At 36.8% G+C, this 144179-nt stretch overlaps 3 protein-coding genes across 3 annotated transcripts in view; 1 reads left to right on the top strand and 2 right to left on the bottom strand.

The window, feature by feature from the left end:
- Positions 1–6845: 6845 nt before the first annotated feature.
- Positions 6846–27318, bottom strand: npffr1l1 (neuropeptide FF receptor 1 like 1). Its single transcript, XM_056466987.1, has 3 exons — positions 27033–27318; positions 25063–25162; positions 6846–8090 (listed from the first exon to the last, which is right to left on the bottom strand). Exons 1-3 carry the CDS (start codon positions 27316–27318, stop codon positions 7280–7282), a joined length of 1197 nt encoding a protein of 398 aa, XP_056322962.1. The 3' UTR covers positions 6846–7279.
- A 9368-nt stretch (positions 27319–36686) lies between these two features.
- On the top strand, positions 36687–115867 carry antxr1b (ANTXR cell adhesion molecule 1b). Its single transcript, XM_056466237.1, is given in 19 exon segments — positions 36687–37148; positions 55746–55817; positions 56726–56797; positions 59494–59575; positions 59668–59701; positions 61774–61853; positions 62107–62175; positions 62281–62361; positions 65659–65719; positions 68121–68219; positions 75383–75452; positions 77463–77655; positions 81604–81699; positions 81959–82000; positions 89086–89181; positions 89274–89409; positions 89412–89440; positions 98039–98119; positions 109448–115867. Coding segments are annotated over 19 exon segments (1932 nt in total). The 5' UTR covers positions 36687–37011; the 3' UTR covers positions 109850–115867.
- A 21712-nt stretch (positions 115868–137579) lies between these two features.
- The window catches only part of aak1b (AP2 associated kinase 1b), a 76011-nt gene continuing 69411 nt past the window's right edge, over positions 137580–144179 (bottom strand). The window contains exon 16 of the mRNA XM_056466488.1: positions 137580–138914. Coding sequence (XP_056322463.1) covers positions 138328–138914 — 587 coding nt within the window. The 3' untranslated portion in view covers positions 137580–138327. The remainder of the gene's footprint in view (positions 138915–144179) is intronic.

The raw sequence follows: 144179 nt of genomic DNA on the forward strand, positions 1-144179 counted from the left end.
AAAATAATTTAATTCTTCATTTTTGAAGCTGCTAGTTGACAAAAACAGTGCCATTTTAAAATGTCCAAGTCATTCAGAGAGTTCTTAAGTAGAATAAATCAGGCTTTACTTTTCTGTTTCATTTATTGTATTTAATAAGCAGTAAAATCATTGTGAGCCGGTTTGCAATGGCACTACTCCACTATTTAGAGCAAGATAGGGCCCCAAAATCATTCTGCTTAGGGCCCCCAAATGTACAGGGTTGGCCCTGGCTGTTACCAGTTTGTTCAGTGGCTCGCCATGTACTTCGGAGGATTTGAGGTGCAGAGCACAGTTGGGGTTCGAGTCTGGTGAAGAACAGTTCCAGAAAACAGGTAAGACAAAAACAAAAGGCAAAAAATAAAATAAACAAGTAACTAACAGGGTGAGAATGTGGTAAAACTTGAAAAAGTGGTAAAAATCAGGCTGCCGCGAGTACTTTTCTTTTTTGGATTGCTTTTGAAAACACTGTTGGTTGGGTTTAGGGAAGTGGGTGGGCGCTGGTCAATCAGTGGTCTTTAAACACCGTTGGTTGGATTTAGGGAAGGGGGTGAGTGGGGGAATTGGTCAGTCAGTTAGTCAGTCTACAGCAGCCTCTGGTGGATTTACACGAGAACAGCAGGTGCGAATGGCACTCATGACAGAAATTTGAGACCTGACAAAGCATACACAGCGCCCTCTGGTGGATTCGCAAAAACTGCAAAAAAAACATAGATCCTGGGATGTATTTAGGGCTCTCCAGAAATGTATATAGGAGTACATAATCAGAATGAGCCTGGGTTGCAACAATATCTTTTTGTGCTCAAACAAACACTGTAAAAATACTGGGTTCCACACAATTTCTTCATGTTGTCACAACACAAAGCGATTAAGTTAAGCGTTTTATCAAATTTAAGTGGATTGAACAAAGCAATTAAGTTATCCCCAACAAAACCTTAAGAATTGTGTTGGTTCAACATATTTTAAATGAGCAAGCAGCAAAAGTCCTGTTGTGAGTGTACGTACATCTAAACCTGAAACCTGTTGCTTAATTTAATGCCACCTTTCCAGTAAACAACTCCACTGAAACGAACATGTGACATTTTGGTTCAAAAATAAACCAGTAATAAATAATATCTTCAAAATACATTTGCATTAAAATAACTCTTTTCACATTCTTAATAATGTGTGATGCTGTCAGGGGATGTTTATGTTCATATTCATGTTCAGTTATGATTCTGCAGTGTGTGTTATTCATCAAAGTGCAAAATAACATGTAACACATAATATATGTAAAAACAGCACATTACTTCAAGCTGAAGTAATAGATACAAAATACCTCTGACATATTCAGACATAATCATGTACTGTACTTGAAAATCTTGAAAAACTTCACATATTCCACTGCTCTGGAAACTCGATCATAAATTGTTACTGACAAAAGAGAAATACACAATATTAAAAGACAAAAATCGAATACAAACGTATGTATGTATGTATATATACAGTTGAAGTCAAAATGATTCGCCCTCCTGTGATTATTTTCTTTTTTAAATATTTCCCAAATGATGTTTAACAGATTTACAGATTCCTATAACATTTTTTCTTCTGGAGAAAGTCTTATTTGTTTTATTTCGGCTAGAATAAAAAGAGTTTTTAGTTTTGTTTTAAAACGATTTGATGGTCAATATTATTAGCCCCCTTAATCAATATTTGTTTTCAACTGTCTACAGAGTAAACCACTTTTATACAATGACTTGCCTAATTATGTTAACTGTGTTAATTATGCCTAATTTATGGAGACAGATCAGTCTCAAGAATATACAGTTACAAAATAAAATCATACATCCGCAGTGCAATTCAAATTTACCAAATCCAATTCGTAAATTCAAAACACCATTCATTCATTCATTCATTCATTCATTCATTGCTTCATTCATTCATTCATTTTCTTTTCTGCTTAGTCCCTTTAATCCGGGATCGCCACAGTGGAATGAATCGCCAACTTATCCAGCATGTTTTTTACGCAGCGGATGCCCTTTCAGCCGCAACCCATCTCTGGGAAACAAAACACGATTCAAAAATACACAAATCCAATTCGTAAAAACCAAAACGTGATTCAAAAACACACAAATCCAATTCGTGAATTCAAAAAATTATTTAAAAATACACAAATCCAATTCTTCATTTCAAAACACAATTCAAAAATATGCAAATCCAATTTCAGAAATTCAAACAAGATTCAAAAATACGCAAATCCAAATAGTAAATTTAAAACGCTATACAAAAATTCACAAATCCAATTCGTAAATTCAAAACACAATACAAAAATACGCAAATCCAATTCGTAAATTGAAAACACAATACAAACATACACAAATCCAATTCATAATTCAAAACATAATTCAAAAATGCACAAATCCAATTCGTAAATTCAAAAGCCGATTCAAAAACACAAATCCAATACGTAAATTCAAAAGCCGATTCAAAAACACAAATCCAATTTGTAAATTCAAAAGCCGATTCAAAAATACGCAAATCCAATTCGTAAATTCAAAAGCCAATTCAAAAATACGCAAATCCAATTCGTAAATTCAAAAGCCGATTCAAAAATACGCAAATCCAATTCATAATTCAAAAAACTATTTAAAAATACACAAATCCAATTCGTGAATTTAAAAATATATATATTTAAAGATAAGCAAATCCAATTTGTGAATTTAAAAATATATATATTTAAAGATACGCAAATCTAATTCGTGAATTTAAAAATATATATATTTAAAGAAACGCAAATCCAATTCGTGAATTTAAAAATATATATATTTAAAGAAACGCAAATCCAATTCGTGAATTTAAAAATATATATATTTAAAGATAAGCAAATCCAATTCGTGAATTTAAAAATATATATATTTAAAGATACGCAAATCTAATTCGTGAATTTAAAAACATATATATTTAAAGATACGCAAATCCAATTTGTGAATTTAAAAATATATATATATTTAAAGAAACGCAAATCCAATTCATTTGGTGAAAATAATTATGACTTTACTTGTGAATTTTGCAGTGGGTGCTTGTGAATTGTGTTTACAGATGTACAAATTGTATTTTGTAAATGTATTATTTTCGAGACTGATCTGGCTCCATATAATTAACCTAGTTAAGCCATGAAATGTCACTTTAAGCTAGCTTGAGTACTAGTATCTTGAGAAATATCAAGTCAAATATTATGTACTGTCATCATGGCAAAGATAAAATAAGTGAGTTATAAGAAATTAGTTATTAAAACTATTATATTTTAAACTCTCCATTAAACAAAAGTTGGGAAAAATCTAAAATAATAAAAACTTTATAATTTAATTTAATAATGTAATAATTCTGACTTCAACTGTATATATATGAAAAAAAGAAAAACAAAATTATACATAAATAAAACGTGCAATACTTATAAAAGGCACCTGTGGTCTGATCTCACTTCAACCCAGTATTAAATGCACAACTCTGGAAAATATCTCTTTTCTTTTAAATATGTACAATTTAATGCATGAGCACAGAATCTTTCAGACTGCCCTTTTGAATTAATTTGTTCCCGGACATGTGGAACATCTGTTTCTGTGTCTGCTATTGTTATTTCTGAGTGGCACTTCAGGATGGACCCTTTAGGCAAGTTATTAAATGTCACACTGCAACTCCAGGTGGGCTTCATTTGCATGCAAAGTTTTACGCCTCTGGATTTTTTTCATTTATAGATGCAACAGGGAATTTAAATATGGAATATGAGGATGCATCGGCAAAATATTCACTTAACCACTAGACTTGACCCTCTACTTCTGATTGAGAATTTTACTTTCGTAGACATTCATTTCTACAAATGTTCCTTCTCTATGCAGGCAGTGTTTCGGCTGGTTAACCACAGCAGTCAGTTCATCTTGCTTCACAAAATGCTGTATGTGTATCTGTTAAAAACCATTTAGAAGACACTGCGGAGTAATTTTGCAAGCAAAGTTATAAAAAAAGGTGCTCAAATATGAAAAGTGCTCATCTTTAATTATCATTCAAGCTAAATGGCATTCATTGCATGAAGCTAAATGGTAAAAAATGTAAACAAAATGTAGAGAAAATTAAAACTGACATGGGAAATCAAATATTAATGAACCTTGATATAAATGCAAACCATTTAAATGAATAAAGCAATGCTATAAAGTTAAAATGATTATTAAATAAATAAATAAATAAATAAACAAATAAATAAATAAATAAATAAATAAATAAATAAATATCAAAAGTAAATCCAAGGCACTCGAAAAATGTGGAATGTCCGTGAAACTGCTCCTACACGTTTTGGCAAACACTTTTTCCACATTTTTCGAGTGCCTTGGATTTACTTTTGCTGTTTATTCTGATGAATCCCTTACCCAAAGAGCACCGACACATTAATTAAGCTACTCCTGAGCACTTTTTGCTTGATTTTGAATAAAATAAATACACTTTTAATACAATATTTTAAATGACAAAGTTTACTCTCTTCATGCCAACTTGTGGTCAATGCTAACAATAATGATTTTGTTATTTATTTAAATTCCTATGTATAGCTGTGAGCTTTACAAAATTCAGTATGGTTAGTTTTGATGACATGCGTGCTTTAATAAATAATCTGATCCAGCGATGTGACACACACATTGCGATAATGATATATTGTTTAACCCTAAACCTTACCATTCACTCCATTCAGGCTCCAAACTAGCAAAGTGAGCTAACACAATCAATATGGCTAGTTTTGATTTTATATGTACTTTAATAAATCATCAAATTGTGCAATGGGACTGTTGCAGATGCACACATATAGATAATATAATGATATTGATATATTGTTCTGCCAGCTTTACCAAACTGTACCATTCATAGCAAAATTGCTCTGGCCCACATAATCAGCTTTTTCTTGGCCCACACACCGAATTGCACAGTGAATTACAGGACATAACTGGACCAAGTCTGGCCTCTAGACAAGGGTCAAACATGGACCATAACTGGGCCAAGTCTCAGCCAAGCTAATAATGTTGACAGCTAGCTCTGTGCAACTCTCACGTGGATGCCCTCTCACCTGAGACGTTAAACCGAGGTCCTGACTCTCTGTGGTTGTTAAAAAATCTCAGGATGTCCTTTGAAAAGGATTAGGGGTTTAAAAAACCTCCTAATCATCTCCATATTATAATTGGCTTTATCACTCTGTCTCCTCTCCACCAATCAGCTGGTGTGTGGTGTGCGGTCTTGAACAATATGGCTGCCGTCGCGTCATCCAGGTGGATGCTGCACACTAGTGGTGGAAGAGGAAATTTCCTCAAAAAATTTGTAAAGCGCGTTGAGTGTTCAGAAAAGTGCTATTTAAATGTAAGGAATTATTATTATTATTATTATTATTATTATTATTATTATAACTAACAACTAGGCCAGAAATGGCCCATGTTTGGCCATTGTCTGGAGCCCAGACTTGGGGCTTTATTTTGCGGTCTAGGTGCAAAGTCTAAAGCGCAGAGCGCAAAAGCATTAAGGGTGTGTCCGAATACACTTTTGCTATTTTGAGGACGGGAAAATCCGCTCTGTGCCCTGGCATATGGTCTGACAGGGTTGTGCTTATTATCTTAATGAGTTATGGGTGTGTTTTGAGCATAAACCAATCAGAGTCTCATCTCCCATTCCCTTTTAGAGTCAGCTGCGTTTTTGACATAGCATATGGATAAACTGAATACTTCAAAACAGGTAAGAAAAGGTTAAAAAGTTAAACAGAGCATCTGCAGTGCAAGGATAGCCTCCTCCATTCGGCCTTCACTTTCACTTTCTCTCTTTCATGGATAAGGAAACGGTGTTGTTCGCTCTCCACTGAAGACATGCATTAGCCTATTCACAATTAATTTAGTTTGTCAAGCACAAAGATTTGTTTCAAAACTCTTTCGAAATTCAGTTCGAATTTACAGCAATTGAATAAATGAACAATAATAACAAAGTGTGGTCAAAAATGGAGTTATATCCAAAGACACGTCCTGTTCTTATGCTCCATATGGCCCAAAACCTGACTGGTGGACAAATCTAAGCTTGTTTTTAATAAAACAAATATAAATATGCAGATAATAAATAATACCAATAATAATAACAACATTATACAAAAGCAAATTGTCATGAATGAACTGAAAAAAGCTCCTGAGGTGAAGAAGGCATGAAGGCAGTGGTTTTTATATGTATATAGAAAATAATTATTTTTGTAACATTTTAATCTTTTAATTCTTTTTTTATTTGTAAAGATATTTGCGTATTTCTGTACATCCTGTGTGTTTTAAGCAATGTGTAAGCGAGGCGCACAACTGATGCGCTCTGCGCTAGAATTTAGACCTGCTCTCAGCTGGTCTATTGAACTATTTTAGTTCCTCAAAATAGCAATGTGCCAACAATGTGCCTTAACACACCTCTGTTCCAGAACAGAACATCTATGAGTCCACAAAGTGGCGCAAATGGATTTTCTATTTAAACAACGTGGTAGAAAATGGGTAAATTAGGGCTGCGTTGGTTGCGTTGGTCTGAAACTAGCAACACGTTGTGGAAACGTCTTGCGCCTTATTGAACCGGGTGTATGATAGGGCCTTTAGTGTGTCACGACTGCAATAAAATTGATAAACCCATAAGCAAAGTACATTAATAATGGTAATGGTTAATAATAATATTGTAATTTGTAAAATGATAATTTAGTTAATAATATATATATATATATATATATATATATATATATATATAATATATATATATAATGTAGTTTAAATTCAGACGAGTCTTTGCTGAAGTCCTGTGTTCTCCAGCCTCCAGCGCCTAGACTGCAGCTCTGCACAAGACGTTTGGCCATAGGAGAAATGGTCGTGCCCAACTGAGCCTGGTTTCTCTTGAGGTTTTTTTGTTTTCCCTTCACTTTCGCCCATTTGTGAAGTTTTTTTTTTCCTCGCCGCTGCCGCCACTGGCTTGTAGAGCTGTTCATTGATGGATTACTCTTCAGTGTTTGAACTCTTAATAGTGAATATTAAAACACACTGAACTGAACTGATCTTAAACTCTGAAAACTGAACTGACAATTCACTTTCAATTCACTAGAATCTTCTATGTGAAGCTGCTTTGACAATCTACATTGTAAAAGCGCTATACAAATCAAAATCAATGGTGATTGAATCCTGCGATGTTCCACACATTGCAATATCAATGCTCAACTGATATATTTTTCAGCCCTAAACTGCACCATTCACTCCATCCAGGCTCCGAGCACCCTGTGTGAAGCAACAGTCCTGTTCATGTCCTCCAGGAGAATCCCTTGAATCCCATGAGCCACCCCGTGCGGCATCACCGGAAAACATCGCTCTTTCCTCCCGCTGGTCACCCCGCGGCTCCCATCCGACACTTTATTAGGAGGCGGCAGAACGAAGTGCGTGTGTCGCATCTCTAATGCCACAGTTCTGCAGAACCCGCAAGCCACAGCGGCCTGAAAACCCCTGCGAAAATTCTCATTGAAAAAGCCGTAGATGATGGGATTGACGCCGCTGTTGAAGAACGCCAGCCAGTGCGCTACAGGGAACAGATAGCTGCTCAGAAAATCAATCTGCTGGCGGTCCAGATCCTGATAATCCGTGAGGAGCATCAGAGTCCAGAGCGGGAGCCAGGACACCATAAAGAGCACCGCCACCATTATCAGCATCTTTATGACCTTCATCCTCCGTCTGGAGCGTAAACGGTTCTCCTGGAGGTTTCTGGAGAGTTTGGCTGCGATGCAACCGTACATGATGCTGATGAGGCCGAGTGGTGCCAGGTAAACGTGGACGAAGATGACAGTGGTGTAGACGCGCCGCATGTCTGCTCTGGGCCAGTCCTCGAAGCACACAAACAGGGGGTAGATTTGGTCGTTTTGCACCATGTACATGTCGTCCAGGTGGATGACAGTGAGAGTGGCGGCAGACGGGAAGATGATTGCGAAGGCCAGCAGCCAGATGAAGATGATGGCGACGAGCGCCGTGACTGGACGCAGGCGGTGGTGAAAGGGGTAGACAATCCCAGTGAATCTGTGGACGAGAAGAAGAGCGATTCAGTACTAGGGTTGGGTACCGAAACCCAGTGCCATTATAGCACCAGTACCTTTGTAACCAGTATGTACCGGACCAAATCAGCATATGAATTTCAGTGCCTAATTTCGGTGTCACTGGTGCTGCGGCAAGGACGTAAGAAGAAGGGGTGTATCAAAGGCACACAAAGGTACGCGTTGTCACACCATCTCTAAACATTTAATTATTTGTAGCTTTAGGTGTTTCTAAGACAAAATCTGTCAGTGTTGTTTTCATTCTCATCTTCAGCGTTTTACATTTTGGCGGTTGTAGCTCCTGTCATCTGAAGACAAGAGGCGTAGACTGAGGGATTGACAGCTGATTTTAGCCAATCCATTTATGTTCAGTTCTTAGAGTAGTGGACCAATAAGAAGAGCGCGAAGGCGGGACAAGCGTTGCGGGCTTTGTTTACTGCTTCAAGTTGACATGACAACAGTTTTAAACTGTTCCTGAGCGCTGCGTTTCAAGTACAAAGATGCATTCTGCCTTAATGTATCCTAAATACTTTATGAATTCATCAGTAATATCTTTAAAAAAATCTGAAAATATTAGCTTTTACTTGTAATACTGAAAAATATTTATTATAATCACTGAAAGTTACACCATTTTTAAATCACTCTCGTGACCCCTTAAAATTATTCTGCGACCTCTGCAGGGGTCGCGACCCCCAGTCTGAGAACCACTGCCTTACAGGAGCAGAGACACCTGCGAGGTTTTTCTTTCCATTCAACGTGCGGTATCAAATTCCATTAAAAGAGCACTCTTTCACCAGTCCTTACTTAATGCTCGCATCAAATACCTCAGTTTGTCATGGGGGCATGAATGAAATGTTCCTCAATGAAAGTGAAACTGTAGTTAAAGTCGAAAAATTTTAAATGAAACACCTGAAATTACATGAAACTCTGGAGAAAAGCCAGAGAAAGAGTGTAGTGACGCAATGACGTTAATCGATCTATGTACTATAACATGTAAGATGGGATCATAAAAGAAAACATTCAAAAAGTAACTCATGTAAACACCTTAATCTTATTATTGTCTTATTCAGATTAAAGCAAATCATTAGATTACTGATACCCACGTAAACACAGTCACAAGCCCCAACCCAAGAAAAAAGGAGTTCAGTATGCTGATGACAGCCTTTCCACAGGTTAGCAGTAAGCTAATGTAATTTCATAATGCAAATCTTAAATTCATGCTAACCAACAAATGATCAAAATAAATATATTACTGTAATTCAAATATGTAAAATATGAATTGATGTTAACTTTAAACTTTAATTATATTGTTTTATTAAAAATATTTTTTTAAAACATTTTGTAAAATAAAATATTTTTCTAGAGTCATTCACCATAATTTTCTGGCTCAAAAGTATCAGTTCAGACACCGTTTTGGCACCGGTATCGTTTTAAAAGTATCGATTTAGCACCGGTATCGAAATAACCCCAAACGATATCCAACCCTATTCAGTACTCAAAAAATAAATCATGTGTGTGTACAGGGGGTACAGGAGGGGACTGAGAACACAGCTCTGTGGAGCGCCAGTGTTAAAGGTGCTGTATGTAAGTTTTTGACTCTTCTAAAGCATAAAAATACCATAATATGTTTGCAGACATTTAAGAAACATGCTAAGTAAGCTTGCTTATCTGAAAAACAATGCTGAAGTCAGATTTTCTGCTTTGAAAATGTGAGTAACATGCCAGAACAGCTGTCTTTGTTTTGGTTCTTTGCTCCCGCCCACTTCCACTTTAACCAATTATATTTCAGCACCCTATGTTGCCTTGTTGGAAAACAGAGGATTTCATTCATTCATTCAAGAAGGCTCTGAAAGCATGCGTCGGTGACCAAAATGCAACCTCCGGTGGATATTCAGAGTTCCACAGCAGGTTATTAATTAGCAAATAATATAAATATTGCAAACGTAAACATTAGGTGAGCTAGTTAGATTGTAATCCTGTGTACTAACAACATGCTACATGACGAGATTTGCATTGATGAGCAATTTGGCTATTTGCACCAGACGAAACACGACGGATAATTTAAATGCAGGCATTCAGAAGCACAGAATAGTGCACTCACTGCACTCTAACTAAATAGTAAGGTTTATAATCTAGTTAATACATATTAAACCTCTTTAACATTATTAAATGTAGATGCTGAATCACTGATATGTGTTGACTTGCACTGAATAACAGTTCTAAAGTAAAATTTTAATTGGTTTATTTTATTTTTAAGATCTGAGCTGAACTATCTGCTGCTGCTTTCAGTATTATGGCTATAAATGTCACGTAAAATGGCATTCAGACTCACATTATTAGCATTTAACACTGAATTAAGCACATGAGGTGTACCTGAGGTGATCATTGTCATTTATCCTGTTGTTCTGCTGCAAGAAGTCGTTTTCAATAAAATCTATTTGATATGTTGGTTAGAATAAAAACTCTTTTTAATATGAAAAATATTCCTTCAATTGCGTGCCGTCAGACTCGCTCCTGTTGGTCCTCAATCTACCTCCCGTTTGTTTTGATCCAGGAATGCAATACCTAGTTTAACCACTGGGTGTCAAACTTACATACTGCACCTTTGAGGAACAGTGTGGATGAGGTGATGTTATTCATTCAGACTATTTGGCGTCTGCTTGACAGGAAGTTCAAGATCCAAATAAGTTCAATTAACTGACATGCAGATTTTTAAAGAGGGCGGAACAACAAATGCCTGTGCATCAGCATAGCAGCAGATTCAAAACAGGACTGGTGTTATCTGTGTGAAAAACTGAAGTGTCTCAGAATGTGTGAGTCTATGGAAACTGAGCAGTGTTCATGCGTGCATCTAAACTCCACATTTATAATCCTCTCAGTCGCTGATATTATCTTCAGCATGCCAAAACTCTAATAGCGGACGGCTGCTTCTCACTCAGGACTGTTTATGCTAACGAGGGAGAGATTGTCACTAGTGGGCGGGGCTTCCCCCTCTGATGACACGTACAAAGGGAGAATGTCAATCAAAGTGTTTCTGCAGACTGATTTTATCAAGTGTGATTATAAAAACAGAATTAATTATATTTAATCATTAGAGGCTGGCGATATTCACACACTGTTGCCCAACAAACCCCCTTATAAATGTAATTTTTGCATAATAGGTGCCCTTTAAAATGCTGGGTTGTTTTAAAGGTGACATATGTTGAAAATCTGGGTATAGCTGAATGATAAGGGTTCAGTTCATGGAAATGCCATTCCGTGAGCCTCAAACACCATTGTTTCCTCTTTCTCATGTAAATCTGGGTAAAAATCAAGCCAATCAGAACAAAACACAGACTGAGATGATCCAGAGCCAGAGAGAGAGAGAGAGTCATAAATGTTAGATCATCACGATTCATATAGGCTCAAATAGTGCTTTGCAGTTTATTCAAATAATGTTAATATTAACCCAATGGTTGAGTTAAACATATTTGGTGCTTTGTTGGGTTATTTTTAACCTTTATTGGTTTATTTATTAATAACTCAACCAGTTGAGTTCAATATTTGGTGCTTCTTTGGGTTATTTTTAACCTTTATTGGTTTATTTTTCAATAACTCAACCAGTTGAGTTAAGTATTTGGTGCTTTGTTGGGTTATTTTTGAACCTTTATTGGTTTATTTATTAATAACTCAACCAGTTGAGTTAAATATTTGGTGCTTCATTGGGTTATTTTTAACCTTTATTGGTTTATTTATTAATAACTCAACCAGTTGAGTTAAATATTTGGTGCTTCGTTGGGTTATTTTTAACCTTTATTGGTTTATTTATTAATAACTCAACCAGTTGAGTTCAATATTTGGTGCTTTGTTGGGTTATTTTTAACCTTTATTGGTTTATTTATTAATAACTCAACCAGTTGAGTTCAATATTTGGTGCTTCTTTGGGTTATTTTTAACCTTTATTGGTTTATTTTTCAATAACTCAACCAGTTGAGTTAAGTATTTGGTGCTTTGTTGGGTTATTTTTGAACCTTTATTGGTTTATTTATTAATAACTCAACCAGTTGAGTTAAATATTTGGTGCTTCATTGGGTTATTTTTAACCTTTATTGGTTTATTTATTAATAACTCAACCAGTTGAGTTAAATATTTGGTGCTTCGTTAGGTTATTTTTAACCTTTATTGGTTTATTTATTAATAACTCAACCAGTTGAGTTAAATATTTGGTGCTTCGTTGGGTTATTTTTAACCTTTATTGGTTTATTTATTAATAACTCAACCAGTTGAGTTAAATATTTGGTGCTTTGTTGGGTTATTTTTAACCTTCATTAGTTTATTTATTAATAACTAAACCAGTTGAGTTAAGTATTTGGTGCTTTGTTGGGTTATTTTTAACCTTTATTTGTTTATTTATTAATAACTAAACCAGTTGAGTTAAGTATTTGGTGCTTTGTTGGGTTATTTTTAACCTTTATTGGTTTATTTATTAATAACTCAACCAGTTGAGTTAAATATTTGGTGCTTTGTTGGGTTGTTTTGAACCTTTATTGGTTTATTTATTAATAACTCAACCAGTTGAGTTAAATATTTGGTGCTTCGTTAGGTTATTTTTAACCTTTATTGGTTTATTTATTAATAACTCAACCAGTTGAGTTAAATATTTGGTGCTTCGTTGGGTTATTTTTAACCTTTATTGGTTTATTTATTAATAACTCAACCAGTTGAGTTAAATATTTGGTGCTTCGTTGGGTTATTTTTAACCTTTATTGTTTTATTTATTAATAACTCAACCAGTTGAGTTAAATATTTGGTGCTTCGTTGGGTTATTTTTAACATTTATTAGTTTATTTGTTAATAACTCAACCAGTTGAGTTAAATATTTGGTGCTTCGTTGGGTTATTTTTAACCGTATTAGTTTATTTATTGATAACTCAACCAGTTGAGTTAAGTATTTGGTGCTTTGTTGGGTTATTTTTAACCTTTATTGGTTTATTTATTAATAACTCAACCAGTTGAGTTAAATATTTGGTGCTTTGTTGGGTTGTTTTGAACCTTTATTGGTTTATTTATTAATAACTCAACCAGTTGAGTTAAATATTTGGTGCTTTGTTGGGTTGTTTTGAACCTTTATTAGTTTATTTATTAATAACTCAACCAGTTGAGTTAAATATTTGGTGCTTTGTTGGGTTGTTTTGAACCTTTATTGGTTTATTTATTAATAACTCAACCAGTTGAGTTAAATATTTGGTGCTTTGTTGGGTTATTTTTAACCTTCATTAGTTTATTTATTAATAACTAAACCAGTTGAGTTAAGTATTTGGTGCTTTGTTGGGTTATTTTTAACCTTTATTTGTTTATTTATTAATAACTCAACCAGTTGAGTTAAATATTTGGTGCTTTGTTGGGTTGTTTTGAACCTTTATTGGTTTATTTATTAATAACTTAACCAGTTGAGTTAAATATTTGGTGCTTCGTTGGGTTATTTTTAACCTTTATTGTTTTATTTATTAATAACTCAACCAGTTGAGTTAAATATTTGGTGCTTCGTTGGGTTATTTTTAACATTTATTAGTTTATTTGTTAATAACTCAACCAGTTGAGTTAAATATTTGGTGCTTCGTTGGGTTATTTTTAACCGTATTAGTTTATTTATTGATAACTCAACCAGTTGAGTTAAGTATTTGGTGCTTTGTTGGGTTATTTTTAACCTTTATTGGTTTATTTATTAATAACTCAACCAGTTGAGTTAAATATTTGGTGCTTTGTTGGGTTGTTTTGAACCTTTTTTGGTTTATTTATTAATAACTCAACCAGTTGAGTTAAATATTTGGTGCTTTGTTGGGTTGTTTTGAACCTTTATTAGTTTATTTATTAATAACTCAACCAGTTGAGTTAAATATTTGGTGCTTTGTTGGGTTGTTTTGAACCTTTATTGGTTTATTTATTAATAACTCAACCAGTTGAGTTAAATATTTGGTGCTTTGTTGGGTTGTTTTGAACCTTTTTTGGTTTATTTATTAATAACTCAACCAGTTGAGTTAAATATTTGGTGCTTTGTTGGGTTGTTTTGAACCTTTATTAGTTTATTTATTAATAACTCAACCAGTTGAGTTAAATATTTGGTGCTTTGTTGGGTTGTTTTGAACCTTTATTGGTTTATTTATTAATAACTCAACCAGTTGAGTTAAATATTTGGTGCTTTGTTGGCAAGGCAAGTTTATTTATATAGCACATTTCATACACAGTGACAATTCAAAGTGCTTTACATAAACAGGAATAAAAGAAAAAAGTATAAGAGAAATAAAAACAAATAATAAGAATAGTAAAAAAATAAGCATAAGAGCAGATAAAATGTGTTATAAAAGAATGGAAAAGAAGAGAAAAACATAATAGTGCAATCTGTCAGACGTAGCACAGTGCTCATTCAGTAAAGGCACAGCTAAACAGATGTGTTTTCAGTCTTGATTTGAATGTGCCTAATATTGGAGCACATCTGATCATTTCTGGAAGCTGATTCCAGCAGTGAGGGGTGTAGTAGCTGAAAGCTGATTCACTCTGCTTTGACTGAACTCTTGGAATTTCTAGTTTATTTGATCCTAAAGATCTGAGTGATCTGTTAGGTTTGTATTCAGTGAGCATATCTGTAATGTATTGAGGTCCTAGGCCATTTAGTGATTTATAGACCAGTAATAATACTTTAAAATCTATTCTGAATGTAACTGGGAGCCAGTGTAAAGACCTGAGGACAGGTGTGATGTGCTCTGATTTCCTGGTTCTGGTCAGAATTCTGGCCGCAGCGGGTTATTTTTAAACTTTATTTGGTTATTTATTTAAGAACTTAACCAGTTGGGTTAATATTTGTATTTCAACAGTAAACTGATTCAGCTGACACAAAACAGCTGTAGTAATATGAGTGCATAATGTTGTTTTTGTGTTATAAAGGTTATTTAAGCTATAACACAATAAAATTGTTATTTTTATTATTAAATTACCTCTCCATGTTGTGTTTTTTATATCCGTTTCACCAACCAGGACCATCTTTTAGAAGCGTTTGGATGTGCTTAAAATATATTGTTCTTTGTGAACACTGAAGCCATTTCTGCAGCTGCTGGAGAGTCTCTACAGCAAACAGAGCTCCATATTCTGCTCCATCAACACATGATATTCGGCTTGTACAGTTTATAACTGTCTACTTTGTTCTGTTTCTTCATTGTTTGTGATTCTTAATTAATTTTAACTAAAGTGTCTGGAACTAAAATGTAATGGAAATAACGCATTTTCAGTATTTTTGAAGAATGTGATTTGTTTACACAGCTATGATTATAAAATTAATAGTAGCAATAGTAATACCAGAATGGAAAAAAATAACATTTAATTAAAATAACCCAATGCATTGGATTGAATTATATAACCCATGCATTGGGTTAAAATAACCCATAGTTGGGAAGGTGCTATAATAACCTATAGTTGGGTTATATATTGGGGTATTTTTAACCCAACTATTTTAACTGAGTATTTGTAATATGCAAAGAAGGCGTCATGGTGGCGCAGTGGGTAGCACAGTTGCCTCACAGCAAGAAGGTCGCTGGTTCGAGTCCCAGCTGGGTCAGCTGGCATTTCTGTATGGAGTTTGCATGTTCTCCCCATGTTGGCGTGGGTTTCCTCCGGTTTCCCCCAGAGTCCAAACACATGTGCTATAGGGGAACTGAATAAAATAAATTGGCCATAGTGTATGTGTGTGAATGCAAGAATGTATGGGTGTTTCCCAGTGTTCGGTTGTGGCTGAAAGGACATCCACTGCGTAAAAATATATGCTGGAATAGTTGGTGGTTCATTCCGCTGTGGCAACCCATGATTAATAAAGGGACTATGCTGAAAAGAAAACTAATGAATGAATGTGCAAAGAAATACTGGTGTTCAGCTAGGTTGTCTGTACCCACTAGGGGGCCTCAGCAAACTTCCAAAGGGTCCTCAAGTTTACTTAAATATGTTTAAAATAAGATCAAACTATCTCTTCAAATTGAGAAAGGACACAGAACAAACATTTTTGGGAAAAAAAAGAAAAATCTGGATATTCAATAATAAAAAAAATCCAATAATAATAATAATAATAATAATAATAATAATAATAATAATAATAATAATAAAGACATTTTGTTGGAAATATTTGTATGCTTTACATGTTTGTTTCTATGTTTAGTTATATGACTCCTATATTCATTTATAGTGCTTTATTTTCCCATTGACATTTAAAATCTCTTGTTCAAATACACTATGAACAGCAGCTACGCTAATTATTTTCTTCGTTCTCTATTCCCACTGGGGATCCTCATCCCGAGACCTCGAGAAATTATGCAGCAGCATTGATGGGATCCAAGACCTGGGAAGAGATGATGCCAACCATCGAGGACTTCCAGGACAACACATAATACACTTCATTAAACATGTACACAAAGACATCACAGATATTCTATAAAATTGCAGGTTAATGATGTCTGTATATAATACCTTATATTTGATTATGACTTTAACCTGATTTGATTGTCATGCAATATTGTGCACATTTTGTAAAGCTGCTTTGAAATGATAATTCAAGAGTTCACACTTAGCTGGTAATCAATAAAGCGTATTTGGCATGCTGTCCCGGGAGAGAGCCCTGAGCTCGTAATTTCCTCGAGCCCGGGGCTCCCTCCCGTTAGAAGGGCGAGAGGGGAGTTCGAGCTCAGGTAGGTCTCGAGACTCCCCTGCTTGTCGCCGCGTGAGAAGTGTAAACTAGGGTTGTTTTCGGTGATAATTTGGTTTAATCTATTGCTATGGTATATGTTTTTGGACGGTGGGAGGAAACCGGGGGACCCGGGGGAAACCCACGCGAACACGGGAGAACATGTAAACTCCGCACAGAAACACCAACCAGCCTGATAGGAGGTTGGACCAGCGGTGTTCTTGCTGTGAGGCAACAGTGCTAGCCACTGGGCCACCGTGTCGCCCTATCGGAAAAAAGAGGGAGGAAGTAGGGGTGGAAGGAGGGGGAAGCTTCAAGACGAAGATAACTGGAGTGAAAAACTCTGGTTATTTATAATGCTTCCGTAATTATCTGATGGGTCACATTACAGAGCTAATGAGGAGCCAGCCGTGTTGATCATAAGCACGTGATCCTCTCGAAATTAGTTCATAAATAAACCACACTTATTGTAAAAAGCGCTATACAAATTGAACTGAATAAAATTAAGCATAAAAAAAACATGTAATTTCTAAGACCCTCATGTAAATTATTAAAATATGAAATCTCCATGGGCATTTTTATGGTTATATTGTATATACAATTAGAATCTTTAATCTGGAGGCAGTTAATTTAGTCTGGGGTTATAAATGTTCAGAAACACCAGACCTCACATGTTTAATTTGCTATTTATTTCTGACCTTGTCTAAATTCCTCAAATATTATTTTTGTTACTATGTTTATATGGATTTATTCAAAACAGGCACTTAGCTTCTTATGCTGATGATACACAATGCACCTTTTTAGGCAATGTTGCTGGGCAATTTTGCAGAGAGACGTTGCTTTGCTATTTTTCTATTAAGAATGGGCAACAATATTGCATTTGTAACCCATTGCCTTAATTAGTAACCCAGTGTCTCACCTGGTTTCCCATTTATGGCATCATTTGCCATAGATGCCCAGCAACCTTGCTCAGAAAGTTGCCCTGTGTATCGTCTGCATTACATGACATGTCTATTGGCAATCTAAGATATACATACTTTGGACTTTCAATTTGATTTCGAACATGTAAAATAATTAACAACTCGTTCATTTTCCTTCAGCTTAGTCCCTTTATTAATCAGGAGTCACCACAGCAGAATGAACCGCCAACTATTCCAGCATATGTTTTACACAGGGAATGTTCTTCCAGCCACAACCCAGTACTGGGAAGCATCCATACACACTCATTCACACAGACACCCATACAGTACGCCCAATTTAGCTTATTCAGTTCACCTATAGCACATGTGGTTGGACTTGTGGGAGAAACCAGAGCACCCGGAGGAAACCCACGCCAACACGGGGAGAACATGCAAACTCCACACAGAAATGCCAGCTGGTCCAGCCGGAAACAGTAGCTGCGTCTTAAATGGCACACTTATACACTATGCAGTCATGCACTATGTACTTACACACTCAACAGCCTAGTATACGTATGTAGTGTCGTCCCAAATGGAGCACTAATGTGTTTTAACTAAGTGTAAATTCAAATCGTTTCCCTTTGACGGTTGCCAAATCAGTTAAATAAATGAACAAAGTACCAAATAATACCTGCCATGAGTATAACCGCATTCACCATCGGGAGGCGCTATAATCACTGTCGTCGGAGAATTTTGCATTCACAATACAAAATAAATAAAGTTATCCAACATGTGCGCCCGATAGCTCCGCCCCTTCCGCTACCTGTGGTCGTTGAGTGCGTGAAGTGTCCATCATTGCACACATCATTTTAGCAATTGAATGAGTGCATCATCCGGGTAATTAAAGTGCACTTCTTATTTTTAGAGTTTTCAGTGTGAACGTGTAGCAGACTTCAAATGGACTTCCCTCTCAAACACGGTCACACACACAGATGAGGTGGAGAAACACTGATTTATTCTCTTAACAAAACAGTGAGGCACAGTCAGTATAGTTTAACACCGGAAACTCTCTCAATCCTCTGCTTCACCATCTGCGTGCACCACGCGACTGAGCGCGGGCACACAGAGAAAAATGTTTTTTCCTATTTTAAACATTTAAATGCCAATAAAAATAAAATTACATAATATAAATAAAATATATAACATTAAATAACTTAACTTCTCCAAAGTTTACATATGAGCTTCACATTTAACTTGTATTTAATTGTAAATTGCATTAATTTTTGATCACTGATGAAATAAAACCCTTTTTGTTTGCATTAATTGAATTATTAGTTGAAAATCTGCCACGACACAATTAAATGACACTATTACTGTAATTTAAACTGATTTACATATTTGAATCCTTAAAATAACAAGCCAATAACCAAATCAACATACCTTAACAAAACAGTGAGGCACAGTCAGTATAGTTTAACACCGGAAACTCTCTCAATCCTCTGCTTCACCATCTGCGTGCACCACGCGACTGAGCGCGGGCACACAGAGGGAAGCTTGAACATTCACCCGGTGTCACACTATTTACAGCCCCACCTACAACAAACATAGGAACTCTTGAAGTGAATAAAACAAAACATTAGATGCAAGTTTTGCTGAAGTTAACTAGTACTTGCATATAAAAATAAATAAATAAATCTCTCAAATGAATCGGCCACATACGCACTCCTTACACTATTTATACTACAAAATGGCGTAGAATAGTGCATACGTATGCGATTTGGGACGCAGCTAGTGACCTTCTTACTGTGAGGCGACACCCTCTTGGCTTCTCACTTTATACGGAGTTACCTATTCAAAACACAGACATACTGCCTCTTACATGACATGCCTATTGGCAATCTGAGATATACGTTCTTTAGACTTTCAACTTTATTTCACACAGGTAAAAATAAATAAATAACTAATAAATGAAAAGCAAAATACATTCACACTGAATATAAAACAAGAGTGACGTTCAAAATATATAGTTGCCAGGAATGAGTGACAGTGGATGTGGCCCTTGTAGCTTTGTAATATTGAATTCAGAGCGCTGACTGTTTGATCAGATGACACACTGTTACGAATCCTCACACATCTTCAAAATCAGCTTCAGAACAACAGCAGGTGCTTGAACCTTACAACAAATCAATGCAAGTCCTAGAAGACAGCCTTTTTTCTCGGTAAACTTTCACAGCGTGGGTGATTTTTAGATGTGTCATCTTTGATGCTGCTTCTTTCGCACCTGATTCTTATGCAAACACCGTAGAACAATGACAGATATTGGCATGACAGACACAAATGTCTAGCCATTACTATGTAAAATTGCAATTAATGAGTGTACAATAGCACTGCTGGATTATTAAAGGGGACATATTATGCTTTTATAAGAGGTTTAAACGCAGTTGTGTGGCAACAGTGTGTGATTTTAGCCAAACTATATAGGTAAACATTAATTAATTCAATTTTTTTTATAATCACACGATAAAAACAGTCTGCAGAAACACTTTGATTGACATTCTCCCTTTGTACGTGCCCATTTCTCCCTAATTAGCATAAATAGCCCTGAGTGAGAAGCAGCCATCTGCCGCCGTTAGAGTTTTCACCTGCTGTAGATAATGGACCCTATCATACACCCGACGCAATAAGGCGCAAGACTAATGTTTAAAAATAATGTTCTAAAAATAATAAAAATAATGTTCCTTAAGGAACAGATTTGTACCTTTGTAAAATTTTTACCTCATTTAGTACAGACAAGACCTCTTATGATACTGCTCTGTACATTTTATGATACAATTGAAATAAAGGTACACAATTGTTCTCATAAAAAGGTACATGTGTTGGACAACTCCTTCCTTATTACAATATCTATGAAAATAAATATGACTGGAAAGGCAAAGTGATTGTACGAATAATTTCCATATTAATACATGAATCATTTAAAAGCATACAGTACACTCTCAGAAATAAAGGTACGCGAGCTGTCACTGGGGTAGTACCTTTTCAAAAGGTATATATTTGTACTTAAAGAGTCCGTATTAGTACCTCAAAAGTATATATTAGTCGCTAAAAATTTTAAAAGGGACACTTTTTTACTTTTTATGATTCTAATATGTACCCTTGAGGTATTAATATGGACCTTTAAGGTACACATTTGTACCTTTTGAAAAGGTACCACCCCAGTGACAGCTTGCGTACCTTTATTTCTGAGAGTGTACGTTTAAAGAAACTCATAAACATTCATTATTAAGGTCTATAAAACAAAACAACTGGTAAAACAAAACTATAGGTATAGTAAACTAAACATTTAAGGCATTTGTAATAAACATATGGTAAGCATTTTCTGATAAATACCGTTTCAGTATTGATATCCGAGCCTTTTGGCATTTGCTTAGCTTTCCACTACGCACATGAGGGGCAAAAGTCCTGCATATGCAAAGTGTTCATGCAGACATTTTAGCATTGTAAAATTAATCAAACATTGTGCAAATCTTGTTACTTTAGCATAATTATATTTCTATTTTAAAATTAAGTGATTACAAAGGTATTGTGTGAAAATCGGAGAAAAAATGTTTTATATTGTACATGGGAGAATGTATTTCTGTAACATTTTTGTGAAAAGTGTTTAGCAAAAAATAGATCTTTCGATATATGTTAAAGTATTTTTTATTCTTTAATGTAAATGTAAAAGGTGCATTTACACAAAAAGAAACTTAAAAAAACAGTTTCAAAATGTATTTGATGTTTAATATTTACTGAAAATAAATCGATGCATTTTGAATAAAGCAAAATGCCTTTAAATAGTTCTTGAAGGAACACGTTTGACACTGTTAAGGTACAAAGTGTCTTGTCACTGTAGTGGCACCTTCATGTATCAGATTTATACCTTTGATGAAGGTACAATATTGTATCTGCATGTTTTAAAAACCAAAGGGACATTTTGGTTTCCCTAGGTACAAATCATGTCCTTACAGGTACAAACTGAAATGGGACAAATTTGTTTCTTTGTCTAAGGTACAGTTCTGTTCCATAAAAAGGTGCTGCCCTAGTGACAAGGGTTTGTACCTTTGTTAGTACAACAGTGTACCATTTTTTCTGAGTGTACTGTATGTAGGTCCAAATGTTTACACATTGCTTAATACCCACATGATGTGCAGCAATACAGAAATAATTTTAAATATAAAAAAATTTAAAGATTAAAAAGTTACAAAAATAATTTTCTACTTAATATAAAAACCACTACCTCCATGCCTTCTTCACCTCACGGCGCTTTATTTATTCATCTTATACTCAGTTTATTCATTACAATCTGCATTTTTATTATAATGTTATTATTATTAGTATTATTTATTATAAGCATTTTTTATTTGTTTGAATAAAAACAAGTTTAGATTTGTCCCCCTGTCGAGTTTTGGAGACGTCTGCATCACCATATGGGGCATGAGAAAAGGTCGTGTGTTTGGATATATCTCAGTTTTTTAACCACACTTTGTTATTATAGCAAATTTTTTCATTCGCTGGAAATTAGAACTGATTTAGAAATAGTTTTGAAACAAATCTTTGATCGACACAAATCTAACACTTTTGACTCTATACACCAACACAATGGATCTCATCTTGAAAGTTGACAGTAACATTCCAAATGCAAATAACACACTTGAAATGCCCTATTATCTGCTCATTGTAATTGGGATAATGAGGAAATAACACACAACTGGCCATGGAACAACTTAGAAGCCAATTGTCCAATTACTTTTGGACCCTTAACAAGTGGGAGGCACATATGCAAACTGTTGTAATTCCTACAACAGTGGCTGGTGATCATAAAAGTTAATGTCAAGCCCTGATCATAATGAATATAAAGAACCTTTTATGCAGGCTTATGACAACTCTCATTAAATATCGTTCGCTCAGTTATGTCATTTTAAATCCATAGACATCTCAAGCAATGTCATCTCTGCATTTAAAATGACATAACTGAGTAAATGACTCTTCATGACACGTGTTCAGAGATAAGAGGTGAGAAGCACTGGTTTTTTAAGGTTTTAAAATGTCAACATATACAGTTAGTTCTGCAAATATTTGGATAAAGACACAATTATAAATTTTTTGGCTCTATACAGCAACACATGGATTTGAAATTAAACGAATAAGATGTGCTTTAACAAATTAAAGTCTGTCAGCTTTAATTTGAGGATATTTACATCCAAATCAGGTGAACTAGTAGATTTCCAACATGACTAGCCACTGGCCATTTTCACTAGCCAGACTTTTGTTGTTGGGAAAATATATTCTATATGCATAAATTTGCTAAAATTACTTATTAGATTTTGTGTAATGTCCACATGCCTCCTCATTCATTTCACTTTTTGTGTGTGTTTGTATTCACTTTTTTTCTGTGTGAGCTTGCTCAATGTGCACGAGCAAATGGGTTCCCGCATTGCAATTAGGTTTTATTTCACATGACTTCTCAGAGCTTAAAATTAAGGATTTACCAAATTTATCTCTGACCTCACCAAAATAAATAAATGATTATTTCTTAGCCACAAATTTTAAATAATGTGTCAAAACAAGCAAAATATAGCTGTATGCATGCACTTTTTAATTCAACAAAACTTTTCTTAAAAAAATAAAGACGTTTAAAGAATTATTGTTATGTAGGCTATATCTAAAATATGCAAAGCAGTCTGTCCTGGCCAAATATACCAGATCAGCAGTTAACTACACATAAATATGTTATTATAAAAAAACGATAATCTAACCACATTAACAAAAACACCCGAAAGCAAAAGAAAGCAGATAAAAAACATACCGTGTGTGATAATGAAAGGATGATCACGTGCACACGGGTAATGTTAGGCCTGTTAATAATCTGTTCATTAATTAAGATGAAAAGCAGTGACCGCTGCTGCTTACAAAAGGATATACATTTTTTTAAATCTTGAGCAATTAAAAGCAGCAGGACTGTGGGTGCACGACCATCGCTTTTTGTCCAGTCTATTTCAGAGATCTCACCAGTTGTGTTTTCTCTAGGTATGGGTTGCTACTCGCAAGTAAATGGGAGCGTGCATCATATCACCTGTGTGTGCGAGTGATCATCCTCTCATTCTGTATTGATCTGCTTTCTTTTGCTTGCGCGAACACAATTCATTTTGTCAGTCATGCTGCTTCTCGATTCTGAGATCACATTTGCATGCATATTGGGCCATCTGTATTGTCAAATCATGTTTTTTTAATACAAATTAAAAATAATTTTTCAACCAGCCAAAGTGGCTAATGGGAGCGGCTGTCTTCCCCGGCATAGCGGAAATCTACTCGCATTTGGAGGGCTGGCGGGTGTTAATGTCAAGCCCTGATCATGATATATGTCACTTTATGATTACCTTGTTGAAAAATCCAGCTTAAACCAGCCTAGGGTGGTTGGCTGGTTTTAGCTGGTTGACCAGCCTGGTTTTAGAGGGGTTTTGGCCACTTCCAGGCTGGTTTCCAGCCATTTCCAGCCTGGTCTTAGCTGGTCAGGCTGGAAAATTACCAGCTAAATCCAGCTAAAACCAGCTTGACCAGCCTGGTTTAAGCTGGACATGGCTGGTTTTTGATGAGCTCCCAGCCTGGCTAAGCTGGTCAAGCTGGTTTTAGCTGGTCATTTTCCAGCTGGAAATGGCTGGAAACCAGCCTGGAAATGGCCAAAACCCCTCTAAAACCAAGCTGGTCGACCAGCTAAAACCAGCCATCCAGCCTAGGCTGGTTTAAGCAGTTTTTTTTCAGCAGGGTATAAAGGTGTCATGATGACAGTCTTGTGAACACCCTCTTCAAGTAAAGAGTTACCAAAGTGTTATCCTTTAAAGGGATAGTTCATCCCAAAAATACTATTTACTCACTATTCACTCACCCTCAGGTGGCTCCAAACCTTTATGTGTTTCTTTCTTCTTCTGAAAACAAAATAAGGTATGAAGAAAGCTGAAAACCTGTAACCATGACTCCCACAGTGCGAAAACAAATACTATAATAGTCAATGTTAGATGTTTCTAACATTTTTCAAAATATCTTCTTTCATGTTCAAAAGAAGAAAGAAACTCCAGCAGGTTTGGAAAGGATGTAAAGGATGAGTAAATGACTGCAGCATTTTCATTTTTAGGTGAACTATGCCTTTAAGAACTGTTCACTGAAGAGTTAATTATTAAGCTATTAATGGTTCCTCTACAGCAAAAACACTCTTAGAGATCCCTTCCGCTTTAGAATGTATTGCCCATTTGCAGAACACTACTATATCAAGCACTCCATCTTATACGCAATGTTTAATTATTATAATTAGTGGTGATTACCTGTCTACTGCTATGGCAACCAGGGTGAAGACAGAAGCAGACACTGACATGCCCTGAACCAGGTTACTCATAGTGCAGGTGATCTGGCTAAAAGGCCAACCTGTGGAGAAATCAAGCCCAAATATAATTGCAGGATAACGATTTGAATGTTGTAAAATTATTTCAGGTCCTGAAAGGTAAAAACTCCAAACTCAGACAAACCAAGATGTGTTATGAGTTTTTATTTTCAGAATCTATCTATCTATCTATCTATCTATCTATCTATCTATCTATCTATCTATCTATCTATCTATCTGTCTGTCTGTCTGTCTGTCTGTCTGTCTGTCTGTCTGTCTGTCTGTCTGTCTGTCTGTCTGTCTGTCTGTCTGTCTGTCTGTCCATCCATCCATCCATCCATCCATCCATCCATCCATCAGATATCGCATACGAACCCTGAGCATGTGCTGTGTACAGGGGTAGTAACGAGCAAACTTAAAAATAAAAAATAATTGAATTAATTAATTAATTTTTAAAAATGTATAAAAATTGTTTTGTATTGCTTTGTTTCTATGTATGTGTTTGTATCTCATATACATAATACTCTATATACACTCACCGGCCACTTTATTAGGTCCAACTGCACTTTAACGCAAATTTCTAATCAGCCAATCACATGGCAGCAACTCAATGCATTTAGACATGTAGACATGGTCAAGACGATCTGCTGCAGTTCAAACTGAGCATCAGAATGGGGAAGAAAGCTGATTTAAGTGACTTTGAATATAGAATGGTTGTTGGTGCCAGACGGGCTCCTGATCTACTGGGGTTTTCACTAACACACCATCTCTAGGGTTTACAGAGAATGGTCTGAAAAAAGAGAAAATATCCAGTGAGCGGCAGTGCTGTGGGCGCAAATGCCTTGTTGATGCCAGAGGATAGAGGAGAATGGCCAGACTAGTTCCAGCTGATAGAAAGCCAACAGTAAGTCAAATAACCACTCGTTACAACCGAGATCTGCAGAAGAGCATCTCTGAACACACAACATGTCCAACCTTGAGGCGGATGAGCTACAGCAGCAGAGGACCACACCGGGTGCCACTCCTGTCAGCTAAGAACAAGAAACTGAGGCTACAATTCACACAGGCTCACCAAAACTGGACAATAGAAGATTGGAAAAATGTTGCCTGGTCTGATGAGTCTCCATTTCTGCTGATGGTAGGATCAGAATTTGGCATCAACAACATGAATGCATGGATCCATCCTGCCTTGTATCAACGATTCAGGCTGGTAGTGGTGGTGTAATGGTGTGGGGGATATTTTCTTGGCACACTTTGGGCCCATTAGTACCAATTGAGCATCGTGTCAACGCCACAGCCTACCTGAGTATTGTTGCTGACCATGTCTATCCCTTTATGACCACAGTGTACCCATCTTCTGATGGCTACTTCCAGCAGGATAACAGACCATGTCATAAAGCACCAATTAGACTGGTTTCTTGAACATGACAATGAGTTCACTGTACTCAAATGGCCTCCACAGTCACCAGAACTCAATCCAATAGAGCACCATTTGGTGTGTGGTGAAACGGGAGATTGGCATCATGGATGTGCAGCTGACAAATCTGCAGCAACTGCAGTGATGCTATCATGTCAATATGGAACAAAATCTCTGAGGAATATTTCCAGTGCCTTGTTGAATCTATGCCATGAAGGATTAAGGCAGCTCTGAAAGCAAAATGGGGTCCAACACGGTACTAGTAAAGTGTACCTAATAAAGTGGCCGGTGAGTGTGTATATAGCACACACACATACATGATGTGGCTTTTAATTTGGATGTGATTAATCACAATTAATCTTTGCCTAGCTCTAAAAAAAAAACAGCTATAATCACAATGTTGATAGTGATGAATATGAAAACGATGCTTATGATGCCAGTAATAAAGATGATATTGATAATTACAGTACTGATGATGACAATAATAAAGCACTGACCTGAGATGAGGCTGTCAATCAGTGTGGTGGGCACGCAGAAAATGCCCACCAGCAGGTCACTGATGGCCAGGTTGAGGATGAAGAGATTAGTGACAGAGCGCATGTTTCTGTTCCTGATGACCACCAGACAGACCAGCCCGTTGCCCACGACACACAGTAGCAGCACCAGCAGGTACGAGAGGATGTAGCTGACCGCCATCCCTGCCGAATGGATGTAATACGGCAACAGCGTGCAGTTTTCCCAACTCAGGTTGACAGCAGAGTAGTTGAGGGTCATTCTGTCCATTTTGGGTCTTGAAAAGGGAAATGATTTGATCAAGCATTGCTCAACGAATGCGAAAATTCGAAATCTGACAATATATGAATGATGACTATCTGATTCATTCCACCACACTACAAAGAAATATTTAATCAATTATTCTTTAGTCAAATATTTGATTTAATAATCGATTTCATTCATTTATTTTCTTTTCGGCTTAGTCCCTTTATTAATCTAGGGTCGCCACAGCGGAATGAACCGCCATCTTATCCAGCATATGTTTTATATCAGATATAATTTATAGCGGATGCCCTTCCAGCTGCAACCCATCACTGGAAAACATCAGTACACACTTATTCACACACATACACTACAGACAATTTATCATACCCTATTGCGCATGAGTTTGGACTGTGGGGGAAACCGGAGCACCCGGAGGAAACCCACGCGAACATGGGGAGAACATGCAAACTCCATACAGAAATGCCAACTGACCCAGCCGAGGCTCGAACCAGCGACCTTTTTGTTGTGAGGCGATCATGCTACCCACTGCGCCACCGTGACACCTTAACAACCGATTTATTAATGAAAATAATTTATTAATTATTTCTTAGTCAAATAGTTTATTTGATAATTGATTTATTGCTGAAAATATTTACTCAATAAGGTTTTAGTCACATAGTTGATTTAATAATAAAAAATATTTAAGCAATTATTCCTTAGTCAAATAGTTCAATTGATAATTGAGTTATTGATGAAAGTATTTAAACAAATATTCTTAAGTCAATAATTGATTCATTGATAAAAATATTTTATCAATTATACCTCAGTCAATTACTGATTCATTGATGAAAACATTTCACCAATTATTTTTAGCCAAATAGTTGATTTATTGATGAAAATCCTTCCTCAATTATTCTTTAGTCACACAATTGATTTACTGATAAAATATTTACTCAATTATTCTTTAGTCACATAGTTGATTTGATAACTGATTTATTGATAAAATATTTAATTAATTATTCTTTAGTCAAATAGTTGACTTATTGATGAAAATATTTACTCAATTATTCTTTAGTCACATAGTTGATTTATTGATAAAACATTTAATCAATTATTCTTTAGTCAAATAGTTGATTTATTGATAAAACATTTACTCAATTATTCTTTAGTCACATAGTAGATTTGATAACTGATTTATTGATAAAACATTTAATCAATTATTCTTTAGTCAAATAGTTGATTTATTGATAAAACATTTACTCAATTATTCTTTAGTCACATAGTAGATTTGATAACTGATTTATTGATAAAACATTTAATCAATTATTCTTTAGTCAAATAGTTGATTTATTGATAAAATATTTACTCAATTATTCTTTAGTCACATAGTAGATTTGATAACTGATTTATTGATAAAACATTTAATCAATTATTCTTTAGTTAAATAGTTGATTTATTGATAAAACATTTAATTAATTATTCTTTAGTCTAATAGTTGACTTATTGATGAAAATATTTACTCAATTATTCTTTAGTCACATAGTTGATTTATTGATAAAACATTTAATCAATTATTCTTTAGACAAATAGTTGACATTTACTCAATTATTCTTTAGTCACATAGTTGATTTATTAATAAAATATTTACTCAATTATTCTTTAGTCACATGTTAGATTTGATAACTGATTTATTGATAAAACATTTAATCTATTATTCTTTAGTTAAATAGTTGATTTATTGATAAAAATATTTAATCAAAATTTTTTTTGTCACATAGTTGATTTGATAATAGATTTAATGATAAAAATATTCAATCAATTATACCTTAGTCAAATAGTTTAATTGATAATCAATTTATTGACGAAAATATTTAATCAAATATTTTATGTCAGTAATTGATTTATTGATGAAAACATTTAATCAGTCATTTTTATTCACATAGTTGATTTATTGATGAAAATATTTGCTCAATTATTCTTTAGTTACATAACTGATTTAATGACAAAAATATTTAATCAATTATTTCTTAGTCAAATAGTTATTGATAAAAAATATTTGATCAAATATTCTTTAGTCAATAATTGATTCATTGGTGAAAACATTTAATCAATAATTTTTTAGTCAAATAGTTGATTGGAAAATCGATTTATTGATAAAAATGCGATGGTGTCAACTGGTGGAATGAGAAGTGAGATTTATATGGATTTAACATTATTTATTAGATTAGGATTTAGTATCAAAACAACACAAATCAATGTCTTATACAGTCATGCATGCAATTGAGGAATATTCACAGCATAATTATTTAATCATTTCAGTAAAATATTTAATCAATTATTCCGTAGTCAAATAAAACTATTTGATTTATTTATGAAAATGTGATGGTTTCCACTAGTGGAATGAGAAGCAGAGATTTATATTAATTTAATATTAATCGATTATATTAATGAATTATTCATCAGTTTAGGATTCAATATCAACACAACACAAATCACGAATCAATGTTTTAAACAGTCATGCATGCAATGGAAAAAATATTCAAAGTATAAACTTTAATCGGATTGGCCCCACTATAATCATTTCAGTAAAATATTTGATCAATTATTCTTTAGTCAAATAATTCAAAACAGTAAGAACAGTTTTGACCTACAGTTGAAGTCAGAATTATTAGCCCCCCTAAATTATTAGCCTCTGTTTATTTTTTTCTCAATTTCTTTTTAATTGAGAAGATTTTCTCAACACATTTCTAAACATAATAGTTTTAATAACTCATTTCTAATAACTGATTTATTTTATCTTTGCCATGATGGCAGTAAATAATATTTGACTAGAAGTTTTTCAAGACACTTCTATACAGCTTAAAGTGACATTGAAAGGCTTAACTAGGTTAACTAGGCAGGTTAGGGTAATTAGGCAAGTTATTGTATAACAATGGTTTGTTCTGTAAACTATAAAAAAAATAATTAGCATAAAGGGGCTGATAATTTTGAAATAACCTTGAAATGGTTCATAAAAATTAAAAACTGCTTTTATTCTATCTGAAATAAAACAAATAAGACTTTCACTAGAGGAATATTATCAGACATACTGTGAAAATTTCCTTGCTCTGTTAAACATCATTTAAAAAATAAGAAAAAATAATCAAAGGAGGGCTAATAATTCTGACTTCCACTGTATATTGATGAAAATGCCATGGTTTCAACAGGTGGAATGAGAAGCAGAGATTTATTTGAATTTACCATTAAATATTCACTAGTTTAGGACTTTATACAGAGCTTTATGCAGCCCTGCAATTCAAAAATAACAAAGCATAAACGTTAATCAGTTTAGCCATTTGTTTCAGTAAAATATCTAATCAATTATTGTTGAGGCAAATCATTCTAGCAGTATGAATTGTAATGAAAATGCCATGTGGTTTTAGCTAGTGGAATGAAGAGTGGAGATTTACATAAATTTTCCATTAATTATTTATTAGTTTAGGATTTAATATCAACACAGCACAAATCACGACTCAATGCTTTATACAACTGTGCATGCAATCCAAAACTACTCAAAGCATACAGTAAACTTTAATCAGATTAGCTAATCCTTTCAGTAAATCGTTTTGCAATTGTTGTTTGAATTATTGTTGAATTATGAAAATACCATGGTTTCAACTGGTGGAATGAGGAGCACTTTTTTTATTATTATTAATTAGCATTAATTATTCATTAGTTTCAAATTCAATATCAACACAACACAAAATCAATGTTTTATATAGTCGTGCGTGCAATCGAGGAATATTCAAAATATAAACTTAGTTGGGATAAGCTCTACTACAGTACATAATCATGTCAGTATTTAAAAAGAGTTGTAAACGAATAACACACTCGGAACAGTCTAGATAACATCACATGAAAGATAGGCTATGTCTAACAGCAGTCAAAAAGAGAATATAAGAGTGCTCACCTGTTGCTTCTGACACGTGAAAAGCGCGTGTAATAAATCCACTCGGATGAGGAGCGCGCTCTGGTGTTCTTGCTTTGGCTGCAATGCGCAACTGTCGCTTTGGCTCCGTATTAAAGCGCAATGAAGTCGAACCGTGCACGCGACCTGATTCCACTAGTGATGCGCCTGTCAGAGCTGAACGTCAACGGAGCGTGACGTAACGTAGCCTAGATAGCCTATTTAATTACTTATCAGATTTGTCACACTATTTAAAATACGCATTATTTGTGTGCATTTATAGCTCGGCTACACTGTAAAATGTCTGTATTTTTATTTTTTTTCACTTATGTAGCTTTTTGATTTGCATTATGAGACCTTGATCTTTCCTTGAAAAACTGGAAATGTTGAAAAGTCTGAAAAAATTGACTTTTATTAACATTTTTAATAGTTTAAAATGAAAATTTGTCTGGGTTGGTTTTGTATATTATTATACAAAAGCCTAGTAATAAGCTGACAGTACAGTACATTTCCTGTACAGACTTATTTCTCTATCCACTCACCGGCCACTTTATTAGGTACACCTGTCCAACTGTTTGTTAAATTTCTAATCAGCCAATCACATGGCAGCTACTCAGTGCATTTAGGCACGTAGACATGGTCAAGACGATCTGCTGCAGTTCAAACCGAGCATCAGAAAAAGGATTTAAGTGACTTTGAACGTGGCATTCTTGTTGGTGCCAGAAGGGCTGGTCTGAGTATTTCAGAAACTGCTGATCTGCTGGGATTTTCACGCACAACCATCACTAGGGTTTACAGAGAATGGTCTGAAAAAGAGAAAATATCCAGTGAGCGGCCGTTCTGTAGGCGCAAATGCCTTGTTGATGCCAGAGGTCAGAGGAGAATGGCCAGACTGGTTCCAGCTAATATAACGCAACAGTAACTCAAATAACCACTCGTTACAACTGATGTCTGCAGAAGAGCATCTCTGAACACACAACACATACAACCTTGAGGCAGATGGGCTACAGCAGCAGAAGACCACACCTGGTGCCACTCCTGTCAGCTAAGAACAGGAAACTGAGGCTACAATTCACACAGGCTCACCAACATTAGACAACAGAAGATTGGAAAAACGTTGCCTGGTCTAATGAGTCTCGATTACTGCTGATGGTAGGGTCAGAATTTGGCATCAACAACATGAAAGCATGGATCCATCCTGCCTTGTATCAATGGTTCAGGCTGGTGGTGATGGTGTAATGGTGTGGGGGATATTTTCCTGGCACACTTTGGGCTTATTAGTACCAGTAAGGTTGGGTTCTGATGTCAACCCATTTTTCATTCACAAACAAAATGCTACGGCCCATGAAATTGGGGTACAACGTCAATCTTATATCATGTTGATGCCCTGTGCCTGCTTGGAAACTTCTTAAATTTTAATAAAAGACACTCTGCTCGAACTGTAGAGTTGAATTTTCAACACTGAAAGTTGACAGAGCGGAGATCAACATCCCATAATGCAATTCACAAACGTTAATAAACAGAAAACACTTGTGAATGTCTAAATAAGGAAACTGTTAATTATCAGGTATATTTTACAGTGTACACTCTCAAAAATAAAAGGTGTTGCTGCAGTCCTTTTTAATAATGTGCTTTTAATAACAGGTTTTATTGGTATGTAACTTTAATAAAAGTTATTTATTGGCATCGACTTTTCCAGGAAGGACCATTAGCATGCATGGAACAAAGAGTTGGGTGGGGGGAAAAGTTATTTAATTAAGTAAAATGTTCTTCTCATTGGAAAAAAAGTGGCTTATTAAAGAATTTGTGCTCAGAATTCGGCCTCAGGGGTTAGCGCTGTCGCCTCACAGCAAGAAGGTCGCTGGTTCGAATTCCGGCTGGGTTAGTTGGAGTTTCTGTATGGAGTTTGCATGTTCTCCCCGTGTTGGTGTGGGTTTCCTCCGGGTGCTCCGGTTTCCCCCACAGTCCAAACACATGCGCTATTGGTGATTTGAATAATCTAAATTGGCCGTAGTGTATGTGTGAATGTGAGAGTGTATGGGTGTTTCCCAATACTGGCTTGCAGCTGGAAGGGCATCCACTGTGTAAAACATATGCTGGAATAGTTTAGAAAACTTTAGTAGAATACTTTAGTAGAAAGGGCATTTCACTGTAATGCCCTTCCTTGGTTCATTCATTCATTTCCTTCTGCTTAGTCTCTTGTTTATCAGGGCTGAATGAACCACCAACTATTCCAGCACATGTTTTACAAAGCGGATGCCCTTCCAGCTGCAACCCAGTACTGGGAAACCCCCATACACTCTCGCATTCACACACACTCATACACTACAGCCATTTTAGTTTATCCAATTGCCCAAAGCACATGGACTCGAACCAGTGAGCTTCTTGTTGTGAGGCAAAAGTGCTAACCACTGAGACAGCATGCAGCCCTCTTTCAAAACAGATCTATGAAACATTGACCAAAATTGTAAAAGTCTGTTTAAAACCTTTTTAAAGCCTGGAAAAACTATTCAAAACACCTTTAGTGTGTATATACAGTTGAAGTCAGAATTATTAGCCCCCCTTTGAGTTTTTTTTCTTTTTTAATATTTCCCAAAGCAAGGTGGCCTTGGTCAACCCATGATTAATTCATCCTCACAAACAGCATGGTTGGGATGAGGCTCCAAGGTGGCAAACACTCGGTCATTTGTAGAGTGGGCGATTGGGCAGCTGAAATGCCGGTGGTGCTGCCTTGATAAGAGCGGAAGGGTGCTGCTTTACCACAAACAAAGTGTTCCTCTAATACATTGGTGTCTCCCACAGACACGGATACTACTCCAGACAGTAAAGTGTCGCCCACAATTGAGGTAATTCTCGCCTGTTCGGTGCACACTTTGACGGTGCGCCGCTGTTCTCCTCTTAACCTGCACCTTTACATGGGACCATTTCTTTTTTAATTCACTCACAGTGCGATGTTCAGACCCCACTGCATTACCGCGTCAGCTAAACTCTCCCACTCTATTTTCTCTTTTGTTATTAATTCTGGAGGACCAACTAGCAAATAACACAGTTTTTCTCCTGTCTAACTCCGATAGGAGCACCTCCAATTTACATTCTGTGAAGTTTCTCTTTTTGCTTGCTTCTGCCATTGCTTTTTCGTTTGGTTTTGCGCTCAGTTTCACGTTAATTCGGATATACAAAGAGAATATGCGTGGGATTCCGCGTAAGTAGTGTTTCATACATCTGAATTTTTTACTGCGTACACACATTTACAGCTTTGTCCGTACGCAATGTTTTAGTATTGATTCAACGCAAGTCTTTGTACATGAGGCCCCAGGACCTTAAGTATGGTGAGAGTGAATGAATAACAGCTTCTAAAATTGTCTGAGAGGCATCCCAGTTTTGCCCAGTAGACCTATCTTGTGTTTTATTCGCTAATTTAAGCTGTTTTTTTAAAAGATAAATATAATTTATTAAACAACATTTTTTGTAATACTTCATATTACCTTCATATTAGCTTATATTATCTGATAAGCTTTTTATATTATTGGACAATGCACAGGATCTTGAGGTTTCATAATGTTTTACACTACATTACTTGAATCTACCAAGCTTAGTTTACAATGTTTACATTGCTCTACTTACATTAAATTTAAAACCCAAATATCAGAAATGACAACAGATTGTTAAGATTTAATTAATGTCAGTTTTAATGTTATGGATTAATGCGCTTACATGACAGATTTCATTCATTCATTTTCCTTCTGCTTTTTCCCTGGTTTATCACAGCGGAATGAACCGCCACTTACCTGACAAATTTATACATTTTTAATTTCAGGTGTTTTATGTTTGGTAAAATAATTTCTAAAAGCATCTTTAGTGATTTTTCAGCTAATTCTTGTCCCAATAAGTGGATTTAGAGGTTTTGACGAAAAAGAAAATCTACCTTGTCTAAAGAATTGTCTAAAGTGGCATTTTTGAAAAACAGTTATTTTATTTACTAGCTAATAACCTTATCATTACCTATTAAATGAAACTTCTGAACCTAATTATAGGAGCCTGATAGAAAATGCTCATTTACAAGAAAAGAGGTCTGATGGATTCAGAAGGTTTTGCATCTGAACTCTTCATTTATTTGAATACTTATTGTATGTAGTTTCAAATGAAATTACTACTCTAGTCATTATTGCTTTTATTACTACCATTAATAATAATAATTCATTCATTCATTTTCATTTCAGCTTAGTCCCTTTCTTAATCTGGGGTCGCCACAACGGAATGAACCGCCAACTTATCCAGCATATGTTTTACGCAGCGGATTCCCTTCCAGCTGCAACCCATCACTGGGATATAATAATAATAATAATATTAACAACAATAATAATTAATATTAGAGTGATTTCTGAAGGATCATGTGTCACGGATTGGCCAGGCTCTTCCACCAGCATCACGCAACGATCACCTTCACCTGAGTATTAACCACACACAGCTGCACCCAATCACTCCTATTCACTATATAAGCACACACCTCACTTCAGTCAGTGTCCGGTCTCGTTCCCACGAAGCGGACTCATAGCGAGTACCTCCTGGTAGTCACTAGCACATTTATCTAATCTCTTGAACTTACCTGATCTCTGTTTCGTTCCAGTCTGTCCAGTGTTCCCGGTGTCCTGTCTATATTGAGTGTGTCGTCAGTCTGTCTTCCCCGCAAGCCCTCTGGTGTGTGCATTCGGTCTCCCTCAGTGTCTGTCATCCATCCTGCTCCGAAGAAGGAATATCAGCTCAACCATACTACATTCACATCCCCATTGTTATCCTTGTGTGCTCCGCTGCTGTAATAAACATCTTTCATCATATACTCACCTAACTTGTCCGTCTGCTTCCCTAACATCATGTGACTAAACATTGAAGTAATGAAGCTGAATATTCATCATTAAAATCACTGGAATAAATGATTAAATTGAATGATAATAGTGTAATAACGAATAAGATGATTATAGTGTAATAACGTTTCACAATTTTACAATCTGTACTGTATTTTTTATTAAATAAATGCAGCATTGGTGAGCAAGAGAAGCTAATTTTAAACCATTTAAAAAATCCTACTGACCCCAAACTTTTGACCGCTAGTGTATATACAGACAGACACACACAAAGGGTTTTGAATGGAATTTATCCAGGACCATATTCAATTGAGACCCAAATGAAATGAATGTATGTTTCTGATTCTTAAAAATAAGCAACATCATACATTCTCCTTTTTAATTATTGAATACAGCATTTCTTTTTACGAATGATCATAATTTAATGATGTTTTCCACAAGCAAACAGTCATGAATTAATAAAAGTCACCACAAAGTGGCAGTAGAGAAGAAAAATACCCTCATTAAAAGGTCCGTTCTGAGAAAGAGAGAAAAACAAAGAGAGAAAGAGAGAGAATGTAAAACTGTTTTCCAAAAAAGTAACCATGTGCCTCCCTCTCTTTATTCCAGATGAACCCCCGTTTTCATGCAAGACCCAAACACCACCAGACCGAGTCAAATGATTTGCTGAAGTTTTCAAACTAACCCAAGTGCACACACACACATACACGTGTCAGGGCCTGAAACACATCTGCAGCAGTATATTAGAGTTATCTGACTGAGGACTGGAGCTCCAGACTGACAGACTTCATCCAGCCTGGATGGATCAGAGGCTCCAGAGGACATCGTCTCTATTAAAGCTGGATGTCTTGCTGCTGAGGCTGTTTTTGCATTGACTTGTGCAAGGGTTGCAATTACCAAACTGGAATAATGTCCTTGGAGTGGCTTGGAGGCTTGTTTGTGATGCTCATCCTGAGGCTCAGCTCTTGTGCTGGACAGAGCTATGAACGCTGGGAAGCCGGATCCTCATGCTATGGAGGCTTTGACCTCTACTTTGTGCTGGACAAGTGAGTTTTTTCTTTTATTTCCATAAGTTCTAAGAGTGTGTGATGGATGATGGATGATGAAAAGAGATGAACCAGCCAGCACTAAAGGAGCATCATTACAATCTTGCACATAGCATATCATACAGTATGTAACATATAGGGTTTGCATGCATACATATTGATGGAGTGATGCATCTACAGCCTAAAGGACTTTGATATATATAATTTGCCTTTCATTTATAATATGCAGAGCATCTCTAAGGGTCGTCATGTATAAACATGGCAATTTTAAAGAAACCTTGAAAAGATAACTCACTTGCTATTTAAGTACAGCGGAAGGCAAATTTATTAGCGCTCCTGACAGATTTTATTTTTCTAAATATTTTTCAAGAGCAACGACATTTTCACAGTATTTCCTATAATATATATTTTTAATTTATCAATATTTTTAAAGTTCGGCTGAAATAAAAACAGTTTTATTTATTTATTTTAATAATCATTTTTACGATCAATATTATAAGCCCCCCTTAAGAATAAATTCCCCCCTTATTATCTACAGAACAAACCACTGTGTCCAATGACTTGCCTAATTATCCTAATCAACCTTCAGTAGTTAAGACTTTAAGCGGAATACTAGTATATTGGATAATAACTAGTAAAATATTATGTACTGTCATCATGGCAAAGTAAAATAGTGAAACTAGTAGGTTTAACAGTGAGTTAAAAATGTTCACTCTGTAAAACATCACTTAAAAGAATTTAAATACCACAAAACAGGCTAATGATTCAGCCTTCTAGGCTGTAAGGACACTGCCGCTCTCCAATTGCATTGTTAATAGCAATGAGCTGGCATATGGAACCATTTACCATAAAAATAGTGAGTATGAAGACAACAACCAACCTCCGGAAAACAGAAAGAGCTTGGCAAAGACATGAAGAAAATGAAAAAAACAAAACAAGGGATTGATGAAAGAGATAGCAGAGATTCCTGATTATTATCTTGAGTTCCTCATACTGTAGTTGTAATGCTTCATTTATTCTTTGGGTTTTAGTATATTCAGTAATCAAAAGAGAGATTGGAAAGGAAAACCTTGAGGATTGATGCAGATGATATGAAGATGAAGGTGTGTTTGGTGTTTGGGTTTCTCGTCTGCCGAACCTGTTCACCAGCAGGGCCAGATGGACCAGAGCCTCAGCACCGAGATCTGATCTGAGCACAGATGATATGAAGATGAGAAAGAGATCAGGGGGAGGGAGGGACGCACAGTCTATGCCATTGTTTAGTCATTTTGCATTTAAAAGAACATATAAAGCCAATTTTAAAGGAATTCTCAAGTTGCTTTTGGAAATAAGCTCAATTTAGGTGAAACGGTGCCGCAGTGGGTAGCTTGCTGCAACAAGGTTGCTGGTTCGAGCCTCGGCTCGGTCAGTTGGCATTTTTGTGTGGAGTTTGGATGTTCTCTCTGTGTTCGCATGGGTTTCCTCCAAGTGTTATAGGGGAATTGAATAAATTAAATTGGCCATAGTGTATGAGTGTGAATGAGTGTGTATGGATGTTTCCCAGTACTGGGTTGTGGCTGGAAGGGCATCCGCTGTGTAAAACTTGTGCTGGATAAGTTGGTGGTTCATTCCACTGTGAAGACCCCTGATAAATAAAGGGACTAAGCCGAAGGAAAATGAATGAATGATTGAATAAGCTCATTTTATGAGCCATCTTCAAAAAGTTTATGCCATTTAAATACATTCATCTGATCTCCAGGTCTGGGGGGACCACTTTTAGCTTAGCTTAGCATAAATCATTGAATCAGATTAGACCATTAGCCTTTCTCAAAAATTTTTTTTTAAAGAGTTTTGATAATTTTCCTAAACCTTGCCACTTCTGTAGTTACATCGTGAATTAAGACTGATAGAAAATGAAGTTATCTAGCTAGATATGGCTAGGAACTATACTCTCAGTCTGCCGTAATAGTCAGTGAAATGTGTTGCTGTATTACGTAGCGCCTGAAAATAGCAACATTGTCTTATTCTGAAAACGTAGTGCTATATACATTTCTGGAGATCGCAAATTATTCAATTCAATTCACCTTTATTTGTATAGCGCTTATACAATGTAGATTGTGTCAAAGCAGCTTCACATAAAAGGTCACAGTAAATAGGAACAGTGTAGTTAAGTTTGTAGTGTTTAAGTTCAGTTCAGTTTAGCTCAGTTCAGTGTGGTTTAATAATCACTACTGAGAGTCCAAATATTGAAGAGCAAATCCAACGATGCGCAGCTCTACAGATCCTGAACCATGCAAGCCAGTGGCTCAGTTGGGCACGACCATTTTAATTTCTCCGCTGGCCAAACGTCTTGTGCAGAGCTGCAGTCTCAGTGGCGGAGGCTGGAAGCTGGCCTCAGCGAAGACTCGTCTGTCTCTGGAGCGTCATAGGAAACAGTCTCATGTAGCCATTTATGTAGCCAGAGGAACGTATGACTGCAATTCGTCTTTAGAGCGTATACACTACAGGGCGGTATGACACCGTTTCTTTTCATGCTTACCAGCTGACGCTTACCTTCATATGGACGGCTTTTCCGCTGTTACCAGTTTCTTAAGTAGCTCACCATATACATCTGCGGACCTGAGATGCAGAAAGGAGTTGACCATGACGACGGGGTTAGAGTCTGGCAAAGAACGATTCCAGTAAGACAAAAAAACTGAAGCCAAAAAATAAAATAATGAAGTAAATAACAGGGTGAAAATGTGGTAATATCTGAAAACATGGTAAAAACCAGGCTGACGCAAGGGCTGTTCTTCTTCTGGATTGCTTTTGAAAACTGTTGATTGGGTTTGGGGTCAATCTGTGCTTGTGAAAACACTATCGGTTGGGTTTAGGGAAGGAGGAGGGTGGGCCAGTGATCGGTCAGTCAGTCAGTTATTTGGTCGGTCGGTTGGTCAGTCAGTTGGTCAACAGCAGCCTCTGATGGATTTACGCAAAAACAGCAGGCCTGAATGGCACTCATGAGAGAACTCTGATATCTGAAAAAGCGTACAGTACACAGCGGCCTCTGGCGCATTCGTCAAAACATAAACTGCAAAAAAAACAACAACATACCTTCTAGGCCATATTTGGCGCTCTCCAGAAATGTATATAGGGGTACGTTTTCAGAATGAGCCTAGGTTGAAAAATAGTCTCCCGTATCTATATAGGGTATTTATAAAGATTAATTCTCTATCAGTTTTAGTACATATTACTATACAGAAGAATTAAGCTTTAAATTGAAAACTTTTTAGCAAGATGCTATGGGTCTAATCCGATTCAATGATTTATGCTAAGCTAAGATAAAAAGGCTCCAGCCAGACCAGAAATTGGCTGAATGGGTTCAAGAATGGTAAAACTCACCTGTTTAACTCTAGGGGAGTTTTAAATTGAGTCTATTTCCATAAAAAAAAGTGGAGTGTTTCTTTTAAAACACAAAAAATGAATTCAGAGTGCATTAAGCAAATTAAAAATTCATGCATTTCTGTGCATTCTTCTTTAGGGACAGAATAAAAAATGCTTTTATTTTGCGGGACAACAGCCTAGATTATGAACAGTCTTTTCAGTGATGGTTAAAGGTTCTTGTCTGATGAGGTCATAGCAAAGAGTTGGCTCACAATACAAGTTTCATTTTCCTGTTGGAAGCAGATTGCATGAACAGAGCTGATCTGTCTGGCATTGTCAGATTTCCTTCTCGAAATATCACAATCACCCCACTTAAATCCCTGACAAAGCGCACACTGTTATAAACGGAACATTTTGTCAAATGCAAGAGCGGAATTACTATGAATAGCATGTATTTCGGCCATAGGTCTAAATCTGGACAATTTCATAGATAGAAAGAAATGGCTAGCAATATTAAACCTGAGTTTTTGAGCTAGAATGGCTGAATTTCTTTTGGTAAAATACTCCAAACATCATTTTGTGTACAAATGAGATTTTATTCATTACTTTATTACATTTTTGTGGGTTAGTGGGTCAAAAACAATACGTCCCATTTTGGACTTTGCATTAAATTACATTTAAAGTCTGTGAAATTAAAATGTATGTTTACTTTGCTAGTGTGCATTTTTATTCTTTAGGTAAACGATTAGATTGTGGGGAAAAATATATTTTTTTAGATTCTTAACCACATCTAGGGCTGTGCAATTAATCGAAATCTAATTACGATTTGAAATGTTGAAAATAGCTCATCGCAAGAGGCTACGATATGAAATACATATGTATTATACAATCTCCCCCACCTAAAGCAAATGCGTGACTGCCGACTGTGTGTGACAGTCTTACTAGCCAATTGATTGAGCACACTTTCGTTCTGCCCAATCAGAATTGCACAACCGAACTATGCGGAAAGCTCACAATAAGACAAACAAGCAGGAAAGCGCAGACTAGGATGATAGCATAAGCCGCTCCAGAAGCATTAATAGACAAATTCATATAAAAGAAAAACAGTATGTCTGTAATATGGGCATATTTTGGTTTCAAAGTCACAGACAACCAATAAAAACACATAATTTGTAAGAGCTGTCACAGAATTGTTGCCACAGCATGAGGAAATATAACATCCAGCACCAAAAAATGCATAACGGGGGGCTATATGAGGAGTGTCTTGCTAAAAACTAAAGTAAAAGTATTGCTAATGACACTCAATCTAGTAGCTAGCAACAGCAAAGTACAATTTGAGAGTTGTTTGCAGCTGTTACACCATATGAAAAAACATCACAAAGATAACGAATGCCATAAATCCTGTATGCTCTAGAGAAAAATGAGTGTTTAATTTCTGAATATTTATAAACAAATTTGCATACAAGTTAGAGTTAGTTAATATCTTTTCAGTTTCTTTTTAACTAACACTCACTGCATTTTAGCAGTAAGAAGCTTTAGAAACCAACATCCCAGTTGCAAGGACAAACCTGTGGACTATTTTCAAAGACGACTCCAAGAGCTGAGGGCATCACAAGTGCATACAATTTGTTAAATGACAGCAATAAAATATTGTTTACTTGTAAGTCTTGGTGATTTTCTTATGATTTATCTGTCACTACTTGTTAACAAATAAATACAAATTAATTATAATTCCCAAAATTATATTATAGTTCCTAAAAATTTGGGTCGCGGCTTGATGACCATGTATAAATGTGGGTCCCATGGCCAAACCAGTTGAGAACCACTGATCTAGTGTATATATTATACATAAACATTCATTCATTCATTTTCTTTTCGGCTTAGTCCCTTTATTAATCCGGGGTCGCCACAGTGGAATGAACCGCCAACTTATCCAGCACATGTTTAACGCAGCGGATGCCCTTCCAGCTGCAACCCATCTCTGGGAAACATCCATACACACTCATACACTACGGACAATTTTGCCTACCCAATTCACCTGTACCACATGTCTTTGCACTGTGGGGGGAAACCGGAGCACCCGGAGGAAACCCACGCGAATGCAGGGAGAACATGCAAACTCCACACAGAAATGTAACTGACCCAGCCAAGGCCCGAACCAGCGCACTTCTTGCAAGCAAGACTTTCTCTAGAAGATTATAGGAAATACTGTGAAAATGTCCTTGCTCTGTAAAATATCACTTAAATAAATAATTCTAATTTGACAGGAGGGCTAATAATTTTGCCGTCAGCTGCACTTAAATAGCAAGGTAATAAAAAATGTTGACAAAATCAAAATAAAAGTTCCTTTAAAAATGGCCGACCCTTTGAGATGTTCTGCAGAATATAAATAAATGCAAATGAGACATTCCCTTAAGTCCTTTAGGTTGCAGATGCATCACTCCATTAATATGGAAACATGCAAAATCCATATTTAATATATGATTTGCTATATGAGAGATTGTAATGATGCTTTTCTATTGCTGGCTGGTTCATTTCTTTTCTGATTCATATATTCCTCTCTTCATTACACCATAGAGGCGGTTCATTCCGCTGTGGCGACCCCGGATTAATAAAGTGACTAAGCCGAAAAGAAAATGAATGAATGAAGTACACCATAGACACGGTGCACCATGAATTGAGCCAAAAACAACATACTTATTCTGAATATTATTTATTTATACACTGTAAAACCCAACAGTCAAATGAAATGAGTGTAGTTAACTCAAAATGTACTGAAAGTTAATTCTACTCATTTGAAAAGAGTTTTAAACTCGGTGTTTAAGGTAATGAGTTAATTAAATACCTCATTCATTTAAATGGAGTAAGTTCACAGTACTCATATAGATTAGTTTTTTTTTTACTCAAATGGTTTGCTGCAATCGGTTTCCTCAAACGGTTTGAGTTGCCTTCACTTATTGGGTTTTACAGTACTCAGTTGGTTTGAGTTCTCTTCATTTATTGGGTTTTACTGAGCTCAAATTGCTTCATTTACTCAAATGAATTAAGTTCACAGTATTCATTAGTATTAGTTTTTGAACTTAAAAGGTTTGTTTTTCCCAAATGGTTTGAGTTACCTTAACTTATTGGGTTTAACAGTGTATGAACTTTATTTATTTTAATTTAATTTAAGATTATTAAAAACTTGTTGGTGACATGAGTAAAATTCAATTGTTTTAAGTATTATGGCAAGGTTGGGTGTTTATTTTTTTATAAAATGTAGGTTAAGGTTAATTTCATTAACATTAGGTATGTGTCTGCTTTGTGATTCCTAAATAGACACTTTTAATTTGTCATCAGATGATTGTTGTCCTGCTTGACAAGATGTTTTTTTATATATAAATCATTTAAGACACATAGGGCGGAACGGTGGCTCAGCACTGTCACCTCACAGCAAGAAGGTTACTGGTTTGAGTCCTGGCTGGGTCAGTTGGCATTTCTGTGTGGAGTTTGTATGTTCTCCCGTTGCTGGTGTGGGTTTCTTCTGGGTAATCTCTGGGTTTCCCCCACATTCCAAACACGTGTTGTAGGTGAATTGGGTAAACTAAATTGGTCGTAGTGTATGAATGCGAGAGTGTGGATGAGTGTGTATAGGTGTTTCCTAGAACTAGGTTACAGCTGGAAGAGCATTCTTTGTGTAAAACATATGCTGGAATAGTTGACGGTTCATTCCACTGTGGCAACCTTAAATAGAAACTAAGCTGAAGGAAAATGAATGAATGAAATAAGACCACATAAACAGTCTTGTCCGAGTGTCATTTTGGGTCTCTGCTTTCGGTCTCGACGTGACAATTTTAATTTCCAATGTATTAAACCTGATAAAGTACTGAACCACAGATTGGCAAGTGGTTCAGCATTTTGAAAAACATTCAGAAATCTTTCTGTGTCATCTCATTAAAATGAATAGCCAGCTTTTTGGCCCAACAGGAAACCCTTGAGGCCAAGATAGTCAGGATTCCAGCCTCACACTCACCTCCTACTTGTCAAAACATTAGAAAAAATATGGATTTCAAACTGAATGAGTTAGTATTAAACCCATTAATAGTCTTTTGTTTACTGCATTATTCTTCTCTGCATTTCTAGCTTGCTTTCTGAACACGGCATACTGGAAATATATATATATTTTTTGTCGGATAGAAGCATCTGCTAAAATCATAAATGCAAATAAATGTGAATTTAAGATGTCCCATTGTGGCCTGGGTCTCAGACGTCAAAATTCCAGACAAAACCTCAACATATTTCCAAAACATTAAAGGGACAGTTCACCCAAAAATGAAAATTCTTTCTTAATTTACTCATCCTTTACTTGTTTCAAACATGTTTGACTTCCTTTTTGTCCTGTTAAACACAAAATAGTATACACTACCTGGCAAAAGTCCTGTCGCCTATCTAAGTTTGAAAAACAACAAATAATAACTCGACTACTAGTTGATCATTTGGTATCAGAAGTGGCTTATATAAAAGGCAAAGGCCTCTAGATTACACTTATTTTACTAAAATAAAATACGATCATGGCTTGATTTTTAATGATTTCATTAGGACAGTAAGGTCTGACTTTGCTTTGACAAAAGTCTTGTCACTTAACAGAAATAATGTCCAGTATAGAATATGTGGTCATGCTGCAGTGGAAACAGAATGAATATTGTGTCTGACTCCATCATGAGCTTGGAGGACTGCATCCATACATCTCTGCAATGACTCAAATCACTGATTAATAAAGTCATCTGAAATGGCAAAGAAAGCGTTCTTGCAGGACTCCCAGAGTTCATCAAGATTCTTTGAATTCATCTTCAATGCCTCCTCCTTCATCTTATCCCAGACATGCTCAATAATGTTCATCTCTGGTGACTGGGCAGGCCAATCCTGGAGCAGCTTGATCTTCTTTGCTTTCAGGAGCTTTGATGTGGAGGCTGAAGTATGAGGAGCGCTATCCTGCTGGAGAATTTGCCCTCTCCTGTGGTTTGTAATGTAATGGGCAGCACAAATGTCTTGATACCTCAGGCTGTTGATGTTGATCATCCACTCTGTAGATCTCTCGCACGCCCCCATACTGAATGTAACCCCAAACCATGATTTTTTCCTTCACCAAACTTGACTGATTTCTATGAGAATCTTGGCTTCATGAGGGTTCCAGTAGGGATCTGCAGTATTTGTGATGATTGGGATGCAGTTCAACAGATGATTCATCTGAAAAATCTGCCACTTTTCCAAATGATCATCTATAAGTCAAGTTATTATTTGATTATCTTACAACTGGAATCAAAACCAAGACTTTTGTCAGGTAGTGTATATTGAAGAAAACTGAAATCCTGTAAACACTGACCTTAATAGTATTGGTTCTTCCTTCTATGAAAGTCAATGGCATTTTCAGCATTCTTCGAAATATATTCTTTGTGTTGAACAGCTGAAAGAAACTCCTAAAGGTTTGGAACCATTTGAGGTAGAGTAAATAGTGAAGCATTGGAAAGTGTTTTGAATGAGTGCAGTAAATTGTGTCTTATATTTTAAAGATTGTCTTTGAGTTCTATCTGAATGGAAGCATTGAAAAGCTTATCCTTGGTCTGATCTGGGCTCTAAATCTACATGCAAGGGAAATAAAAGCATACCTCTGTTAAATAACAGCTTCAAAGACAATAATAGCACAATAGACTGTCCACATTCTCAGCATCTGTTGAAAGGATCATGACTGAATTAGCAGCGCTGCTGTGTTTGTGTGGGTTAAAGGAAAGCTTATACTGACTTTGGAAGGCTTCAACGTCTCTTACGTAAGCTTAACATTCTTCTCTGATTTGTCTCCACCACAATTGGCCGACCAGATGAGCTATTACACAAGCTGAGCCATTAAAAAAGGCCAGTTAACAAAGCGACTAGCTGCTCAGATATGATTCTCGGTGTCAGAAGAGTACTTTTTAAGACACTTCTGGGCAGGGACATGCATGAGATAATCCTTAAATAGGATGAAAAGGTGGATGTAATTTCAGTGAAAAATCACCACCACAATATATGACCCGTCTTAATCCTGCTGTGGGTTCTTCTAAATTTTTTCAACTGGTTGGTATGTTAGCGTTGCACACTGTAAAAAATTATATAATCAATTATTCCTGACAGCATGTGTTTTTAGGTCATTGTAACTTATTAAACTAAGTTAATTATGTTCTAGCTTAATTTTATATGTTGCACAAGCTGTTTTAAGTCAATTTAACACAATATAAGTTCAATGGACTCATAAGGTTAATTTGATTCAACTTAAAAATTTAAGGCAAGGATTTTTTTTTACAGTGCAGATGATTTAAAAGACCTTTCGTATTTATATATATATGCACTGTAAAAAAAAAAGCTGGGTTCCACACAATAGATTTGTGTAAGGACAACATGAAGGAATTAAGTTAACTTATTAGTTTTTAACAAATGTAAGTGGATTGAACATAAACAAAAGAAAACTCAAGAATTGTGTTGATTCAGCTCATTTAAAATTAGTAGATTGAGCAAACAGCAAACATACACTGAAAAAAATGATTCATTTGATTTGCTCAATTTTTTAAGGCACTGGTTGCAAACTAAATATAAATACAGTTGAAGTCAGAATTATTATCCCCCTTTGGTTTTTATTTCTTTTTTAAATATTTCCCAAATGATGTTTAACAGAGCAAGGAAATTTTCACAGTATGTCTGATAATATTTTTTCTTCTGTAGAAAGTTTTATTTGTTTTATTTCGGCTAGAATAAAAGCAGTTTTTAATTTTTTAAAACCAATTAAAGGTCAAAGTTATTAGCCTCTTTAAGCTAGAGTTTTTTTTTTCGATAGTCTACAGAACAAACCATCGTTATACAATAACTTGCCTAATTACTATAACCTGCCTAGTTAACCTAATTAACATAGTTAAGCCTTTAAATGTTACTTTAAGATGAATGCTAATGTCTTGAAAAATATCTAGTAATTTAGGTGGATTAAACATGAAACAATTAGATTGTCCCAAAGAAAACTCAAGAAACCAACTGAGTACTGTAAAAGCCAACGAGTTTAGGTAACTCAAATCCTTATGAGTACTGTGAACTTACTCAATTTAAGTTGTTTATGTTGTTTATTGTTTATTGTTTATTACTCAAATTAAGAATTAATGCAGTATTTAATTAACTCAATACCTTCAACACTCAGTTTAAAACTCTTTTCAAATGAGTAGAATTAACTTTCAGTATATTTTGAGTTAACTACACTCATTCGATAAAGTTGACTGTTGGGTTTTACAGTGAATGTAGTGGTTGCAAACTACATATAAATATTCGGGCTGAATTTAAACAAACAAATTAAGCTAAACATTACTAAACTTAATTTGTTTGTTTAAATTCAGCCCATATCAATTGTTTGCAACCATTTGATTACCTTAAAAAAATTGTAATTCCAATTGATAATTTTTTTCAGTACATTCTTTCAGTACACTTACTGTTAATCTCAACTCAATTTTTGATTAGTAATATGCATTGCTAGGACCTTTAAAGGCAATTTTTTTAACTTTCAGATTCCAGATTTTCAAATTTTTGTTTTGTATCTTGTCCAAATATTGTCCTATAGTACGGAGACCCGGAACGGACATGATGGTGAGGAAAAAACTGGGCGGGAGAAAATAAATAAATAAATAAATAAAAACAAATATATATATATAAATATATATATATATATATATATATATATATATAAATATATATATATATATAAAAATATATATATATATAAAAATATATATATATATATATTTATATTTATATGTATATATATATATATATATATATATATATATATATATATATATATATATATATATATATATATATATATATATATATATATATATATATATATACACATTAGTTTTTTGCATTCCCTCGCAAAGATGCTTTGCACTCTCTCGGAAAACTGTTGTTCCACAAACACATCCTGTTCACTTCATAGAGACCATGTCAACTCTCCCGTTTTTGCCAGTATTCCCCATATTTTATCATCCTACTATTAAGTATTTTCCTACATTTTTTTAATCTAATGTAGGTAAGATCAATATAAATATGTCTGCATTCACTTTCTTTCCATTAAAGCTGAGTGTCGATCATTGCCCTTCATATGCAACTTCTGAATCAGTGAATGCATAAGCGCTGACTGACGGATGCGCTCCGTATGATAAACTGATCTACGATCAGCTTCTGTACACGCCATTTAAAGTGACACCTTTGTTATCAAACAAGCGAAGAGCAGCAAACGAATCTCCCGTTTTGTTTCATTTGATGACAGAGGTGTCACTGTAGAATGCACAGATCTGTAATGAAAGCTTTTGATTGCTTTAGTAACTGTTTGTGCTCATTTAAGAGAAAATAAGTTGTGTTTAAAATACACACCTAAACACACACCCGAATCCCAAAGTGTCCTGCACTTTCGCTCCTCTTTAAAGGGCGTGTACAGAAGCTGCTGTTGGATCAGTTTATCAAACGGAGCACATCCATCAGTCAGCGCTCATACATGCAATCACTGATTCAGAGGGTGAATATGAAGAGCGACGATCAACGCTCAGGTCTTTACACTGGCTCCCAGTTACATTCAGAATAGATTTTAAAGTATTATTACTGGTCTATAAATCACTAAATGGCCTAGGACCTCAATACATTATAGATATGCTCACTGAATACAAACCTAACAGATCACTCAGATCTTTAGGATCACATAAACTAGAAATTCCAAGAGTTCAGTCAAAGCAGGGTGAATCGGCTTTCAGCTACTACGCCCCTCGCTGCTGGAATCAGCTTCCAGAAATGATCAGATGTGCCCCAACATTAGGCAAATTCAAATCAAGACTGAAAACACATCTGTTTAGCTGTGCCTTTACTGAATGAGCACTGTGCTACGTCCCACAGATCGAACTATTGTGTTTTTCTCTTCTTTTTAATTCTTTTATAACACATTTGATCTGCTTTTATGCTTATTTATTTTATTTAAAAAAAAATATTTAGCATCTTTATTATTTGTTTTTATTTCTCTTATACTTGTTTCTTTTATTCCTGTTTATGTAAAGCACTTTGAATTGCCACTGTGTATGAAATGTGCTATATAAATAAACTTGCCTTGCCTTGCCTCAGCTTTAATGGAAAGAAGTGAATGCAGACATTTTTATATTAATCTCAACATTAAAAATATGGGAGAATTATGAGAAAATACTAATTATTAGGATGATAGCAGGATAAATACGGGCAAATCCCTGCAAAAACGGGAGGGTTGCATGTATGAAGAGAACAGGAAGTGTTTGTGGAATAATAAATAATTATTTGCGAGAGAACGCAAAAACTCACTTTCCTGTCACTGTTTTATTATCTTCCACCCAGTTTTGTTCCCTCACAATCACGTCCCTTCTGGGTCTCCTTACTATCCTAACAAAGTATACATAAATGAAAAGGTTATTAATTAAATTGTAATTCATTTGCAGAAATATAATAATTTTTTTTTAATTGACACTTTTTTCCCCAAAAAATTTTACAAGAGACATTTAACAAAACAAGGACTTTTTACAGTATTTTCTACTAAATGTTTTCTTCTGGAAATGCTTTCTCATGGTTTGGCTGGAATAAAAGCTGTTTTATTTATTTATTTTTTTATTCTTTATCAATTCTTATGGTCAATATCATTTAAAGTCTTAATCCTGCTGTGGGTTTAAACATTCTTCAAGTCTAAAAGCAGGGTACATTAAAAAATTGATTGTAGAAAAAAGTAATTGTGTGCAACCCAGCATTTTTTACAGCATATGTTTGCATCGCAGATGATGTAGGACCTCAGAGAGACTTCACAAATCACACACCATCTGAAAACAGACAGACAGATGATGATCTCTGAGATTTCAAACACACTTCTGAGGTCTTGCAATGCTCAGTGTCATAATGCCAGAAGGTGTTTTTAATAAAATTCCACCTTTAAGATTGCATTCACTGACGAAGACCTTAACAAAGCACTGAAAATGTTGCAAAATGAATCACACACTGAGAAATAAAGGTTACTATTCTTCAGAACTAATATGCACCTTTAAGGTAATAATATGGTACACTTTTGAAAGGATGGCAGCTGTTGTACTTTTATTTCTGAGAATGTATAAGTGTTATTCAAATCTTTTGCTGTCTTTCTGACTGGTCTAAAAAGAATTACAGGCATTCGGGCTTGGAATTTATCTAGCAAATAATTATCAGGAAAAATGCATTTGCTTTTTACTAATAAAAAGGCTAACTAAAAAAGTTTTAATTGCAATAACACCACTAAAACAAGGTTTATATGCGGATGCCACTGAAAATACAGTTAAAAACAAAATGTGTAATCTTTTTCGAAATAAGTGCCATTTTTCAACATAATAGTTTTAATAACTAATTTCTAATCACATATTATTCAGACAGTACATAATAATTTACCAGTTATTTTTGCAAGATACTAATATTCAGCTTAAATAGAGTTAACTAGGCAAGGCTAGGGTGGGCGATATGACCTAAAATTAATATCATGGTATTTTTCATCTTTTGAACAGTGACGGTATAATATCATGGTATTACTTTAAATAGCAAAATAATATACATTTCAAGGAAGAACGGACAAAAGAAAGTCTCACTTCTATCACTCTTTAAAAGTTTTGGTTTGGGTCATTGTAAATGCTGAGTCTCGTTATGAGCTGATCTTCATTTCTCTGTGTTGGTGGAATAAAGCAGGCGAGTCAGCCGTAGTTTCAGTGTAAACTTAGTAAAGGTGAGTTTCTTTGGCGATGATGTGTACAGTATTAGACTTTATATTTAGCGGACATTTGCGCTGAACACGCGGTAATTGCAACGCATCAAGATTCAGGCACCTTCTCCGAAAACACTCGATTGATCTCAGCTGGCGGATCAACATTTACCTCATGTCATGATCGCTGTCATCTGCGCCATTATTATTATTATAACTTTAGGTGAGGTTTGCAAACCTGTGGACTTTTCACTCTTTAGCCGTTTGCATTTCCTGCAGTAACAAAAGCTCCCTGTTATCTGACAGCGGGAAGCGTTGAGTGACTGACAGCTAATACGAACCAATACAGCTGCAGGGTAGAGCGATTCAGCAAGTTTTTAGAGAAAATCTAATCAGATTGCACTACAACCATTATATTCAGACGCACAAATGCTCCCAAATATATTATGAGGGCGCATAGATTAAATTTCGGGCACTCATGCGACCAAAATGGTTGCAATTTCGAGCCCTGTAGTATAAGGACATGTATTCAGACCACAACTGAACGTTTGAAGAAAATTGAATGCCTTATTATTTAGAATTAGCTATTATTGATGTAAATGCAGCCGTTCAAGGCGCATAATTGATTTATTACGGTATTGACGGTATTAGAAAATCCATGTCGTGGCGCAATGTCACACCGGTGATGACTATGACACCGGTGTACCGCCCACCCCTAGCTATTCATATATTCATTTTCCTTCGGCTTAGACTTCAGACTTATTTCAGGGGTCGCCACAGCGGAATGAACCGCCAACTCTTCCGGCATATGTTTTACACAGCGGATACCTGTAACCCAGTACTGGGAAACACCCAGACACACTCATTCACACACATACTCATCCACTATGACCAATTTAGTTCATCCAATTCCCCTATAGTGCATGTGTTTGGACTGTGGGGGAAACCGGAGCACCTGGAGTAAACCCACAACAACACAGGGAGAACATGCAAACATAGAAATGCCAACTGACCCAGCAGGGACTTGAACCAGCAACCTTCTTGCTCTGAGGCGACAGTGCTAGCCACTGTGCCACCCTAGGCAAGGATAATTTCAGTTAGTTAGGCAACTATTTTTTTTTCACACAAAATTACAGACAGCCCTGAGTGAGAAGCAGCCTGCTATTAAAAGTTTTCAATCTGCTGCGTAGCTCCTCCCTCTTTTGAAAAGAGCACAATCTCATTTGAATTTAAAGTGACAGTCACCAAAATGGCACATTTAGGATCAAAGCCTTATGTTGTGTTCACACCAGATGCAGCAAGCGCCGATAAATCGCATTATTTGCACATAAATAGACGTGTGATAATTTTGAGTTTACTCGCTTGATTTGGGCGTCAAATCTGCTTCATTCGCGCATCAAATTCACTTCACAACAGACACGGATTCGCGTGATGGGCAGGGCTTCTGTCTGCCCGGTGACTAAAAGGTCAGTTTCAAACAGTTATAAAACATTATTTGTGTAGTATTTTAAGCTGAAACTTCACACACACACACACACACACACACACACACACACACACACACACACACACACACACACACACACACACACACACATTCTAGGGACATCAAAGAATTATTTTATATCTTGTAAAAAAGGCAGGGTGTGAATTACAGGCGGGTTTGACCCCCCTAAACAACACTTGCTGATCTGTATCTTAAATATTATTTAAAAATAGAAAACAAATATAAATTTGACCACCCCTATAATGGTTCATTCCATTGTGGATGCATAATTAGTCCATGCAACAAAATATTCATTCAGTCTGAAACTGGCAGATCCACAGCACAGATAGACAACGTAAGATAGTTTTCTCAAAAAATAAGGGTTTGTTTCAACATATAGTCTAAAAGTAAATAAATTAGACGCATAGTTTGTATAGTTTCACCTACAGTAACCTCTAAAATAGCTAATCAGAGACTTAAATATGCTTTATTAATAAATTAGACATAAATAAATACTGAAGCATATTTTACACAAACTAACATTACTGGAAAAGTTGACCCCCCCTGATCATCAATGTATAATTCGTACCCAAAAAAATGTTTATTAATAATACTGTAGGTACTATTAGGGTAAGACTCAGGTAAGAGAGTCCATATTGTCACATTCATTCAGTCATTGTCTTTTCGGCTTGGTCCCTTTATTGATCAGGGGTCGCCACAGCGGAATGAACCACCAACTGTTCCAGCATATGTTTTTTACGCAGCCGATGCCCTTTTAGCTGCAACTCAGTACTGGGAAACACCCATGCACACTCATTTACACACACACTATGGCCAATTTAGTTAATCTAAATCAGCTATAGCGTATTTGTGTTTGGACAGTGGGGGGAACCGGAGCACCCGGAGGAAACCCACAACAACACGGGGAGAACATGCAAACTCCACACAGAAATGCCAACTGACCCAGCTGCATTCCCTGTTTTGATGTATATCAGAGTGAAACAGCTTCTCTAACAAGAACAAAAGTCAGAGGCTTTATTTTGTCCATGGATGACTGAGAACTGCTTTCTATTGGTGGATCTCGTCTGAGTGACAGGTTGATCACGCCCTCACACCAGCCAACATCAATCAGAAAACAGAAGTTATTTTGATTAAAGATTATGAAGCAATATGAATGAACTAATGTGATGTGCATGGACTGTTGATATAATAATGCCATAATAATGCTGTAATATTCCAATAAAGGGGACCTATTATGCAAAAATCACTTTTATAATGGGTTTAAAGTCTTTGATTGACATTCTCCATTTGTACGTGTCATCAGAGGGGGAAAGCCCCGCCCATTACTGACAATCTCTCCCTAATTAACATAGACAGCCCTAAGTAAGAAGCGGCTGTTTGCCATTAGAGTTTTGAATCTGTCATTATGCTGACAACCTACAGCATCTATACACTGGGGTACCTCAGGGCTCTGTGCTTGGACCACTTCTCTTCTCTATCTACATGGCATCTTTAGGAACAGTCATCCAGAAACATGGTTTTTCCTACCACTGCTATGCTGATGACACCCAGCTATACCTCTCTTTCCACCCTGATGATCCCTCGGTTCCAGCTCGCATTTCAGCCTGCCTGTCAGACATTTCACTCTGGATGCAAGATCATCATCTCCAGCTTAACCTCATGAAAACGGAAATGCTTGAAGTCTCTGCCAACCCGACCCTTCACCATAACTTTTCAATCCAGATGGATGGAGCAACCATCACTGCATCCAAAATGGTAAAAAGCCTTGGAGTTACGATTGATGACCAACTGAACTCCTCTGACCACATTTCTAGAACTGCCCGATCTTGCAGATTCGCACTCTACAACATCAGAAAGGTCCGACCCTTCCTATCTGAACATACAGCTCAACTCATTGTTCAAGCTCTTGTCCTCTCCAAACTGGACTATTGCAACTCTCTGCTAGCCGGGCTACCAGCTAGTTCTATCAAACCTCTTCAGCTGCTTCAGAACGCAGCAGCACGAGTGGTCTTTGATGAACCCAAAAGAGCACATGTCACTCCGCTACTCACCCGTTTGCACTGGCTTCCAGTTGCTGCCCGCATCAAATTCAAAGCTCTGATGTTTGCTTACAAAGTGACCTCTAGCTGTGCTCCTTCGTATCTGCTCTCACTTCTGCAGATATATGTGCCCTCCAGAAACTTGCGTTCTGTGAATGAACGTCGCCTCGTTGTTCCATCCCAAAGAGGGAAGAAATCACTTTCCCGAACTCTCACATTCAATCTGCCCAGTTGGTGGAATGAACTCCCTAACTACATCAGAACAGCCGAGTCACTTGCTGTCTTCAAGAAACGACTAAAAACGCAACTGTTTAGTCTCCACTTTTCCTCCTAATCTGCAATTGCCTCTCTGGCTATACCACTAACTGAGCCCTCTTTCTCTCTCTCTCTCTCTATTAAAAAAAAAAAAAAAAAAAAAAATTCTACTAATGTTTTGCTTCTTAGACTTTTACACGCCTGAAACTTGTCTATAGCGCTTGTTCACTGCTGCTCTTATAGTTGTGTAAATTGCTTCCTTGTCCTCATTTGTAAGTCGCTTTGGATAAAAGCGTCTGCTAAATGACTAAATGTAAATGTAAATGTACATATAGGCATTAGTAGCTCCGCCCTCTTTTGAAATAAACGCAATCTCATTTAAATTTAAAGCGACAGTAACCAAATGCCACAATCTGGATCAAAGTCCAAAAGGGTCAGTTTCAGAGAATTATGAAACAATATTTGTGTGGTATATTGAGCTGAAACTTCACACACACACACACACACACACTTTAGGAACATCAGAGGCTAAAAAGGGGCATAATAGATCCCCTTTAAATAAGAAGGTGGGAGAGTCTATAGTCAACTATACAAAACTATTGATGATTGCATTGTTTTAACACTGGCTTATTTAATGCATGAAATAGATATGGTCTTTGACATAAGCTGTTTTCATGCAGGTCTGGAAGTGTGCAGCACCACTGGAATGAGATCTACTACTTTGTCGATCACCTCGCACACAAGTTCATCAGGTGATTCTGCCAAAAACCTGCTCTCTATCATTTTTTAACTTGATATCAGCTTACTGTCATTAGCATAATGCATTCATTGGTGTAAATTCAGCTATTATGTTTTCTCTTGTGGTTCAAATTAAATTGTTAAAAGACTGCAGACACTTTCATATCATAATAATAAGATAACATATAACTGAAAGGTTTGAATTCATATTTAAAGGTCCCGTGAAACTAGATGTTAGCATCAGTATGTTTTAAGGCTATCTATAAGCTAGTGTGCTTCACTAGGGAGAGGGTGTGTTCGGGGGTGAGGTCTCTGAATAACACTGTTGACACCGGGATAGGATGCAGCGGGTTTTGAGCGGCTGCTGCGATCGGGTACTGTACCAAAGTTGGTGACCCGGGGGTGTTTACAGACTGTACCAAAAAAAAAAAGTGTGTGGGGGGGGTGAAATTACAGGAGTTTTCCGGGAGAAATAACAAAACGGGATGGTTGCGGAGGATTGGTCTGAAATACGGGAGACTACCTGGAAAAACAGGAGTGTTGGCAAGTATGCACCTCATACTTCAGTTTCTCATCAAATCTTCTGACTAATCAAATGCTCTCTAGTATCTGATATGCCCCGCCCCCTTCAAGACGCATGTCATTTGATGCGCTTGAGCTCAACCCCTCTCACTGGCAGAGTGGTGATAAAACAAAACACTATTGGCTGTATTTTTAAGGGGGAGGTGCTACTATATGTCCCGCCCTCTCTTCATGGTTCAGTTTAGGCGAGATCGATTAAAATTGCACATTTTCAAAGCACTTCACGGGACCTTCAAGCAGTTGTGACAGATTTTATAGCATGAATAGCCATAGTGCAAAAGCTATTAATGCAACCTATGGTCCACAAATAAGAAAGTGTCACCTTATGCTCTGAATTCAGTCCACAGCTCCGCATGTCCTTCATCGTCTTTTCAACGGAGGGACGAATTCTGATGGAACTGACAGAAGACAGGCAAGAGTTCACAACATATGCTGCCACTTCACGCTGCCAACCACTCTAGCTGATTTTTCCCCCTTACTTTTATTTTCTTTGTGCTTGTTGAGAGTCTGTCAGCTTTATTTGGATCTTGTGTTTATCAAATAAATCTAGAAGAGCAGTTAGCATGCTAGTCTAGACTTTATAGATAACATTGATTTAGTAATACAGTAAATATGAATAAAAGTTGAAGGGGCTAGATGTAAGGGTGCTTTCAGCTATTCATAATTTTGCCAATGTATAAACAAACAGTCCATAAAAGCCTGTAGATTGTAAACATTTCAAGGGAAATCAATATGATTTGATTTTCCCTTTCTAAAAAGAAGCTCCTTTTCATGGTGACATAAAACTAACCTTCATACAAAGAGCGCTTCTCAGTCTGATGGACACGTTCAAGTTCTTTTGAAGGATCCTTAAAAGGCAGTTTTTTTCAATTTGCGTCTTTCATTTGGTTTTGAAGACCTTGACGTCCTTCAGTCATCCACAACACTTCAGCAAAAAAGACATTTAAAAAAGAGCCTTTATATTTAAAGTGAGATTTAAAAACTGCATTTATGGGAGTGGGGGGGCTCCATTGTCTTTCTATTACAGGAGTGTGCCTCCTTGTCATTTCTGACTTTTAAAAAAAGGCTAAAAGTAGCTATGGGACTAAATGTAAAGTAGACAAGTTAAAAAATGTCGTTACCCAGTGATTCACTCAAATAGATCTACATATGTTGGGCAGTGTTTCTCAACCCTGTTCCTAGAGGCACACCAACAGTACATATTTTGGACTTCTCCCATATCTGACCCATTCAGGTTTTGGAGTCTCTTCTACTGTTCTGATGATTTGATTCAGGTGTGTTTGTAGGAAGAGGTTGTAAATTGATCTAGGGGACTTAACATCAGGCCATTCTGTGGGATCTCTCCAACTAAAGAGGTTAAGGAAAAGACCTACGCATGTCAGTTTTTCTATGTTTCCACAGGTTTAAGGAACTTATTTCTGGATTTTTTTTAGCTAGTTAGCTTTAGATCTAGTCTATATATTGTTTGAACATCGATATTGCCATTATATGAATCTGCAATAGTCACATCGCAAGATCTGCAATGAGCTTGAGCAAATATATCCAAATGCAAATCAGCCAATCACATGGCAGCAACTCAATGCATTTAGGAATGTAGACATGGTCAAGACGATCCGCTGCAGTTCAAACCGAGCATCTAAACATGGCATGGTTGTTGGTGCCAGATGGGCTGGTCTGATTATTTCAGAAACAGCTGATCTACTGAAATTTTCACGCACAACCATTTCTAGGGTCTAGAATGGTCCGGAAAAGAGAAAATATCCAGTGAGCGGCAGTTCTGTGGGCGCAAATGCCTTGTTGATGCCAGAGGTCAGAGGAGAATGGCCAGACTGGTTCCAGCTGATAAAAGGCAACAGAAACATAAATAACCACTCGTTACAACCGAGGTCTGAAGAAGAGCATCTCTGAAGACACAACACGTCCAACCTTGAGGCGGATGGCCTACAGCTGCAGAAGACCACTCCTGTCAGCTAAGAACAGGAAACTGAGGCTACAATTCACACAGGCTCACCAAAATTGGATAATAGAAGATTGGAAAAACGTTACCTGGTCTGATGAGTCATTTGTCATCAGTCATCTGCACACCTGCCAACATTTGTTTCTAAAAATCCAGGAGACCCAGAGGGAGGGAGTGTTCCGGGGTGAGGTCTCTGAATAACACTGTTGAGAACCGGGAAAGGATGCAGTGGGTCTTGGGCGGCCACTGCGATCGGGTACTGCACTAAAGTTGGCGACCCGGGGGTGTTTACAGACTGTACCAAAAAGTTTTCCGGCAGAAATAACAAAATGGGATGGTTGCGGAAGTTTGTCTGAAATACGGGAGACTCCTGGGAAAAACGGGAGTCTTGGCAGGTATGCATCTGATGCGACATTCGGATGGTCGGGTCAGAATTTGGAATCAACAACATGAAAGCATGGATCCATCCTGCCTTGTATCAATGGTTTAGGCTGGTGGTGTTTTAATGGTGTAAGGGATATTTTCTTGGCACACTTTGGGCCCATAGTCCAGCAGGATAACGCGCCATGTCATAAAGTGCGAATCATCTCAGACTGGTTTCCTGAACATGAAAATGAGTTCATTGTACTCAAATGGTCTCCACAATCACCAGATCTCAAACCAATAGAGCACCTTTGGGATGTGGTGGAAAGGGAGATTCGCACCATGGATGTCCAGCCAACAAATCTGCAGCAACTGCGTGATGCTATCATGGACCAAGCTCTCTGAGGAATAGTACCTTGTTTAATCCATGCCACGAAAGATTAAGGCAGTTCTGAAGGCAAAACGGTGTCCAACCCGGTATTAGTAAGGTGTACCTAATAAAGTGGCCGGCTGGTGCATGTGCACGTAATCATATTCAGACTCTTGTACACTTTAATTAATGACCGCAGTTCACTGAATGGCCAGCGGCGTCACTAAAAACAAGGCTTGCTGAACCATACATATAACCCCTTTAATGAAAATTTAGTTGATGTCTGTTTTTAACTACATTTGATCTACCTTTAGTTAAAACATATTGTTTTTATCAGGCATTTTATCAGACTAAGTACATGATTGAACAGTAAAATGCCATGAGAATTGTCAAAATACAAACAAATGTTATTATTTAGGGATCAGATTCGTGCCGGGCTGGAGGAACTTCAGCGAGTCTTACCAGGTGGAGATACCTTCATGCACAAAGGCTTTCAGAAGGTAAGAGTTGTTTTAAAGAAAACCACATACAAACAATAACTTTCCAATATGTTGTTAATTTAAAATATAAATATATGTGTGTGGTTTTCTAGGCAAGTCAGCAGATTTACTATGGAACAGGTGACGGTAGGTTGTGAATCAAATCATTTTCATGATATTAAGCAGAAATTATAAACAGATGAAAAACATGTTTTAACAACCTAAGCAGTGGTCGAATTTATCCCACTGATGACATATACTGGGATTGTATTTGAGGCCGACATCTCCTCACAAATATTTTATAATAGTTTTAAAAGAAAGCTTATGAGAGATGTGCTTCAGTCATTTCTGTACTTTTGACAACAGACTATCAAGCTTTTTGACCATAAATTATGTGACCGCACATCCAACAGACATAGAATTTTCCCTTAAAGGCACAGTGTGTAAATTTTGGCCACTAGAGGGTATGCATTCACAACAAACAAAAGCATGTTTTGATGCCTTGACTGAGTGTGGAATCATAGGAGTTGTGTCTTAATTACATCCTATGGGACTCCAGGAGAGCTTTTATTATGCCACCATCCACCGCTTACTAGTTAAAACACCTATTTTCTCTGGATTTGAACATTCTTCGAAACGTTTGGGCTAATATAAGTACATAATTCAGCGAAATATAGTAGTCAACATTTGAAGTGGATCAAAACAGTTTTTAAAATTTGTGCTAAGACAAGAATGGGTGTTGTTTATTGTTGTAGGACAACTTTGATAAAAGATTGTCATCCACTTCAAATGTCAACATAGGCTCATTGTGAAAACGTACCCCTGTATACATTTCTGGAGAGCACAAGTTATATACAGTAGCCAGAGCCATGTAAGGCTGCATTTCATCTTTAAAGCGAATGCTAGAGGGTGGTATGATGCCGCCGATGGCTTCTGTTTCTTTTCACGCTACCAGCTGACCGCTTACCTCCATGTAGACAGCTTTTCTGCTGTTTGCCTAGTAGACCACCATGTATGTCAGCAGATTTGAGATGCAGAGAGGAGTTAACCATGATGACAGGGTTCAGGTCCAGTGAAGAACGGTTCCAGAAAGTGGGTAAGACAAAAACAAAAGCCAAAAATTAAAATAAACAAGTAAATAACAGGGTGAGAACATAGTAAGATCTTAAATTGTGGAAAAAAATTGGCGGCCGTGAGGGCTTTTCTTTTTCTGGATTGCTTTTGAAAACACTTTTGGTTGGGATTAGGAAAGTATTGATCGGATCAATTGGTGCTTTCGGTTTATCGGTTTGGTTCAGGGAGAGGGGTTGGGTGGGGGTATTGGTCAGTCGGTCTGGTGGATTTACACAAGTGACATTCAAGCCTGCTGTTTTCACATAAATCCACCAGAGGTCGCTCATGACTGACTGACTGACTGACCAAATGACGAGAGAAATTTTAGATCTGAAAAAGTGTACACAGTGGCCTCTGGTGGTTTTGTAAAACAAAACCGCAAAAAAAGTACCTCCTTGGACGTATTTTGCGCTGTCCAGAAATGTATACAGGGGTACGTATCAATATTAAGCCTGGGTTGTCACATGTTGACTACTGTACATAACACTGTTCTGGTGGATTTTGGATATTTTAATGAAACAATAGTACATATTGTGCCTGTAAGGGTTCCAAGTTAATTTAGTTCCTTTTCTAGTAGCCTAACCTCCTAACATTAAGGAATCCTTTGTATTTACTGTGTTTAAAAAAAGAAAACCTTCATGGAAAGTTTTGGAAACCAGATACCATTCCCAAGACATTTTGGGAACCAATGCAGTAGACCATAGCTATAAACAGAGCTGGATAATACACCTCCACTTCCTTCCACTGAAGAAAGTGAAGGCGAAAAGTTGCTATTTTCAGGGCCGATATAAGCTTACTAAGCTAAAAAGTGCTCCAGAGACCCAGAGTGGACTCAAAATTGGTAAAACTCACCTGTTTAATAGGGGAATGCAAAAAAAAGCCTTCCTTTAATGAGTGTTGGTTGTCATTCGAGAAAATTGCTGAAATGATCAACCCCCAATGCAGTGTGTGCCTACGTATTTGCTATGCTGCTGAATAAACAGCGATTATCTAAATGCACTACCACTGCCTAAAGACAATTCGAATGCATGAGACAAACTTGTGGCTGAATAATTTGCACTCTGGGCAACTTTTCTGATTCTGAGTGTGTGTTTCTGCTCTGTTAGGATACCGCACGGCAAGCGTCATCATTGCTCTGACAGATGGAGAACTGCGCGAGAATGAATTTGACTTGGCAGCCAGAGAGGTGAGACCTTACACCTCCATCCTTTTGCACCACTAGCATATTTTCCTAGCGCTTCTCCCCTGAGCATGACAAAAAAAAACTATTCATCATCAAAAGTCTGAGGCAGCAGCAATAAACCAAGCCTTGGACCTTTTATTATTGCCTATTTCATTATCTGGCTCGTAGAGATTTGAGATGAGCTGACTGTAATAAGTTAGTATATGCAAGCCAGCTGGTTGTTTTGAAGCCTGTCTCTGATGTGTGTAAATGGCAGGCCGGCCGCTCGCGTCAGCTCGGAGCTTCTGTCTATTGTGTCGGAGTGAAGGACTTTAATGAAACCCAGGTGAGGTGACAGTCATTCAGCTCTTCGTTGTAAATATTGATTCTTCATTTTCAGAAATACAGCATGAGGAATAAGCATATTTCCATCATTTCTGTCTATTCACAGCTGGCAACAATAGCAGACAGCAAAGATCACGTCTTCCCGGTTAATGATGGCTTTGAAGCGCTGCAAGGGGTCATTGATTCAGTGAGTGGATCAAATTCAACTCAGACTACTCTCAGATCCTTCTATTGATGATTTAACAGATGACAGTATAAGGGGCCGATAATAATACATTTTATTTATAGTGCACTTTTCTCCGACTCAAAGCGCTAACAAGAACATCAGAACACAATAAAACATGAAATACAAAAATACTAATTAAAAAGAAAGCCTCATAAATTAGAAGCAATATTAAAAAGGTGAGTTTTAAGAAGTTTCTTCTTAAAATCTTCTTCGATCATATCAAACACACTTTTCCGTTCTGAAAACGTCCTTTTTTGTTGGCAAGAAAAAAAAAAAAAAGCACTGCACTTTTTATGTTGCTAGGCAACCACAGAATCAGCTGTGTATTATGTGCGAGCACTGTCATACGCCCATACACACTATCACAATCACACGCACTCTTAGTTTAGCTTTTGCAGCAGCAAAAGTAGTTTTCTGACGTTTATTATTCCTAGTCATTTCTCCCACAGGCGACTGAATCGGAAGTATTTAAACAATCGCAAAAACGAGCGCACTTCCACATCAATGAATAAGGTCAATAGACCAATTACCAACCTACGTCACACATGACGTCACACTGGTGCCCAGTTGCAAAACAAAAGACAGGCTGCAATAGTAAAGATGTCATGTTGTGCGGTAGGATGCCAAATTCGTCCAAAATAGAAAACTTAACTTTTACCGTACACCACACTGCTTTAATGCCAACTGCAGATATCTTTGGCTAAAAGGGAGCTGAATGAAGTGATGACCTAATTAGAAATGCTGGACATTGCAATTCTCATGTTATATCAGGTAAAGTCACGCTATGCTGAATCATACATATTACTCGTTTTTGATTGCAGAAAGGATTTCAGCAATAACAGTTACATATGGTTTATTAAACTGCGGACACTGAATGCTCAGAATGAAATGTAAAAGTGTAAGTTATTATGGTAAAGTTGGTTTTATATTCCACATTCATTCAGTGACAATTTGTAACACACTCCCTATATTGTTTACCACAACACTTTGAATATTCAGTCTGAAATAACTAGCAAGTGTGACTTGAAAACAACATTAACACTGTTTATTTGACTGTGAAAATTGTTGTACTTTGATAGTCATGGCTGCTAATTTCACTATTTAGAGTTTGCAAATAATACTTTTATGAAATTATATTATTAAGGAGAAAGTCCGAATGTGCGAATATAAAACCAACTTTACCTTTATGTGCATGTTCACATACCCTGTCGTACAGGTGTATTTCGCTGAAAGAATGCAGTCGTTTTGCTTGTTGATGATTACCTAGGCCTTGTACAGTTCCGTCTTCTTTCCTTGTCTTTGTTTAGGCAGAATCTCGGTTTTTAGCACTACATAGTGTTGAATCTGGTCATCCTGGAGCATTATTTCTTGACCACACAGAACAACATTGTAGGCATCCAAAGACTTGTAGATCTTTAACTTCTCTCTTGTAAAATCACTTGGAGCTTCAATGAGATTGTATATTTGGGACTGGATGCTTGGTCATTTCGTCTTATACAATATTCATTGGGAGTGTGCTATCGCAAATGGACTTGTCAGATGAACGCTGCTCACTTTAACGTTAATTTTGCCGAATCACTGTGCTTATCACTGGGTGACGAGCTGTTATAATACGCTGAACGCATTATGTAAATAATATATATAATATGTAATCAATATATCTTATTTCTATGACAACAACAAACTCTGTACCGCGTCTGATGTCATTCCCTCGCTGTAAACGCTAACGCTCCCCGTTTCTTTTTGCCATCTCCCTGCGTGCGCATCCTGAATGTTTACAAACATGATAATTGGTCTATTGTGTGTGAGCGCTGCTGTTGATATTGTTATAATTGTAATATTTAGTATTATTGTAATTCAACTCCTAATAACTCAAACTAAGCTGTCCTCCATCTTTAAACCTCCCTGTAGTCATCTTGACAACACAAATACTGCTGTCACCTTTTCATAACCTGCTTTCATTTCATTTGAGAATGAAGACACAGTTGACGTAGCATGCTGAGAATTAACTTTAGTCAAGCGCAGGTGCACAGAGCACAATGGGAAAAATTCAAGGCGCTGCCTTAAATGGCGAGGTGCCCATGGCACATAAGCAGCAAGCAAAATGCTTGCAGCCATTAGTAAACCATTCAAAAAAATGCGCCTCTCAATGCAAGTAACACATTCAGTGTGATCAAGGCATAACTGTGATCCTTTTTGATATGGTATCAACTGGGCATTTTTGATGCAAATAAGCACGTCACGTTTTAGGGTCCCCTTGAAACATGTGTTCCATGCTATTTTAAAGTGTTGTGAGAAAATGCAGTGCAATTTCGGAAATTGTTTGCATTGTGAGAAAATGCAGCGGGTTTTTTAAAAATGTGTTTGTGGTGTGAGGATTTTCAGCATGTGTGCTGTCAAACGGATGAAGCTCTTTTCTCCCTTTCCTGGCGTTTTTGTAATTGCATGTATTTTCTTAAATTGCAGCACATTAAGCTCTCTCGGCCACAGTACATGGCTATATATATATACACGTATATATATATGTACAGAAATAAAAACACACTGAACTTTAAAATAGCTTTTTACAGGCTAGGAAATGTGCTTCACAGATATCTGTATACATTAATAAACTGTATGTTTAAGTTATAATACTGATAATACAAATTACAATACAGTACAACTACAGTTGAAGCTGGTATTTAAAAAACAATCTAATAATACATTGCAACAAACACTGAACCACAGAAATCAATAGAAATACTGAAAACATTAACAAAAAGCAACACAGCATCTTTCACGCATCATTCACTGAAAACAGTTCAATCTGATGCATTGAAACAAATGCATTCTTTGGCAAATAAAATCAAAACAAATGTGAAAAATTTCATCTATATATGATTTTTTTTAAATTCAGTAGCACATAATTCAGTGTTTCATCACGAAATGGCATCATAAAGTGAAAATGCAATCTGATGATAAAGCATTGCAACAAACTCAATGTAAGGGGAAAAAATCCATCAATGACTGCAGAAAAAAATATGAAACATGTCAGCTATAAAAAATATCATCTATTTAAAAAATTCTATTGTATATTTACTGACAAAAATATATGACACACGTTGTCATATGTATTAACTAGGGTGGTTTATTAAGCTGTGTGACAGTGCTGTCTCACTATTGAAACAGAGCCTTTATATATGGTGTATATTGGTGGATAAATAAATAAAATGTCATGTATGGCATGCTAATGAATGCATGAAACTTTTCTTGCCTTAGATTCTGAAGAGATCCTGCATAGAGATTCTTGCCGTGGAGCCTTCCAGTATTTGTGCCGGAGGTAAACAGACTGAAGTGAAGACCTGTTCAAACAGCGTATTGTTTTGGCATATTGGTCAAAGATGAGAAACAACTGACTAAAGTGATTTGAGATATATAGCAATTATATATGGAAGTGAACTGTTTACTTTAAGAGGACAGTTCACCCAAGGAGTTCTTCATCCACTCACCCTTGATTTTTCACACCAGCTTGATTTGTTGTTCTGCTGAACACTAAAGAAAGTGGTTTAAAAGAAATTCAAGGGTGAACTATCCCTTAATTGTTTCACCTAACACACAACACCATAAGACAATAATATTAGGTTATATTTAGGTCCCCCGCATCTAAGGAGAACGTTATTTCAACGTTGATATTTGGTTGGTTTTAGGTTGTGTTGGAAAGTGACCAAAATTTAACATCGAGCTAACCTCTTAAACCAACGTCTTATTGACGTCAAATTCTGACATTTATTTGTCAGGTATGGCAATCCAACATCTGATAGACGTCATAGTGGGAATGTTCACACAATGTCCAGTTGTAACATCATTAGACGTTGATATTTTGTTGTTTTTAGGTTGCATTGGAATGTAACCAAAATGCAATGTCTATCCGAAATTGAACCTTGACGTCGGCCTGACGTTGAGTTCTGATGACCTGATTTTCATTTCCAAGCAAAATGCAATGTACCACGACGTTGGGGTACAACGTTAGTCTGACGTCCTGTGCCTGCTGGGTTTTAGATATTAAAATAAGGTGAAATAATGGGTCTTTCAGCATATGTATGTGTCAAAATTAAACATCAAATTTATTTTGAGCTGTTCTTTTTACAATATATATAAAAATAACTGGTCATAAATTTTTTATTATATTTTAAATGGATAAAACGTCTTGCTTGCAATTGGCTAAAACCTAATGAATTTAAAATATAGAGACAAATATAAAAAATTTAAATGACAATGAGTATTTTGGGGGAGTTTTAATCTACAATTTTAATTAATCTTAAGTAATTCATTTAGATCATGCTAACTCGGTCCAGTAGGTAAATTTTAACAAGCACATCTTTGGATTTAATAATGTATTAGTAGCCTATATATGATGTAACTATATGTAAATTAGGATTATAATTAGGGTAACGGTTACAAGATTTTCATACTTAGTTCATGTTAGTAAATTAATTATAACTAACTTTATAATTAACTGCTAGACAATTATTTTTTTAACTGCTACATTTTTTATTAGTTATAGAACAAAATATAGCAAAATCCTGCTAAAACATTAATAAATTCAGTGAGTGCTGAAAAACAGATTACATTGGTTAAAAATAAAGCTAGGGGAGCGCGGGGCACAAAGTAACGCAGGGTAAAATGTAACACAGACTTTTAAGGTATTTGCTCAGGGTTGACCATGGCATGTTTCAGAGGTTTTCACCAGTGTCGGCAGACGTCTTCCTGCCAATTATTGAAAAAGTTTACCAACATTTGGATGAGAAACATAGCAAAAAACATTTGTTCAGCATAAAAGTATTTTTATTATAGTCAATATGTTTTTATTTTTTTTTAAATCTGTGAAAGCAAGTACGTAAAATTCTATATTGCTGTGATTACCGTCCTCTAGGCTAAAAAATGAAACTATTGAAAGATGTAAAAAACACGAAGTGACTGCAAGCCAGTTTTGAGGAAAACACAACACAGCAGGGTTAGTTGTAACAAGGTGTTACAATTAGGCCACACACTGTTAAACACCAACTAAAAAAGCTAAAATAAATTAAACTAAATTAACAAAATAACTTGAATTTTAAGTGTATTGTTATTTTATTGCTAATACTACAAATAAATGCACTGTATAATAATGGATAATAATCCAAATAAATCCAAATGTGTTTCTCCAATAAATAAATAAATAAATAATTAAACATACTGTGCTAGGTAGAATAAAAAATAAATTGAGCTAAGTACTGAGGAAATATAGCTAATATTTAAAGTAAGCTGGATTTCTAAAATCTGCCTTTTTAAGCATGTGTTACAACTAACCTTCTGTCTGTTACAACTTGCCCCACCGGTGGGGTAAATAGTAACATCTATACCCCTGGCACTTTTGGCAATACTGCACAGAAACCAGCGATAATACAACCAGTGCTCATTTGTAGGAGAGGCTTGTGTGTTGTTGGTAAAAAATGGTCTGTCTAACCCCATTACTTTGTTCATTATTTGGCCAAAACCAAAAAGTGTTACTTTGTGCCCCACTCTCCCCTATTAGTTAGGTATAAGTTTGCCTAAAGGAAAAAAAAAAATCATCTTTATTTCTAAAATCACCTTTAATTCGCGTAAAAACAACATATAAAGCCTGACAAAATACGTTGTATTTAACGTTACGTTTGGATATTCACATTGAATTGCAAATGATTTACTATTTCCTCACTCAGAATCCTTTGAGGTGGTGGTTCGTGGAAACGGATTTCTTCACGCCCGTGATGTGAACCGAATCCTCTGCAGCTTCCGAATCAACAACACCCTCACCGTGAGTAAGTGAAAACTGCCCGCTAAATCGTTACCTGTTAGCATTAGCCGCTAATAATAATAATAAACATCTCTTCATTTTGATATGAAGTGACGTGATTTTATTTGCCGCATTAAACAAATAGCGATCGTGCACGCGGCAACGCAGACAGCTTTGTTTTTGACTTTAATAATTCCATCCTTAAATAAGTCCATTGAATCCAAATGTCGTTATGGCTGTCATGTTTTCTTCAACGGGGTGTTAGTTAGCATGCCTCTCGAGAGAGAGCTTGGCCACAGCTCTTGTAAATCAGAAGACGTCAAGACGTTCCTTCAACGCAAACCACATGTGCACAAACACACACCATCAAAAACACACAATGGAAAATATTACCAGGACTTTTCGAAGTGTCCTCCATTACTTTGCGAATGTAAACAGAGTTAGACCACCGCATAGGCCTAGGTGAAAGATTTTATTCTTTGCATTACTATGACTTAGACTATGATGAATTTTTACAAACACATTTACACACCATTTAAAATACATAATGGAAAATATTATTAAGCTACAGGGCTTTTCATTCAAAGATATGAAATGGGTTTCACTGTTTTATCAACTTAATAAAGTTCAATTATATTGCACTAACAGCACATTCAAAACTAGTTAAACCAATGCATTAACATGCATTTAGTTGAATGATTTTAGCTCTTTGAGTTATGACTGAATTACAGTTGAAGTCAGAATTATTAGCCCCCCTTAGATTTTTTTTTCTTTTTTAAATATTTCCCAAATGATGTTTAACAGAGCAAGAAAATTTTCACAGTATGTCTGATCATATATTTTGTTAAATATTAAGACGTTATTCTCTATGTGCAACGGAACCAACGCTGGTGAAAGCAATGTGTTTAATCAAAAAGCAAACTGACGCATCTCCGCGTGTGCGCAGAGAACCCGCGCCCCTCTCGCACGCGCTGCTCTTCTCCCGGTGCTTAACTAAGTCCCGGTAGTTAACATGCACGCCAAAAAAGTAGGCTCCATGCTGCTCACGGGCCGCTCATCCGTTGTAAAACCGGCGTAAGAGCCTTTTCTTGTTTTGCAAGTCGACAAAACTAAAGATTATATTAATATGATGTTAATTAAACAATATGATGCTGATCTTACTAAGCAAACCTCCTGATATATATTTTTTGTATGAAGCAAAAAGGAGGGTTGGCGAGTCAGGGAGTTAAGTCAGGTAAGAATTCTGACTTCAACTGTATATATTTTTAATAAAATGGACTGCTGAACTGCTCCATGATTGGGGGGGTAGATATTTTGTATTATTATAATAACACTACATGTTATAATAATATATTTTTTTGCATTTTAAATCATATTTTTAATGTAAAAATTGTATTTGTTTGACTCTAACCATACAAAATATGATAAAAAACAGTGTTATATATAGTTTATTGCTATAGTTTACACTTGTAGATATTTATTGGGGGCCCCCAGATGTCTTGGGGCCCTAAGCGGCTGTTTACCTTGCTATTATTGGTTAAATCCGCCCCTGATGATATGATACCCTGCTGAAAAAAACAGCTTAAGCCAGCCTAGGCTGGTTTTAGCTGGTTGACCAGCCTGGTTTGAGAGGGGTTTTGGCCATTCCAGGCTGGTTTCCAGCTGAGATGACTAGCTAAAACCAGCTTGATCAGCCTACCCAGGCTGTGAGCCCAGCCAAAACCAGCTATGTCCAGCTTAAACTAGGCTAGTAAAGCTGAATTTGGCTGGTTTTAGCTGGTCATTTTTTAGCCTGACCAGCTAAGACCAGGCTGTAAATGGCCAAAACTCCTCTAAAAGGTTGGTTGACCAGCTAACACCAGCCAACCATTTTAGGGTAGTTTAAGCTGTTTTTTTAGCAGGGATTTTAGTTATGGCTGAGTTATATTGTGCACAAACACACACCATTAAAAACACACAATGAAAAATATTACCACAACTTAAATATAAAGTGTCTTTCATTGTTTTGCAAATGTAAATAAAGTTAAACAAGTGTATTAAAATTTACGGTTATATTCACACATTGCTGCCACACAACTGTGTTTAAACTTTAAATATAAAGTTTAAATATTAAATGGTTAAATGGTTAAATATTAATATATTTGGTTATATAAATATATAAATATAAATGGTTAAATATATAAATATAAATGGTTAAAGTGGTTGCACAGTGGCGCAGTGGGTAGCACGTTTGCCTCACAGCAAGAAGGTCACTGGTTCGAGCCTCAGCCTCAGTTGGCGTTTCTATGTGGAGTTTGCATGTTCTCCCGGTGTTGGCGTGGGTTTCCTCGCATGGGATGCTCTGATTTCCCCCACAATTCCAAACATGCGCTATAGGTGAATTGGGTAAGCTAAACTGTCCGTTGTGTATGAGTGTGAATGAGTGTGTATGAATGTTTCCCAGTGATGGGTTGCAGCTGGAAGGGCATCCACTGCATAAAACATATGCTGGATAAGTTGGCGGTTCATCCCGTTGTGGCGACCCCAGATTAATAAAGGGACTAAGCCGAAAATAAAATAAATGAATGTACTGTAAAATGTATTTCATTGTTTTGCAAATGTAAAGAAAGTTAAATCAATTTATTAAAACCATGAAAAGAGGTGAATGATTTTAAATAGTTGAGATTATACGATTGGATTAAACTCCCTATCGTAATACAGTTGCATAACTGTTTAGTACAGCGGGTAACTAATAAAACGGCTCAACGCACAGTGTCTGGAATGCTTGATTTGGATGATTCCTGCGTTTCTGTCCTCCTCTCTCAGCTGCTGTTTGACTTAAAGAATATCAGATGGCACGGGGAATGCAGAGCTCGTCTCATTCGTGTGTGTGTGAGTGTCTAGGCCAGGGTAAATAGGCTTTGGAGTCAAACATTTTCCAGTTTCTCATTTTTCATGCGGAGAGAGCATGAAAAATTCTGTCCTTGAGTTTTAGGCTGAAGCTGAATGGTAACAAAAATACTGAAAATAATTATTAGTGGTAATGGCGGTGGTAAGCGTAGGATTGTTAGTCATCCGCAGGGTTAGGGGTTTTTTGAAAGTGTGCTGTCGGTGTAAATAATACATCAAATTATGATGACTATAAAAACTAAGTGACAAAATTCCTTAGACGTACAATACGAGAGGGATTTGAGTCGTATGCATTGAAAAACACATCATGGAGACCTTGAGGACTTTTTGTGTTTTGAGCCAGTAACCAAACACCCAGCAACCACCCAAAACAGTCCTGCATTAAATGCTGTCAGTGTTATGCAATAAAAATAATAAAAATCTAGTTTATTACACATCTGTTTAGTAGAAACAGCAATAAAAGTCTTACACTGTAGCAATTGATACGACTAAGTCATGACAACAAATGTTTTTGTTACTTCAACTCATTTTAATTAGTTAATCATGTTTCAACTAAAATACTTTAGTTATACAAAGTTTACCTTAATATTTTCTATTTGACTAATGTAAGTTGAGATTACTAGAAACGTTAAGCTGATTCAACAACAACAAAAAATAGGCAGCAAAATGTCACAAAATAAACATGTTTTAAAAGGATAGTGCACCCAAAACTGAAGATTAACACTCTTTAATCTCTTGCAAGTGGTTACAAACCTTTATAAGTTTCTTTCTTCTGTTGAACACAAATGAAGATATTTTGAAGAATGCTGAAAACCTGTAACCATTGACTTCCATAATAGGATAAACAACTACTATGAAAATCAATGGTTACAGGTTTCCAGCTTTCTTCAAAATATCTTCATTTGTGTTCAACAGAAGAAGGAAACTCAAGAAGGATCTGTAAATGATGACAGAATTTTCAGTTTTGGGTGAACTATCCCTTTAATTCAGTTGTCTCAGTTTGTTCTGTTTCTTCATGATGATAAAAATTTCAGGTTTTATTTATAAACGTTTGCACAGAAACCTTAATACAAGTGAACACACACCTGATTCAATTGTAATAAAATTATTAATGATTTTGGCTCATGAGATGATTTAAAGTGATTCAATTAAGTTGACTTTAAGTTAAATATGTTTACTAACAGTTTACTTATTGTTGCATGGTTCTCCCAGCAAGTATGTTTTGTTTGGATCTTAACCTTTTCATGGAAAATGGCATAAGCATGTTTCCACCCATTTTGTGCATATGCCACGTTTATAAATGAGACCCTAAATCTTTGTGTGCAGCACTGGCTGATATATTAATATGTATAGCAAAACATAATATTTGAAAATGTAAACTGATGTTTTCTACCCACACAAAGAAATAATGAAAAAAGAGGAATAACTAAAAAAACAAAAAAAACAGACACGTTTTTAAAGCAATTATAGTTTACTTAAAAAAGTGTGTACTCTTGTTCCTTTTAAAGCAATTAGTTGACTTTAATTAAAGTGGATAAACCTGTTGCTTTTAAAGCGATTATAGTTTACTTTAAAAAGTGTGTAAACCTGTTGTAAAGCGATTATTCAAATTTACTTTAAAAAGTGGATAAATCTGTTGATTTTAAAGTGATTAGTTGACTTTACTTAAAGTAAGTAAACCTGTTTATTTTAAAGAAATGATAGTTTACTGTAAAAAAGTGAGTAAATCTGGTTCCTTTTAAAACGATTATTTGACTTTACATACAAAGTAAGTAAACCTGTTGCTTTTAAAGTAATTAGTTGACTTTCATTAAAGTGAGTAGACCTGTTGACTTTACCTAGTGAGTAAACCTGTTGCTTTTAAAGTGATTAGTTGACTTTATTTAAAGTGAGTAGACCTGTTGCTTTTGAAACGATTAGTTGACTTTATTTAAAGTGAGTAGACCTGTTGCTTTTAAAGCGATTAGTTGACTTTACTTTAAAAGGTGAGTAGACCTGTTGCTTTTAAAGTGATTAGTTGACTTTATTTAAAGTGAGTAGACCTGTTGCTTTTGAAACGATTAGTTGACTTTATTTAAAGTGAGTAGACCTGTTGCTTTTAAAGCGATTAGTTGACTTTACTTTAAAAGGTGAGTAGACCTGTTGCTTTTAAAGTGATTAGTTGACTTTATTTAAAGTGAGTTGACCTGTTGCTTTTAAAGCGATTAGTTGACTTTATTTAAAGTGAGTAGACCTGGTGCTTTTAAAGCGATTAGTTGACTTTACTTAAAGTGAGTAGACCTGTTGCTTTTAAAGCGATTAGTTGACTTTATTTAAAGTGAGTAGACCTGTGGCTTTTAAAGCGATTAGTTGACTTTACTTAAAGTGAGTAGACCTGTTGCTTTTAAAGCGATTAGTTGACTTTACTTAAAGTGAGTAGACCTGTTGCTTTTAAAGCGATTAGTTGACTTTACTCAAAGTGAGTAGACCTGGTGCTTTTAAAGCGATTAGTTGACTTTATTTAAAGTGAGTAGACCTGTTGCTTTTAAAGCGATTAGTTGACTTTATTTAAAGTGAGTAGACCTGTTGCTTTTAAAGTGATTAGATGACTTTATTTAAAGTGAGTGGACCTGTTGCTTTTAAAGCGATTAGTTGACTTTACTTAAAGTAAGTAGACCTGTTGATTTTAAAGCATATAGTTGACTTTACTTAGAGTGGATAAATCTGCTGCTTTTAAAGCAATTAGTTGACTTTACTTAAATAGACATGTTTTATTAAGCAATTATAGTTGACTTAAAAAGTGAGTAATCTTGTTCCTTTTAAACCAATTATAGTTGACTTTACTTAAAAAAGTGAGTAATTGTTGATTTTAAAAACGATTAATTCACTTTACATAAAAAGTGAGAAAACTTGTTGATTTGTTTCTTTTTTAAAGCGATTAGTTGACTTTACTTTACAAAAGTGAGTAGACCTGTTGCTTTTAAAGCGATTAGTTGACTTAAAAAACAGACATGTTGCTTTTAAAGCAATTATAGTTTACTTTAAAAAGTGAGTAATCTTGTTTCTTTTAAAGCGAATAGTTGACTACTTAAAAAGTGGATAAACCTGCTGCTTTAAAGCAATTGTAGTTTACTTTACTTTAAAATAGTAAGTAAACCCGTTGTCTTAAAACTAATTAAATTAAATATGCTTAATTTTGTAATTAATGTAATGTAATGTAATGTAATGTAATGTAATTATAAACATTTTATTAAGTCAACTTAACGGTTCCAAGTTACAACAGGGTTTCTTACAGGTTTTAAAGTAAAGTACTTTGTTAAAAGTGATTCGTTACTTAAAGTAAGTAAACCCATTGCCTTTAAAGCAGAGATGCCCAAAGTAGGGCCCGCTGGCCGAAGTTGGCCCATTGTAACCTTTGATTTAGCCCACCATCCTATCTGAGAGGAGAGTAAGACTGATGGATTGGGATAAGTCGAATACCTTTAATAGAGTCATTTCTAATTTGACATAAACTTTGTGGGGTTTTATGCGGATTTAAAAAAAATGAAATTAAATGTTTCAATTAAATGTTGTAAATGAATCAGATTTTTAAAAAAATATATAAATACTGTCACTCGACAGAGAGAGGATTATGCAGAAGACATCAGGGAGCAAATCAAGGCAACAACTAGTGTAATTTTGTTATAAATTATATTGTTGTGTTTTTACTGTAATAAGTTTATTCTAGAATGTTAAAAAATACTGTATTAGTAAATATAAAGCAATGTTTTCTAGTCATTTTTAAACATTATTAAATAAATTAGGAAATTATCCATGGAAACTATCTTTACCTTCCGCCCACTAGTCTCAATCAACTTTGGTTTTTGGGCCTTCATAAGAAAAAGTTTGGGTTTTACTTTGAAGCAACAAGTTGAGTTTACTTTAAAAGAAGGTAAGTAAACCCATTGTAACTTGGAATTGTTAAGTTGATGTAACTTAAATGTTATTAATTCTGCTAATTTTACTCACTTTTTATAATAAAGTCAACTTATTGCATTTTTACAGTGTAACGAATGCTGTATATTAAGAATGTTTTACAGAAAATGTATGAAATTATAAACGCCTTCAATGTCACTTTTGACCGAGTTATAGCATCTTTGCCGAACAAAACCTAACAAAGACAAAGAACCTCCAGGACCCCAACTTTTTTCATAGCGAAGCTACTTTTCAATGCGCTTCAGGTGGAGCTCCTGTTCAATTATCCTCAAACACATGAAGATGAAATGAAACAGAATGACTGATATGCAGCTGAAAGGCTCTCTCTGTGTTGTTTGTCTGCAGTGAAGAGGCCTCTGCTAGTGGAGGACACGTACCTGCTCTGCCCAGCGCCTGTACTGGAGGAGGAGGGAACGTAAGTACCGCTACTGGTGGAAACCTTTTCTTCAGGTCCAGCAAATAAAGCTCACGTGTAAAGACAAACAGACACACCAAAAAGCAAATTAGAAAAAGATGCCCTGTTCATTCCTATTACTTTCAATTGAACCAATTTATGTAGCATTGTAAAACATATATTAAAAGTAAATATATATATATATACACCTGTCCAGCTGCTTCTTAATGCAAATTTCAAATTTCAGTTCAGACCGAGCATCAGAATCGGGAAGAAAAGAGATTTAAGTGACTTTGAACGTGGCATGTTTGTTGTAGACGGGCTGGTCTGAGTATTTCAGAAAATGCTGATCTACTGGGATTTTCATGCACAAACATCTCTAGGGTTTACAGAGAATGGTCCAAAAAAGAGAAAATATCCAGTGAGCGGAAGTTCTGTGGGCGCAAATGCCTTGTTGATGCTAGAGAACAGAGAATGGCCAGACTGGTTCCAGCTGATAGAAAGGCAACAGTAACTCAAATAAGCACTCGTTCCAACCGAGGTCTGCAGAAGAGCATCTCTGAACACACAACACGTCCAACCTTGAGGCGGATGGGCTACAGAAGCAGAAGACCACACTGGGTGCCACTCCTGTCATCTAAGAACAGGAAACTGAGTCTGCAATTCACACAGGCTCAGCAAAATTGGACAATAGAAGATTGGAGAAACGTTGCCTGGTCTGATGAGTCTCGATTTCTGATGCGACATTCAGATGGTAGGGTCAGTATTTGGCATCAACACCATGAAAGCATGGATCCATCCTGCTTTGTATCAACGGTTCAGGCTGGTGGTGGTAGTGTAATGATGTGGGGGATATTTTCTTGGCACACTTTGGGACCATTAGTACTAGTTGAGCATCATGTCAACGCCACAGCCTACCTGAGTATTGTTGCTGACCATGTCCATCCCTTTATGACCACAGTGTACCCATCTTCTGATGGCTGCTTCCAGCAGGATAACGCTCTATGTCATAAAGCTCGAATCATCTCAGACTGGTTTCTTGAACATGACAATGAGTCGCTGAGCAAATTCTCAATCCAGTAGAGCACCTTTGTGATGCAGTGGAACCGGAGATTGGCATCATGGATGTGCAGCCGACAAATCTGCAGCAACTGCATGATGCTATTATGTCAATATGGAGCAAAATATCTGAGGAATATTTCCAGTACCTTATTGAATCTATGCCATGAAGGATTAAGGCAATTCTGAAGGCAAAATGGGTCCAATTTGGTACTAGTAAGGTGTACCTATTAAAGTGTATATATATATATATATATATATATATATATATATAAAAATTGGTTATCCTGTGCAATAACATTTACTGTATATTTAACAAGACAAATTTTGGGGGGTATGTATGGGGGCCTGCGAGAGATCTGCAGAGTGGACGGCAACATCAACAGTCTGAGGTATCAAGACATTTGTGCTGCACATTACATTACAAACCACAGAAGAGGGCAAATTCTTCAGCAGGATAGCGCTCCTTCTCATACTTCAGCCTCCACATCAAAGCTCCTGAAAGCAAAGAAGGTCAAGGTGCTCCAGGATTGGCCAGCCCAGTCACCAGACATGAACATTATTGAGCATGCCTGCGGTGAGATGGAGGAGGAGGCATTGAAGATGAACCCAAAGAATCTTGATGAACTCTGGGAGTCCTGCAAGAACGCTTGACTGCAGCATGACTTTATATTCTAAACTGGATATTATTTCTGTCAAGTGACTAGACTTTTGTCTAAGCAAAGTCAGACCTTACTGTCCTAATGAAATCATTCATCAAGGCATGATCCTAATTTATTTTGGTCAAATGAGCGTAATGTAGAGGCCTTTGCCTTTCATATAAGCCACTTCTGATACCAACTGATCAACTAGAAGCCAAGGTATTATTTGCTGTTCCTACAGTAAAACTTGGATAGGCGACAAGACTTTTAATTCAGTTTATAGACTTGATTCATTTAAAATATGGTGAAATGAATGTGTTTTTGGTTGCAGGTCTGCCTCCCTCCATGTCAGTATGAACAACGGCCTGAGTTTTATCTCCAGCTCTGTGACCATCTCGACCGTTCGCTGTGTGAGTACAGAAATCCCGCCGGACAGCAGTGTCAGACCCACAACCACAGTTACACTGGGCAGAGCCACTGCCTCCTCTAGCTCAGCTCCATCTTCAGTCTGCCCTCTGAACACAGTCAGTATTCCTGTCCTACTCTACAAACTAACCCTCCTCTGGTGGGGTGCCATAACACGAGGGGAAATCAATAGCAAAACTCCAGAGTGTGCCAGTCTGAATGTAAGAACTTGTCATGGTAATATTTGTGTTTGTTGAAACACAAGTTGAAATTTAGACAGTACGGTGGCTCAGTGGTTAGCACTGTCGTCTCACAGCAAGAAGGTCGCTAGTTCGAGTCCTGGCTGGGCCAGTTGGCATTTCTGTGTGGAGTTTATATGTTCTCCAAGTGTTGGCGTGGGTTTCCTCTGGGTGCTCCGGTTTCCCCCACAGTCCAAACACATGCGCTATAGGGGAATTGGATTAACTAAATTGGCCGTAGTGTTTTACTGCATGTGAATGAGTATGTATGGATGTTTCCCAGTGATGGGTTGCAGCTGGAAGGACATCCACTGCGTAAAACATATGCTGGAATAGTTGGTGGTTCATTCCGCTGTGGCAACCCCTGATAAATAAAGCATTTTCCCAAAATAAGTATCAAAATAAGATGTCACCAAAAAGCCCTCCATTTGCTGAAACACAGATAAAGTTGTGGCCAAATTAAGCCTCAAAATCACCCCAGAGTGGATGTAAACATCCCCAACAGCACACAAGGGGCAAGTTCTCACGTTCAGATTTGCAAGCCAGTTTACGTTCATACAGTTACAACAGCAAACTTTGCTGCGAGAGAGTTATTTGAGAGGCCGACGTGTCAACTAATTAAACACTGTTGCTGGCGGGCAGAATGTGTGAATGTGATAGGGTGTCGTTATTACCTTATGTGCGATCTCATGAAAACACCTTCAAGTCACATTTCACCTATAGAAGAAATGAGTATCATTTATGCACATTTTGCAATATTACATTTTTATAAAAAGCTGGATGAAAATACTCTTAAAGGGACAGTTCACCCAAGCAAAAGCAAGTTTATATACTCACACTCAAGTAGTTATAAACAGAATGTGTTATTCTGTTGAACACAAAACAAGATATTCTGAGGAATGTTGGAAACCTGTATTTCAAGAGTTCCCACTTAGATATGCTTGGCGTATAAAGCAGGTTTGGCATGCTGTCCTGGGAGAGAACCCTGAGCTCGGAGATATTTAAGCCCAGGGCTCCCGCCCGGTTGATAAGCATATCAGGAGATCCGAGATCAGGTAGGTCTCGAGAGCTCCCCCTTTAGAAAAGGGAGGAAAAGGAGGAGATGGGGTGGAAGGGGGGATTCTTCCAAACGAAGATAGAAACAGTAGGGAGAAAATGATCCATTTATAGTAAACTAGGATCACTCTGATTGGATTATTACTGATTACAGATGAGTGGCCAGACGTGCTCAATCATATCACGTGCTCCTCTCGAAATTAGTTTATGAAACTTCACTATTGACATCCATAGTACACTAAAAAATATCAGTAAATTAGCAGTTTTCTGTATTTTGTGATTCCCTGTTTATTTCTGCTTTTGAATTGCATTATGTGATCTTGATCTTAACCTTTAAAAGTTTAAAAAAAGTGACCTTTATGAACATTTTTAATAGTTTGATGTGATATATTGTCCGGGTTGGTGTTGTATCTCACGATACAGATACCTAGTAATAAACTGGCAGCACATTTTCTGTTATTTTACAGACTTATTATTATTATTTCTTATGTATTATGTTGTTTCAAACTTCTAAAATGTCAATTTTTTAATTTTTTATTTTCTTGTTTATTTTACAGGGACAATACACTTGACATTGTTATACAAAGATAACCGATGTTGCGTACATAGGGCATATAGCATAAAGCTAATTTGCAGCCCTCGTCCCTGGTTAGGCATTGCATTAAAAAAACAAAAAACAATCAAGAATTAAACACAATACAGCAAACATGTAATCTGTAATTTATTAATTTAACAGGGACAATGCTCATTAATAAACAGTGAGACTGTAAATAAGCCAGAGTTAGCCACGGGGGCTAATTTTCATCTGTTGCCCCCTGCCAGATTTTAAAAGGCAACCTAAAATCAAAAAACACATCATCACACTACAGAAACAGTAAAGTTACAAATGACAACAGGATAAAACATGTAATAAGAATTTCTTAAAGTGTTAGACAAAAGAATTACACATGATTACAAACTACAATATATACAGAGCCACAAACATAAAATCCAAGTCAATCTGCATAAAGAGAAATGTAAACGGGACCAACCTGAAATAATAATAATGCTCACATTGCTGTAATGATTTCAACCATTCTTTCAGCTTTACTGAAAAAACTGTGAGTTCTGATTGTAACTTTAAATGAACAGGCATGGCATTCAACAGATGTGAACCTTTTACTGAAAAGGATGACTGACCCATAGCGGTTCTGCATCTGCGGATTCTACAATTCCCACTACAATAAAAGTCACTTTGTTAAACTGTAGAGTTGAATTCTCAACAGCTAAAGTCGACAGAGCAGAGATCAACATCCCATAATGCAATTCACAACTGTAAAAAACGTAAAACACAATGTTAACATACGGAAACTGTTAATTAACAGATATTTTTACAGTGTAGGAACAAAAAAAAATGCTATGTAAGTCAACGACTGCTGCTTTACAAAATTCTTCAAAATATCTTCTCTTGTGTTCAACAAAAGAAAGAAACTCAAAGAGGTTTTGAGCTAGCTGATGATGAGTAAATGGTTTTTTTATTGAATAAAGCACATTTATCAAGTGAATTCCTTGATAAATAGCAAAAAAAGAAAAAATACACATAACTTGGCCTCAGATGATGGTGTGATTGGATAACTAGGGTCCGTTCTTCGTACCTCGCTTAAATGATCTAAGATGATTTGGCAGATCCAGGATCTTTAAACCTTGATAATACCTTTCAGCTGGAGGACAAGGGGCCCTCAAGAGCCCAGACAGCCACCCAGGGACAGTAGCTGGCCCCTGGGGCAGCCTGCCGGGGTCACAGACCCTTCAGCTGGAGGACAAGGGCCCCTCAAGAGCCCAAACTGCCACCCAGGGAGTGCGGAAGGCCCCTGGGGGAGCCTACTAAGGTCACAGACCCTATAGCTGGAAGACAAGGGGCCCTGAAGAGCCCAAACTGCCACCCAAGGACAGTAGTTGGCCCCTGGGGCAGCCCACTGGGGTCACAGACCCTTCAGCTGGAGGACAAGGGACCCTCCAGACCCCTAACTGCCACCCAGGGACAGTAGCTGGCCCCTGGGGCAGTCCACTGGGGTCACAGACCCTTCAGCTGGAGGACAAGGGGCCCTGAAGAGCCCAAACTGCCACGCAGGGACAGTAGCTAATCAGTTTCTAATCTGTTTCTTCAAACAACTTCGCAAATCAGATTAAAATGTCTGAACGAACTGATCTGCAGTGGTGTAAAGTAACAAATTACAAATACTCAAAGTACTATAATTGAGTAGTTTTTCTCAGGAATTGTAATCTACAAAGTAGTTTTAAAAACGGTGTACTTTTACTTTCCCTTGAGTACATTTTTAGTGCTGTATCGGTACTTTTTACAGTTTTCCATTAATAACTAATCCAAAAGGAAAGTCTTGAAGGTCATAAAACAGACTACATTTTCATCTCTAAGCAAGAACGAGAAATACTTCGCTTTGATCTTTAAGGTGAAATATGCCTCTGAAATGTTTCCTGAGATGTCGTATTTGACCCCAGAAAGGGATAAAGAAAAATACACTGAATATGTGATACCTTTTTAAGGGGTTGCTAACTTAGTCACACGCTCCCAAATCAAGACACTGTTAAAAATAAAAAATAAAATAAATTCTTCTTGCAGCACTTCCTATTAATATTCACACTACACCGCAAACGTCTGAGTGGAACCCCATCCAGAGAGGTTGGAGTGTGGCATGATTAGGAAGATTATTCGATGTTTGTTTGGTTTGGAGTATGATCTTGGTCCTGGATCTATGTTTCTGCTCTGTCCACCAGACGGACGGGACATTTTTGGCCATCGCTCTGCTGATCCTGCTGCTTCTGATCGCTGTGGCGGCTCTCTGGTGGTTTTGGCCGCTCTGTTGCACTGTGGTGAGTCTCGCACCGGAGCTCAAAAATCCAGTCATTACGGTGCCGAAAAGTGGTTTCAAGTAGTTTTTGAGCCCAGAGATGTCTTTTCTGATGTGCAAATGAATTAGAAAATCAGAGCCACGGAAAAAACGTCTTGCTAAGAAGTGAAATGAAGTTATGAAAGCAACATTTTTTATCAGAATCTGATTTCCATTTCTTCAAAGGTGATTCCTGTGGTACGCAGAGCTGTAAAAGTCTCTTCTCTTTCTTATCAATACAGATCGTCCGTGAGCCGCCGCCACCCATGATGGAAGACGATTCGGTAAGAGAGCTCTTTTTTTTTATCATGTTTTCTTGAATTTTGAGTCTGTTGACATTACCAGTCTGAATAGGGTATATGCCGAGCTAGTGTGTTTCCCATACTGATAAACGTCCGGTGACCTGTTATTGTGAGTTTTTTTTCCCAATTTTTACGGCTCCTTTTACAGCATCGATATTGTAATGTAATTAAAATACAATCAGTTCAATAGACTTTGGTATTCATTTAGTTGCTCATTCGTAAAACGAATCAAAAAGCCATTTACTCGTACACACCTGTCAGAATCAGCAGGCTAGCGCAGAAGCTCCATTGAATATACTTGGGTAAAATAAATGTTCATATTATCATGACATGGCGGGGAAAAATGCAATTTAATGCAGTGCTTCTTGTACAATCTGAGACCCACTTGCATATCCACTGCAATAGAGTGGAGGAACTATGACGTCACCTTGTAGGCTAATCGGCTGCTAACATAAAACTGGTTCCCTCAATAAACTCCCCATAGGATTTTCCCATTGGCTTTTCGAAGATTGCAAATAATAAGCTCTTTGTTCAAACACAGTTCATTACACTTACACGTTTTGTCCAGCCGGATAATCCTCACACGAAAATACAACTTTAAGCACTTTTGGATCTTAAATGCGAACTGAAAAGCTAACATTATGCTACAAACGAACTACAAACTAACTGGCTTCGGGGCGCTCGCCTGGGAGGTCAGCACCACCCTGCTACGGACAACATTTCTATCTTATTTTTTTAGAAATAATGTCCATGGCAGAGTTAATCTCTCTGTTTATCATATTATAATCCACGCTATATATTATAAACAAATATAAACGCAAAAACACATAGACCTACGTGCCTTTTGGATCGTTTATACGTGGGAAATACATCTGTTTTGCTTTACGGTTGTTGTAAACGTTTTAAAACTGTATGTATAAATGTGCCTAGATAGTATTATCATAAGACACATTTAAATAAGTGTATCGCTCGCGTGCACACAGCCCGCTTACCTTAACAGACGACAGAACTGAGGAGCGAGGAGCAAGTCTATCAAATGCCTGCAAGTTCCATCATGGACACAGAACAACATTCAGTATTTTTTTTATGTCACGATGTACAGCGAAAAGTAGCCCATACAGTCAGTTAATATGTGTGTATTTTTACACATTTATTGACACGTTTGCATTACTGAGAGCAGGAAAGAGACAGGCTGCACTGGTAAACTGTATCCCCATATCTTTAATTAAAATAAATGATCAACAAATTAAACTCTTTACAACTGAAGGCATTATCTACACACAATATGATTTCTCAATTAGAAAAATACTACAAACTATAATATACTATTCATGAAAATACTTGAATCACAGACACATCCAAATGCCCAAAACACAAGCAAGCTGCGCTCCAGATGAGTTCAGCTCGATGACGTATAATGTCTCTGACGCCGCCTGTAGTCCCATTTAGCAACTTGATAGCAACCGTCTTTTTAAAGAAGCGTAACCGATTTAAAAACTCAAGAGTGTGATGTAACTGATGTGTTTTATGTCGTAGAATAAAACGTGAAAGTATCTTGAAGATGTGTTAGCCACGAACATTATTTAAGCGATTTAATTAAAATCCCATTTAAAAAACCCATTGACTTTGGGACGAGGGAACCGGAACTGCTAAAATGCTAACTCGCTTCCGGGTTTTTGCATACAAATTGACGTCATAGTTCCTCCACTCTATTGCATACAGTTCACTGGAAGCGCTTAACCCAGGTTATTGGCAAATTAAAAGTCCTATTAGCATACTTTGGCATGTACCCTATTGCAACCCCAAATCAGAAAAAGTTTGGACAGTATGGAAAACGCATATATAAAAGAAAGAAGAGTTTTCTGAATTTGCTTTGACTTGTATTTCATTTTTGCATAATAGGACCCCTTTAAATCTTGGTAGGAAGCTCAGCGTGTGTTTTCATCATGATTTTTCCCCCTGCAACAAGACAGTCTTGCTTGTGAGGAGACGCCAGCTGACTTTTGCTCCAAACATTTGCTCAGCAAAGTTTTCACAGATGTGGCCACTGGTGCCAAACTGATAATGACAAAAGACAGAGTGTCAGAAAATTGCGTGATTTAAGCTCTCGAATTTTATCCGAAAATCCACCCTGTAATTTTGATGAATTGTAACGATTTTTCACCCTCATTTTGATTTAGATAAACGTAAACATCTGGAGTCGAAGAAGACAAAGAGCAGTTCCACATTTTTCAACTACCTCTCTATTTTGGATGAATTTTAGAGACCGGTTTAACTGTCCGTAGCATATTTGAAGCAGGACACGTTGAAGCTCTTCCTCTTTCCAAGACTCCGACTGCTCTTTCAAAACAGGAAATTCCATGAGCTTAAAGCAGGTCTTGCAGTGTCTGAGGTAACAGTCTGCTGAAGCACAACCTGATCCCGATCTCTCAAAAACTGATATTTTCCAACTTACAGAAAGATCATATTCACTGTTGCAGTCTGAAGTCTGCAAGGACACAGTAAAATGATCAAAAGTGGAGATATTTACTGTACTGAAAAAATGATTTACTACATTTTTTAAGTTACAGTAGGTGGCTGCAAACAGTTTATATGGGCTTGATTTAAACATTCATTCATTCATATTTCTTCGGCTTAGTCCATTATTTTTCAGGGATCGCCACAGAGGAATGAACTGCCAACTATTCTGGCATATGTTTTTTATGCAGCGGATGCCCTTCCAGCCACAGCTTCTTGCTGTGATGCTGTGTTCACATCAGATGCGCGTATATAAATTGCGCTATTTGCGCGTAAATAAATTGCGCGTGAACATTTTGAGTTTACTCGCTTCATTTGCTCGTCAAATCCGCTTCATTCGCCCATCAAACTCACTTCACAACAGACACTGATTCGCCTGATGGGCAGGACTTGTCTGCCCGGTGACTCTTGCTTTGTTGCTAAATGGCTAACATGAATTTTATTGAGATAATAGCTGTGTTTACGTGCTTTATGAAGGCTGAGAAACAGCGTTGATTCATTTGGAGCCGTGTCTGAGGGCGTACTCACACTATGTACAGTTGCCTTGAACCAGGCCAAAGCACGTCTCCCCCGATGGCCTGCACTCACATTACATTCGGGCCTGGGCACGCTTACGTCATCGATGATGCGCTGGTCAGAAGCGCTCTCGCTCAGCACAGTGGAGATTTCTCCAGTTATATCATTGTTTAAGTCATTTGATTATGCAGTGACCATTGGCAGTGACACGCTGTCAAATATTTCGCCGAACAGATCAGCCACTTTTGACGCTCATAAACAATCATAAAGTCCTCGTGCTGCAGGTATTAGCAGGTTTGCTGAAAGTGCGGAGCTTTCGTGCAGTGAAGGGTTTGCGTCTTAATTATGACATTAGTTGTGACTTAGTTCTGAAAACATTTTATATTACTAAGAAATGTTATATTATTTGTACTACACTATAAAAAAAAATCCTGGTTGCCTTACATTTTTAAGCTAAATCTAATTAACCTTATGAGTTCATTGAACTTATATATTATGTTAAACTGACTTAATACAGCTTGCTTAACTTGTAACATTAAGTTAGAACATGAATAACTCAGTTTTATAAGTTACAATGAACTAAAAACATATGCTGTCATGACTAAGTGATTATATAATTTTTACAGTGTAGAAACAAGACAAAACCTCTTAGATAATCACTTTTTGCAGCATAAATGCAACATTCACAAATTAGTTTAGCAAATATATATTTTGAGATCGACAAAAGTTTGTGTTTCTGCAGAAGGTAATCTGGGGCAATGCTAAAAAAGCGAGTTGCGTTCTTGTTTAAAGCTCCTCTAAGAGAGATTTCGTCCTCCCGAGCTCATTAAAACGGTCACAGTCAGACTTTAAAGGAACATATGGAAATCCAATTACGCCCCATTTCTTAGCAGCTATGAAATCCAGAAAGTTGACTGGAAGGTATAGGCTGACATCATTTCCTGTCCAGTTCTTAGAAAAGAGTATTATGAGGCTGTTTTGAACTGAAGCTGATTTGAACCCGTGAGAATAAATAATGAGTTGAGTGCCCTCGAGAATTATGAAATTATACAAAGCATGCATTCGCTTGCAATCAATTCATCCTTCCAAACACGACAAATGATGTCAATAATACCTAATAAAAGGGTTAGTTTAGGCCTGCTGGTAAATTTAGTAACTACCCTGTTATCCAAGCTAAACAGCCATTGATTACACTGTAAATAATATCCGGAAATTAGCAGTTTTCCATATTTAGTGATTCATGTTTTCTTGTTTATTTCTGCTTTTGAATTGCATTATGGGATCTTGATCTTTCTTCCTACAACTTTTAACCTTGAAAAGTTTGAAAAAGTGACTTTTATGCACATTTTTAATAGTTTAAAGTCATATTGTCTGGGTTGGTGTTGTATATTACACTACAAATACCTGGTAATAAACTGCCAGCACATTTTACAGACTTGTTTCCTTATATATTATTTCTTATACATTATATTATCTCAAACTTCTAAAATGTCAATAAAAATCACCTTGTTAAACTGTAGAGTTGAATTTTCAACATCAAAAGTCGACAGAGCAGAGATCAACATCCCATAATTCAATGCACAACCGTAAATAAACAGAAAACACTTAACAACTGTTATGCTTTTATGTTAAACTAAGTTAATCAACCTAATTTTGTAAGTAATACAAGCTTTTCTGAGTCTGTTTAATGTAATTTAAGTAAAAATGTCTTAGAAGGTTAATGTCATTCAACTTAAAAACGTAAGGAAACCTTGTCATTGTTTAACAGTGGACTTTCTAAGTAATAATGCTGTACTTTTAAAAGCAATGTTATTGCTGTACACTATTGCAGCAGCTCTATTCTGTCTGAGTTATGATTTCTGCAAAGCCCCGCCCTCCCACAAACAGAGTGCTCTGATTGGTTGGCTGACTCACTCTGTTGTGATTGGCCAATCATCTTCAGTAATCATCAGAAATTCATTCATTCATTTTCCTTCGGCTTAATCTCTATTTCAGAGGTCGCCACAGCAGAATGAACCACCAACTATTCTAGCATGTTTTACACAGCGGATGAATTTGTTCATCCAATTCACCTATAGCGCATGTGTTTGGACTGTGATGGAAACTAGAGCACCCGGAGGAAACCCACACCAACACTGGAGAACATGCAAACTCCACACAGAAATGCCAACTGGCCCAACTGGCACTCAAACCAGTGACCTTCTTGCTGTGAGGTGACAGTGCTAACCACCGAGCCACTGTGCCGCCCTTGGCTGAGATACAATTTGAAAATCTAACATTTTAGGATTCATTAAAACCTTAATATTGAGAAATTCATCTTTTAAAATTTTAAAGTATATCTTTTAAGTTTACGTTCTTAGCAATGCACATCACTAATCAAAAATTAAGTTTTAATATACTTTCAGGAGGAAATTTACAAAACGTCTTCCTTAAAGATGGTCTTTACTTAATATACTAATGACTTTTGGCATAAAATAGGAAAATGGACTGTGAAACGGATCTATGTGCTCTATAGAAGCTTCCATTTTAAATTGTCACTGACAAAGTGTGTGCAATAACAAAGAAATGTTAGCCTGGACACTTTCAGTATGTTGCACACATATTTTTGTCTTTTTCCACAAATATATGTCTGTAACATAAGGCTTTTTTTTTTTGATCCAGGGTCACATTTTTTATTATTTGACATTGACCATACACTCATTGGCCACTTTATTAGGTATACCTTACTAGTACCTGGTTGGACCTCCTTTTGCCTTCAGAGCTGCCTTAATCCTTCCTGGCATAGATTCAACAAGGTACTCGAAATATTCCTCAGAGATTTTGCTCCATATTGACATGATAGCATCACTGCAGTTGCTGCAGATTTGTCGGCTGCACATTCATGATGGGGAGTCTCCCGTTCCACCACATCCTAAAGTGCTCTATTGGATTGAGATCTGGTGACTGGAGGCCATTTAAATACAGTGAACCCATTGTGATGTTTAAGAAACCAGTCTGAGATGATTCACGCATTATCACATGGCACGTTATCCTGCTGGAAGTTGATGATGTATCAGAAGATGGGTACACTGTGGTCATAAAGAGATGGACATGGTCAGCAACAATACTCAGGCAGGCTGTGGCGTTGACACTATGCTCAGTTGGTACTAATGGGCCCAAAGTGTGACAAGAAGATATCCCCCCACACCATTACACCACCACCACCAGCCTGAACCACTGATACAAGGCAGGATGGATCCATGCTTTCATGTTGTTGATGCCAAATTCTGACCCGACCATCTGAATGTTGCAGCAGTAATCGAGACTCATCAGACCAGGCAACGTTTCTCCAATCTTATATTGTCCAGTTTTGGTGAGCCTGTGTGAATTGTAGCCTCAGTTTCCTGTTCTTAGCTGACAGGAGTGGCACCCGGTGTGGTCTTCTGCTGCTATAGCCCATCCGCCTCAAGGTTGGACATGTTGTGTGTTCAGAGATGCTCTTCTGCAGACCTCGGTTGTAACGAGTGCTTATTTGAATTATTGTTGCCTTTCTATCAGCTGGAACCAATCTGGCCAATCTCCTCTGACCTCTGGCATCAACAAGGCATTTGCACCCACAGAACTGCCGCTCACTGGATATTTTCTCTTTTTCAGACCATTCTCTGCAAACCCTAGGGATGGTTGTGCGTGAAGATCTCAGTAGATCAGCAGTTTCTGAAATACTCAAACCAGCCAGTCTGGCACTAACAACCATGCCACGTTCAAAGTCACTTAAATGACCTTTCTTCCTCATTCTGATGCTCGGTTTAAACTGCAGCAGATCGTCTTGACCATGTCTACATGCCTAAATGCATTGAGGTACTGCCATGTGATTGGCTGATTAGAAATTTGCGTTGATGAGCAGTTGGACAGGTGTACCTAATAAAGTGGCCGATGAGTGTGTATTTTGTAAGTGACAATTTGAAATGGAGGTTTCTGAAGAGCACATAGATTCGTTCCACAGTCCAAATAGCTGAATAATGTGTTCGCTTAAATAAAACGGTCTTTCTCTAAAGGACGAAGAGGATGAAGGCTACCCGAAGAAGAAGTGGCCGACGGTGGACGCCTCGTATTACGGTGGGAGAGGAGTTGGTGGCATCAAAAGGATGGAGGTGAGTCAAGGAAACACATGGCTTCTTCACTCCACTGCAATGATAAACATGTGTGTGTGTGTGTGTGTGTCTCTGTGTGTGTCAAACTCCAGGTGCGCTGGGGAGATAAGGGATCCACTGATGAAGGAGCCAAACTGGAGAAGGCTAAGAATGCTCGGGTGAAGATGCCAGAGGAAGAGTTTGAGTTTCCCACCACACGAACCCTAAACAACGGCATGAGGAAACCCATCTCCCGCAGAAGTGGTACTCTCCGATCAAGGTAGATCCATTTATCTTTACACCTTCAAGGTTGAGTTATACTTTTCCGTTTTGTTCATGCTCTGACAATAACACTTTGGGGCAGGCAATAGGGTTTCTATATTTCTCAATAGCTGTGTTTCCATCCAAAGATGCAAATTAAATGCGCAATGAACATGTGGAGGCATTTGAATACGCAAATACACAAATCCAATTCATTTGGTGAAAATATTTATGATTTTCACTTGTGAATTCATGAATTTCAAAAAATGTATTATTTTTGAGACTGATCTGGCTCCATATTGTTGTAGTTAGGGTTAAAAATGAATGTTCATTTAATTCACACTCTTTTGCTAATGGACATCATGGCATTGCTTAGCAATCAGTGACCAGAACCAAACCAGCTCTAACCAGCCTGAACCTGAATGAAAGCTCCTGCAACTCTAAGCTGGCTAGAGAGATGGCATCATAAAAAACCTCTGAATTAATTTACAAGCAAGCCAGCAAATGATCAAACCCCACAGAAAAACACATTACGCCACTGCTGTGAAGCCCAGAAGAGTGTCATGCGCACGGTGGACAATGCAGGAGCGTTTTGGAGGACTGGAAGCGGCTCAGATGAAGCGCGTTTGTGGCCTCGGCTCCCGCATTGTTTTATAATGTCTCTGTCAGATGGAAAGGGAGGCTTAATTTAAAGCAGACGCTGAAGCGCACTGACCCGAGGGAGATGAGCTTTGCAGAGCTGGTCCCTTTCCCAACAAAACAACACTCCTTTCTCTCTCTCTTCCACCTTTTTTCCTCAGGATTATATTGGGTGACGGTTCGCTCTGAGTGACTGAAATGAAATGCAAAGAAAAGCTTCTGTGTGCTTCTGACCCAGTTCCTGGTAGAAATTGACCATTTCTGTTTAATCCATCAAGTTTTCAAGAAGCAAAGTGAGATGTTCTGCAGGCCAGCGTCTGGCAAATGTTGCTAAAAACTGTTATTTAACTCAGGAGAGCCACACGATACTGTGTTGGCGAAAGTTACTTTTAAATGTAACACATTACAATTTTAAGTTAATCCCCCCAAAAAGTAATTAATTGCATTACTTAGTTACTTTTGCATTACTTTTTCTGGAAAGTATAATGATATGTTACTTTTTCTGGAAAGTAATGTGATGCATTACTTTTGAGTTACTTTTGCATGACTTTTTCTGGAAAGTATAATGATGTTACTTTTAAGTTACTTTTGCGTTACTTTTTCTGGAAAGTAATGTGATACGTTACTTTTGAGTTACTTTTTTGGAAAGTAATGTGATACGTTACTTTTGCGTCACTTTTTTCTGGAAAGTATAATGATATGTTACTTAAGGTACTTTTGCGTTATTTTTTCTGGAAAGTAATGTAATGCGTTACTTTTGAGTTACTTTTGCATTACTTTTTCTGGAAAGTAATGTGATACGTTACTTTTGCGTTACTTTTTTCTGGAAAGTATAATGATATGTTACTTAAGTTACTTTTGCGTTACTTTTTTCTGGAAAGTATAATGATATGTTACTTAAGTTACTTTTGCGTTACTTTTTCTGGAAAGTAATGTAATGCGTTACTTTTGAGTTACTTTTGCATGACTTTTTCTGGAAAGTATAATGATATGTTACTTTTTCTGGAAAGTAATGTGATGCATTACTTTTGAGTTACTTTTGCATGACTTTTTCTGGAAAGTATAATGATGTTACTTTTAAGTTACTTTTGCGTTACTATTTCTGGAAAGTAATGTGATACGTTACTTTTGAGTTACTTTTTTGGAAAGTAATGTGATACGTTACTTTTGCGTCACTTTTTTCTGGAAAGTATAATGATATGTTACTTAAGGTACTTTTGCGTTATTTTTTCTGGAAAGTAATGTAATGCGTTACTTTTGAGTTACTTTTGCATTACTTTTTCTGGAAAGTAATGTGATACGTTACTTTTGCGTTACTTTTTCTGGAAAGTATAATGATATGTTACTTAAGTTACTTTTGCGTTACTTTTTTCTGGAAAGTATAATGATATGTTACTTAAGTTACTTTTGCGTTACTTTTTCTGGAAAGTAATGTAATGCGTTACTTTTGAGTTACTTTTACGTTACTTTTTCTGGAAAGTATAATGATATGTTACTTTTAAGTTACTTTTGCATTACTTTTTCTGAAAAGTAATGTGATGCCTTACTTTTGCGTTACTTTTTCTGGAAAGTAATGTGATGCGTTACTTTTGAGTTACTTTTGCGATACTTTTTCTGGAAAGTAATGTGATACGTTACATTTGAGTTACTTTTGCGTTACTTTTTCTAGAAAGTAATATGATACGTTACTTTTAAGTTACTTTTTCCGGAAAGTAATTGGATGCGTTACTTTTGAGTTACTTTTGCGTTACTTTTTCTAGAAAGTAATATGATACGTTACTTTTAAGTTACTTTTTCCGGAAAGTAATTTGATGCGTTACTTTTGAGTTACTTCTGCGTTACTTTTTCTGGAAAGTAATGTGATTCGTTGCTTTAGAATGTACTTTTTCATTACTTTTTCTGGAAAGCAATGTAATATGTTACTTTTGAATTACTTTTGCGTTACTTTTTCTGGTAAGTAATGTGATGCGTTACATTTGAGTTACTTTTGCGATACTTTTTAGTTACTTTTGCGATACTTTTTGTGGAAAGTAATTTGATACGTTACTTTTGTGTTACTTTTTCTGGTAAGTAATATGATACGTTACTTTTGATTTACTTTATCTGGAAAGTAATGTGATGCGTTACTTTTGAGTTACTTTTGCGTTACTTTTTTCTGGAAAGTATAATGATATGTTACTTAAGTTACTTTTGCGTTACTTTTTCTGGAAAGTAATGTAATATGTTACTTTTGAATTACTTTTGCGTTACTTTTTCTGGTAAGTAATGTGATGCGTTACATTTGAGTTACTTTTGCGATACTTTTTAGTTACTTTTGCGATACTTTTTGTGGAAAGTAATTTGATACGTTACTTTTGTGTTACTTTTTCTGGAAAGTAATATGATACGTTACTTTTGATTTACTTTATCTGGAAAGTAATGTGATGCGTTACTTTTGAGTTACTTTTGCGTTACTTTTTTCTGGAAAGTATAATGATATGTTACTTAAGTTACTTTTGCGTTACTTTTTCTGGAAAGTAATGTAATGCGTTACTTTTGAGCTACTTTTGCATTACTTTTTCTGGAAAGTAATGTGATGCGTTACTTTTGCGTTACTTTTTCTGGAAAGTAATGTGATGCGTTACTTTTGAGTTACTTTTGTGATACTTTTTCTGGAAAGTAATGTGATACGCTACATTTGAGTTACTTTTGCGTTACTTTTTCTAGAAAGTAATATGATATGTTACTTTTAAGTTACTGTTTCCGGAAAGTAATTTGATGCGTTACTTTTGAGTTACTTTTACGTTACTTTTTCTAGAAAGTAATATGATACGTTACTTTTAAGTTACTTTTTCTGGAAAGTAATTTGATGCGTTACTTTTGAGTTACTTCTGCTTTACTTTTTCTGGAAAGTAATGTGATTCGTTGCTTTAGAATGTACTTTTTCATTACTTTTTCTGGAAAGCAATGTAATATGTTACTTTTGAATTACTTTTGCGTTACTTTTTCTGGTAAGTAATGTGATGCGTTACATTTGAGTTACTTTTGCGATACTTTTTAGTTACTTTTGCGATACTTTTTCTGGAAAGTAATTTGATACGTTACTTTTGTGTTACTTTTTCTGGAAAGTAATATGATACGTTACTTTTGATTTACTTTATCTGGAAAGTAATGTGATGCGTTACTTTTGAGTTACTTTTAAGTTACTTTTTCTGGAAAGTAATTTGATGCGTTACTTTTGAGTTACTTTTGCGTTACTTTTTCTGGAAAGTAATATGATACGTTACTTTTGAGTTACTTTATCTGGAAAGTAATGTGATGCGTTACTTTTAAGTTACTTTTAAGTTACTTTTTCTGGAAAGTAATTTGATGCATTACTTTTGAATTACTTTTGCGTTACTTTTTCTGGAAAGTAATGTGATGCGTTACTTTTAAGTTACTTTTGCGTTACTTTTTCTGGAAAGTAATGTGATTTGTTGCTTTAGAATGTACTTTTTCATTACTTTTTCTGGAAAGTAATGTGATATGTTACTTTTGAATTACTTTTGCGTTACTTTTTCTGGAAAGTAATGTAATGCGTTACTTTTGCGATCCTTTTTAGTTACTTTTGCGATACTTTTTCTGGAAAGTAATATGATACGTTACTTTTGAGTTACTTTTTCTGAAAAAGTAATGTAATAAAGACAGCATCTGGATTCTCACATTTGTTTTCTCTCATTACACTTTTGCATATACCATTATCGCGATAATGACCGTTTTTTTTATATTTGTGCAACTGTAATTTGTGGTTCTTTTAATAGTTAATCTCTGTTGAGCTACACTAAAAAAAGTTTTGTCATAGTGGAAACATTTGTTTACAAAAAAACTAAGACTGTTGATTTGTAGCTGACATTTAGAGTGAAATCCATCTCATAAATTTGTATGAAACTGCTGCAAAATGCACAAACAGTGACTCAGACTGCCAATAAACATGAAATTACACAATATATGGGTAATTTAAAAAGTATTAAACGTGTCACATTAAAAAAGGTAAAAAGTGTAGAGTAAAAATAAATAAGAACTAAAAATAATGCTTGGATTTTAGCTGACATAAATAGAAATGATTCCCACAGATGACTATGAATTTACTACAAAATACATAAACACTGTCTTCAAAAATAAAGAAAGATATAATTAAGAACACTTAACTCTTTAATAATTAAAAAAGGAAAGTCAAATATTTAATAATGTTTATTTAATTAACAATAAAAGCTTGAATTAATAACACTTGATTTGTGGTTCTTGTATTAGTTTGTCTCTTGGTTAGTTTGTCTCATAGTGGAAACATTTGTTTGCAAAAAGTAAGACTGTTGATTTGTAGCTGACATTTAGAGTGAAATCCATTCCATAAATTTCTATGAAACTGCTGCAAAATGTACAAACAGCGACTAGAAGTGCCAATAAAAAGGAAATCACGCAATAAGTGTACTAATTAAAAAAGTATTAAACGTGTCACATTAAAAATGCCAAAAAGTGTAGAGTAAAAATAAATAAGAACTAAAAATAATGCTTGATTTGTAGCTGACATATAAATAGAAATGATTCCCACAAATGACTATGAATTTACTACAAAATACATAAACACTGCCTTCAAAAGTGAAGAAAAATTCATTTAACACGTAACTGTATTAAAAAAAAAGGAAATTAATTTGTCAAATATTTAAAAATGTTTATTTAATTTATAATAAAAGCTTTAATTATCAACAAACAAATATAAGTCACTTGGTGGTTCTTCTAATAGTTCCTCTCTGAAAAAGTTGGAGGTTTTGTCAAAGTGGAAACATTTGTGCGCAATCAATTAATCAATCAATAAATAAATAGATAGATAAATAAATAAATAAATAAATAAATAATCACTGCTAATGATTTGTAGCTAACATTTAGAGTGAAATCCATCCCATAAATTTCTGTGAACTGCAAAACAGTGAAATACACAAACAGACTAGGAATAGCCATTAAAATAAAATGATTGAATGAAGTGATCAGGGTTTTGATATAAAAAGTATTCAATGTCACATTAAAATGTTCATTTGTTTTACTTATACTCTTATTTTACCCTTTTATTTACTCAATTTATTTATTATTGCATTAAATTGAATGTTATTTTATTTTGAGTGGAAAAATATGAAAATTAAGAGACTGAGTCTGTAATTTTGTTTCTGTATTATAAATGGATATATTCTCTGTGTGGAGTTTGCATGTTCTCCCCATGTTGGCGTGGCTTTCCTCCGGGTGCTTTGGTTTCCCCCACAAGTCCAAACACATGCGCTAGGGCAATTGAGTACGCTAAATTGTCTGTTGTGTATGTATGTGAATGAGTGTGTATGGATGTTGCCCAGTGATGGGTTGCAGCTGGAAGGGCATCCGCTGCGTAAAACATGTGCTGGATAAGTTGGCGGTTCATTCCGCTGTGGTAATCTCTGATTAATAGAGAGACTAAACCGAAAAGGAAATTGTTCAATACCAAGAATTAAAAAAAAGTTAATTAAATTATTGAATATTAAAGTAACAAGAACTAATAATAAGTCTGATTCATAGCCATATAAATAGAAATTCATCCCATAAATGACTGAAATTGCTACGAAATACATAAACATGGTCAAGACGTGAGAAGAAAAATAAACTTATTGTATTAATTACTAAAAGGTAAATAAATATGACACATATTTTAAAAAAAGTTCATTTAATTAACAATAAAAGTTTAAATCAACAACTCTAAACTCTAAAATAAGTCTAATGATTTCTAATTTACATATACTACTACGTATTACAAATAATATGGCAAAATATTACAAAAATTTGCATTTGAGGAGGCCAACAAAATGCAATTGAGAATTAATAGCTACCTGAAGTATTAATTAAAGTAAATTAGATTAATTAAAGTAAATAAATGTCACTTTTCTAAATAATCTCATTTTTTAAAATACAAATGGTATTCAGTGTGAATATAAATAATATTTTAATAATATTAAAATATTAAGTAAAGCATCATTGCATTACTATTTAATTATTATTTTAATTATTTATACTATTTGCATTATCGACTATCAAGCATCAAGTTTAAAATTCTGCCTCTTTGATACATAAATTAATTATTCAGTCATTCTCTTTTCAGCTTAGTCACTTTACTAATCTGGGGTCGGCACAGCGGAATGAACCGCCAACTTATCCAGCAAATGTTTTACGCAGCGGATGCCTTTCCAGCCGCAACCCAGTACTGGGAAACATCCATACACACTCATTCACACACATACACTACGGACAACTTAAGCTTATCCAATTCACCTATCCCACATGTTTTTGAACTTGTGGGGGAAACCGGAGCACCAGGAGGAAACCCACGTGAACACGGGGAGAACATGCAAACTCCACACAGAAATGCCAACTGAACCAGTTGAAGCTCGAACCAGCGACCTTCATGCTGTGAGGCGATTGTGCTACCCACTGTGCCACTGTGATGCCACTAATTAATTACTACATTATAATTATAATAAATATTAATTTAACATAATAAATTGTTACAAATAATACCGCAAATTATTACAAAACTTTGCATTTGAAGAGCCAGGCACAATAAATATGTCAATTAATCAATCAATTAATGTCAATAAATGTCACTTTTCTAAATAAACACTTTATTATAATGGTATTCTCTGCTAATATAAATAATAAATGATGCATTACTATTTTAATTATTATTTTAATTATTTATACTGTTTGCATTATCCACTATCAAGTATCGAGTTTAAAATACTGCCTCTTTGATACATAAATTAATTATTACATTATAGTTATAATCAATTTTAATATAACATATTGATTCTAATAAATTATTACAAATAATACCGCAAATTATTACAAAATTTTGCATTTGAAGAGCCAGGCACAATAAATATGTCAATTAATCAATCAATTAAAGTCAATAAATGTCACTTATCCAAATAAACACTTTTTTTTTTATTATTCCAAATGATATTCAGCAGAATATTAATAATAAATGATGCATTACTATTTAATCACTATTTTATTTATGGATACTATTTGCATTATCCACTTGGTACAGTATATAAGTTGAAAATACTGCCTCTTTGATACAATAAATTATTACAAATAATACCGCAAATTATTGCAAAACTTTGCATTTGAAGAGCCAGGCACAATAAATATGTCAATTAATCAATCAATTAATGTCAATAAATCTCACTTTTCTAAATAAACACTTTTTTTTAAATTACAAATGGTAATAAATAATGCATTAATATTTAATTATTATTTTAATTATGGATACTATTTGCATTATTCTCAAAATACTGCCTCTGATACACAATGTTTTCTTAAAAAAGCATCAATATTTACCAAATAATCAGTTTATATATATATATATATATATATATATATATATATATATATATATATATATATATATATATATATATATATATATATATAATAACTGTATGCTATTAAAACACATTAGAGTATGTAAAACCATTAAACAAACTAACCTTTTATTATATTTTTAGTTTATGTGACCTTTCTAGTGCTCAATACATGATCAAATTAGCAGTGAATATGGTCTGACAGCTACAAGCAGTGATTTTCACCTCCAAATATTCAGACATTTTAATAGTCACTAAGTTGAAAACCCTCTGTGAAGAATTAGTCATGAAAATCCAATTAAAAGAGCACTGGCTTTATTCTAATCTCTGTTCTACCCCATAATGTGTGTGTGTGTGTTTTAATTCAGACCCCGAAATCAGAAAATGACAATCTTATCAATTAACAACCTGCATGTAATTTGACACACACACACACACACACACACACACACACGTGCCTCGGTTTCCTCTTTGTAGTCTACTACTGATTAGACTCTCACAATTATTTCTGCATTACTGATGAAGTGTGTGTGTGTGTGTGTGTGTGTGTGTGTGTGTGTGTGTGTGTGTGTGTGTGACAGGGAAAGCTTGACGCTCTGTGGGTTTGGCTCAGGAGAGGATATGATCGTGTGTCTGTGATGAGACCTCAGCCTGGAGAGAAGGTAAGAAACACGACGGCATACGATTGAGAAAATAACTAGAAATGATTACATGATAATAAAAGTGTGAGTGTATTATCATTACCAATTAGGTAGAACAAATGTGGGGCAATACGTAATTGCACTGATCATGATTATTGTTATTAATTTTTATTCATTAATATTATTTAAAGGGCACATAGTTTACCTCTTTTTTATGATTTAATATTAATATTCTGGTTCTTCTGAGTGTGCCAGTTTAGGTTCAGTTTAAAACACAATTCAGATTTTTTTATTATAATGTGTTAAAAAGTGTCATGTTGGGGGCGTGTCCACAGCTCGCTGATTTATGGGTGTGTTGCTTCACATGTAGATTAGTTTCGGCTTCCCACCCAACGTAACAAGGGGGCGGGGCCATGAGCTCACCCGCTCTGTGTTTGCAACACAGACAGGCAGACTGAGAGGAGCAGGAGTGAGAGGATCACCATTCAGTCGCACATGTACGACTCGGACACAGACCAAGCAGAGAGTACAAAATCATTTGTGTCTTTGTACAGTTTTACAGCCAACTGTGTGCTAGTTTCAAGTGCCGAGCTTGTACACAGAAACGAATAACCACGCATCCTGAATTAACTTTGATTAAGGCACCGGATGCGCCGCTCGAAGCCGCGACACGGCACACCAGACACTCTCTGTGGCGCGGCAGAAACATGAAGTGTCCCGAATCGTCGCGCCACGCATTTTTGAATTCTAAACATAGGTTTCTGCAGCGGTCCGCGGTGCCCAGCCGTCATCTTGAGTGTACCCTGATAGAAACCGATGTTTAGAATTCTAAAACGCATGCTAGTTAAGATCACAGGGAGCTTCTGGGATCGCGAAAAATGCAAACGGCTGAAGTATAAGGTAGACTCAATGAGAAGCACACATGTTTGCAAACCTACCTAAAGATACAACCAATAATTCCGATTAAAGCGATAATGTGGAGAATATTGCTCTTGTGTTGAGCCCAATGAGCCTTGCATCTAAAAATAGAGCTAGGGTGTTCCTTTAGTGATATCGCTTCGACTCACGCTGAAAATGGCGGACGTGAATCAACAAACTGAGGATATGATGACGCGCCTGTCAATCAATATTGGTGGTATCAATATACCGCACTCCTATGTAAAGTTGCGGTCGGTTTGAAATTGAAAAAAAAGCACTGGGTGTGTTTATATCACCCCAATATGACAGTCTATACACCATACATGCACATATGTCTGTCCAAACAGCTTGAAAAGTAGATTTTTTACCATAGGTGCCCTTTAATATAAAAAATTAGACCAATAATAAAACATAAAATTAAAATAACGGTAACACTTTACAATAAGGTTAATTAGTTAATGCATTTACTAACATGAAGTAATCATGAACAACACTTGTACAGCATTTATTATTCATAATTGCACATTTACTAATGCATTATTAACATCCAAGTCCATGCATGTTAACATTAGTTAATGCACCGTGAGTTAACATGAACTAACTGTATTTTCATTGACTAACGTTACCTAACATGAACAAATACTGTAATAAATGTGTTGTTCATTGTTTCTTCATGTTACTAAATGCATTAATTAACATTAACTAATGAACCTTATTGTAAAGTGTGACCAAAATAACTTAAACTGGCATCTTCTTTTATCCAAAATTGTAAGATTTAAAGGGCACCTATGATGAAAATCATCTTCTGTAAGCTGTTTGGACAGAACTGTGTGTAGCTATAGTGTCCACAATCATATTGGGGTGATTTAAAAGCAACAACAAGCCTAATAAGGTGACAATAAGCCTCTTTTTTTAATTTCCTGATGTTAACATAGGATCCAAATCCCTCATATTTTGAGGCCGACCCCAACGTGACGTCGGAGTGCGGTTTCCCCGCCCACTGAATGGATTGACAGACGTATATTAACATGTCTCTGTAGAACACATATAGTCATCTCAAAAAAGACAGGATGTGCAGAAAGCAACTGGGATTAAAAGATCTGTTCAGCTCTCTGTGATCATCAATCATTATCAAATGTGATCAAGAATGAGTTTAAAACAGTTTTAAAACAGTGCATGTTTGTAATAGTCGGTAAAATTGCTACGGAATTCTACACCACAGCATAGTATCAGTACAATTACAAAAGAAAATGCTTCAATACTGGTTTGTGGATGTTAAATCAGGTTTATTTTGTACATAAACATAACGGATATCCATATAGCAGTGGATATTAACATCAGTGGCATAGCACATAATGCGGGCGGGGGGGGTCTGAAACTGAAGAGGGGGGGGGGGTGAGGGTGGAAGAGAGCGATCTGAAACGGAAGAGCGGGGGGGATGGGTGGATGGAGAGCGATCCGATATTGAAGAGCGGGGGGGAGGGTGGCGGTGGTGTATAGCGATCTGAAATTGAAGAGCGGGTGGGTGAGTGGGGGTTGTGGGGGATACTGTAAAAGCGATCTGAAACTGAAGAGCGGGGGGATCCGCGATCAGAAACTGAAGAGCAGAGGGGGTGGGGGGTGGATAAGTGCCATAGGGCCCCCTAGTCACGCGTCACTACGCCACGGATTAACATGTATCCCATCATATTTGCCGTGCAAAAAAAAAATGCTAAATTAAACGCATACCTGTCAACATTGGGATGTAAAAATACGGACATGTTTACATATTAATAGGTGAATTTGTCTGTTTACGAACACACCCAAATCTAAAAGTGTCCACTTTCGCTCTTCAAATCGCATGTACATGCTGGGAACAGTGTCTTTATCACTACAGAGCACATCCATCCGTCAGCACCGATACATGGCTGGAATGATTCAGAGATTGCATAGAAAGGGTGACGGTCGATGCATAGCTTTATTGGAAATTAAGTGAATGTGGCTGTTTTAATATTAGTTTCAACATGCTTTCAAACTCAAATAAAGAGAAAGCACAGTTCTCTTGAATAGCTTTTGCTATTATAGTTGCAGTCAGAATTATTCGCCTCCTTTGATTTTTTTTTTTTTCTTTTTAAAATATTTCCCAAATGATGTCTAACAGAGCAAGGAAATTTTCACAGTATGTCTGATAATATTTTTTCTTCTGGAGAAATTCTTATTTGTTTTATTTTGGCTTGAAGAAAAACAGTTTTTAATTTTTTAAAAGCCATTTTAAATTATTCGCCCCTTTAAGCTATATTTTTTGATAGTGTACAAAACAAACTATCATTATACAATAACTTGCCTAATTACCCTAACCTGCCTAGTTAACCTATTTAACCTAGTTAAGCCTTTAAATGTCACTTTAGGCTGTATAGAAGTGTCTTGAAAAAAAACTTGTCAAATATTATTTACTGTCATCTTGACAAAGATAAAATAAATCAGTTATTAATATAAATATAAATGAGTTATTAAAACTATTATGCTTAGAAAATGTGTTGAAAAAATCTGATCTCCGTTAAACAGAAATTGGGAAAAAAATAAATAAGGGGGTTAATAACTTAGGGGGGTAATAATTCTGACTTCAACTGTATATTACATTTGAGATCGGCTCTTTGATGCTATATTCACTTTTCATAGGAAGATTAAAAATACGAGAGAAATATGAAAAAATATTAAACGGGACACTAATGGGACAGAATGGTAAAATAAGAGAGAATCCTGGCAAAAATGGGAGGGTTGACAGGTATGGTTAAACGTGTGTGTGTGCTGTGTGTGTGTGCATGAGCTTTGTAACAAAATTGTGTGTGACTCATCATTGCAGAAAGGCTTGAATTAACTCCACAACAAATACATCAAATAATCATTGGGAAAGTCCTTACTGTAGTATTTCTCACAAGCGTTACCTGAGATCTGCTTCCTTCATGTCTGTCACACTGAGGCACGTGGGAATGGTGGGTGGGGAGAACTAGGTCATTTGCATTCAAGGCACAGGCAACAAAAACAGCTACATAGTGTTCAGAGCAGAAAATCCAATATTCTGAAAGGTATAACAAATAATCTGATGGGTGTTTTGAGCTGAAACTTAACAGACTCATTCTGGAGAATGGGGTAAAAAAGGTGCCCTTTAAAGCGTCTGTAAATGAATGAGTTAATCACTCAAAAAGACACTGCCACCTACTTGCATTTTTAAAGTCTTTATAGGGTCTTAAGTCTTAAGTTTATTCTTCTTATTAAAAAGAAAACAAATCATTTTGTCAACCCCTCCTGGCTAACCCTTTGAAGGTGCTTTCACACTTGGTTCAATTGCCTGGACCAAACCCAAGTTCGCTTGTCCCCCTTTCCACCTTCTTGGCTGATTTGTGTTCACACCGTCTGTTCTCCTTCTGAACCTTGGTACACTTGCGTCATCAAGCTGCTGTTTTGTGCACAGCAGTTGCGGTGACGGCCACAAAAGCAAAGCACCAAAATGGAGACGCATATCATGGTCATTCTGCGGTTACTGAATCTTTTGCTTTTGTTACCAAGACCAAAATACAGAGAGCCACTTGCATCGCACTGTAGCCCAGACCACCTCTTTCAGGGTGCTTTCACACTAGCACTTTTGGGCTGCACCCGGGTTCGTTTGACATCAAAGTATGATATGTTTTTGTCCTTTGAACATGGGCACGCACCCGTGAAACTTCATCACCCTAGTATCCCTTGTATCACTTCTGATGTGTATGCAATCGTGTCAAATAACGAAAGTGCACCGCCAACTATACAACAAACTTTAGTTTTCATAACAATCATTGTTATGAAAACTGTGTGTGTGTGTGTGTGTTTGTATCTACCTTGGTTACAAGCGGGACTGGCCCAGTGCAAACAGTGACTATGTTTACATGCGCATCAGTAATCGAATTATTTGCCCCAGTCTGAATAAGACAATAATAAGATTAAGGTGTTTACACGAGTTGCTTTTTGAATGTTCCTTTCATGATCCCGTTTTACATGTTATAGCGCATGATTCGATTAACGTCATTGTGTCACTGCGCTATCCACGTTTCCTTCAGAGTTTCATGTCATTTCGGGTGTTTCATTTTTAGTTTGTCGACCTTAACTGCGGTTTGGCACTTTCACTTTCACATGCCCCCGTGACAAATGAGATATTGAATGCAACTATGAACTGCTGGAAGAGTGTAGTTTTAATGGAAGTTCATACCGCACGCTGAATGGAAGAAAAAAAAAACTCTGCATTTCATGATGCAGGTGTCTGTGGTCTTCACTGACTTTGTAGGTGCAGATAATCGTGTCAAACAGCCGTGTGTGTATAGACTATCCTGTCGCAAAACGTGGCGAAAAGTCCTACATAACGGTAGTAGTTCGAGAGTTTACATGTCTGTACTGCACTTATTATATAATGCGATTAAAATCGGCATACTCTGATTCTTCAGCACAAGCTAGAACCAGATCCACAGGTGGCACTGTATGGGGTTACTTCAGAGGAAATACAGCTGCCTTCTTCAAAGTGAAATATCATTGATTTTTCGACTTTACTGGCACGTAGGGCTATTTTGCTAAAATGGAACGATTCTCATCCTCCTACTCATACTCAGTGGATTAGAGAAACTATGTCATGTCTTCATTTAGAAAAAATCAGGTTTTCATTAAGAGGGTCAGAAGGGAAGTTTTTTAAAGTGTGGCAACCTTTTATTGATTATGTGGAAAATCTCAAATAATTAGATTTTGCTGTAAATATGGTATGTATGGTTATATGTTTGTAAAATTTATTTATTTCATTTAAAAAAAATATTTATTGTTATTATTATTTCCTTGTATTTGTATTTAAACCTACATGTACAATTCTATATTTGTTTATTTTTGGCTAAAGTGAGCGTTCGTTATTCCGCTGTTGGGTTGGTATGGGTCTGGGGTTTGTATTGTTGTTTCTTATTTGAAATACTGAAAATCAATAAAAAAATATCTAAACCAAAATCGGCATACTCCACATGTCTTAATTCGATTTCTCTTTAGTTCGATTATGACCTAGTTTTGTCTTAATCGTATTCAAAATTAGATTATTGGTGTCCATGTAAACGTACTTAATGTCTGCTTATCTCCTCCAAAAACGACTTCTGTAGACATCTCGTGATGTTCTGAACGTTTTTAATATTTTTTTGCACCAGATTGACGCAAGTGGGCTCTCTTTATTAAGATTCAATAAAAAAGCAGAAAGACTGTGATATGTGGACGTCTCCATTTTGGTACTTTGCTTTCGTGGCAGTCACCTATCAACAGCTGTACACAAAACATCAGCGTGAGGATGCAAACGAACAGAGTTCAGAAGGAAAAAAAGACGGTGTGAACACAAATCAGCCAAGGGAGGACAATCTTGAACTTGGGTAAGGACCAGGCATTCGGACCAAATGTGTGAAAGCACCCTCAGGTGGACTCGGGTCCGGTTCGTGGGTGTGCACCCAAGTTCAGAAGACAGCGTTCACACTAGCGAAACATACCGTACTCTGACGTCAAACAAACCCGGGTGCGGATGTGCTAGTGTGAAAGCACCCTGATAATCCTGATAAAGGTGCCCCTTTTTACAAGATTTAAAATAACTCTCAGAAGTCCCTAGAGCAGGGGTCACCAAACTTGTTCCTGAACGGCTGGTGTCCTGCAGATTTTAGCTCCAACCCTAATCAAACACACCTGAACAAGCTAATCAACGTCTTACTAGGTATACTTGAAACACCCAGGCAGGTGTGTTGAGGCAAGTTGGAGCTAAACCCTGGAGGGACACCGGCCCTCCAGGACCGAGATTGGTGACCCCTGCTCTAGAGTATGTGTGTGAAGTTTCAGCGCAAAATAATGTTTTATAACTCTCTGAAACTGACCCTTTAAGCTCCGAATTGTGGCTTTTTGGTGACTGTTGCTTTAAATTTAAATGAGGTATTGCATATTTCAAAAGAGGGCGGAGCTACACATGTCGATTGTGTCAGCATAGTGGCAGATTCAAAAACAAGACTAACGCCCTATGCTAATGAGGGAGAGATGGTCACTAGTGGGTGGGGCTTTCCCCTTCTGATGACACACACAAAGGGAGAATGTCAATCAAAGTGTTTCTGCAGACTGATTTGATCAAAAGTGATTATAAAATAATTGAAAATTAAAAAATTTGACCATTAGAAGCTGATTATATTCACACACTGCTGCCACACAACTGTGTTCAAACCCTTTATAAGGGATTTTTGCATAATAGGCCCCTTTTAAGTTAAAGAAAAATCCCATTAAACAGGACCACAGACATCTGTTTCCATCTCCATATAAGGTCAAAGAAAGCAGTTTTCTGGATTCCTGCAGATTGTGACAAGCAGATGAAAAGCATTGTGTGGTACAGTGAAGATGAAAGAAGGCCAGCTGTGAGCAATAAGTGCCGCCAGTAGCAATGAATGGAGCGCTCTCTGCTTAAAGCATTATACACCTCCCGCCCCAGAGAGCTGGTAAATGGAGGAATGCTGGACACTAATCTGACGGCCTTCACACTTGGAGCGGTCCGATTGCCTTCAATCCTCACAGGCAAACAAAAAAGCTTCTGCTGACTCATTAAACTGTTTTGAACTAAATAACACGAAACAGTAAACTGTGCTGAAACCATCTCACGAATGCTGTCTTTGTAAATCAGAGCCATGATGTGGGAAAGCAGACTCTCTTAAAGAGGTCAGAAGAAAGTCGACTTTTTACTTCATCTTTTAAAGGGAACTTATACAAAAATCCAGCCTCCGATGGTAAAAAAAATAACTAATTCTATTTTTTAGATTCACACTTTGTCTTTAGAAACACTTTGATTGACATTCTCCCATTGTACGTGTCATCAGTGGAGGAAAGCTCCGCCCACCAGTGACCATCTCGTCCTCATTAGCATAGACAGCCCTGAGTGAGAAGCAGATAACTGTCATTAGATTTTTAAATGTCATGTAGCTCCGCCTTCTTTTGAATTTAAAGCGACAGTCGCCAAAATGCCACAGTTAGGATCAAAGCCTAAAAGGGTCAGTTTCAGAAAGTTATTAAACATTATTAGTGTCGTATTTTGGGCTGAAACTTCACACACACTCTAGAGACCTCAGAGACTTAGTTTACATCTTGTCAGAAGGGGCATAATAGCTTCTCTTTAACAGGAGTTTGATGTCTTAAAAATATGCAATATGAGTGCTTAGCATAAATGAACACACTTCTTACATTTCTGCCTTTTATTTATTTTTTTTAAATACTATACAATAAGATACTTGTGTAAAAAGCATTACATTCGACAGTACCAAAGCACAAACTCAAGCTAATTTAACAAATTACAGTGCAACAGTAAAATATTCATAGCACTTCACTTTTTCCACAATTTTTTATGTTACAGCCTTATTCCCAAATGGATTAAATTAATTTATTTCCTCAACATTCTACACACAATACCCCATAATGACAATGTGAAAAGAGTTTTTTAACTGTTTTAAATTTATTACAAATAAAAAACCTGATAAATCACATGTGCATCAGTATTCACAGCCTTCGCTCAATACTTTGTTGATGCACCTTTACAGCAATTACAGCCTCAAGTCTTTTTGAATATGATGCCACAAGCTTGGCACACCTGTCGTTGGGAATCTTTGCCCATTCCTCTTTGCAGTACCTCTCAAGCTCTATCAGGTTGGATGGGAAGCGATGGTGTACAGCCATTTTCAGATCTCTCCAGAGATGTTCAATAGGATTTAGGTCTGGGCTCTGGCTGGGCCACTCAAGGACATTCACAGAGTTGTTGTGAAGCCACTCCATTGATATTTGGCGGTGTGCTTTGGGTCATTGTCCTGCTGGAAGATGAACCGTCACCCCAGTCTGAGGTCAAGAGCGCTCTGAAGCACGTTTTCATTCATCTTTCCCTCGATCCTGACTAGTCTTCCAGTTCCTGCTGCTGAAAAACATCCCCACAGCATGATGCTGCCACCCCCATGCTTCACTGTATTAGGTATTAGCCTGGTGATTCTCCAAACGTAACGTCTGGCATTCACTCCAAAGAGTTCAATTTTATCTCATCAGACCAGAGAATTTAGTTTCTTATGGTCTGAGAGTCCTTCAGATGCCTTTTGGCAAATTCCAGGCGAGGAGTGGCTTCCGTCTGGCCACTCTATCATACAGGCCTGATTGGTGGATTGCTGAACAGATGGTTGTCCTTCTGTAAGGTTCTCGTCTCTCCACAAAAGAACGCTGGAGCTCAGACAGAGTGACTATACTGTAGACCTCCCTGACTAAGGCCTTTCTTCCCCGATCACTCAGCTTAGATGGCCGGCCAGCTCTAGGAAGAGTCCTGGTGGTTTCAAACATCTTCCACTTACGGATGATGGAGGCTGCTGTGCTCATTGGAACTTTCAGAGCAGCAGAATTTTTTTCTGTAGCCTTCTCCAGCCTTGTGCCTCGAGACAATCCTGTCTCGGAGGTCTACAGACAATTCCTTTGTCTTTATGCTTGGTTTGTGCTTTGACATGCACTGTCAACCCTGGGACCTTATATAGACAGGTGTATGCCTTTTCAAATCATGTCCAATCAGCTGAATTTACCACAGGTGAACTCTAATAAAGCTGCTGAAACATCTCAAGAATGATCAGTGGAAACGGAATGTACCTGAGCTCAATTTAAGGCTGTGAATATGTCTGTACATGTGATTTTTCAGGTTTTTTTTTTTTTTAATAAATTTGCAACAATTTCACTAACCCTTTTTTCACATTTTCATTATGGGGGATTGTGTGTAGAATATTGGGGAAATAAATTAATTTAATCCATTTTGGAATAAGGCTGTAACATTAAAAAATGTAGGAAAAGTGAAGCGCTATGAATTCTTTCCAGATGCACTGTAACTTAAGATCGCTATGCAAATGTTAGTACACACCAATGAAAATGTTAGGGGAAATATTAAGTAAAAAAATAATAACAATGAAAGTTTAAGAGAACAATAAAATACATTTTTTTCAACACCCAATTTAACTTTTTAAAAATGTATTATCTTTCTGTTTCTAAAGATGTTAGATGACCACACTTTTATCTTAATAGATATAACTGTTTATTAAAACAGTTTTGTTAAATAATGTTTTGTTAAAATGCACCATATATTGTCTATATTCACTGAGAAATGGATAAATCATTTTCAAAAATATTTTCAAATGAGGTTAAAAAAATATCAAAATACTAAGAAAATTTCACATTAAATTATGCCTATATGAAGTGCTTAGCAATGCACTTTACCAACCAAATTTGACTTTTCACACACACACACACACACACACACACACACACACACACACACGCACACACACACATATATGTATGTATGTATGCATGTATGTATACATATATATATATATATATATATACACAGTTGAAGTCAGAATTATTAGCCCCCATTTGATTGTTTTTCTCTTTTTTTAAATATTTCCCAAATGATGTTTAACAGAGCAAGGACGTTTTCACAGTATGTCTGATAATATTTTTTCTTCTGGAGAAAGTCTTATTTGTTTTATTTTGGCTAGAATAAAAGCAGTTTTTATTTTTCTACAAACCATCATTATACAATAACTTGCCTAATTACCCTAACCTGCCTAGTTAACCTAGTTAACCTAGTTGAGCCTTTAAATGTCACTTTAAGCTATATAAAAGTGTCTTGAAGAATATCTAGTCTAATATTATTTACTGTCATCATGACAAAGATAAAATAAATCAGTTATTAGAGATGAGTTATTAACACTATTATGTTTAGAAATGTGTTAAAGTAATCTTCTCTCCGTTAAACTGATATTTGGGAAAAAAATAAACAGGGGGGCTAATAGTTCTGACTTCAACTGTATATATGGAAATTTACAAAATGTCTTTGTGGAACATGGTCTTTACTTAACTTCTAATGATTCATGTTATAAAAGAGACCCATACTCTCTCTGTGTGTGTGTGTGTGTGTGTGTGTGTGTGTGTGTGTGTGTGTGCGTGTGTGTGTGTGTGTGTGTGTGTGTGCTATTTTGATTTTGAATAATCTTTCATACTTGAAAAATACAGCAATATTGTGTAAATATGAACTATTTTCAATTTGAATGTATTTTAAAATGTCATTTTTAAATCCTGACATACAGGCTAAATGTTCTATTTTCAGTGTCAATTTGCTGGTTAAGCCATTGGTGGAAAACCATTGTCCCTATTTATAGCTCTGTAAAAAACATGCTACATTTTTTCAGGATTGAAAGAGCAGCATTTATACCAACCACAAGTCTTCACTAACATTATAGATGTTTTTAAACTTCACTTTTAATCAATTTAACATGACCTTGCTTAAAAAAACTTGGCTGAGGAGGCATTTACAAACAGTCCACATTAAGCTTTAATTTAAACTGCTGTTTATTTTTCACTCTGTAGGGTCGCTGTATGAAATTGACCCGTGTCAAATCCTGCCCGCCTCCTCGATACCCGCATTACAACAACCCGTCCAGTCCCATCTACAGCCTGCCCCACAGCAGATGCCCTCCTGTACCACAGGGCACACTCCCGCCCACCCCACGCTGCTCCGCCCACTCTCCAAACTTGACCCTGCCTCCTCTTCCATTGACTCCACCCCCAGACTCCATAACCCCGCCTCCTTACACTCCTCCTCCAACCAGAGCTCTTCCCCCTGCCTGTCTGAGCATCAGTGTGACTCTGCCTCCACCCACATCGCATTTGTCTCCACCCCCTGATGAGGGTCCACACACAAGAGCTCCGCCCCCTTCCCGCCCACCGCCACGCCCAGATCCCGATGAACCACACTACTACCAGGACTGAGTAGAGATTTGCACAAGAAAAGCTGCTGCCGGCAAAATCTAACACAACATTTTCCAGCCATTAGAAAGGAGCGATTGTTACTGTTGGTAATGCAACCCAGGCTCATTCTGAGAACGTAGTCCCAGGGACGTTTCTGGAGACCGCGAAATACTTAGCCTGGGGTACGTACGGCTGCATTTCATTTCTTTAAGCGAACGCTGCGGGGCGGTGTGACGCTGTTCCCTTCGGCGCTTGCCGGCCGGCCAGCCGGCCGCTCGCCTCCGTGTGGAGGGCTTTCCCGCTGGAACCAGTTTGTCCAGTTAGCTCTTCGTGTACTCTGGCGGACTCGAGGTGCAGAGAGGCGACGACGACCGGGTTCGAGTCCAGGGAAGAGCGGTTCCAGAAATCAGGTAAGAAACCAAAAACAAAGCGAACAAGTTCGTCACAGGGTGAGAATGTGGTCAAAATCCGAAAACGTGGTAAAAATCAGACGAGGGCTTTTCTTTTTCTGGACGGCTTTTGTGAACCGTCGTTGGTTGGGTGTAGGGACGGAGGAGGGTAGGTCAGCCCTCCGATTGGCCGGTCGCACGGTCAATCATCCTGTCATCCAGGCAGACAGGCGGAAGGTCGTTCGACAGCGGCCTCTAGCAGGTTTATGCGAGAACGGCGCGGGAAAAAGCGCGCACATCGGCCTCTCGCGGACTCGCGAAAACAAAAACTGCAAAAATACGTACCTCCCGGGACGTATTTCGCGGCCTCCAGAAACGTCCCCAGGACAACGTTCTCAGAATGAGCCTGGGTTGTGATAATGGCTGCCGATGGGATTGTGACTGTGTTATTGCACATTTGATTCTGATTGGTCGAGAAACATTTAAAGGTGTGTATTTCCTTAAATCGCATGTGTAAGAGGCTTTTTATGTTTTTTGACTTTGTTGACTTCAATATCATCTTGCTTTTCTCTTTAAAAGGTTTTAGATTAGCTCCGTCCACACCAATAATAACATGTAATAATAACATGGAGGAATAATATTGTTTGAGATTAATATAGTGGCGCAGTAGGTAGTGCTGTCGCCTCACAGCAAGAAGGTCGCTGGTTCGAGCCTCGGCTGGGTCAGTTGGCGTTTCTGGGTGGAGTTTGCATGTTCTCCTTGCGTTCGCGTGGGTTTCCTCCGGGTGCTCCGGTTTCCCCCACAGTCCAAAGACATGGAGTACAGGTGGATTGGGTAGGCTAAATTGTCCGTAGTGTATGAGTGTGTAAATATGTGTGTATGTGTTTCCCAGTGATGGGTTGCAGCTGGAAGGGCAACAAATGCTGGATAAGTTGGCGGTTCATTCCGCTGTGGCGACCCCAGATTAATAAAGGGACTAAGCGGAAAAGAAAATGAATGAATAAACGAATGAGATTAATATACACAACCTGACAAAAGTGTTGTCGTTGATCACAGTTGTAAGAGCAACAAATAATACCTTGACTTTTCTGATCTGATGAATCATCTGTTGAACTGCATCCCAATCATCACAAACTCTGCAGAAGACCTACTGGAACCCGCATGGACCCAAGATTCTCACAGAAATCAGTCAAGTTTGGTGAAGGAAAAATCATGGTTTGGGGTTACATTCAGTATGGGGGCGTGCGAGAGATCTGCAGAGAGGACGGCAACATCAACAGCCTGAGGTATCAAGACATTTGTGCTGCCCATTACATTACAAACCACAGGAGAGGGCAAATTCTTCAGCAGGATAGCGCTCCTTCTCATACTTCAGCCTCCACATCACAGCTCCTGAAAGAAAAGAAGGTCAAGCTGCTCCAGGATTGGCCAGCCCAGTCACCAGACATGAACATTATTGAGCATGTCTTGGGTAATATGAAGAAGGAGGCATTGAAGATGAATTCAAAGAGTCTTGATGAACTCTGGGAGTCCTGCAAGAACGCTTTCTTCACCATTCCAGATGACTTTATTAATCAGTGATTTGAGTCATTGCAGAGATGTATGGATGCAGTCCTCCAAGCTCATGATGGAGTCAGACACAATATTCATTCTGTTTCCACTGCAGCATGACTTTATATTCTATACTGGACATTATTTCTGTTCAGTGACAAGACTTTTGTCTAAGCAAAGTCAGACCTTACTGTCCTAATGAAATCATTAAAAATCAAGGCATGATCATATTTTATTTTAGTAAAATAAGCATAATCTAGAGGCCTTTGCCTTTCATATAAGCCACTTCTGATACCAAATGTTGAACTAGAAGCCAAATTATTATTTGTTGTTCCTAAAACTTGAATAGGCGACAAGACTTTTGTCAGGTAGTGTATGTGTATAAATATACTGTACCAACCTTGAAAATGAAATTATGCTATTATATTAAATAATAATCAGATGCAAAAAAAGTCTTAAAATTATAATAATTCTATTGCAAATAAAAAAGGTAATAAAAACCCATCCTGCTTTAAAGAGTTTTAAAGTCACAGACTGCAAAACTAAAGCCCACTTACACTATAAAGCCCAACAGTCAACTTTATCAAATGTTGAGTGTAGTTAACTCAAAATTGACTGAAAGTTAATTCTAGTCATTTGAAAAGAGTTTTGAACTCCGTGTTGAAGGTAATGAGTTAATTGAATACCTCATTACTTCAATTTATATGGAGTAAGTTCACAGTACTCATATAGATTAGTTTAACTCAAATGGTTTGCTGCAATCGGTTTCCTCAAACGGTTTGAGTTGCCTTCACTTATTGGGTTTTACAGTACTCAGTTGGTTTGAGTTCTCTTCATTTATTGGGTTTTACTGAGCTCAAATTGCTTCATTTACTCAAATGGAGTAAGTTCACAGTATTCATTAGGATTAAATATTGAACTTAAATGGTTTGTTGCAATCGTTTTCCCCAAATGGTTTGAGTTACCTTAACTTATTGGGTTTTACAGTGTACAATAAACAATGCAAATATGATTATTTTTGACCTCACAAAATCATTTCTACAGAAAGCAAATATTTGACTGCCTGGCGAGTACACATACATCAACATTGAGTAACGATGACATAATCAGAGTAAATGATAATGGACTGTCGAATTCTTGAGTTAATTAATGAACTAATGTGTGTTAATATTTGACTAATCTGTTGCAAATTATTCTTAAAAGCCATATTCTAATGTCTACTGGCTTTACTGCTAGTCCAAAATTACCTTGTAAATTATGTTTTATTAGCATCTTAGCTGTGCAGAAGGGATTGAGCGAGAAGCATCAGTATTAATGATCCTGTGGTACTTGAGTGTAGTTAAGGTTCAGTTTTAAAGGGATAGTTCATCTAAAAATAAAAATATAATCATTTTTTACCATCTGAAGTGGCTCCAAATCTTTGAGTTTCATTTTTCTGTCTAACACTAAAGAAGATACTTTGAAGAATGTTAGAAACTTGTAATCACCGACTTGCATACAGTAGTAGGAAAAACAAATACTATAGAAGCCAATGACTACGAGCTTCCAACAGTTTTCAAAATATCTTCTTTTGTATGTGTCAGGTTTAAAACAAGAGAAGGGAGAGTAAATGATGGCAGAATTTTCCATTTTGGGTGAACTATCCCTTTAATGCATTTTGAATGCGTCAAGAAAAGATCTGCAGGATAAAACATTCAAGCAAGAACAGACGGAAAATTGACCAAAGCTGAACCCAATGAATGAAGCCATAAAATCCCCAGTGAATTTCCCATGCAGGAGTTCAGAAAAGCAGCTTTAAGTTGGTGTAAAATAACTCTGCGTTATCTATATTAGAAGAGAAACTGCTCTCTCCATCTAACACAGGCATGCGAGTTTATGTGCTTGTTGACCTGCTGTTCCAGTCTTTATAAGGTTTCTTCAGGTTAAGTTAACCCAGTGTATTTTACCCATAAACTAAAAACAGCTACATTTACAGCCCATTAGAAATTCATTAGGCTTCCAGATCAGTCTACAAAGTGACGTGATGACAGAGCAGACCAATAATAAAGGGAATTATACAACGTCTGGCCTGAAATAGCAATGCAGATCACATTTCTAACTGAACGCTTGACGAACGATGCAGACTTTTATTATGTATATACAGATACTTTGCAAAAAGCTGTGCTACGAATAAACATCCGTGAGTAAAAACGCTCACACTTTATTTTGATGGTCCATTTATTGAATTAAGTTACATTGCATCTACATGCCAACTAATTCTCATTAGATTATAAGTAGACTGTTCGGTGGGGGTTGGGGTTAGTGTAAGTTGACATGTACTTGCTGAGTTTTATAGTCAGTTAAATGTCTGCTGAAGAAGCAGTATCATCAGATATTAAGCAGACAGTCTACTTATACTCAAATTGACCATCAAAATAAAGTGCTACCGTAAAAACTCATGAGGAGCTTGATGTAAATGGTTTTTGAGCTGTTGTGATGTTCGTACTTACAGGAATTGCTGAAAAGTGAAAATTGTGTCATTTGCTCCCCCTCATGTCATGCTTTTTGTTCTGTTGTTCTTTCCTTTCAGTATATTTTGCTAAACAAAGTCATACAAGTTTGAGACCGCTTAACAGTGTGTAAATAAATTTTCATCTGCCTGGTTTTATGTGCATAATTTGGAATAATCACATTAAAAATGCTTTAACAGAAATACAAAGATGCACATACATTTTGAAAATGTGTCAGACCCCCTTTTTTATGTTTATTTTTTGTGGTTTTTCGTAAAAAACATAAAAATGACTGATTTTGAGGTGGTAATTCCCAGAAATTTGTGGACAATATCTAAATAATTTACCATATTAGGTAACCTACTATGTTAGGTGTGCAATCTACAATGACAATAGCACAATCATAAAAGTAAAGCTTCTTTATTTTGGTCTCTTGTCAAGACCAGATCTAAAACAGCTCTAAAACAGTTAAGATTAAGCCAAAAGAAGGTTGGATAACTCTTATTTTTATTCACGATTTTACTTTCTCTCAGATTTCGCTTCCTGGAGCATTTGACATCATGCACCTCACCCAGGACATGCGTTTGGGCTTCCCCTACCGTAATACACCTAAAACACTGACAAAGCAGCGTTTCCAGCACATCGCAAAACATCTGAAATGTTGTTTTGCTCATTCTGAAATCCCTCAGCTGAAGTCTGTCATCACAGCGCTTCAGTATTATTAATATTCGATTGTTATTTCCTCCAGAACTGTCTTGAGCATCTATCTGCGCTTGCAAAAAGCATCTCACGCCTCCAAAAGCCACCGCATTGCGTTTATTGTGCTTCGTCATCTTTTTTTGATGCGCAAAGGCCATCGGTTCACCGCTCTGCACCGAGTGCAAGAACACTAGAGCATGTTAAAGCCGCGAAGATCAGTCGATTGCAGGTCTGTGTTTGCACTCATTAAACATTGGTAAAGTGCAGTGAACTGATGACCTTCTCAGCCAATCACAGTCATTTCTGTTGAGCGCTGGTGAATACTACGGCAAATCAGTGGTGTTTAAGAACGCGCTCAACAGCGCTTCAATGTTAGTGGGTAATTGACAATTTTTTATATATTTCAGTACAGAGATTCAGTATCATGACAAGTCTAATATAGTGAAAGAATCCGTTTGATAAATGGCATCTAAACCGTGTGTTTGGGAAAGAAAACATTAGCTAATTAGAGCCTTTTCCCTTAACTTAGCTGTAAATGAGGTCTGATATCCCTTTATATTTTCACTATTCATTCAGAACGGACCTTCGGGTCACTCAGAAGGCGGTGAAATGATCAATTTGTGTCACTTTCTTTTTGCTGATAAGAAATACAGCCAGGAATACAACGTTCCTGTGAGCATCAGGCGATAGGGTTTCTTCCCACCACAGCCTCGATTTCACTTTTAAAAAGGCAGCCTCATGTCGGCGCAATAACCTTGTGGTTAGCGCGCTGACATATGGTGCAGTAGCATGTCAGGGCATCCCAAGTTCGAATCCCGGCTCGAGGACATTTCCCTGCCCTACCTCCCTCTCTCTCTCTCCAACTTCACTTCCTGTCTAAATACTGTCCTATCTAATAAAGGCAAAAAATAAATCTTTTAAAATAAAGGTGGCCTCATGAAATCAGTCTATTGTGTTTTACAGTGTTTTCATTTTTAATTTCACATGCCGTATTGAACATATTGAGCGTCTAACATTTGGATCAGCGTCATTTATATTGGCTAACAGAATTTCAGCACTGAGAGACACATCTTAAACTCTGCTGTGGCGAGCGTCATAAAAATGACCTTGAATCCGTTCACACCATTGAAAAGAAAACATTTAATATGAACTCTTGAAGTCACAGAAGTGCTGCTGACGGCGCTGGGTTAGAGATCAGCATTATCTCTGAATTACATTTGAACGTTTCTTTTGAGTGTTCAACGATAATACAAGATAATTCAGTCACCTTGACATCCGCCAGTCTTATGTATCATTAAATGTTGTTGTTTTTTCCATTTTCTCCAAGCTCAAGGTCTCTTTAAAAGCTCTAGGTCCATTAAATGATCGGCTTTAACATGCATTCCTGGTATAACTGTGCATGACTCAGTGCAAGCTTTGTTCTGTGCTCACCATTGAAAAATGTGGAGATTCTCTGTAAGGTGATTTCGTCCTTCAACCTTCACTCTATTGTCCAAAAGCCTTATCCAAAGTGGTTGTTGTGCTAATTTTCATAATGAAATTCTTCTGAAAATCCTCTGTAAACTCACATTCACTTCACACTAGTACAGAACGACTGCTTTTCCCCCATGCACAATAACATTGTACATAATATTGCAGTCTCTTTTATAAATGGACCATCTACTTACAAGTTTGAATGAAGGCATCTTCATAATTCTGAATCAAAACATAGCATCTTCTCTGATTGGTGTTAACTTACTTGAGGGCGGGATCAAGCTGTCACTCACATGAGATCCACCAATAGAGGGCATTAGTGCCTGCCCACTTGTCCAGCAGCATTGCATGTCTTTCCTGTATGGATTTTTAAAAGAAGAATAACAACAACCCAGTTAAAATAGTTGGGTTTAAAATACCCCAACATATAACCCAATTATTATAGCACCTTCCCAACTATAGGTTATTTTAACCCAATGCATTGGATTATTTTGATTAAATGTTATTTTTTCTATTCTGGTATGACTATTGCTACTATTACTTGTACTATTATTAATTTTATATTATGGCTGTGTAAATAACATCGTGTTCAAAAATGTTGAAAAATATTGAAAAAGCTTTATTTCCACTACATTTTAAGTTCCAGACACAGCATTTTTATTTATTTAATATGGATCAGCCATGAAGCGCATGTTTGTATCATCAATAATTAAGATTTGTGGTGAAACAGATAGAAAAAACATGACAGAGAGAGATAATTTGATTTAAAAAAAACTACATTATTGTGTCAGAGCTTAAATAAACTTAGAGCAAAAACAACATTGACATACATATTAATACATCTGTTCTGTGTCAGTTAAATCAGTTTACTGTTGGAATTCACATTTTTTAACCCAATTGGTTGAGTTATTAAATAACCCAATAAAGGTTCAAACAAATCAACAAAGCACCAAATATTTTTTAACTCAACCATTGGGTTAAATAACACTCATATTAATACATCTGTTCTGTGTCAGTTAAATCAGTTTACTGTTGAAATTCACATTTTTTAACCCAACTGGTTGAGTTATTAAATAACCCAATAAAGGTTAAAACAAACCAACAAAGCACCAAATATTTTTTAACTCAACCATTGGGTTAAATAACACTTATATTAATACATCTGTTCTGTGTCAGTTAAATCAGTTTACTGTTGGAATTCACATTTTTTAACCCAATTGGTTGAGTTATTAAATAACCCAATAAAGGTTCAAACAAATCAACAAAGCACCAAATATTTTTTAACTCAACCATTGGGTTAAATAACACTCATATTAATACATCTGTTCTGTGTCAGTTAAATCAGTTTACTGTTGGAATTCACATTTTTTAACCCAATTGGTTGAGTTATTAAATAACCCAATAAAGGTTCAAACAAATCAACAAAGCACCAAATATTTTTTTAACTCAACCATTGGGTTAAATAACACTCATATTAATACATCTGTTCTGTGTCAGTTAAATCAGTTTACTGTTGGAATTCACATTTTTTAACCCAATTGGTTGAGTTATTAAATAACCCAATAAAGGTTCAAACAAATCAACAAAGCACCAAATATTTTTTTAACTCAACCATTGGGTTAAATAACACTCATATTAATACATCTGTTCTGTGTCAGTTAAATCAGTTTACTGTTGAAATTCACATTTTTTAACCCAACTGGTTGAGTTATTAAATAACCCAATAAAGGTTAAAACAAACCAACAAAGCACCAAATATTTTTTAACTCAACCATTGGGTTAAATAACACTTATATTAATACATCTGTTCTGTGTCAGTTAAATCAGTTTGCTGTTGGAATTGACATTTTTTAACCTAATTGGTTGAGTTATTAAATAACCCAATAAAGGTTAAAACAAACCAACAAAGCACCAAATATTTTTTAACTCAACCATTGGGTTAAATAACACTCATATTAATACATCTGTTCTGTGTCAGTTAAATCAGTTTACTGTTGGAATTCACATTTTTTAACCCAACTGGTTAAGTTATTAAATAAATAACCCAATAATGGTTAAAACAAACCAACAAAGCACCTAATATTTTTTAACTCAACCATTGGGTTAAATAACACTCATATTAATACATCTGTTCTGTGTCAGTTAAATCAGTTTACTGTTGAAATTCACATTTTTTAACCCAACTGGTTAAGTTATTAAATAAATAACCCAATAATGGTTAAAACAAACCAACAAAGCACCTAATATTTTTTAACTCAACCATTGGGTTAAATAACACTCATATTAATACATCTGTTCTGTGTCAGTTAAATCAGTTTACTGTTGGAATTCACATTTTTTAACCCAATTGGTTGAGTTATTAAATAACCCAATAAAGGTTCAAACAAATCAACAAAGCACCAAATATTTTTTAACTCAACCATTGGGTTAAATAACACTCATATTAATACATCTGTTCTGTGTCAGTTAAATCAGTTTACTGTTGAAATTCACATTTTTTAACCCAACTGGTTGAGTTATTAAATAACCCAATAAAGGTTAAAACAAACCAACAAAGCACCAAATATTTTTTAACTCAACCATTGGGTTAAATAACACTTATATTAATACATCTGTTCTGTGTCAGTTAAATCAGTTTACTGTTGGAATTCACATTTTTTAACCCAATTGGTTGAGTTATTAAATAACCCAATAAAGGTTCAAACAAATCAACAAAGCACCAAATATTTTTTTAACTCAACCATTGGGTTAAATAACACTCATATTAATACATCTGTTCTGTGTCAGTTAAATCAGTTTACTGTTGGAATTCACATTTTTAACCCAATTGGTTGAGTTATTAAATAACCCAATAAAGGTTCAAACAAATCAACAAAGCACCAAATATTTTTTTAACTCAACCATTGGGTTAAATAACACTCATATTAATACATCTGTTCTGTGTCAGTTAAATCAGTTTACTGTTGAAATTCACATTTTTTAACCCAACTGGTTGAGTTATTAAATAACCCAATAAAGGTTAAAACAAACCAACAAAGCACCAAATATTTTTTAACTCAACCATTGGGTTAAATAACACTTATATTAATACATCTGTTCTGTGTCAGTTAAATCAGTTTGCTGTTGGAATTGACATTTTTTAACCTAATTGGTTGAGTTATTAAATAACCCAATAAAGGTTAAAACAAACCAACAAAGCACCAAATATTTTTTCTTAACTCAACCATTGGGTTAAATAACACTCATATTAATACATCTGTTCTGTGTCAGTTAAATCAGTTTACTGTTGGAATTCACATTTTTTAACCCAACTGGTTAAGTTATTAAATAAATAACCCAATAATGGTTAAAACAAACCAACAAAGCACCTAATATTTTTTAACTCAACCATTGGGTTAAATAACACTCATATTAATACAGCTGTTCTGTGTCAGTTAAATCAGTTTACTGTTGAAATTCACATTTTTTAACCCAACTGGTTGAGTTATTAAATAATCCTTGATCCTTGCGGCTTTAAAACGATTTAGTGTCGGTGTATTTGTGTTTGCACTTGGTGAAGAGCGGTGAACTGATGACCTTCTCAGCCAATCACAGTCATTTCTGTTGAGCACTGGTGAATACTATGGTAAATCAGCGGTGTTTAAGAACGCCCTCAGCGGCGCATAAACGTTAACGTTAACATGAACGTTTCTAAAATTTCAATACCGGTACAGCACTATTACAGACAACACCAGGGTGTGCTACAGAGGACTGCATTGTTTTTAATCACTCACTGGGTTACATAGGCTGAAGCAGGGAAGCATCCCCATGGTGTTTACCTGGTGCCATATACTAAAGCCTAGGAGGACACTTAAACGTATTACTAATTTAGCTTGATGCCTAATATGCTTTTAATTGTTTAAATTAAACAGAAATGAATGATATTAAAGTGATGTTTACACCACATCTGCATTTTGAAATTGCAGCAACAGCTGGAGGTGTGTAGTCCACAGCATGTTGTTACAATGTTTACAGTGCTGATCCTACACTTCCGGGTTTCCTCCCACCACAGCCTCGCTTCCGTGTTTTAAAATGGCGGTCATGTGAAATAAGCGTACGCCCTCTATATTTGCATGTACGCCTACTTTAGGCCTACTTTAGGCTGATGAGCAGCTAACTTTATCAAGAGAACACGACTCATATGCAGCTCTGAGATCATTAAAAAGCTCTGAAATCCTGAAAGGCTGCGTTTGATAGGCCAAATGTTTTCTAGTGATAAAACAGTGATCATTTTCCTCCCTCAGTTATTTCAAGCGTTTATTTCACTCACTATGTATGTGGGATTTTAAAAACGCAAGTGCCAAATTGTTTACTGTGCAACGACAGCACAAGACATGTTTAAAACTCGCGTCAGGGCCATAGACTGTAAAATATATGGACGGCGTATCCGTGACGTCACCCATAGGTTTCTGAACACTGCAAAAGAAGCTACAAGTAGGCGCGGCCAACCGTCGCCATTTTGTCCTCGCGTCATCGCACCCACGGCGGGATCCCAAATAAGGGCAAAGAGGCGGAGAGTGAGCGGAGCTACAGACACCTGCTGGCACTTTGCTTAGACCTGGCAGACAGACTTTACTTTGGGAGAAACGCTTGATACTTTATTACCTGCGACTCGTTTGTGTTCTGACCACATGTGCTTGGCTGTACACTATATCAATAAAGTGTTTAGACTTTTAAAAACACTGCTGTAACACGATGAGCCACTAAACATTGTTCTGATGACGTTTTTCTACAGGAGGAAAACACGAAATACGTCCAAACACTTCAATTATGGTCTGTGTTAGTAAATGCAAGACTATTGATGAACTCCAGGCATAACACTGTATGATAACGCTTCAGATGACTGTTCTAGAGCCTACAGCTAATCAATCTGTCAGATTCTGAAGTGCTTTACGGGTCTAAAGAGAAATATTAATGATAAATGATCTTAAATAAAACAAATACATTTATAGAGATGGTGTATAAGTATATAACTTTACTCACATGGGAAACGGAGGCCACATGAATGGTTTGTGAGCACAATTAAGTGCACACAGCATCCCATATCATCTGATAATTGTAAGAAATAAGTCCAAAAGGCAGCTGACTGTGTAAAGCCACATAAAACAACACAAAAATACGATGAATATGCCGAGATCAGGGCTAATCTGCCGGATTCAGCTGAGGTGAAGTGATGGCGACCAGCGAGACCTAGCTGGCACTCAAGTGGCCATGCCCTTAATTATGCAAACTTAATATAACCTAATATAAAGGAAATGGATGAGTTTTAAAAAAATTCACCCCCCTCACAGTTGTCATGGAGGGTAATATTAGCTATATGAACCCAAATCGTTCTTTGTACCAGGCTGTAAACACCTTTTTTTCTGCTGTAAAGTTGACCATTCTAACAGTGGGCTCAATTGCAATTTGCTCTATTATGGAGCCAGGACTAGCGGAATTTTGATAAATTGCAGTTTCAGTTACTTCCGTATTGGCTTCCCGAGGGAGAGCGGGAGGTTGCCGCTTGGTCAGGACACAAAATGCAGGATTTACAGATTACACATGAACTAATCTGCACTCTGAAGAGGCATGAGGTATGTTTAGGTACATCTTTTTTTTTTATTTTATCATGTTTATTGTGAAATTTGATGTGTGTTTCAGCAAACATATGCAGACTGCTGAAGCGTGTCAAATCACTCAGCTCAACTGGCCTATATGGTCGGGTCATGTCGACCAACTTGGCATCGCACGATGTCTAATGTGAAACATTGCGATGGACGATGGCATCATCATCATAGGCAGCAGTAAATAAAATATTTATGCAGTGGCGCAGTAGGTAGTGCTGTCGCCTCACAGCAAGAAGGTCGCCGGTTTGAGTCTCGGCTGGGTCAGTTGGCATTTCTGTGTGGAGTTTGCATGTTCTCCCTGCGTTCGCGTGAGTTTCAAAGACATGCGGTATAGGTCAACTGGGTAGCTAAATTGTCCGTAGTGAATGAGTGTGTGTGGATGTTTCCCAGAGATGGGTTGCAGCTGAAAGGGCATCCGCTGCGTAAAACAAATGCTGAATAAGTTGGCGGTTCATTCCGCTGTGGCGACCCCAGATTAATAAAGGGACTAAGCCGACAAGAAAATGAATGAATGAATAATTAACTCATAACAAATTATTTGTAGCCTACAGTTTTCAACTACATGACCCGCATAATCTTTGTTTTACCCATAACCAAATCATAAATAAATAAAGATGTTACACACAAATGACCACCTGTCAATCACTTTTTTGATCTGTGTCGTTATAATGGCGTCGACTAACTTGCCAACAGTATCTGAGGTTTAGCTAAAATTACCAAGTACAAGCGTGAAAGCGAAAGATTGAAGCAGTGTACTGACGCTGTGACACATTACCTGATAAATTCAAAAGACTGAAGAGTCGTTAGATAGAGACAAGATTAATTAAATATCACGATTAACTACTATAATGAGACGCCATCCAGCGGTACATCCTTGATAAACTGTCCAACGTGCACGGGCTTACTGCTGGAGCTCAGACGTGCGCGTATGCTGCGCCACATGCCTGTGTGTGTGTGGTCACGTGATCTGCGTTTTCAGCTCTATAGTGTGAAAGGAGGGCTTATCAGAAATGCTAGATGAAACATCAGTGTGGACGTGGATCGTTTTTGTTCTAAAATGCCATTTCAAAACTAAGACGTATTAGTGTAAATGGGGCTCAAGTGTATTTAAGTGAGCGGGTTTACAACGGGGGCGGGGCGGAGGATCGCGATGCCGGCTCAGCATTGTGATGTCTATTGGCTATTGTGATGAACGATGGCATCGTCTATCGACCCCAACCCTACTGGCTTGTTTTCATAAGCGTTTTAATAACTCATAATTGTTAAAACATAATAGTTTTAATAACTCATCTCTAATAACTGATTTATTTTATCTTTGTCATGATGACAGTAAATAATATTTGACTAGATATTTCTCAAGACACTTCTATACAGCTTAAAGTGACATTTAAAAGCTTAACTAGGTTAAGGTTAGTGTCATTAGGTAGGTCATAACAGTGGTTTGTTCTATAGACAATTGTAAAAACAAGTATTGCTTAAGGCGGCTAATAATTTTGACCTTAAAATGGTTTATAAAAATTAAAAACTGCTTTTATTTAGAAGGCTCATCAGCGCCTATTCTTCTTGAGGCAACTTAAGAAGAACCAGCTTTCATCAGCCGTCCTGGTGAACTTCTACCGATGCACAATAGAAAGCATCCTGACCAACTGCGTCACAGTCTGGTATGGAAGCTGCTCTGTTGCTGAGCGTAAGGCACTGCAGCGGGTGGTGAAAACAGCCCAACGCATCACAGGGACTACACTGCCAGCCATTGAGGACATCCAGAAGAAACACTGTCTGCGCAGAGCACGCAGTATTCCTAAGGACACCTCTCACCCTGCTCACAGACTGTTTTCTCTCCTGCCTTCCGGCAGGCGCTTCAGGCTCCCCCGGACAAAAACCAGCAGACTGAGGAACTGCTTTTTCCCCAGAGCTGTCTTCCTTCTGAACTCTGCCCCTCACTGACTCGTTTGCCCCCCCCCAATACACCCCCCACACTCCTCTAACTTATACTCCTCACAATCACTGCACTATTTAACATTTGCACATTTAAAGTTTGCACATATTCATTGCACTGATTCACTTATTTGAACTGGACATACCCACAGCACATGGACATTTGTAATTATGTTTATCTATCTGCACACTTCTGCTATTAATAGCATCCTGTACATATATTCATTTATTGTAAATCTGTTCATAGCTAATACAACCTGTATATAATGTTGATAGTACATCCATCTGTAAATATCACCATAGTTTTTCTATAACTGCACTTTATAACTTATACCTGTATCCTGCACTTGCTGCTATTGCACTGCTGGTTAGACCGAAACTGCATTTCGTTGCCTTGTACTTGTACATGTGTAATGACAATAAAGTTGAATCTAATCTAATCTAATCTAATCTATTCTAGCCGAAATAAAAAAATAAGACTTTCTCCAGGAGAAAATATTACATAGGAAATATAATAACAGGAGATTTTCATTCTATTGGCACTTTAAAAGGTTTGTGTTATTGTTAATAATCAATTTCCATATGGAGAAATTGAAGATTTTACTTCCAGAATCTAACCGTCACACTCCACACGTAGGAAAGCACAATCATCCAATCAATTCCCAATGACCAAATCTACTCAATAATTGCTCTTTAAGAAGTTCTTTCACTCAGACATACGCCACAACCTCCATTTCATGCCGACTTCTCAGTGTGTTTAAAGACGTGCATTGGCAGGAATCTGCAAGCACACTAATATTTACAAACCTCATCTCGGACGATTTACAGAAACTCCTCACATTCTTCGCTCGTAAGATAAACAGTGTTTGATGAAGCACACAAGCAACGTGGCAGTGGTTTCTGGCTTGGGTTTGTTGATTTATTTGACGCGAGACAATCTTGTCAGTGTCAGACAGACTTGTGGCTGAAGTCATCAGCTCTCGCTTCTCAAGAGCCAAGCGTAGAAAATATCCAAGAGGAGGATAAAAGATGAGATCTCTCAGTGAAGTGTGGCAGACTGACCTGTCCAAATGACTTCATGCGAGGTTGGATTGTAACAGTTGTGCTGGATTTCCTGATCTCGCCCTCCTTCCTGAAAGACTGCAAACACACAGTGTGTCTCAGATAGAAAAGCTGCTGTTTTCTGCTTCCCACTGTTTTTCACTGGTGAGGTTTGCATTTTAAGTCTGTGCGAGATCAAAGTGTGCAGTGTTTATTTTGCTAGTGCACACACTGGACTTGCTGTAAGCCAGACACTAATATTTGTATAATTAATCATTTATTAAAGATGAGTTCTTGTCTGATTATCTGGGATTTTGATAGTATTGCAGCACACTGAGCACATACAGTTGGGGGAAATGAGTATTGAACACGTCATGTTGTTTTACTGGGGATAATATTTCTAAAGGAGCTGTTGACGAGGAATTGAAGCAGATTTTTGTAAAAACTCAAACAATACAAACATAAAAATAAAACAAAACAATTCTGAAAGATGAGTTATGTGTAATAACACTGAAATGACAAGGAGAGAGTGCTGAACTACTGAAACGTGTTTAATACTTCATATAAAAGACTTTCTTAGTGATGTCAGCTTAAAGACGCCTCTCATATGGAGAATGAAGTCACATGCATTGCTCCGGTGTGAGTTTCTCACAGACTTCAACAGAGTATCAAAATCTTGATGCTTCTGTGGGTCTTGTCTATCAAATCTGAGCTTTATTTTGTATTTTCTATTGGGTTCGGATCAGCTGATTGGCTGGGCCATTCTACAGCTTGATTTTGAAGAATTTGAGTTTCCTTGGCTGTGCTTCGGATCATTCTCATGCTGAAATGTCCACCCAGGGGTCCGTTCTTCGTACCGTGCTTAAATGATCTAAGACAGGGATGTCAAACTCAATTGCTGGAGGGCCCTTGTTATTGATAATTCAGTTGAATACTGAGTAACAGGTTTGGGTATTGGGGAAGCTCCGCTGGCTTGTTGTCTGGATACCACAGGATCTGGCATCCGGGGCTAGATCTTATTTATCTGGCGTGAAGTGTGTAATCTAACATACTTCACTAGAGAGTGTTATTAATCATAAAAATGTGTAACAATTTGTTTAAAAAATGACTCAAACATGACTCAAATTAATTATAATAAATAATAATTGAAAATAATGAATTAATAATTTAATAATTGAAGAGTTTATTTTATAATATCAATGTGTTGAGGTTATGGAGATTTTCAGTTGTGCTGAGTTAAGTATTGTAGATCGGTTCCTGATTGAGTCCTTCATTTACAATTTTGTCACAGTAATTGGAAAAGAAACCAAAATACAATTTTAATGAGGTAATTAATTACTTTTTTTGTAAGTAACTTACCCAACACTGGCGTCTACAGGCCTAAAACCACTTCAAGCTACAAAAAAAAAAGGGTTTTCAAAGAAACATTGTATAAAGCAACCTAATGAAAGCTACCATCTGATGAATTTCTTCAACACTGAATTGCAATTTCTCAATTCATAAGCTACAAAAGAAACTGCATTCATTTCCAAGCCCTACAGACATACACTATAGAGATAAAGACACTGCAGACTGATGGATTTACATAAATCAAAAGATACAAGCGGTCAGTCGAGTAGGCGGATCATAGCATCAAAGGCTGCTTCAGTTTAGATGTTTCTGTTCTGGTGTCTTCAACTGAAGAAGGTGATCAATTTAAGGTCAAGGTGAACACGTGAACACACACACACACACACACAGCATTAAACCAATCAGTAGGCGGTTTAGTGCTTCTCTTCAACTCACTGAGAGCCGTTTCAAAAGTGCTCTACTGGATCCATCAATAGCTGCATATTGAAATCATTCAGAGAAAGATTGGTTCCCTTTCTGTCTCAAGATTCTGTTCACACTGCACTTAAACAGAACTAAAAGCCTCGCATTTATAGCAGGAAAATAAATAAATAAATGAATGAAAGAAATACAAAAAGATGAAAGACATTGCTGATGGATGTGGAGCTCTTCATCTTTAAATGCAACATGTACCGGTTTCTGATGCAATTATTATTACAGAAACTGTACACATCTCAAACTCAAAGTTTTTAATTAATACCCAACTGTTGGTTTGTCCATATTTTATAGTTAAGGTAAATTATTTAACCAATGAAATAGACAGCACACACACACACACATACACATATATACATAAATATTTGATAAAAGCTTATTTAAAATGTCTGACATAAGCCGTGATATTGGGGAAAATGGGCTGATGAAATTAAAAGAAAAAAAAATACATAAAATAAATATATATATACACACATACATACACAGTATATGTACTCACCGGCCACTTTATTAGGTACACCTTATCAGTATCGGGTTGGAACCCCTTCTGCCTTAATCCTTTGTGGCATAGATTCATCAAGGTACTGGAAATATTCATCAGAGATTTTGCTCCATATTGACATGATAGCGTCACGCAGTTGCTGCAGACTTGGCGGCTTTCTGGTGATTTCTGTTTAACGGAGAGAAGATTTTTTTCCAACACATTTCTAAACATAATAGTTTTAATAACTCATTTCTAATAACTGATTTATTTTATCTTTGCCATGATGACAGTAAATAATATTTGACTAGATATTCTTCAAGACACTTCTATACAGCTTAAAGTGACATTTAAAGGCTTAACAAAGTTAGTTAGGGTAATTAGACAAGTTATTGTATAACGATGGTTTGTTCTGTAGACTATCGAAAAATAAATAATTTTGAGCTTAAAATGGTGTTTAAAAAATTAAAAACTGCTTTTATCCTAGCCGAAATAAAACAAATAAGACTTTCTTCAGAAGAAAAAATATTATCAGACATACTGTGAAAATTTCCTTGCTCTGGTAAACATCATTTGGAAAATATTTAAAAAAGAATTCAAAGGGGGGCTAATAATTCTAAGTTTAACTTTGTTTGTTTGTGTGGATGTATGTATGTGTGTGTGTGTGTGTTTGTGTGTATGTATATATGTGTGTATGTATGTATGTATGTATGTGTATATATATATATATATATATATATATATATATATATATATATATATATATATATATATATATATATAGCAAAAAATATTATTGGTTTCTTAAGTTTTCTAGTTGAATCAAATTAACCTTTTTTTAATCATCTCAACCAATTTTAATCAGACTGGCTAAAATATTAAAGTGAAATATTTTATTTATATTTTAAAACATTACGTGAAAATAAGTAAAAAAAAATTTTTTTACAATTCAATTCAATTCAATTCACCTTTATTTGTATAGCGCTTATACAATGTAGATTGTGTCAAAGCAGCTTCACATAAAGGTCACAGTAAATAGGAACAGTGTAGTTCAGTTTATAGTGTTTAAGTTCAGTTCAGTTGAGTTCAGTTCAGTGTGGTTTAATAATCACTACTGAGAGTCCAAATACTGAAGAGCAAATCCATCGATGCGCAGCTCTACAGATCCTGAACCATGCAAGCCAGTGGCGACAGCGGAGAGGGAAAAAAAACTTCACTAAAGGCAGAAGTGAAGAAAAAAAACCTTGAGAGAAACCAGACTCAGTTGGGCACGACCATTTTAATTTCTCCGCTGGCCAAACGTCTTGTGCAGAGCTGCAGTCTCAGTGGCGGAGGCTGGAAGCTGGCCTCAGCGAAGACTCGTCTGTCTCTGGAGCGTCATAGGAAACAGTCTCATGTTCTCCACTCTTCCATGACCATCGCAGTAGTTGTTCAGGATTCGGCCAGGTCCAGGATATGGAAACCTTGGGATCATCTCGTCGTTGGTCTTGGATCGAATCAGTGACTCTGCATAGTCTGAGGGCCTCGGGAAGAGTATCCCCAGGTGGAAATGGAGAATAAAGAAAATAATTAGCGTAGCTGATGTTCACAGTGTATATCAGCAAGATGCATAACCTGTGTGGAAGCCCCCTAAGTGGTGCACTAAGTGTATGCTTTACTGAACAGATAGGTCTTTAATCTAGTTTTGAATTGGGAGAGTGTGTCTGAGCCTCGGACGTTATCAGGAAGGCTATTCCAGAGTTTAGGAGCTATAAATGAGAAGGCTCGACCTCCTTTACTCGACTTTGCTATTCTAGGTACTACCAGAAGTCCTGAGTTTTGAGATCTTAAAGAGCGAGTTGGATTGTAGCGAGACAGAAGATTGGTTAGATAAACAGGAGCTAGATTATTTAAAGCTTTATATGTAAGAAGCAATATTTTAAATTCAATACGAAACTTAACAGGCAGCCAGTGTAAGGAGGATAAAATTGGGGTGATGTGATCAAATTTTCTAGACCTGGTAAGAACTCTGGCAGCTGCATTTTGTACTAATTGAAGTTTGTTAATAGAGGATGCTGGGCAGCCAGCAAACAGTGCATTACAGTAGTCCAACCTAGAAGTCATAAAAGCATGGACAAGCTTTTCTGCATCTGAGATGGATAGCATACTTCGTAACTTAGCTATATTTCTCAGATGAAAGAAAGCAGTTTTTGTGACATGGGAAATATGATTTTTAAAAGTTAAATTGCTGTCTAATATGACACCCAGATCTTTTATAGTAGAGCTAACGCTAACTTTGTATCCCTCTAATTGTAGGTCGAGTTGTGAGATCTGCTGTGTACAGTATTTAGGCCCAATAAGTAATAATTCTGTTTTGTCTGAGTTTAAGAGAAGATAATTGTTGGTCATCCAGTCTTTAACATCTTTAATACACTCAGTTAGCTTGGACAGATTAGACGTCTCGTCAGGTTTAGTTGAAATATATAATTGAGTATCATCTGCATAGCAGTGAAAGCTGATCCCATGTCTTCTAATAATGTCTCCCAGGGGTAGCATGTATATTGTAAACAGTAAAGGGCCTAAAACTGATCCTTGAGGCACCCCGTATTTTACTGGGCTGATTTGTGAAGGCTGTCCATTTATATTTACAAACTGGTAACGGTCGGATAAGTATGACTTAAACCATTGTAGGGCATGTCCCTGGACACCTGTAGACTTTAAGCGATTAATGAGGACACCATGGTCAATGGTGTCAAATGCCGCACTAAGATCGAGTAGAACTAATAGCGAGATGCACCCTTGGTCAGCAGCTAAGAGTAAATCGTTGGTTATTTTCACTAATGCAGTTTCTGTACTGTGATGAGCTCTGAAACCTGACTGAAACACTTCAAAAACATTGTTGGTCTGCAGAAAGGAGCATAATTGAGCAGAAACAACTTTTTCTAGTATTTTAGATATAAATGGAAGGTTTGAAATAGGCCTATAATTAGCTAAGTTGCTGGGTTCCAGTTGTGGTTTCTTAATAATAGGTTTAATAACAGCTAACTTGTAAGGATTTGGAACATGGCCTAAAGATAAAGAAGAGTTGATAATGTTAAGAAGAGGTTCTCCTATAACAGGTAGCAATTCTTTCAGTAACTTTGTTGGAATTGGGTCCAATATACACGTAGCTGATTTAGAGCTATTTATAATTTTGTCTAGCTCTTCCTGTTCTATGATTTTAAAGCACTGTAGGTTATTTAGATTCAGTGGCGTGTTTACTGGATCTGAAGTATAAGGCGGTGCAGAAAGTTTAATATCTCCTATTTTCTGTCTAAAGCCTTCTATTTTATCACTTTTACAGAGTACAGCTATAGAAAACAATTTGACTAGATTCTAGTCAAATCTCAGATTCTGTGGGTTTAAGATTTATATAGTTTGAATAAAAGATAACTTAGTTTTATTAATAGGCTCTGTTTTCAGACACGCTCTTTCCATTCTTATAAAGCAATGTTTTAACTATAATGTTAAAAACATTTGTTCTTCTAACCAACTATAATTTTCTATAAAAACAAAAATTTCCAAAATTACATTTTTTATTTGGAAAAATGTTTTAAAAAATAAACTAATAAACCTTTAATTCCAACCCACATCTAATAACACCAGAGAAACCTTTCAAAAGCTCAACACTAACAAATGATGAGCTCCCTGCAACTGAGTTGTGTTGGGACAACATAAGGGAATTAAGTTAACTTGTTAGTATTTACATATTTCAGTGGTTTGAACATAAAACAAAAACCCCTCAAGAATTGTGTTGTTTCAGCTCATATTAAACAACAGTTTTCTGACAATATAAACCATATGCTGCAGGATGAGCTGGCTTTCGAAGGAACAGTCAAAAACTAGACATTTTAACACAAAAGGATTTATAAAGAAAAGAATATACCGTGAATATACAGCAGATTATAGCAAAACTAATATATCCACGACTACTAACTGTAAAAGTGCTTGAATATTTCCTGCACGCTGGATGGTGAGGATTCGACCGTCAGTTCATTCCAGTCCTGCGCAGTACCTTGGGTTCAAGAAAAAAAGCACAATACCGTGATCCTCCAGCTATTTTGTAACCTACGTAAGGCCTCGACACAACCCTTCAACAAGGCTCTGGATATTCAGCTTCAGCTCCGAGACTCATGACTGTAAAAAAAAGAGCCAAAAACCTTCAAACAGTCCCATCTGTAGACAAAAACACTAGTAAACGGAGAGCAAAGGAGCGATCACATTTCTGGAAATTCCACAGCAATATCTAAAGAAAGTCATTGTTTTCATCATGCAGTATCATGCATACTTCTCTCATTATTAAGTTGGTCATGCAAATTCAGCACTTTCCACAATGTAAACGTCAACGCTAGGTGTAAAAGTGACATCTGGATGACTGATGAGTGAATGATTGTGAACTTTTTGCACTCTTAAAGCACTTTCAAGGATCTGTATCTACACTACCGGACCAAAGTCTTGTCGCTTATCCAAGTTTTAGGAACAGGAAATAATAACTCGACTACTAGTTGATCATTTAGTATCAGAAGTGGTTTATATGAAAGGCAAAAGCCTCTAGATTACGCTTATTTTACTAAAATAAAATATGATCATGCCTTGATTATTAATGATTTCATTAGGACAGTAAGTTCTGACTTTGCTTAGACTAAAGTCTTGTCACTGAACAGAAATAATGTCCAGTATAGAATATAAAGTCATGCTGCAGTGGAAACAGAATGAATATTGTGTCTGACTCCATCATGAGCTTGGAGGACTGCATCCATACATCTCTTGGTGATCATTTGGTGACTGGGCAGGCCAATCCTGAAGCACCTTGACGTTCTTTGCTTTCAGGAGCTTTGATGTGGAGGCTGAAGTATGAGAAGGAGCGCTATCCTGCTGGAGAATTTGCCCTCTCCTGTGGTTTGTAATGTAATGGGCAGCACAAATGTCTTGATACCTCAGGCTGTTGATGTTGCCGTCCACTCTGCAGATCTCTCGCAGGCCCTCACACTAAATCTAACCCCAAACCATGATTTTTCCTTCACCAAACTTGACTGATTTCTGTGAGAATCTTGGTTTTATGTGGGTTCCAGTAGGTCTTCTGCCGTATTTGTGATGATTGGGATGCAGTTCAAAAATGATCAACTAGAAGTCAAGTTATTATTTGTCGCTCTTACAACTGGGATCCATGACAAGACTTTTATCAGGTAGTTTAAGCTTATTTACAAAAACTTTTTGGGGTCTTGAATTTGACTTTTTTTTTCAGACTCAAACTCTCAGGGATTAGAAGTGCCTATACATTTTTGTTTCACCTTAATGTGTGCTTACAAAATAAACAGCGTAAAATTTCAAAAGGATTTTAAAGATTTTACACAAGTGGAGGAGCTTTTTGGGTTTCTTATACTTTTATATGTATGTTTTTCTGTAAACAGTGGGTGGGGAAAGTATTCAGACCCCCTTAATTTTTTTCCAATCTTTGTTATTTTGCAGTCATTTGCTAAAACCATTTAAGTTCATTTTTTCCTTAATGTACTCACAGCATCCCATACTGACAGGAAAATACAGAATTGTTAACATTTTTGCAGATTTATTAAGAAAACAAAAACTGAAATATGACATGGTCCTAAGTATTCAAACACTTTGCTCAGTATTTAGTGGAATAATCAGCCATGAGTTTTATTGGGAAAAGTTGCAACAAGTTTTTCACACAGGTCTTTCCAGAGATGCTCAATTGGGTTTAAGTCAGGACTCTGGCTGGGCCATTGTTGTGAAGCCACTCCATTATTTTAACTGTGTGCTTAGGGTCATTGTCTTGTCGAAAGGTAACCCTTCAGCCCAGTCTGAGGTTCTGAGCATTCTGGAGAAGGTTTTCATCCAGGATATTCCTGTACTTGGCCACAATCATCTTTCCCTCGATTACAACCAGTCGTTCTGTGCCTGCAGCTGAAAAACACACCCAGAGCATGATGCTGCCATCACCCTGTATTGGACAGGTGATGAACAATGCCTGGTTTTCACCACACATGACGCTTAGAATTAAGGCCAAAAGGTTTAATCCGCACTGAGGAGAGGCTTCCGTTGGGCCAGTTTGCCATAAAGCCCTGAATAGTGGAGGCCTGCAGTGATGACTTTCTACAACTTTCTCCCATTTCCCGACTGCATCTCTGGAGCTCAGCCGCAGTGAACTTTGGGTTCTTCTTTACCTCTCTCACCAAGGCTCTTCTCTCCGGATAGCTCAGTTTGGCTAGATGGCCAACTCTAGCGAGGGTTCTGGTTGTCCCAACTGTTTTCTATTTAAGGATTATGGAGGCCACTGTGCTCTTAGGATCCTTCATTGCAGCAAAAATGTTACTGTAACCTTGGCCTGATCTGTCTCTGAGCTCTTTAGGCAGTTCCTTTGACCTCATGATTCTCATTTGCACTGACACGCATTGTGAGCTGTAAGGTCTTATATACACAGGTGTGTGGCTTTCCCTAATCAAGTCCAATCAGGATAATGAAACACATCTGGATTCAAATGAAGGGCATCCCAAGGATGATCAGAAGAAATGGCAGCTCCTGAGTTAAATATATATAGTACAGTATTTATAGTAGGACCCTGTGATATTTCAGTTTTAATAAATCAGCAAAAATGTCAACAAACCAGTGTTTTTCTGTCAATATGGGGTGCTGTGTGGACATTGAGGAGAAATGAACCTAAATGGTTTTAGCAAATAGCTGCAATATAACAACGAGTGACAAAGTTAAGGGTGTCTGGATACTTTCCATGCCCATAGTACACAATATGTATGAAGCTTTACTGTGCTCGTGAAATTTCACCAAAAAATGTGACCACACCTTAACAAACGTCCTTCATTTTCACATTTTATGTCCCTTTAATACTGGACTTGATGAAAAAGTGAGAAATAATTTACTACTGCTGATATAAAAAAGCTTGTATAAACCATTACAAAGAGCATCAAATAAAGAAAAGTATGAATACACAGAGATTATAGGCCTGTATATGATAACCGAAAGATGAATGCGCTCTACACATCATGGCAGAAGATGGTAGTGAAGCTGAGCTAAAGTGCAGCGGAGACTCCAAACGAGGCGTCAGAAAGACTGAGGTAGCCGATTGATAGACTACGCCAGACCCGCTTCCACCACAGGACGACTGGACAGGGCGTTCGCAACATTCTCAGAGATTAATAGGATAGTTCACCCAAAAGTTCAAACTCTCTCATCATTTTCTCACTCTTCACTTGTTCAACAGCATTATGAGTTTCTTTCTTCTGTTGAACACAAAAGAAGATATTTTGAAGAATGATGGAAACCATCTATTTACTTGCATAGTAATTGAAAGCAAATTGTTACAGGTTTTCAGTTTCTTCAAAACACCTTCTTGAGTTTTATCTCAACCATCAGTGACAACATGGCTATTTTAGAAACAGTTTCTATTTCGCAGCTAAATAACAGCATTAACTACTATGACAATGATCACCTCAGGTACTGATTATGTGCGTTATTCACTGTTACCAGTGTGAGCTTGAAAACTATTTTACTTGACATTTATTGCCATATTGAAAGCAGCAGCACATCTTAAATAAAATAATAATTAGGAAACGGTTTGAAAGTGAAAGTCAGACTCAGTGTAAACCAACAACATCAGTCACTCAGTTGCCTATGCAGTTTTAAAGGTCCAAGAAATGCTCTGAAGTCGATGTTTGACAATCTCAACTGAAACATGAAGAGAGGGCGGAGCATATAGTAGCTCCTCCCCTTTTAAAAAAAGCCAAAAGTATTTTGCTCTGCCAGTGAGAGTGGTTCAGCTTAAGCGCATTAAATAAAATGAGAAGAAGGGGCGGGGCATGTTACATACCAGAGAGCATTTGATTGGTCGGAGGGAATTGAAGAGAAACAGATATACGAGTTGATGTGAATAAAATTGTTCATTCATTTAGGCAGAAGTGGAATAAAAATGCAAGATTTGGATATTTGAATCTGGTTTATAGCTTCTAAATGCGAATTTACATTTTCTGAAGTGCGCTAGCTTAAAGATATGCTTAAGACTTACTGATATCCTTAAGATATACTGATACTAACATCTATAAACCTTTATTTTAATTTTACAAGACCTTTAATAAGGTTAAAAAGATTTAATATGTACTGATTACAATCCTTACCATTTGGTTGGGAATGCAGTGCACTATTCTGTTTTGCTGAATGCTGTAGTATTTAAATGTTTCTGCCGTATCGCAGTTGGTGCAGACAGACAAATTGCTTGTCGCTGGAATCTTGTCATTTCACGTTGTAGTTAAGACACACTGACTTTGTTTACATGCACATCAGTAATCTAATTATTTGCCCTAATCTGAATAAGACAATAATAAGATTAAGGCGTTTACATGAGTTGCTTTTTGGATGTTCCTTTCATGAACCTGTTTTACATGTTATAGCACATAATTCGATCAACGTCATTGCGTTACTGCGCTATCCATGTTTCCTCTGGAGTTTCATGTCATTTTGGGTGTTTTATTCGTAATTTGTCAACTTTCACTGCAGTTCGGCAGTTTGACATTCATTCAGAAACATTCCATGCATGCCCCCGTGACAAACAAGATATTAGATGCGAGTATGAACTGCTGGAGGAGTGTTGTTTTAATGCAATTGGATACCACACGCAGTATGAGAAAAAACCCTCAGCATTTTGCAATGTCTGTGGTCTTTTACTGACTCGGTAGGTGCACAGATTAGTGTCAAACAGCCGTGTGTGTATAGATTATCCTGGTGCAAAATGCGGTGCAAATCCTACACGACAGTAGTAGTTTGATTGCGCTGTTTACATGTCTGTACTGCATTTCAATAATGCCACTAAAATCGGCAAACTCCACGTCATAATTCATTTCTGTTTACCTGGATTATGACTTTAGTAATCAAAAATCGACGTTTACATGGTAGACTCTTAATCAGAGGATTGTCTTAATCGTATTAAAATCAGATTATTGGCGTCCATGTAAACATACTCACTGTTGGTGTTCAACAGAAAAAAGAAACTCAGAAATGTTTAAAACTAGGACTGCACAATATTGGAAAAATCTGATATTGCGATTTGTTATTTTTCTGCAATAAATATTGTGTTATGAACACAATTTCACAAATTAAGCTCTATTTAATGGTTTTCTGGGGAGTTTAACAGTATTTAAATAATCACAATGCAATATATATATATATATATATATATATATATATATATATATATATATATATATATGCTTTTCTTTTCAAGTTCTAAACATCTAAAAATTTCTTAGATCAAGTACTTCTAGTACAACTTCAGAAAAATCGAGTCAAAATTAAGGGTTTTTACTTAAAACAAGTCAAATTATCTGCCAGTGGGGTAATTAAAATATTCTTGTTGTCACTTGTAAATGTAGATAGTTGGACTACAAATGAGACAATTTTATTTATTTTTGTATAAATTCTGTATAAATACTGTAAATAAATACAATTCTGTAGCTCCTGGGCTTTACTTCAGACTCAGCATAGCATATCTTGCGATGTGACTATTGTAGATGTGCACATTGCTCTACACTAAAAAAAAAAAAAAAAGATTACTGCTGTTTGTTCAACTACCTGTATAAAATGAGCTGAAACAACACAATTCTTGTCATTTCTTTGGACAATTTACTTGTTTTATGCTCAGTCCACTAATTTTTTTAACCATTTAGTTAACTTAAGCGTTTTGTGTTGGGACGACATAAAGGAATTGTGTTGGTCCAACTACCTGGTTAGGGGATTTGTAGTTCCCAGCATGCTTTGCCTTGGGTTTAATTAAGAGAGGGAAAAAAGTAAAGTTAAAAAAGTAATCTTAGGTGTTTAATGCTAATAGAAAGACTTGCTCGAGTTTAATCTTCACTTTAGTTTGATGATTTAGAAGATTTTCATGTAATTCTTTGAGTTTTGAGAGTACCACCTCACAGAAGCACTCATGCTTTGGGTGTTGGCAGCTTAATTAGCAAAAATACAGTTTGTTGCTTTTCTCAGTGAGCAATAACTGCCCTAAAATTTGTTGTGAGATCTCAATCAACTGTGCACAGTTAGCTCCATAAATAATTGGACGTTGACACAGTTCTAACATTTTTGGCTCTATACACCAACACAATGGATTTGAATGAAATGAAGATGTGCTTTAACTGCAGACTGTCAGCTTTAATTTGAGGGTATTTACATCCAAATCAGGTGAACGCTGTAGGAAATACAACAGTTTGCATATGTGACTCCCCCTTGTTAAGGGTCCAAAAGTAATTGGACAATTGGCCTCTAAGCCATTCCATGGGCAGGTGTGTTATTCCCTCATTATCCATAGCATACTGCAAAAGCAACCAAAAATTTTTTGAAGGGAAAGAAGTGGAATGTTACGCAATGGCCAAGTCAATCACCTGACCTGAATCCGATTGAGCTTAAATTTCACTTGCTGTAGACAAAACTGAAGGGAAAACGACCCAAGAACAAGCAGGAACTGAAGACAGTTGCTGTAGAGGCCGGGCAGACCACCATCAGGATTGAAACCCAATGTCTGGTGATGTCTATGCGTTCCAGACCTCAGGCTGTAGTTGACTGCAAAGGATTTGCAACCAAACTGAAAGCTGAAAACTGAAAGTTTGGTTTATGATTATTATTCTGTCCAATTACTTTTGGACCCTTAACAAGTGGGAGGCACATATGCAAACTGTTGTAATTCCTACAGCGTTCACCTGATTTGGATGTAAATACCCTCAAATTAAAGCTGACAGTCTGCAGTTAAAGCACATCTTGTTTGTTTTATTTCAGATCCATTGTGTTGCTGTATCGACCTCCATTAAATTGAGTTCATCCAATGAATTATTTTTTGAGTGTATTAATGCTGAAACCATATAATGTGCAGCCCTATGTGAAACCCCTTGAGAGTGAGTAAATAGTGAGTAAATGTACCATTTTGGGTGAACTAATCGCTTTAAGGCTTTCCCATTGGGCCCCGGGGTTGGAACGGGGCCGCCAGGAAGGGGTCCATAACCGCTCGAACACCCACTGTCCAGGAGTGAAGCGGTCCAACAGGAACGGAGCTGATGGCCGCCTGCTGGCCCACACTAGACACTACACGATGGGCCGCAATGGGCTGTTGGGGCATCGGAGCCTCGGCGCAGTATGGGAAGCGGATCTGACTGTGCACCGGCGGATGAGGAACAACAGGATCACCACCATTGGAGATCTGTGCAACATGTGATTCGCTCCTTTTGTAAAATGGTGCTTGGAGGAAGACGTCAGGCTGCGGACGAGATTGCTGAATTTGTGGAAATGGAGCGCTGGTGAAGATGTCCCTACCATCTGGCCCACAGCCTGGGAACGGGGCGCTGGAGAAGACATCTGGAGAGGATGATGGAGAGAGTTTGAGAGATGTAGTGTTGAGGAGTTTAGAGTCCAGCAGGAGCAGCTTCGATCCACTGCACATGTGCAAAACTTCCTCCTCTTCTTCTTCTGCAGGAACATCTGAGCTTTGGATGCCTGATGCAGATTCATAGCCGTTAACGTTAGGCAGATCATCTGAAAGAAAATTAGGTGGTAAGAAATTAAAGATGAGAACTCTTGCTTTAAACCTACACTGAAGAAAAATTAGGGGTGTACTGAATCAAAGTTGATCCGTGATTTGTACGGATCACAACCCTCGGTTCAGAACACATGTGACCTGCGGATTAATACATTTTTTTACTGTTAGATTAATCCTGAATTTGTAACGATTGCAAAGAGATCACAGCTATGAAAGCATTTAGGCATTCCTGTAAAATATAATGATGGAAGAAGTTGTGGTGGGTTATTCGGGATGTGGTGGGTTTCTTAGGTTATTAAGGGTGTTTTCTGTCATTACTTGTTGAGCCTTTTGTAATGTTTAGAGACATTTTGAAACCCACCATGCAGCTTTTGCGGCAAAGTACCAGCTGAGCGAAAGCTGAAAGAAGGCGTGTGAGCTCCAGCAAACCGGACAAAAACAGTAGGGGTAAGATGGGACAGGTGCATCTGTGAGTTCGAGTGCTGCGAGCTCTGCTTGCCTTATTGGAGATCGCAAGGCAAAAGAAACCTTTCACACATGGAGAATAAGTTGTGTATGCAAAGTATGGCAAATGAACTGTTCGCTGCAGTGCTTAATTTGACCTGGATCTTGCTCCGGGTAATGTCAGATATTCGTGTTTTGTGTTCTGGTATTTTAATTGATCTTTGTGCATGTTTGTGTGTGTGTGTGTGAGTGAGTGAGTGAGAGAGAGAGAGAATGAGTATGAGCCGAGAGAGAGAGAGAATGAGTATGAGCCGAGTGAAAAACAGCACGCGCACACACATAAAGGTAGTCAATTTTGACCAATCAGCTTTCTTACATTTACAATCACTCTCATTGGTTGGTGATTATTGTTTTGCGCGTGCAGTGAGCAGAGAAAATAAATAATGGCATAGTGGCCTACCTAAATAATAACAATAGCATGCATGCAAATATATAAATATATATTTAAACATGAGTAAATTGATTATGAGCCTGATCAAGAGAAGATGAAACTGTGAAATTGGAAGATGAAAATGAAATTATGGGCTCCAGTAGATTATCGTTAGACAGAGTCATATTCACTTGGCACATAATAGTGAAGTGAACTGAATGTCAGTGTTATTAAAATGAAGTGATGTTACATGCTTTTTCGCTATAATGCTGAGTAACGTCATGTTCTGGTGTCCTGACACTTTATCCTATTATGCTACCAACACTTATATATATATATAGATAGCACGGTGGTGCACTGGGTAGCACAACCGCATCACAGCAAGGTCGCTGGGTCAGCTGGCATTTCTGTGTGAAGTTTGCATGTTCCCCGTGTTTGCATGGGTTTCCCCCACAGTCCAAACACAAATTTGTCCGTAGTATGTGTGTGTGTGTGAATGAGTGTGTATGGATTTTCCTTGTGATGGGTTGCAGCTGGAAGGCTATGAGTTGTGTAAAACATATGTTGGACAAGTTGGTGGTTCATTCCGCTGTGGCAGACTAATAAAGTAGTAGTTCATGCTAATAAAGTAATAAAAAAATGCATTTGCCAAAAACATCAGAAATGGCTCTTTGCTGAAAAAAGGTTTGCGACCCCTGGTGTAGAGTGTCATGATCATGGTAACACACACACAAACACAACACAAAAAATAATGCTTTATGCTTTATTCACACAAGAAGTGACTTTTTAGTCGTCTGTCGCTCTCGGTGGCGATCTGCTACAAACCAAGCGGCAACCTCCCGCTCTCCCTCGGGAAGCCAATACGGAAGTAACTGAAATTGCAATTCATCAAAATTCCACTAGTCCTGGCTCCATAATAGAGCAATTTTCAATTGAGCCCACTGTTAGAATGGCCAACTTTACAGCAGAAAAAAAGGTGTTTACAGCCTGGTACAAAGAACGATTTGGGTTCATTTAGCTATTATTACCCTCCATGACAACTGTGAGGGGGGTGAATTTTTTATAACTCATCCGTTTCCTTTATATTAGGTTATATTAAGTTTGCATAATTAAGGGCGTGGTCACTTGAGTGACAGCTAGGTCTCGCTGCTTGCTGTCTCGTCACCTCAGCTGTTAGCAGCTGATTAGCTGCTAAACTTGGCATATACATCGCATTTTCGTTTTGTTTTATGTGGCTTTACACAGTCAGCTGCCTTTTGGAAATATTTCTTGCAAATATCAGATGATATGGCATGCTGTGTGCATTTAATTGTGCTCAACATTCACGTGGCCTCCGTTTCCCAGGTGAGTGAAATTATATTCTTATATACCATCTCTATAAACGTATTTGTTTTATTTAAGATTATATATCATTTATAATGTTCTTTAGAGCTGTAATTCACTCCAGAATCTGACAGATTGATTAGCTGTAGGCTCTAGAACAGTCATCTGAAACGTTATCATATAGTGTTATGCTGGAGTTCATCAATAGTCTTGCATTTACTAACACACACTATGATTGAGGTGTTTAGAAGTAATTTGCGTTTTCCTCCTGTAGAAAAACATCATCAGAACAATGCTTAGTGGCTCAAAGTTCAACAGTGTTTTTAAAAGTCTAAACACTTTATTGATATAGTAAACAGCCAAGCACATGTCGTCAGAACATAAACGAGTCGCAGGTAATGAAGTATTAAGCGTTTCTCCTATGGGAAAGTCAGTAAGCAAAATGCCAGTAGGCGTCTGTAGCTCCGCCTCTTTGCCCTTGTTTGGTATTCCCCGTTTGGTGCGATTACGCGCAAACAAAATGGCGACAGTTGGCCACGCCTACTAGTAGCTTCTTTTGGGTTCTTCAGAAACCTATGGGTGATGTCACGGATACTACGTCCATATCTTTTACAGTCTTTGCTACAAACGCAGTTCTGTGTAGATCTACAGCACGGAGAATACAACCGGCATCTGATCGAGCAGAGAGAGGATCACGTGAGCTCTACTGGTGCTCCTATTGGCTGTCGCTTAAAGTCCGTCTTCACTAGCATAAAGTTGAAGGATTCTCAACTTTGTCGCATCACTCGACACGCCCACCTGGTCGCCAACGGTTGCTGTTACTTGCGTAGACGCGGTCATTGGAAGTTGCTCACTCTCTATTGAAATGAACGATTTGTCGATTTGCTGCTGTGAGTCCCTTATAGCGTGAATGAGGCTTTAAGCAATACAAGATGAAACAAACTCTAATGAACCTTAGATAAAAAAACATTCCAATCCAAAGAAAACCATAAGGATTTCTAGGAATGTAACAATACATTAAAAGACCAATTAGGTTGGACAGTTTATCACGATAACACTAGCAAGGGAACATGTAGCCAATTAACTACATCACTATGCCATTTGTTCAGTCCTTCACTGTAAAAATTGCAATCTATTTTTACACAAACCTCCATCCCCAGTCCAATTAGACTATTTAAAGTACGATTTACATGTTCTAGCAATGTGAACATTTACCGTTAATTCAGTGTTCCAGAACTCACACATTTTCACATACTAAGAGGTCAGCTAATCATAAAGGAGGTCATTTACATATATATATATTATATATATATATATATATATATATATATATATATATAGAGAGAGAGAGAGAGAGAGAGAGAGAGAGAGAGAGAGAGAGAGAGAAAGAGAGAGAGAGAGGCAGAGAAAACTTGCGTGATCGTTAAAAGTGGAGATAATCTATTCTTTGAAGAAGCCAATTTCTGCTCTACAATACCAGAAAAAAAAGCATGACCTGAAGCACAATATCCCATTAGCCTGCTCTAGCAATGAAACTAATTCACTCAGGAAGCCCCGCTGCTTTAAGAAGTCCTTTTAAGTCAATGACAATGGAATGGAATGAAACGCAAAAAAATGTTAAAGGTAAATACCTATATGGGGTTTGCAAATATTGGCCGCATGGGCTTGGAAAACAAATCGTTTAAAATGGCCCGTTACCACTGAGTGGCACAGTAGGGGTCACCTTTATCAGGCTTGCGTTTCCACTGCCAAAAGGGTACCAATGGTGGGCTTGGTGTAAGACAAAGTTTCAGTCTACGTCATTCTTGCTCAAGGAAATGTCTACAGTAAAGCTGTCGTTAACATATGATATGACAAGCACTTCTCACAAAACAGATGCTTTATACACATAAATACCTGTGCATAAATGTTCATTACTAACCTTGATTTCATTATAACTGCGGATCAATGACAGCGCAGTGTAACGTCTGTGATTATATAAAATAAATAAATAAATAAATGCAACATATATGAACACATATATACCATATGTTGCCAATTACAGAAAAACTACACGGAGCAAACATTTAGAAAATGATTCCATCATTCCGAGTTCATAATACGCAAAAGGTGATGATAGTAATTAAACATGGCAGTTTGTTCATGTTTTAGGTTGCTGAAAGAATCATTTGCTCCTTTGTTTTTTCCGGCTTCTGCTGGTTCTTCTTTCACGTTTCTGAAGCACTTCAATAATCACGTGCATGTTATTTCTATGAACTCAAGAAATCTATTGACTTGTTATTATATGTATATATTATTACGCTGTAATGTCTCGGCTGTGCACTTCCTTTGTTTTTATTCTCCTGGCTTGTACACGTGCTAGTGATGCTACTCTGTAAACCAATAGTGTTCAGCTGCGAGTCTAGCTCCGCCTTTTAGTACCCTTTTGTTGTGCTAGGTACCCTTTGAAAAGGATACCCAAAAAGTGGTGTGGTTTGCTTTTTGGTACTTTTTGACTGTGGAAACCATAAAAGAGTACCGACCCATACCATCTCACTTAGCTGAAAAGGCCCAAAAGAGAACTGTTAGTTTTATTGTTTTAATAAATTATTTTAATGATTATAACCATTGGTGACTCAGTAGCGCAGGAGGTAGTGCTGTTGCCTCACAGCAAGAAGGTTGCTGATTCGAGCTTCAGCATGTTCTCCCTGCGTTTGCGTGGGTTTCATCCGGGTGCTCCGGTTTCCCCCACAGTCCAAAGACAGGTACAGGTGAATTGGGTAAGTTAAATTGTCCGTAGTGTATGAGTGTGAATGAGTGTGTATGGATGTTTCCCAGAGATGGGTTGTGGCTGGAAGGGCATCCGCTGCATAAAACATGTGCTGAATGAGTTGGCGGCTTGTTCCAATGTGGCGACCCCAGATTAATAAAGGGACTAAGCCAAAAAGAAAATTAATAAATTCTAACCATTTTTATAACCATTGAAGATTTTTTTTAATCAAACTTTGATGCATCACTTGCTTTTGTTCATATTTCGGACAGTTTTACCTATTAAAGTTTATTAAAATATCAATGAGAGTAGAAC

This window comes from Danio aesculapii, chromosome 10 (genome assembly GCF_903798145.1).
Source record: "Danio aesculapii chromosome 10, fDanAes4.1, whole genome shotgun sequence".
In the NCBI taxonomy this organism is placed as follows: Eukaryota; Metazoa; Chordata; class Actinopteri; order Cypriniformes; family Danionidae; genus Danio; species Danio aesculapii.

Excerpts from the sequence above, each read along its gene's own strand:
- npffr1l1 (XM_056466987.1), bottom strand. The coding sequence starts at position 27,318 with ATGGACAGAATGACCCTCAACTACTCTGCTGTCAACCTGAGTTGGGAA. Across the intron at positions 25,163-27,032 it reads GATTGACAGCCTCATCTCAG|GTTGGCCTTTTAGCCAGATC; the intron begins GTCAGTGCTTTA and ends ATTTCTCCACAG. Across the intron at positions 8,091-25,062 it reads GTTGCCATAGCAGTAGACAG|ATTCACTGGGATTGTCTACC; the intron begins GTAATCACCACT and ends TCTCGTCCACAG.